The following is a 144,179-nucleotide window of genomic DNA, read 5'->3' as shown; positions in this document are numbered from 1 at the left end:
AATTTGAAAATGGAACGTTCTATATTTGACCCTGTAACTTTCCAAAACACCATAAAACCTGTTAATGGGGGGTACTGTTGTACTCGTGAGACATCGCTGATTACAAATATGTGCATTTTCTTGCAGTAAAACCTAACAGTATTATGACATTCACAGCTAAAATGTCACACGGAAATACAAATGTAAAAAAAAAAATCTTATTTTCTCCCATTTTTTAAAATTTAATTCATAATAAATTATGTTCCATATATGAATAGTTAATGATAAATTAAAGTGAATATAGATACTATACAAGATAGTAGCAGTTTTCCAGGAGCTTACTTAGTAGAGTGAATAAAATAAAATAAAATGACAATAAAATAGAATAGAAAATAAAAGTTGAAAGTTAAACGTTAATTGGATGATTTATAAATTATCTATAAGTATTAGATGTTGCAATATAGCTATATAGTAGGACATAATATATAAGACCCAAATATGTAGGGTAATGTGAAGAAACTAGGGTAAAAATGTAAAAATGTAACCTTTCTGTCCAATTATGAAGTGGATCTAAGATAAAAGATACAATCACCAAAATGTTTCCAAGATTGCTTACAAAGTATCCACTATCATCTATTTAGGATGAATTGTATATATAAAATAAATTAGAATAGAATGAGCAAACTCAGTACATCAAAAAACTGGTTTGTCTTAGGCAATATATATAATATCGCTAGAAACAACTGTAGGTATCAAAAGTGATTATTTATTATAAATTGTTAAAATCAAAAAATGAAGTCAGGGTTATATCCACAGTGTTAGTGCCAGTCTATTACGGGTAAAAATGCAAGACAACCTTTTCTTTCTGCTTGGATGGATGCAGATGCTGTATATGTTCTTTTCGCCCAGATTCTGATCGCCGGTGAGGACAGCGTGCGTTCCACAGTGCATTCCACCTCGAGCCTCACTTCGGGGGAACAGTACTGCTTGCGCGGCGGTGTTGGTAATGCGTCTGGGATCCGAGATAGGAAAGTCTTCTGCAGAGGTACCCTGGCTGGATGAAGAATCGTGTGGATATTCCTTCTAACTGTCTGACGCGTTTTGTAGAGAATAGCTCTACTTCTTCAGAGACGGTTGTTAGATTGATTAATTGAAAAATTGAAAAATCGGAACATTTAATTTATAAATCAGTCTCTTTGGTGATTATTCAAATGTAACATATGTATCCAGAAATGGAACTATTGCAGTTTGATATATATTTATATAATAAAATAAAATAAAATGAAATGACTTGAAAGAGCGAAATTGAATAAAAATAATCATATAAAACATTCTTAAATTGTTTTGTCTTTTTTCTTGTGCATAATGGAATTGATACGAACATAATTAATACAAGAAGAATAAGTGTAAAGGACAAGAAAAAATAGAAGATGTAAGAATAGAGGAAAAAGCCTACTGTAGTCGCATAATTATCATATATATGAAATAAATTGATTTTTACATAAATTAGATTAATTTTCAGGTAATCTGGTTGTTATAGATAGATGGATAAATACCTTTTATGATATTCCATATAGATAACTGCATAAACCACATTATGTGTGGGTAAACAGCAAAATATATATTACAAATCAGAGTGAGTATAATAATAAAAATTCAAACAAGAGAAAAGTTGTATGTCAACTAAATCTACGTTCAAAATCATACACCATTTTTGATAGATACAGTAATATTATGGACAAGAAAATTATCATACATCTACAATATATAAAGAGGGAATATTTAGACGAGATCTTATATCCTGGAACAAACACAAGTGTTAGTACAGAAAACATTTATCGTAACTTCATAATTAGAGTACATAGTTAAAAAGCATAGTTTTAGAAAACATAGTTTTAAAGTATCATAGGATACACAAACTCTTAGAAAACCAAATATTATGTATTAAAGTTATTAAAAATAACGATACATATTAGAATGTACATTAAGCATATACATTAAAAATATTTATATATATGATAGGAGAAAATTATATATATTTTGTATGTTTTAGAATTCTTCTTAGATCATATGCATATATATTAAGAACAAGAGATCCTTAAAATGTTTTAGTCTAAATTGAGAATGCTATAAATGACTAAACCCCATAATAATATGTATAAAACTTCTATGTGTTTAAAAATAGAACAATATAAGATAAATATAGTATAAATAAATATAAAGGAGAGAAAATATATGCTACATTTATAGGCAGGAGACAGAAAAAAGAAAAGTGTATACAGAGATAGAGTATTTTAAAATTAAAAATTAAAATTAAAATATAAAATATTTTAAAACTCACTTCTATTGGGTATATTGAGGGAGAGTATTTTGAAAAATTGTATTAAAAACCACTATATTTAGAAACACTAATAAACCTTAATAAACCTTAACCCCTTAAGGACCGGACTGTTTTTGCGATGTTGTACATTTGCGACCAGGCATCTTTTTACACTTTTGTGGTGTTTGTGTTTAGCTGTAATTTTCCGCTCTCTCATTTACTGTTCCCATACAAATTATATATTGTTTTTTTCAGGACAAAAGGGGCTTTCTTTACATACCATTATTTATATAATCTCATGTAATTTAATTTTTAAAAAATGAAAAAATATGATGAAAAATTTAAAAAAAACATGTTTTTTTACTTTTATGTAAAAAATATTTTACTCACCTACAAAAGCGAATGAAAAAAACTGTTAAATAGATTCAAAATTTTGTCCTGAGTTTAAAAATACCCAGTGTTTACATGCTTTTTGCTATTTTTTTGCATGTTATAGGGCTATAGGTACAAGTAGGATATTGCGGTTTCAAAACCTATATTTTTAAAATGTATCAATAGTGACATTGTAACACTATTATCTGTCATAAATCGCTAAATAACACCCCACATGTACATATTTTTTTAAAAGTAGACAACCCAGGGTATTCAATATGGGGTATGTCCAGACTTTTTTAGTAGCCACTTAGTCGCAAACACTGGCCAAAGTTAGCGTTCATATTTGTTTGTGTGTGAAAAAAGTAAAAAACTAAATTGAACACTAATTTTGGCCGGTGTTTGTGACTAAGTGGTTACTAAAAAAGACTGGACATACCCCATTTGCAATACCTTGGGTTGTCTTCTTTTGCAAATGGTATGCCATCATGGGGGTAATTCTTATTCCTGGGCTACCATACGCTCTCAAAGGCAACGTAACCAACCTGCCCATTTTCAATGTAAAAATATTTGACCCATATATTTGACCCTGTAACTTTCAAAAACGCTATAAAATCTGTACATGGGGGGTACTGTTATACTCAGGAGACTTTGCTGAACACAAATATTAGTGTTTCAAAACTGGAAAATGTATCACAACAATTATATCATCAGTAAAAGTGCTGTTTGTGTGTGAAAAATGCAAAAAAAGTCACTTTCACTGACAATATCATCGCTGTGATATGTTTTACTGTTTTGAATCACTAATATTTGTGTTCAGCAAAGTCTCCCGAGTAAAACAGTACCCCCCATGTACAGGTTTTAGGGTGTCGTAGAACGTTACAGGGTAAAATACAGTGATAGCAAATTAAATTCTCTGGAGTTTCGGCCTGGGTTGGCAGGCAGGTCCCTTAAATTGCAATCAATAAAATAACTTAATTATGTAAAAATATTACATAAATACGCACGTAGAATTTAAATATATATGCATATTTATATATTTGAAGTCTACGTGTATATTTATATAATTATTTATGTAATTTTGTATATGGACATATGAATAGTTCGTATTCTTTTTATTTATTTATATATACATAGATATATATATATATATATACAATTTCATTCTAAGTGTATTTTGATATAAATATTAATATTAAAATACAGTTAGAATAAAATTTCGTATAGATATATAATTTTTTTTAATTTTATTATTATTTTTAATTTTTTTTAATTTAATTTAAATTACTTATTATTTGTAGTTTATAATAATATATATATACAATATATATAGTTATTATATATATTATATATATACACGTGTGTAATTTAATTATAAGTGTATTTTTATATTAATATATGTACATATTAATATAAAAATACACTTAGTATGACATTATATATATGATATTTAGACGTATATTATATATATATATATATATATATATATATATATAATATACGTCTATATATCATATATATATACACATATATAATCATTATTTGTATTTATTAACTTTAAACTTTATTTTTTTTTATGATTTTACACTAAGCAGGGAGACTGCCTGTCAGCACAGACAGTCCCCCTGCAGGCAGACACATGGACACCTATTGTGACCATGTGTCGCCCTGTTGAGCGATCACATGGCCACAGAGGTCCTAATTCGCCATGGGGAGACTGTCTGGGCTGCAGGCAGTCTCCCCACAACGGGAGCACCGCCGATCGCCGCCGGGGGAACGACGGCGATCGGGTAAGTACATTGGACCGTTAGGACGGTTCAGGACCGTCCTCGGTTGGCAATGCAAAAATGCCGATGACGGTCCTGAACTGGCCTCGGTCCTTAAGGGGTTAAAGGACCGAAAGGGCATTTTAAAAAATTGCTTTAATTTTAACTAAAGATAAAAATAAATAAAAAATACATATATATAAAAATATATATATATATATATATATATATATAATATATATATATACTGGGAGGTGTATGCTAATTAACCCCTTAAGGACCAAACTTCTGGAATAAAAGGGAATCATGACGTGTCACACACGTCATGTGTCCTTAAGGGGTTAAAGAAATTAGTGCTTATAATGGAAATGGTGATACTAAAACTGGAGAAAAAGATCATAAAAAGGCATTAAGCTCAAAATCTACGTTGAGACCATGAGGAACAAGAGTGTTGAGAGTGAAAATCCATTTTGCCTCAGTTTGATCTAGATTAGTGTCTATACTTCCTCCTCTCCAATGTACATTAACATTTTCTATAGACAAAAATACCAGTCCTGCTGGATCAGCTCCATGTATTTCTTTAAAGTGTTTTGAGAGATTATGGGTTAGCAGACCTTTCTTGATGTTGCGAATATGTTCTGCTATTCTAACTTTTAGGGGTCTCTTGGTGCGTCCTACATACTGTTTATTACATGGACATGTGATGAGATATATAACACCTGAAGTGTTACAATTCATCTCAGTTCTTATCTTGTATTCTTTTTTTATCATTAAATGATACAAACTTTGTGTTCCTAATTTCTGTCATAGGATTATTCTTGAACCCAGCACATTTCTGACAAAACTCTCATATCTGTGTCTTCTCTTCTTGTGATCTCGGACCTAGTTGTGGGGGTTAGTAATAATTTAAGATTAGGAGCCTTTGTAAAAATGATTTGTGTTTTTTCTTCAATAAATTGAGTTAAACTTGGGTCACTTCTTAATATTCCCCAATGTTTCTTCAGAATTTTTTGTATGGCATGTGATTGGTTACTGTATTTGGTAATGAATGCTGGATTATTATTGGAAGACTTTATTGATCTGTTCTTCTTTTGTAGTGTATCTTCACGTGGTATCATCAATGTTTTTTCTAAGGCCTCCCCCAAGAGCATCTCAGGATATCCTTTTTAAATGAATCTCTCTTTCATTTCTTCCAGTTGTTCCTTGCATGTCTCTAGTTTTGAACAGTTTCGTTTAATCCTCCTAAATTGATTCTGGGGGATATTTCTTAGCCATACTGGTCTATGGTGGCTGTCAAACAGAATGAAACTGTTACAGTCCACATTCTTGTTAAAGGTCTTAGTGTGTATTTCGTTTTCTTCCACATATATATTCAGATCCAAAAATTCTATTTTTTCTTTGGATTGTGCAAAAGTGAACTTGAGGTGGTATGGGTTATTGTTCAAATACGTTTTAAATTCTTCCAGAGATCCTTGGTCACCTTTCCATATAAAGAAACAGTCGTCAATGTATCTCCGCCACAGGAACAGTATTGCGCCAAATGGGCAGTGGTCCCATATAAATTCATCTTCCCACTTGCCCATAAAAAGATTAGCGAAGCTTGGCGCAAAACGTGTTTCCATGGCGTTGCCCTCTATCTGTAAGTAAAAGAGACCTTCTGACCAGAAATAGTTGTGTGTTAAAATAAATGCTATGCATCGTATTAAAAAATCTATCTGGTCATTCTTCAGCTCAGAATATACTGCCAAGGAGTATTGGATGGCTTCACAGCCCTGTAAGTGTTCAATAACCGTGTATAGTGAGGTTACATCAGCTGTGACGAAAATCATATCATCTTCCCATTTAAAATCTGATAGTTGGTTAAGAATCTGTGTGGAATCCTTAAGATATGATCTGAGACATGTAACTAGACCTTGCAGGTAGTGGTCCACATATTCTGACAGATTGGATGTCAGAGACCCAATCCCAGAGATTATTTGTCTTCCAGGTGGTCTTTGTAGTTTCTTGTGCATTTTGGGTAGGTGATAGAACACTGGTATTCTTGGGAATCTCATACACATGTATTTGAATTCTCTCTCGTTGATAATTCCCCTCTCTTTACCATACTCCAATAATTCTTTCATTTCTTCCATATATTGTGAGGTAGGGTCTTCTACGATTCTCTGGTAAGTGGAGATATCACCTAGTAATCTGAGATTTTCTTCCAAGTAGTCTTTAGTGTCCAGGATGACTACCCCACCACCTTTATCTGCTGGCTTTATGGTTATTTCTTCCAACTTCATGAGTTCTTTCAATGATTTTCTTTCTCTCTTATTCAGATTATCCCTTGTTATTCTGTTAATTTAGTCCTGAAGTATTTTTCTACCATTTTTTTCAAATGTTCTTATAGAATCATTTTTCACATACTGTGGGTAAAATGTAGATCTTGGGTGCAATTCCGTTTGTGTATATTCTTGCTCTTCCTTCTGTGTGATAAAATCTTTCTCCATAAAAAATTTAAATTAAAGCCCTGTTTCTCCTGAACAAAATGATATATAATAAGTGTGGGTGTAAAAACTGAAAACATATAAAATGCTACATTTGACCCTGTAACTTCCCAAAACACCACAAAACCTGTACATATGGGGTATGGATTTACACATGCGACATCGCTGAACACAAATATGTCTATTTTATTGCAGTAAAAGCAAACGGTATTATGACACTCACAGTTAAAATGTCATGCAGAACTAAAAAAATAACAACATTTCTTAATTTCGCACATTGTTTATATTTTATTTAGATTAAATTATGTTTCATAGCTAAATATTTGATGTTAAAATTTTGTTTACGTTTTATATTGATCAAAACGTGTACATTTGGCTCAGTCATTAAGGGGTTAACCACAGAGAATAGTACGGCCCAACCTGTTTCAATCATTGGGCATTCTCACGATATATGTATTTTGTCTTCCCTTTTAGATCCACATCTCCAAGAAAGATATTTGCCCATAGGGTACATCTTCATTTGATTGCAAGGTGTTATATACCATCTATTTACTATTTTATACTGGGTCTCCATTATTTTAAGACAGTGTACTGATGAATATACTGTTTGTAAAGCAAAAAGCCAGTCCTTTGTATCTATCTCTTTTTTTTTTTAGTCTCTGGCCCATTTTTCTTTGACTTTGGGAATTTTTTTAACTTTAGACTCCATAATAACGCTAATACGTTTCGATAGTAATCTTCAGTCTTTCCCCTGTTCAAATATGTTTTTTAGTATTTTCAATGGGCTTGCTAACTTGCCCTTAAACATGACTGAGTTTAAGAAACTTTTAATTATGATATAATTTAATATCTCTAGGTCAGGAATGCTATATAGTTGTTGCAATTTTTTTTAAAAGTTCTAGGGCCTGATTCCATGTCATAGAGATCTTTATAATTCCTAGCTATATCCACTTTGTAACATCTGGATAAAGCTACAAATTAAAGATCACTTTGTAACATTTAGCCCAACGATTTTTGAAGAGGATGTATTCAGCATCTTAAGCCAGGGTATAGGTAATTTTAAAGGAACCATTCTAAATAAATACAGGAATTAGGTATCACATAAGACACCCAGAGATTTCTAGAGCTTTCCATGTTTCTAACTGATGCTTAGTCTGTTTTAAAAGGGATAAAAAAATAACTTCCATCAGATCTTTAGGCAAGGCCTTTATGCTGATTCCCAGGTAGTTATATTGCTTCCTGAGCCATTTGAACTAACTATCTTACAGATTTATTTCATGTTGATTCATATAAAAGGGATTGTAACGGACCGTTTCAGCAGACAAGGGGTTAAAACCGCTTAGACGATAATCCCCTTTTTGAGACAGGCACAGCTACTGTAGAATCACCAAAACTCTTGAATGGAATACAAGTGAATGCACCAAACTCCCGAACTGCATACAAGGGAATAAGGTAGCACTCCAAACTTCCGAACTGGAACCTCATGAATAGCTGCCAGCAGACGAACAGGAAAAGCATACAATCAGCTTATACTCCTGGCAATCAGTCTCCAACTGCATACAGTGAATCCCCCCAAGAACGAGACAAGGCTCCGTGTTGAGGGTCAAGCAGTGGTCTGAGGTGCTGGCACACCCAGCCTGGTTTTTATTACAGTTGTTACAAATACAGGTCCGCCCACAGGGAGGTATAAACAACCACTCACACATCAGTTACATCCCACATATTCCTACCCTTATCCTGAGAGGAAACATACATACAGTTAAAACATACTTTCTACCCAACTTTCATAACTCTAAAACCATACATCCAATCTCCATATAAATATATTCAGACTCAGCATACTTTAAACATAAACATTCTCAAAAATCATACCAATCCCTTCAGTGGGTAAAAAGTTAGACGGAAGTTCTTTTATGACCGACCGCAAGCACATTTTCTTGCCCAAAACAGTTCCATGGATTTGGGCTGTGCGGTCGGTCAGTTTCCTGCATAAAAACGGCTAAGTCCCGTTCAAAGTGTTGCCGGTACTTCGACTTTAGTCGAAGTGTCGAAGTGGAGGCGATGGTAAGGGTCGGCCCTGTTCGACGTTAAAATGACCGCCGCCACGTGGTCCTTTGTCCGATGCCGGTCACTTCGACGACTTCGACAACTTCAGTAACTTCGGCACTTCGGCAACTTCGACAACTTCGGCACTTCGGCTGCATCCAAAGTGCCATATAAAAAGTGCCAATCCTTCTCCCACAGTAATTAAAGGGCCAGAATGAGTGACATGCACTCTGTTAGGGCCGAACACTGTTTTTAAAGGGCCCAATCTCCCAGGGCCATTGTCCAAAGGCAGCAGGCGGGCAACCAGGCTTCTCCAATGCAATGTGGCGAGATTGCTCTCGTCACAGGGATTAGCTGTTGTTTTATTAACATTTAACTTTTAATTTGACATATAACTGAATTCCTGAATGACTTCCACCACAGTGGTAACAGAAAGGAAAGTATTAGACAGCAATAATAATGTATAATCCGCATACTGGTGATGTAGATTAATTTAGAAATAAACAAATATGTTTAAATGTCTATCTGTTCCTGTCCAAATCTGAGATGATTAAATTGCGTATACGCAGAAGTAAGTTCACACTGACACATGGAGTTCAGGTTAAAAGCACTTCAGAAAATTTAATGGCATCTGGTTAGAAAACGAGTATGCAGACCCTTTTAAAGGCAAAATGACATCATCATTGAATATCAGATAATAACAAATAAACATCATTAATTGGATTAAATGTTAAGTGACTATATCAGTGTCCACCCATCAATATTATTAATTGGCTCAGGGATTTGAGTGACTAGCTAGGTGTCCTCCCACCGGGAGGTGGTATTGTTCTGGACACGGGTGTGGACAGAAGGCTCAAGCGCCATCTTTCCCAGCATGAGGTTTACTCGGTGGAAAGGGGGGCTTGAGCGTCATTTTACACAGTCAGTGATGTCAGGTCTTGTGGTCAGGTGCAAGGTTCTCTTATGAATAGAACATTTCATTAGTACAGTGTTCTCATGGCCTTCAAATTATACTATGTTGCAAGTTAAAGGAAATTCAGCAGTTCCTGGGTTAGTCATGTCTTTATAGAAAATACAGTCTCTGTTCATTGTGTTAAATGTTGCTGGGAAATTCTGTCATGTAATGTAGTTTAAAATGGATTAAAATGGAGGATCTGCCAGGTAATGAGGACAAAATGGAGGGTTTGTCACAGTGTGAGGTTAAAATGGAGTTAGTACAATAATTCAGTACAAGTTCCATAAAGATTTTTTAATAATTCTACATCACTGGCAAATCCAAATCTCTTTTTCATTTATCTTAAATCCCTGTATGGTAAGGTTTGTTCTTATGTCCATTGCTAAAGGTTCTGCAGCAAAAACATAAAGAGGGAGGCATCCCTGTCGAGTACTTTTGGTGACTTCGAACCAGTCGGAGTCTATTCCTTGACCGACCACTCTACCCGAGGAAAACGAATACATTGCTGAGATGGCTGAGAATATTTTCCCTACAAAACCAAAGGCGTTTAACGTGTACCTAATACAATTCCAGTTTACCCTGTCAAAGGCCTTTTCTACAACAAGTGCTAATGTTATAAAAGGACTTTTGCACTTATGGATTCTTTTTTAGATGTTGATAACTTTCCTAACATGATTGGTAGAGGATCTACCAGGAATAAAACCCACCTGATCATTATCAATCAAGGTAGTTATCACTTTCTTAACTCTGTTTCCTAGTACAGTAACTCACATCAATTTTGTAATCTTTATTAAGTAATGTTATAATATTTATTCTTCAGTTATCTTCCACAACGCTTGGAAATCTTTCTTTATTTCCATTTAATTTACTTGTATCTCTGATTTGATAGATGGTCTTCAAAGCAAGTTTTATGATACTCCTGAAGGGAGGGTTGGAGTTCTTCCATATGTGTGATTTAAATAGGGTCTTCAATTTGCTCTTTTCTTCCTCTATTAAAAAGATTTTAAAGCTTCGCTTTAAAAAAAAAAAAATTCTAGTTCTGATCTTGTGGTATATGGAGGTTTTCTCCTCGAAATATTTCCTCAGACAGCTCATATCAATCTCACTATTGCCTTCAAACAGGCTCCATTTTTCTACATCTGCACTGATTAGCTTTCGAGGGGATGCCAATTCACATACCCCACTGCATTGCGCCGCTTAACACACCTTGTCCCGAGCACATAGGCGCTCTCACTTGCATCCTACGTCATAGCTCCACCCTCCTGGTATTTATATTTGGCGTTCATATGTATTAAAGTGTAAAGAAGCTTAGTTATTGTAACATAATATAATGTAGATCTAGAATAGGTAGTAAATTAATTTTATATCATGTTCTGATAATGGGTGAAATTCAGGTAACACTCTCAATCAGTGCCGCCATAGCTGCACGGCTTAACAAGAAAGTGTTACATAGAGAAGAAGAGGCGTAGAAGCACCTTGCATGGCCTGGAACCCAATGTTAACTACCTTTTAACTCTACAGAGAGGAGTCCGAGGATTTTAACAGCCGCTCCAGCATTATAGTGTTAGGAATACTGTTTGTATACCTAAAACTATAGTGTTTCTTTAAGGACCTCAGCGGTCCGATTTCTATGGGCCTAATTGAATGAGTATATTAAAGGAACACTGATTGCCACTCCACCACTAATCTATGTCACACAGAGAGCCAGAAGCTCCTGCTTAGGAGACTTGTGTTAGCTCTCGTGACCTAAGCCCTGCAGAGAGCTTCTGACTTTCTGGGTCAGTTAGTTGAGGCATGAGCCGACCCTAGGTAAGATGTTTAGTCATCATAGTCATTTAGCTGTGGAGGCTATGGTTCATGGTATATTCCTTTTACTAGAAGTTGCAGACATATCTGTAGCGTTACTTACCTTATCCGGGGGCCGGCCGCGGTCCTCTCTTCAAGCCGCTCGCGGTCCTGCGGCTGCACGAGCCGCGCGCGGCTCATCCGACTCTCCTAACAGGAAGACGGGCAGTGACCGCGAGATGCGGTCACGTGTCCCGCCTGCAGCTAAGAGCGCGCCGCGAGTCTCGGGCGCGCACTTAAAGAGACAGTGGGAGCCTAAATTGCAAAAAGGCTCCCATTGGCTCCTGTCATGCCAATCACCCCATACACTTACCTTTTGGGGGTGTGGAAGTGACAGGAGCCAATCACATTAGTTTGAAGGCTACTTATACTTACCCTTTTTCCTTAGTTCCTTGCCCTATCGTGGTTTCTGCTACAGTTCCCTTTAGTTCTTGTTGTGTTCAGTTGTGTTTCTTCGTATTTGACCTTGGCTTTGTATTCTGACTTCGTTTTCGCTTTATCCTTGTCTGTTCTGTTTGCCAGCTTGCTGATTCCTGTGTACCAGACCCTGGCTAGTTCTCGTTTACGCTGTCTCTTTGTGCCCTTGACCTTGGATCGTTCCTGACTCTGTACTTCTCCTATTATGTCGAGTCCGGCCACTCTAAGGTCCGGTAGACGTATTTCTCCTCTGTGCTGTCTTCTGTTTGGCTGGATCCTGCGTGTAGGGGTATATTCTCGTTACATTACGATAGGGCCATGGACCCCGCAGATTTAGCTCAACAGATGGCGTCCCATGAGGCTAGATTTGTAGAGCAGGATCACCGTATGGATCAGATAGCTCAGGCACTCCAGACGCTCTTAGCTAGAACTATTCCAGCAACCACACCTAACCCTCCTACACCCCTGCTTCCTGAAGTATCCACTTTGCCTACTACTTCGGCCCATTTAACACCTCCTCCTAGGTATGGAGGGGATTCTAAGACATGCAGAGGGTTCATTAACCAAATAGAGTTTCATTTTGAGATGTATCCACATTCGTTTCCCACAGAGAGGTCTAAAGTTGGGTTCTTTATGCACCAACTTACCGACAAAGCACTTGAATGGGCGAATCCTATTTGGGAAGCTAATGGACCTATGGTGCATGACTTTCACAGTTTTCTAACAGCATTTCGCAGAACTTTTGACACTATGAATAGGTCTAAAAATGCCGCAAGAGCATTAATGAGAGTGAAACAGGGTTCTAGGTCTGTGGCTGATTACGCTATTCAGTTTCGTACTCTTGCCTCACAGGTAGATTGGACCAACAATGGGTTAACTACTGCCTTCATGGAAGGCTTATCAGACTCTATATTGGATGAGGTAGCAGCTAAGGAGCTTCCTGTTGCTTTAGAGGACCTTATTGACTACCTCATTGATATAGATAATAGGATTCGTGACAGGCTCTATACCAAGAACAGAAATAGACGTTTTGTTACACCTATTCACCCCAGAGTTGATACACCGGAGAGTGTAAAAGTATCTGAAGTGTAACCTATGCAATTAGGGGTTGCCAAACTCTCTGATAATGAAAAATTACATAGGAGAAGAGAGGGACTCTGCCTATATTGTGGTAGGAGAGACCATATGGTAAAGGAATGTCCTTTGCTCCCGGAAAACTCTCGCACCTAAGACCTTATAGGGGACTGGCCTTGGGTGTGATTTCTAAGTCTCCTACATTGCCTCCTAACCGACTGCTTCTCCCTGTTTCTTTACATATGGGAGAGAGTTGTATCGTTGAAAATATATATGCTCTGGTTGACTCTGGGGCAGCTGAGAATTTTATAGACTCTAGTTTTGTAAAGAAAAACAACATTCCCATCAGGGAGAAGGAGATACCCTTGGCCGTTGAGGCCATAGATGGTAGACCATTGATATCTCCAGTTGTTACTCATGAGACTGCACCGTTACATATGTACACAGGGGTTTTACACTATGAAACCATTCGGTTCCAGGTCATCACCTCTCCCTCTTCACAGTTAGTGTTAGGGTATCCATGGTTACGTGCCCACAATCCCATTTTTGACTGGGAGACAGGGCAGATAAAATCATGGAGTGAAGCCTGCCATGAGTCATGTACTATTGAAGTCACGCCTGTGAATTCTATTAATGTTCCTACCATTCCTCCTTTGTCTACGGTTATACCCTCTCAGTATTTATCTTTAAAGACTGTCTTTGATAAAAGAGAGGCTGACAAATTACCGCCTCACAGACCCTACGATTGTGCTATTGACTTGTTGCCTGGCACTATACCTCCAAAGGGCAGGGTGTACCCTCTATCGGTTCAAGAAAACCGTGTCATGGAGGAATACATTAAAGAATCATTAGACAAGGGATTTATTAGGAGATCCTCTTCTCCGGCTGGAGCGGGGTTCTTCTTTGTATCAAAAAAAGAAGGTGATTTAAGACCTTGCATTGATTATAGAGGTCTTAATAAAATCACCATCAAAAATGCTTACCCTATACCATTAATAACAGAATAGTTTGACAGGCTCAAACATGCTACGGTATTCACCAAATTAGATCTTAGAGGAGCATACAATTTGATACGTATAAAAAAGGACCACGAATGGAAGACAGCCTTTAACACTAGGTCAGGTCATTATGAGTATACCGTCATGCCATTTGGGCTTTGCAATGCCCCAGCAGTATTCCAAGAATTTATTAATGATGTCTTAAGGGACTTTATTCACTCATTTGTTATTGTGTACTTGGATGACATTTTAATATATTCTACAGACTTACACACTCATCACAGACATGTTACGACAGTTCTGAAGACCCTTCTTGCTAATGGTCTTTATTGCAAACTAGAAAAATGTCTATTCGACCAATCCGAAGTCCAGTTTTTGGGGTATTTGATTTCCGCTAAGGGTTTTCGGATGGATCCCCAGAAGCTCGCTGCGGTCATAGAATGGCCTCAGCCGCAAGGTCTAAAGGCCATCCAGCGTTTTCTGGGTTTCTCTAATTATTATAGACGTTTTATCAAAGGTTTTTCGTCTATCGTAGCACCTATTACTCGTATGACTAAAAAGGATGGCAATACACGTGCCTGGTCTCCTGAGGCACTTCAGGCTTTTGACTTTCTTAAGACTACGTTCGCCTCTGCACCTATTTTACAGCATCCTGTCCCCTCATTGCCATATATACTTGAGGTTGATGCTTCCGATATAGGGGTAGGTGCTGTCTTATCCCAAAGAGAGTCTCCTGACAAGCCATTGCATCCTTGTGGCTTCTTTTCTAAACAAATGTCCAAAGCAGAAAAGAATTATGATGTGGGTAATCGCGAACTCCTTGCTATCATTTTAGCACTCAAAGAATGGAGACATTTGTTAGAGGGCACTTAGCGAAGCTAAAAGATTGTCTTCCAGGCAGGCTAGGTGGTCACTGTTCTTGTCTCATTTTAATTATATAATCACCTATAGGCCAGGTGATCGGAACACTAAAGCGGACGCTCTGTCCAGACAGTTCGAGACTATTGACAAACAGGAGATTGATGTTACTCCTGTCATTCCCCCAGACAGGATAATAGCAACTACTATATTGTCTATTTCCTCGTCCATCTTGCAGGCCATACAAGCGAAACAAAGCATGGCACCTAGCGAGAGGCCTAATGATAAATTGTTCGTTGACGTTCCCGAGAGACGGGATATTCTGTCACTGTATCATGATACTAAGACTGCTGGACATCCTGGTATTTCCAAAACGGTGTCAGCCGTTTCTCGGTATTTTTGGTGGGATACCTTACGTAAGGATGTCACTGACTATATAAGTGCTTGTACTACTTGTGCATGTATGAAATCCTCTCGTAGAGTTCCTTGTGGGCTGTTGCATCCGTTACCCGTTCCCGAGAGACCTTGGTCTAATCTATCAATGGATTTTATTGTTGAATTACCCCCTTCGAATGGTAACACAGTCATCCTAATGATAGTAGATCGGTTTTCCAAAATGGCTCACTTTGTGTCTCTTCGCAAGTTGCCCACTTCCAAGGAACTGGCTCTTATCTTCGCTAGAGAAGTGTTTCGATTACATGGTATTCCCTTATCTGTTGTATCCGATAGGGGTAGCCAATTTATTTCCAGGTTCTGGAAAGCCTTTTGTTCGGAGATGGGTATTTCTCTCTCATTTTCTTCCGCTTACCATCCCCAGTCTAATGGAGCTGCTGAACGTGCCAACCAGTTTCTGGAGCAGTACTTCCGTTGTTTTGTGTCTCAGCATCAGGACAATTGGTCTGACCTGCTTCCTTGGGCTGAATTTGCTCGGAATAACGCCACTCATGATTCTTCCGGCAAAAGCCCTTTTTACGTTGTCTATGGCCAGCATCCCGTTGTTCTTCCGGCTGCATTCTCCTCACAGGGCATGCCAGTTCTGGATGAACATTTGGCTGGTTTGCGTAATACTTGGGAGCAGGTTCAGCGTTCTTTGGTGGACTCTGCTGCCCGCCAGAAGGCTCAGGCTGACAAGCATCGCAGAGCGGCTCCTTCCTATGTTGTGGGGGACAGGGTTTTGCTTTCCACACGGAATATTCGCCTCCTGGTGCCTTCTATGAAATTGGCTCCCCGTTTCATTGGTCCTTATCGCATTATACATAAGGTTAATCCCGTTTCTTATGCCTTGGGTCTGCCTAAGAATCTGCGTATACCTAATGTCTTTCACACCTCGTTATTGAAGCCTTACGTACGCAACCGCTATACCCGGCATACTCCCCCTTCCCCTCCTGTCTCTGTGGAGGGTCATGAGGAGTTCGAAGTGTCTGCTGTTCTTGACTCTCGTTTCCTTAGGGGTCGGCTTCAGTACTTGGTACATTGGAAGGGTTATGGGCCTGAGGAGCGCAGTTGGATTTCTGCGGATGCTGTTCATGCTCCCCGCCTTGTACGTTCTTTCCATTCGCGTTTTCCTGCCAGGCCTGGTCCTGCCCGCCCGGAGGGCGTGTCCTCAGGGGGGGGTACTGTAGCGTTACTTACCTTATCCGGGGGCCGGCCGCGGTCCTCTATTCAAGCCGCGCGCGGTCCTGCGGCTGCACGAGCCGCGCGCGGCTCATCCGACTCTCCTAACAGGAAGACGGGCAGTGACCGCGAGATGCGGTCACGTGTCCCGCCTGCAGCTAAGAGCGTGCCGCGAGTCTCGGGCGCGCTCTTAAAGAGACAGTGGGAGCCTAAATTGCAAAAAGGCTCCCATTGGCTCCTGTCATGCCAATCACCCCATACACTTACCTTTTGGGGGTGTGGAAGTGACAGGAGCCAATCACATTAGTTTGAAGGCTACTTATACTTACCCTTTTCCCTTAGTTCCTTGCCCTATCGTGGTTTCTGCTACAGTTCTCTTTAGTGCTTGTTGTGTTCAGTTGTGTTTCTCCGTATTTGACCTTGGCTTTGTATTCTGACTTCGTTTTCGCTTTATCCTTGTCTGTTCTGTTTGCCGGCTTGCTGATTCCTGTGTACCAGACCCCGGCTAGTTCTCGTTTACGCTGTCTCTTTGTGCCCTTGACCTCGGATCGTTCCTGACTCTGTACTTCTCCTATTATGTCGAGTCCGGCCACTCTAAGGTCCGGTAGACGTATTTCTCCTCTGTGCTGTCTTCTGTTTGGCTGGATCCTGCGTGTAGGGGTATATTCTCGTTACAATATCTCAATCTCTAACCAAGTGCCCATAAAAATTATCATTTGTGGACATATGTAAATCCATAATTACATTCACATATGCACACTGGATAGATCAGTCCTCTTAATAGCATCTACACATTATGGCTTTAGTGTTGTTTTGCTATCCTATATCTAGTCAAATGTATTCACTTTTCCTTCTACAGTTGCAAGAAAAAGTATGTGAACCCTTTGGAATGAAATGGATTTCTGCACAAATTGGTCATAAAATGTGATCTGATCATCATCTAAGTCACAAGTCACAAGAAGCATTGCCTGATGTGAATGATGCCTTGCACAAAAGAGCTCTCAGAAGACCTACGATTAAGAATTGTTGACTTGCATAAAGCTGGAAAGGGTTATAAAAGTATCTCCAAAAGCCTTGCTGTTCATCAGTCCACGGTAAGACAAATTGTCTATAAATGGAGAAAGTTCAGCACTGCTGCTACTCTCCCTAGGAGTGGCCGTCCTGTAAAGATGACTGCAAGAGCACAGCGCAGACTGCTCAATGAGGTGAAGAAGACTCCTAGAGTGTCAGCTAAAGTCTTACAAAAGTCACTGGCAAATGCTAACATCCCTGTTAGCGAATCTACAATACGTAAAACACTAAACAAGAATGAATTTCATGGGAGGATACCACAGAGGAAGCCACTGCTTTCCAAACAAAACATTGCTGCACGTTTACAGTTTGCACAAGAGCACCTGGATGTCCCACAGCAGTACTGGCAAAATATTCTGTGGACAGATGAAACCAAAGTTGAGTTGTTTGGAAGAAACACACAACATTATGTGTGGTGAAAAAGAGGCACAGCACACCAACATCAAAACCTCATCCCAACTGTGAAGTATGGTGGTGGGGGCATCATGGTTTGGGGCTGCTTTGCTGCGTCAGGGCCTGGACGGATTGCTATCATCGAAGGAAAAATGAATTCCCAAGTTTATCAAGACATTTTGCAGGAGAACTTAAGGCCATCTGTCTACCAGCTGAAGCTCAACAGAAGATGGTTGTTGCAACAGGACAATGACCCAAAGCATAGAAGTAAATCAACAACAGAATGGCTTAAACAGAAGAAAATACGCCTTCTGAAGTGGCCCAGTCAGAGTCCTGACCTCAACCCGATTGAGATGCTATGGCATGACCTCAAGAAAGCGATTCACACCAGACATCCCAAGAATATTGCTGAACTGAAACAGTTATGTAAAGGGGAATGGTCAAGAATTACTCCTGACCGTTGTGCACGACTGATCTGCAACTACAGGAAACGTTTGGTTGAAGTTATTGCTGCCAAAGGAGGTTCAACCAGTTATTAAATCCAAGGGTTCACATACTTTTTCCACCTGCACTGTGAATGTTTACATGGTGTGTTCAATAAAAACATGGCAACATTTCATTCTTTGTGTGTTATTAGTTTAAGCAGACTGTGATTGTCTATTGTTGTGACTTAGATGATGATCAGATCACATTTTATGACCAATTTGTGCAGAAATCCATATCATTCCAAAGGGTTCACATACTTTTTCTTGCAATATGTATATACAATATGGGGTGTATTCAATATATAAAAAAAGTCTGATGTCTCTTCGAGAGCGGGCACTCAACAAAAGAGGAGCACCGCTTTCAATGAGACAGTGTCAGTGTGGATAGTACTAGTCTACCCAGGACATGAACCCAAATATAGAATTTTAAAAAATGTACTGGAAAAAGGTCTATCCAAAGATTGTAGGGAAGACAATACAGACAATAATACTTGCTTAGTGGTGTCTAAAAGTAGTGTGGTTAGGTAAAGGTATAGAAGAGAAATACAGAGCGGTCAAATTACAAGTTAACGACTACATAATGTTGTATAGTGGTAGAGACCTGTATTAAAATAATTAAGTAGTAGTACATAGGGGCTTAAGAATAAAAGTAGATGAAGACCAATTTCATCTTAAAATCTGTAGTGGTGCCAAGTATCTCTAGAGCAGTAAAGTTAGGGTTCCCACTCACTGTTAATAAACAGGTATCTAGAGGTGTTCCAAAAAGGAACCATAAATCATCACAAGGCACTACAGCAGTAGGCAAAAACAGGGGGATGAGGAGAGATAAATAAAAGTAAATGAATAAGTAAAGGTCAGATAATACTTTGTTTGCTGAAGTGACAGCAACCTTCTACCATCTATAACTGAGCTGAGAGAATCACACTACCACTAAACTAGAGGACTAAATAAGTGCCATATTAAGAGTGCTAAAAAAGTGTCCAGTGAAAAATATCCAATCAAAAAAATCTAAATTCCGATGCACGTTTCAGTGCATAGCTACACATTGTTCAGGAGAAAAAAAATACTTTTAGGCAGCAGACAACAGATCTTCAATTTTTGCAAGCTGTTGTTAGATATAACTCCAATGAAAAAATGCATAATTAAATGCATGCTAGTTTTCATTTGGGGTAAAACCTACTAAACAGTGATTTTTATTTATTTTGTATTTGGGCAGTGGAGTGTCCCTTTAAGGCATTTGTTGGCTACAAGATGATACTTTAACCCCTTAAGGACCGGCCTGTTTTTGCGATGTTTGTACGTTAAGGACCAGAGCAGTTTTAACACTTTTGTGGTGTTTGTGTTTAGCTGTAATTTTCCGCTCTCTCATTTACGGTTCCCATACAAGTTATATATTGTTTTTTTCACGACAAGAAGGGCTTTCTTTACATACCAGTATTTATATTATGTCATATATTGTATTTAAAAAAAATAATAAAATATGGTAAAAAAATAAAAAAAAACATGTTTTTGGACTTTTAGTTGAAAAATCTTTTACTTATCTACAAAAGCTAATGAAAAAAACTGCTAAATAGATTCAAAATTTTGTCCCGAGTTTAAAAACACCCAGTGTTTACATGCTTTATTGCTTTTTTTTGCAAGTTATAGGCCTATAAATACAAGTAGGAAATTGCTGTTTCAATATATATATATTTTAAATGTATCAATAGTGACATTGTTACACCGTTATCTGTCATAAATCCCCGAAACACACCTAACATGTACATATTTTTTTAAAGTAGACATCCCAGGGTATTCAAAATGGGGTATGTCCAGTCTTTTTTAGTAGCCACCTAGTCACAAACACTGGCCAAAGTTAGCATTTATATTTGTTTGTGTGTTAAAAATGCAAAAAACGCTAACTTTGGCCGGTGTTTGTGACTAAGTGGCTACTAAAAAAGGCTGAACATACCCCATTTGCAATACCTAGGGTTGTCTTCTTTTGCAAATGGTATGCCATCATGGGGCTAATTCTCATTCCTTGGCTACCATACGCTCTCAAAGGCAACCTAACCAATCTGCCAAATTTCAATAAAAAAAAAAAAGTAAAATCAAGCCTTATATTTGACCCTGTAACTTTCACAAACACTATAAAACCTCTACATGTGGGGTACTGTTATACTCAGGAGACGTCGCTGAACACAAATATTAGTGTATCAGAACAGTAAAATATATCACAGCAATAATATCCTCAGTGAAAGAGCTGTTTGTGTGTGAAAAATGCAAAAAACTTCACTTTCACTGACAATATCATCGCTGTGATATGTTTTACTGTTTTGAAACACTAATATTTGTGTTCAGCGAAGTCTCCCGAGTAAAACAGTACCCCCATGTACAGGATTTAGGGTGTCATAGAAAGTTACAGGGTTAAACACAGTGCTAGCAAATTAAATTATCTGGACTTTTGGCCTGGGTTGGCAGGCAGGTCCCTCAAATTGCAATCATTAAAATTACTTAATTAGGTAAAAATATTACATAAATATGCACGTAGAATTTTAATATATATACATATTTATGTATTTGACGTCTATGTGTATATTTATGAAATTATTTATGTAATTATGTATGTGGACATATGTATATTTTGTATTATTTTTATTTATTTATTTATACATAGATATATATATCATTACATTCTAAGTGTATTTTGATATAAATATATATATATCAATATCAAAATACTGTTAGAATAAAATTGAATATATATATATAAATTTTTTTTATTTATTAAAAATTATTTTTATTTTTTGTTATTTATTTTTATTAACATATTATTTGTATTTTATAATAATATATATATACCATATATATAGTTATTATATATATTGTATATATTCGTATATATAAATATAAAAATACACTTAGTGTGACATTATATATATTATATATATACCTATATTATATATAGGTATATATAGATATAATACATGTATATATATCATATATATATACACATATTATTATTATTTTTTACACTGATTTCTTTTTTTTTACACTTTATTTTATGATTTTTTACTTGCAGGGAGACTGCCTGTCAGCACAGACAGTCCCCTTGCAGGCAGATACACAGACCCCTAGTGCGGTCATGTGATCGAGTGATCACATGGCCGTGGGGTCCTGATCTGCCGAGGGGGGACTGCCCGGGCAGACAGGCAGTCCCCCTGGACCGGGAGGAGAGCTGATCGCCGCCGTGGGACCGACGGCGATCAGGTAAGTTGCCCAAAACCGTTATGACGGTTCAGGACCGTCAGCGGTCCAAACGCACGTTTTACCGCTGACGGTCCTGAACCGTCAGCGGTCCTTAAGGGGTTAAGGAAGTACACATTTTGATATTTTGTAGTGGTTTTGTTTGTTATCTTTAGTCCTATTTTTAAAGTTTTATATTTCTTATTTTTAAATGACTAATAAATGTTATGTTTTATGTAGGAGTTTTTACTCCCTTTGTTTATGAACCCTAGTCACACCTCCCTGCATGTGACTTGCACAGCCTTCCATAAACACTTCCTGTAAAGAGAGCCCTATTTGGGCTTTCTTTATTGCAAGTTCTGTTTAATTAAGATTTTCTTATCCCCTACCATGTTAATAGCTTGCTAAACCCTGCAAGAGCCTCCTGTATGTGATTAAAGTTCAATTTAGAGATTGAGATACAATTATTTAAGGTAAATTACATCTGTTTGAAAGTGAAACCAGTTTTTTTTTTCATGCAGGCTCTGTCAATCATAGCCAGGGGAGGTGTGGCTAGGGCTGCATAAACAGAAACAAAGTGATTTAACCCCTTAAGGACCGGACTGTTTTTGCGATGTTGTACATTTGCGACCAGGCATCTTTTTACACTTTTGTGGTGTTTGTGTTTAGCTGTAATTTTCCGCTCTCTCATTTACTGTTCCCATACAAATTATATATTGTTTTTTTCAGGACAAAAGGGGCTTTCTTTACATACCATTATTTATATAATCTCATGTAATTTAATTTTTAAAAAATGAAAAAATATGATGAAAAATTTAAAAAAATACATGTTTTTTGACTTTTATGTGAAAAATCTTTTACTCATCTACAAAAGCAAATGAAAAAAACTGCTAAATAGATTCAAAATTTTGTCCTGAGTTTAAAAATACCCAGTGTTTACATGCTTTTTGCTACTTTTTTGCATGTTATAGGGCTATAAGTACAAGTAGGATATTGCGGTTTCAAAACATACATTTTTAAAATGTATCAATAGTGACATTGTAACACTATTATCTGTCATAAATCGCTGAATAACACCCCACATGTACATATTTTTTTTAAAGTAGACAACCCAGGGTATTCAATATGGGGTATGTCCAGACTTTTTTAGTAGCCACTTAGTCGCAAACACTGGCCAAAGTTAGCGTTCATATTTGTTTGTGTGTGAAAAAAGTAAAAAACTAAATTGAACGCTAATTTTGGCCAGTGTTTGTGACTAAGTGGTTACTAAAAAAGACTGGACATACCCCATTTGCAATACCTTGGGTTGTCTTCTTTTGCAAATGGTATGCCATCATGGGGGTAATTCTCATTCCTGGGCTACCATACGCTCTCAAAGGCAACGTAACCAACCTGGCCATTTTCAATGTAAAAATATTTGACCCATATATTTGACCCTGTAACTTTCAAAAACGCTATAAAACCTGTACATGGGGGGTACTTTTATACTCAGGAGACTTTGCTGAACACAAATATTAGTGTTTCAAAACTGGAAAATGTATCACAACAATTATATCATCAGTAAAAGTGCTGTTTGTGTGTGAAAAATGCAAAAAAAGTCACTTTCACTGACAATATCATCGCTGTGATATGTTTTACTGTTTTGAATCACTAATATTTGTGTTCAGCAAAGTCTCCCGAGTAAAACAGTACCCCCCATGTACAGGTTTTAGGGTGTCGTAGAACGTTACAGGGTAAAATACAGTGACAGCAAATTAAATTCTCTGGACTTTCGGCTTGGGTTGGCAGGCAGGTGCCTTAAATTGCAATCAATAAAATATCTTAATTATGTAAAAATATTACATAAATACGCACGTAGAATTTAAATATATATGCATATTTATATATTTGAAGTCTACGTGTATATTTATATAATTATTTATGTAATTTTGTATATGGACATATGAATAGTTCGTATTCTTTTTATTTATTTATATATACATAGATATATATATACAATTTCATTCTAAGTGTATTTTGATATAAATATATATATATATTAATATCAAAATACAGTTAGAATAAAATTTCGTATAGATATATAATTTTTTTAAAATTTGTATTATTATTTTTACATGTTTAATTTAATTTAAATTACTTTTTATTTGTATTTTATAATGATATATATATATACAATATATATAGTTATTATATATATATACCTGTGTAATTTAATTATAAGTGTATTTTTATATTAATATATGTACATATTAATATAAAAATACACTTAGTATGACATTATATATATGATATATAGACATATATTATATAGGTATAATATATGTCTATATATCATATATCTATACACATATATAATAATCTTTTTTTTTTATTAACTATAACTTTAATTTTTTTTTTGATTTTACACTTGCCGGGAGACTGCCTGTCAGCACAGACAGTCCCCCTGCAGGCAGACACATGGACACCTATTGTGACCATGTGGTCGCCCTGTTGGGCGATCACATGGCCACAGGGGTCCTAATCCGCCATGGGGAGACTGTCTGGGCAGCAGGCAGTCTCCCCACACCGGGAGCACCTCCGATCGCCGCCGGGGGAACGACGGCGATCGGGTAAGTACCCTCTTAAATTTAGGACGGTTCAGGACCGTCGTCGGTCGGCAAGGGAAAAATGCCGATGACGGTCCTGAACCGTCCTGCGTCGTTAAGGGGTTAACTCCTAAATGACAGTGAATTGAGCAGTGAAATTGCAGGGGAATGATCTATACACTAATTTAGGTGACTATAGTGTTCCTTTAAAATACAAAATTAATTTAATTTTAAACATGTTTATTTTATTTTATTTTACACTACCTACCAGCAGGGGGACTGTCTGATATTTCAGACAGTCCCCCTGCTGGCAGATCCACAGCCAGCTATAGGGGGCCATGTGATCGCTCTTTGAGACCGATCACATGGCCCCCCGGGGCCTCATTTGCCGGGGGAGTGCTGCCTGGGCTGGCAGGCAGTCCTCCCGAAGAGGATCGCGCCGGAGGTAAGTACCTCCTGGCTCCTGGGGGCTTAAGCCGTTACGGCGTTCCATGCCGCCGCAACGGCTTTAAAGCCCATTTAAAGTGCGACGGCATGGAACGCCGTAACGGCGTTAAGGGGTTAATGATAAATTAAAGCCCTGTTTCTCCTGAACAAAAGGATATATAATAAGTGTGGGTGCACTTAATGTGACGGCGATGAATTATGGTTGAACAGACATATAGCGCAAATTCCAGTTTTTGTTTACGTTTTGTTTTGATCAGAACGTGCACTATTGACTCCGTCCTGAAGGGGTTAAGTAGCAATTCCTTACTCTGGTACATACTTGTACTTATTTGTGTCATTCATACTATAAGGGGAGGGTGTAGGAAGGAGGGGGAGGTCAAGATTAAAACAAGTGCTATTTGGGGGGGGGGAGGTACTAATGATTTACATACTTTCTAGTGGTTTCCACAGGGATTGAACATTAATAGAACTCTGTCCCAGCACCTGTTTTTGTTTGTTTTTTTGCATTGCTAAATCTGCTCCACATTATAATAATATACATTATTGATGAAGCATACAAATGACCATATCGCCCCCCTTAGATGACCTACATAAAGCACAAGATGGATACAGCAGCCTGTTCATTTTGACCGCACATGTAACTAATTAAGCCAAAGAAACACCTCCCAATGCACTTTGCAGACTAAAATGCTCAGAGCACGCTCTCCATGACTGAGGGAATAAAATAAATGGGAGTGGAATATGCAAAGCAGAGATTAGAAAGGCAGAGCAGTGACACAATCTGGTTACCACCCTTGTAACCAATCAGTGCACAGGAGTGCTTTCATATGCAAAATGAAAGTGAACGGAAGGTCATTAGAGCTTCATGCAGACAGCTTGCAACAGAGCAGAAGAAGAGAAGAACACCCAGAGCAGCTGATGTTACATCGAGAATCAGCATGACACAGGACAACTGCCACCAGGGCTGTGACTTATCCTCAACATCTCCACCAAGACAGTGACAACAATGCGACAGTGGCAAAGCAGGCAGCCAGCTGCGGTCACTAGATAGATACATCCCAGCTCTTGCCAGGAGTAACATTTCCAGTGTATCCACTCTGATGATGAGATCCTTGGTTCGTATAGTGTTTCTAATTCCAATCCTAAGTGTCACCCTTCTGCTCATATACTACAACAGTGTTTTAAAATGGAAAGGTATCCATAGGTATAACATCACAGAGGAGAGATTTGTTTTGGCAGAAGCCTGCGATGCCTTCACACAGGGGAAGGAGAGATCATTTGTGTTTGAAGACACCCTGGCCATTTCATTTGAAAGGGATAACTGTCGAGAATATATAAGGCAAAATCATTATATCACATCCCCCCTCTCTGAAGAAGAAGCTGATTTCCCACTGGCTTATATTATGGTTGTGCATAAAGACTTTCACATGTTTGAGAGAATGTTTAGGGCTGTCTATATGCCCCAGAACATCTATTGTATCCACGTTGATGAAAAGGCAAAGTCCAATTTCTTGCATTCTGTAGAGAGAATGGCAGAATGCTTTCCTAATGTTTTCTTGGCCTCCAGGACAGAGCCTGTGGTCTATGCTGGAATATCAAGGCTGTTAGCAGATATAAACTGCATTAAAGACCTGGTAAAATCAGAAGTACAATGGAAGTATGTTATCAATACATGTGGACAGGATTTCCCATTAAAGACAAACAAAGAAATCATACAGCATCTAAAGAGATTTAATGGAAAAAATGTTACCCCTGGGGTGCTTCCCCCCAATCATGCTATACCAAGGACGAAATATGTTCATCGGGAGGATTTAGTTCATTCATTAGTTTTGAGGACCACTTTGGTAAAGCCCCCTCCTCCTCATAACATAACTATCTACTTTGGTACAGCATATGTTGCACTGACAAGACAATTTGCTAAGTTTATTTTTGAAGATCAGAGAGCCATTGACCTGCTGACATGGTCCAAAGACACTTACAGCCCAGATGAACATTACTGGGTGACACTAAATAGAATAGCAGGTATGTACATTGTGACTTACATTTACATTTCATTACTTAGAAATAAACTGTTGTGACATAACATGTATACTACACATACAAAGTGAAAGAATTAGGAAATTCTCCAGTATGAACGCAGAATCAAAAGTTATTAACCCACTGCTGCTTCCTCCCGTGGGCACCCATGTGTTGCCCAGATCTTGATATGGATATATATGTATTTTGTATGCAGCAGGTTACGTTCTTCTGATAACAAGACACTACTTTTTTATTGATTCATACATTATAATATTGGTAAAATGCATCAAAATTCTGGGACAAAGTGGTATTTTTGGAGAAAACGGTTTCCTTCTATTTAGTGGTGATGGTGCAGATTTAGCATGTCGTTCCTGAATTGTATATGTTGCTGGGCCTATCACAGTACAATATCTAATCATGATACATTCTATGTTTTGAATTCTTATTTGAATGGTTTGGTCTGCTGGCTGTCCTGTGCCAACAATAGTGAGCTAGGGGCACAATTAGCATTGATGGGGGATCTGCAAAATGAGCTTTCCAAATATGTGACAATTGGGTCTGCTGCCCCAAACCCAACAGTGTTACTTTACAAGTTCCTTAATATATAAAACACTATTTAGTGAATAAACTTTTTAAGATGCAATACAAAAAGCCCATTGGCTAACCACCATTTGGGCACAACTGCAACTCATGTGCTCTGTAGTGGTTATGGTTTGATTTACATAATTTTTACATAGTTACATAGCTGAAAAGAGACTTGCGTCCATCAAGTTCAGCTTTCCTCACATATGTTTTTGCTGTTGATCCAAAAGAGGGCAAAAAACCCAGTCTGTAGCGCTTCCACTTTTGCATCAAACTAGGAAAAAATTCCTTCTTGACCCCAAAATAGCAGTCAGACATCTCCTTGGATCAAACAGCTAAGGTCCACTGGGCACCTTCTCTGAATCCTCTAAAGTCAGAAACTCTCTGTCAGTGCTAAACTCATTCAGATGAAGTGATTTTGATACTTAGAATCAGTAATGCCTGCCATCTAGGGATTGACTGATTATCGGTCGAGACGATATCGTCTGATATTAAGCATTTTTAGCAATATCGGTCTATAACGAAACCAATATTTCCGATAATGCTGGTGCCGTCTTCAGCTCCTCTCTTCAACTCTTGAGAGCACCCAGCTGTCAAAGCATTGCTGTGGGTTACCATTGTAAAGCTCCTCGTGGACACCAGGCTCGTAAGAGTTGGCGATAGGAGCTGCTGGAAAGAGAAGATAGCATGTGCTTGTTCCCATCAAAGCCCAATTCAGTATGAAACCCCTTGGCATCCTGCACAAAGCCACTGGAGTGAAATACCCCCTCCTGAAATACTAAAAGGCAGGGGGGGGGGGGGGGGAGGGGATAAAATAAAAATATTTGAAAAAAAAGGGCAATGTAATAATAAAAATGTATTTTATAAAATATTTTTTATTAAAAAAAGATTTTAGCCCTCAGGATTAGTCACATAATCATACCCCTCATATTTATACACACACTGCGTCCAGTTTAACCCACACCCACTGCATCCACTTCACTCACATAAATATTCTTGCAAAAATTAAAAATCTAACTGGCATGTATATTTTCTACATTTACCTCTCAATGAAAAAGATTTACAAATATACCCTATTAAATAAAAAAAAAAAACAGGTTCAGTTAATAGTAGATTTGAATTTGTTTATCTTTTTCAAAACTGTAAATGTACAGAATATCGGTACAAGTTACTAGCTATCGGCCTTACAGTCCACAGATTATCGGTATTGGTATCGGCCCTAAAAAGCAATATTGGTTGATCCCTACTGCCATCATAATCATGCTACAAGTGATGTCTTGGTGGTATATACCACCTTAACACTAATGTCTCTTTCGTACCATGTCACCTATCTACTCTTTGTCTCTGTCTCCCTCTTTATATCTCTGTCCTCTCCACCTTTACCTTTTTATGTCACCCTCCTCACCTCGTAATTTAATTTTTTTCTTAGTTCCACTTTTTTTGTGAGAAAGCATCAATTCTTCTCTTACCATCTCTGTCCCCCTGTTGTCTCTTTTATCAATGTTCATGTCTCTCTCAACCTAACACCCTCACTAATTGTCACATGCCAGTACTTTTAATATTATGTATATTTATCCCAATATTTAACAAATATGTATTTGTGAGGTGTCAAAAATGTAATTAAATGTAGAAATCCACACATTTCTATCCTGCATCTGGGCACCTCCATCGAAGCTCCCTGTCAATCATTGTTATAAACTCTGTGCTTTGCACCTGGCAGTCAGCATAGAGAAAACAAACAGAAAATAGAAAATAAATGTGACAATGTTTCCATTTCTTCTGTTCATTTGCAATGTTTGACCTGCTTGAATTTTATTATCTATTTTCCTAACGTTCCCATTTTGTATTTCTCAATTCTCTTCATTATATTGTGGGTTCTTCGCTAGTTCATTATGCAGAGACGTGTAAAAAAACAAGGCGTAACGTAACGCAACCCTTTGCAATTGAGTCTAGCATCAATGATAACCTTTCCAAATGTGAATTTAAATATAAACTAACTGAATGTTTCCCAGTAAGATAATACTATCCAATACTTCCAGTAAAACAGAAACCAACAACAACATGAATTAACATTGTAACTGAGTGATCGCGTATGTAAGAAAAAAAAAAAATACAGATTGCGTATAATCAAAATGTGATTCTGGAGATTACTAAGAGTATCTATATGGCATATTTGCAATTTATCAGGACTGTACTAGGTGAAGCACGACCTTTGCAGGAAAACAATATAGTTGTCAGAAGGTAGTTATCAGTGTATAAAAATTACTTATAGAGGTCTTGCGAGAAGACACTAGACCACAGGAGTCAATAACAATTATTTATATCACCAACATATTCTGCAGTGCTGTACAATAGGTAAACAAGACAAACATTTAATTGTAACAAAATATGTATGACACACAGGAACAGTAGGTGAAGAGGACCCTGCTGAAACAAGCTTACAATCTAAAGGGGCAGTCAAGAATGGGTTTAATCCAAATTAAACCAATAATTTTTTGGCAAAATAACTTTCTCATAAGTTTTCATCTAGGGTTTTAGTATTTTCTGCAGATCTGTGCAACTGATAAAGATAAGGGCAACCGAAACCATGAGGGATACATCATGCGTCATGATATCACAATTTCAGTTTCTTTACTATTAACCTTATGTTTACTTTAATGTCAGGGTTATTCACCAAAGTGTGAATTTCTGTAAATTCCAAATCAGTTTAAAATTAAATTTGTATTTCCAATAATTCACACTTTTGTGAATAACTGTGAGTGTTCGTAGAAAGATTGGTCTCACTAGTTTTGTTTATCAAGATATCACCAACCCATCAAGTATATAAATAGGTAAAGGGAGCATTTGAACTTTTTAAAGGGCATCCATTTGCTTACATAGTTGCATAGTTATATAAGACTGAAAAAAGACGTGTGTTCATCAAGTTCAGCTTTTCTCACATATGTTTTTACTGTTGATCCAAAAAAAGAGAAAAAAACTATTTTGAAACACTTTAAAAATTTGTGAAAAACTAGGAAAAAAATCATTTTCAACACCAGAATGACAGTCAGAATTCTCCTTGGATCAAGAACCCTTTCCTTTGCCTTAGACTAACTCTCATTTGTTCCCCTCTAATTTGATGACCTCATGTCCTATAAGTGGGTCTGTTTAGGAATGGATTAGCCCCAAATATATATTTGCACAATGCTATCATATCCCCTCTGAGGTGGCATTTTCCTGAGCTAAAATGTGTTAACCTGCCTCTAAAACTAAAATCTTCAATTACTCCTATTAATTTTGCAGCTCGCCTCTGCACTTTTTCTAGTGCCATAAAAGCTTTCTTACCATTGATTTTTAAAGATGAAAGATGAATTATATTTTCAGCTCAAGAAATAATGCCCGTTTAAATGCATGCCCATACCTTACTACCCATAGCAAATACTGATGGACATTGCATATTGTTGCTGAGTTTATTGTCTATAACAATTCCCAAATCCTTCTCATGTGTTTTTATTCCTAATTCACTACCAATTCACTTTACCAATTCACTTTATTGACAACTTTCTGAACTCTATGTTTAAGTCAATGTACTACCCAATAACAAGAATTTTCATAAATTCTTTTAGTTATTTTTTATTTATTTTTTTGAGAATGTATGTACCTGGAAAACTTTTTGGGTTTTTTATTGCTTTCTTGGTTATCACTTTGCCATTTTCTAATTTTCTAGTCTAGCCAACTTGGTGTTACAGGCATTATTGGCTTCATTTGGGAGACCGCAAACTATCTCTTAATAATAGAGGGACTATTCCACTGCTTGTTAGAAGGGACATCTTCCTCCAGTACAGCTACTCCTGAACTGATGCTCATAACATGCTCTTCACTCAAACAAGCAAATCTATTAAAGGAACTCTATAGTCACCAGAACAACTACAGCTTAATCTAGTTGTCCTGGTGTTTATAGCCAGTCCCTGTATGCTTTTGAATGTAAACACAGAGAAAAGGCAGTGTTTACATTACTGCCTAGGGACACCTTTAGTGGCAGTCATCCAGACGGCCACTAGAGGTGATCCTGAGTCAGTGCTGCACAGTGTGCAGTACTGACGTTCAGTGTTTCCACACTCTGCATGGAGATGCTGAACGCTCCTCATAGAGATGCACAAAATCAGGACTTGACAAATCTTTTGTCTCCCCCTAACTCCCTGCTACTACATGTAACTGTCAACCAACCTGCCTTGAATTCTTGTGCATTGAAATATTATGTGGATCTTGTTCTTGTGCATTGATATGAAAAGATCAAACTAAAGATATATATTTTCCATGTGAATTGCCATCAGTGAAAATCTTTGTGATTTCAAGCAAGCAACAATGAAGTAAGCCTGCATTGCATCAGAATAATCTTTATTGTATAATATGTAGAGAAAACGCAGCAACTGACATTAAGAATGTGTTTGTTTTTCTAGCGTTGCCATGAATTGCAACCACAATCTTCTTATGTTTTATGTAACACATTTTCAGTAAATAAATGAGTACAGTCAACGGCTGATTATCTCTTCTCACAAACTGGGTCAAAAATAACAAAAAAGAATCAGATTTATCAAACAAAACAGTTTTGTTTCTATTGAGTTTTATCTTCCCTTAGTTTTGTGCCACGAGCTTTTAGTAAATAATTCACAGCCTGTATTACAGTTTCATAACTAAACATATTAGGTGTCATATGACCCGCTCGCTTTCTAAGTCACTGTGTTTTCTGTTTTGAGTGTAAATGTGTGTTGCTACAGTTATTTGCAAGCATACTCACATGATGTTACATGGATATAGTGCTGATATTTATTTTACTCAGACTGGATAATCAGCATTGTTGTACTGTTCATTTCTCTAGCCCCAACATACCTGCTATAAGGTCCTTGATATCATTTTTAGGAAAACTCTGGGCACCATAATCACTGCAGCTTGCCTTTTTCCAAAGCAACAAATAATCAATATCTGCTCAAATAAATAGCTAGTATATATAAAATACATACTAACTTCCCACAATAGTCGGGACCCAGGGACTAATAAACGGCAGGTGTATTTACTACACAAAACACTTATACAGTCAGAATTATTTTATACATATATAACATTTATATGACAATTTTACTTAAAGGATTCAAAGTGAATTTCAAATTTATGGCCAGAGTAGCCGACCTGAGAGCATAGAATTTTTTCAGTTTGGCTAGTTCGAACTTAAATGTGACATTCACTATGAATTCTCATTCTAATAAATAAACTTTAAGACAAATCCCAACAAAGTATTATATTGGTAGATCTTATTACAAATTCGAATGTGCTCATATTTATATATATGCTTATTTTGTTATTGCATAGTACTATATTATATAACAACATGCAGGATCTTTAGCCCATATCATGCATTTTTGAACGAGGAATAATTCTAGGTATCTTCTTCATAGGCGTGCGCACGGGGTGTGCCGGGTGTGCCTGAGCACACCATAATCCCTGTGGCCCGCGCTATGTGCCTCCCTCCATGGGCCTGTGAGGGAGATCAAAGATCTCCCTTACCGACCCACTGGAAGTGAGAGATGCAGGAGAGGACCCGGGGAGCTCTTGCTAGCAGCTCCGCCGGGTTCCTCTCGTGAGGTTGGAGCGTTTCCGCGGTTACCACGCCAACGCTCAGATCACACGAGAATGAACTCTAGCCCCGCTGGCTGCGGGGCTAGAGTTCACTCACCACTGGACCACCAGGGATGGCAGCAGCACGCATACATACAGCACACATACAGCACCCTTACACACACACATACAGCACCCTTACATACACAGCACCCTCACACACACACACTAACAGCACCCTTACACACACAGCACCATAACACACACAGCACCCTTACACATACACACACACATACAACACCCTTATGCACACATACATCACCCTTACACACACAGCGCCCTTACGCACACAGTGCCTTTAGGCACACAGCACCCTCACACACACAGTGCCCTAACACATACAGCGCCCTTACACACACACACAGCGCCCTCACACACACACACAGCGCCTGCACACACACACAGCACCTTCACCCACAGCGCCCACACACACACAGCGCCCTCACACACACACATTGCCCTCACACACACACAGCGCCTTCACACACACAGCGACTTCACACACAGCGCCTGCATACACAGCGCCCACACACACACAGCACCTACACACAGCACCCTCACACACACACACAGCAGTATATGTGTGTGTTTGTGTGTGTGTGTATGCATATATATATATACACGGCGTGTGTGCTTGTGCTTTAGGGTGCACACCCTTATACAATAGGCTGCGCACGCCTACGATCTTCTTATTGTACCAGATCTGTGTGTTGTATCTATGTATTTTACTCAGCTCTGCTGTATGGGTATTTCTGTAGTCCACCTATCTCTGTATTTAATTGTTCTCTTTAAGTCATTCCCAGCTGTGTATTGTTTTGGTATCTCTTTATGGTACTGGGATCTTTGTATTGTATGGGTTTCTCTGTATTGTACCTGGCTCTATATATTGTATGGGTAAATGAGTGCTAAATAGGACAACCATTAGGGGTTGAGTTAAGCATAAAGATGCTACAGACAAAGTGCTGAGTGAAATTCTAGGGGAGGAGACTGGTGCTCCACCATCTTAAAACTTCATTAGCCTCCCTTGATTATAGACCTCACCAATCCAGAGTTTTCAAACGTAGAATATGGATGTTGGATTTATGTCACGTTTTGGTGCATGTTAGCATATATGTAGTCCAAATTACTGCATGCGTGTATACCACTTGCACAAAGCATGAATGGAGCATCTCATATACTGTATTTTCAGAGCTGGATTACCCATTAGACTGCATAGGCAGCTGCCTAGGGCCCGGGCTTAGACAGGGGCCTCAATGGCCCCTAGCTGAGCCTGGAGTGCTGGCTCTGTTCATGAGGGGGCCAGATCAAAGGATCTCCACTGCCGGCCTATATAGGGCTAACTCTCCATTCCATCAGAAAATAAATGTACAAGACCTAAATTATAAATAGCCCTGCATACTGGATGCAATTTTTTTTTAAACTTCTTGTCAACTGGTCCTTAACTACATTTTTTTTTTTTAAATTAGCATTTTGTAAAAAAAAAAAATAATAATCTTAAAATGTGGTCAGTAGTTGATGAATGCTTGTCACCTTTGTTTTGTAACTTCCTAACGTTCATAACATCCTAAGTATTACCCCTGAATGATTTATATTCTCAGGAAACAGTTATTTGTCATAAGTTATGACAGTTTGCAGATATCCTTCCCTTTTTGGTACCAAGCAGCGTCAAATTTTAAAAGATATATGTTAGTTAATGAAACATCAGTGATGTCCCATTACTTATGGTTTTACATTTACACCAACCAAACATGACCATAGTGTTTTAAAGAAAGAAAAAATAAACATACATGCTATCCAAGTGTGAGTTTTCATACTCAAATCATACAAATTATATGATGTACAATTTAATATATTTTAACCTGTTTTATCAAACAGCACTTTGTATTTGTACGATTCTGGGAGAGCAATAAACAGCTGAATTGAATAAGCTAAGTGTTAGAAATTTGTGTGGTGAGACAAGATAATGTATTATCCTCCATCACTATGCCATCCTACTTAAGTACAATAAAGGTAAAGATTATTTTTATTTTCTTTTAAGGAGGTGACTGGGGTCATAACAGAGCTTAAAGAAAATTATCAAAAATTAACATTTATATATTAAGAGGCCATGGGGCTGGTATTTGGTCCAAATGAGTGAAGGATGCACTGACCTAGCACAGGACAGCCACATATCTCCAAAAAATAATGTCCAGGTTTCTGTGTCCTCATCTGACCTGTGCATCAGTTGACTTTCAGATAAGAGGCAGATATACCCCCTCAAGTGACGCCCAGCTAATATCTAGAGCCACAGGCAAGCTTACACACAAAAGGACATGGACAGATGTAGAAGAAGAAGGTAACAGCTTCATTTCACCAGGGAACAGCAAACCGGGAATACTACACATTGACTAAAACAAAAGGAAACTGGATTCAGACAAGTTGGAAAAGTGTTTTCTTGCACTAAAACCCAATATTATAATGAATTTGGCAACATCGAAAAAACACACAAAGTCTGATAGAATATATTTGTTGAGGTGGATAAAAATAACAAAAAATATCCTTAAAAAATATTTAATGAATGTAGTGCTAATAGCTATAATGATATCATTAATAAAATATAGCACGGTGGGTGGGGGCCCTAAATTAGAATGATGGGGGGGGGACCTGTTGTCCTCACCCCTGGCCCCCACCCCTAAGCGGTGGGTGGGGGCCCTAAATTAGACTATGGGGGGGACCTATTGTCCTCCCCCTGAGCGGTGGGTGGGAGCCCTAAATACCAATAAGGGGGGGGATCTATTGTCCTCCCCCCTCACCCACACCCCTGAGCAGTAGGTTGGGGCCCTAAATACCAATAAGGGGGGGACCTATTGTCCTCCCTCCGGCCCCCCACCCCTGAGCAGCGGGTGGGGGCCCTAAATAAAATTGTAACTCCCCCAGGTGACTAGGGGTCCCCAAAGCCTTTACTTTCAATTAACCAATCAGAGTGCTGTGACAGGTAAATGTTTTTGGTTTTTTACAGGTACCTAGTTATTGGTTCCCCTCTGAATTTTTAGGGTGAGGGGGGTAGGTAGGGTTAATTATTTTTTTTGGGAGGGGGTGACTAGGGGTTTGGGTACCCCTAGTCACCTGGGTGGGGTTACATTTTTATTTAGGGCCCCCACTAGGTCCCCCCCCAATTGGTATTTAGGGTCCCCACCCAACGCTCAGGGATGGGGGCCAGGGGGAGGACAATAATCCCCCCTATTGGTATTTAGGGCCCCCGCCCACCGCTCAGGGGGGAGGACAATAGGTCCCCCCTCCCTTATTGGTATTTCGGGGCCCCACCCACCACTCAGGGGTGGGGGCCGGGACAATAGGTCCCCCCTCCCATTATTTTACTTTAGGGCCCCCGCCGCTCATGGGTGGGGGCCGGGGGGGACCTATTGTATTATTCTAATTTTGGGTCCCCACCCGCCATTTAGGGATGGAGGCCGGGGGAGGACAATAGGTCCCCCCCAATTATTTTAATTTAGGGCCCCCACCCGCCTCTCAGGGGTGGGGGCCGGGGGGGAGGACAATAGGCCCCCCCTTATTCTAATTTAGGGCCCCCACCCAGGTTAGAAGCCTTCACTTGCGTGGCATGGGTGGGGGCTCGGGAGGGGGGGACACAGGCTGCCCATTGTTTACTAGACATGCCCCTACTCACGGTATAGCGAGTTGGGGCATAATTTACTAATACTAAGTAATCTTTACTTAGTATTAGTAAATTTGGCTGAAAGACCAATTTAGGTCTTTCAGCCTTTTAGTAGATAGCTCCCTAATACCGTGGGAATTAGGGAGTTATCTACTTATTCATTTCTGTCATTCCATTGACTGGCTAAGTAACTTACATTTTATATGAATGTATATTACTTGATTGTTGTAAGTGTTGCAAATGCTTACAGCTGAATCCTGGCTATGTTTGTATACTTTTTATTTAAAATTGTATACAGTGTAACATTCTTCATTCTTCACTGGGTAGATATATTGGCATATTAGAAAGTATCCGAATGTCCGAATTGCTCTAAGTTCATCCGAATTGACATTCGGAACGAAACAAAATGCACATGTCTAGTGAGTAGTACTATCACAACGTTGCAGCTTTTATTCGAGACTTTTCTATGTTTGATGGAAGAACTCTGCACCTCTACTTTCCTTCTCGTCATGTTATAAACCGTTTGTGATCTAAGACAATCTTCATAAGTGCAAAGGATCCAAAGATTAAGGAAGAACAATGAGGAGGGCAATATGATTTGGAAAGGGAGTTAAAAAGAAGTGGAGTCTAAGGAGCAAGGGTGATAGTGGAATAGAGATCTGAGAAATGGTAGGACAAGCTAGCTAAAATAGGTAAGGATTAAGAAGGAACAAGGGAAATATGGAAAGAAAATTGTATTTCTATATAGGCTGGTAAAAAAAATTGGGAATACAAAATGGAGGTCTTAGAAGAAAAGTGTGATTGAGAAGGAAGGATCCAAAGGGTGAAGATTGAATTAAAAAGGAAGATAAGCAAATGTGGGTCTGGTAATAGAGGAAAAATAAAGAAAAGATATGATTCTCAGATTGAGAAGTGGGCTGTACAGGGAAGATGACTGATCAGTCCTGCTCTATTGGCCACTTCCCTATCTGCAATTTGTACACATATTTGCAATGTATGTGTTTTTTTTCCATCGGTTCCACGCCTAGTTTCCTTATTCTTGTTAGTCATTTATACGGTCTTTAAACATTGGTAATATTCTTACCTTTGATCAACTTTTGCAATTTAACTACAGCAAAAGATAAAGTAAAAATGTATCTGTTTCCATTTATGACAAGGTTGGAAAGTTTAATTAGGCAGAAGAAAATTATGAAAATTGTAGATTATGCTAGCTTTAGTGTACCTATAATCTTAATTTTATTACTGACAGGAGGCGAGTATTTGCTTAAGTCTCTCTTTACTAGAACTCCACAGCAGCACAGAAAAAACAACCAATCAGAAAAAAGTTAGGTACTATAAAACTCCCCTCCCCATGCATCATTTCCTCTTTCAAGCTGCGACAAAAACAGAATAAAAGGCAGAAAACATAATGGGGAAGAAACGAAGTCCTAGATACGATGAATACAACGATGTCCACCATCCGAGAAGAACTGCCAAACCAGATAGTGTTGATGGACTGTAAACTGAAACGAGAGAAAAAAAACAGAACCAAACAGGTTGATTATCCAATGAAAAGTACTCTGAATAAACATGTGTGCACCCAATGTAGAAACCAAAATTACCTTAATATGTAGATATCCCAACCCTACTTATGAAAAAAAAAATAGACATAAGAACAGGCGACAGGTAGCAGAGACAACAAGCAGAGTTGCATACGTACCTGATTAATCCAAACTATTAACATAAAACAAGGGAGGGATAAGAATGGGTGGGAAATACTCGCCTCCTGTCATTAATAAAATTAAGATTATAGGTACACTAAAGCTAGCATAATCTACAATTTTATAACATGACAGGAGGCTTCGTATTTGCTGTTTTAACGCTCAGTCAACAAATCCAACGCTGTTTGTTTCGCTGGTACCTATTCTCGGAGCTACCCGAGAAATCCTAAATGGACTTTCCAACTGCGATAGATGACAATACACTAATCGATGGAGATGCCAGTTGATGAAGTATCCCAAAAACTGAAAAAAAAACATTGTCTGTTGATAGACCCACTGTACGTGGGGTTGCGACCTGTTACCTACCAGCTGGTCCATGAGCTGGCAAGCCAACCTAATAGCCTTTTTCCTGCAGTTATAAAATGTCGAAGGTCATTTGCGAACTTAGTCTCCCCCCGTTATACCTCTCTGAGAATGTCTCGCGTGTGTTACAGCGGTCTGGATCCAGTAGATCCACTACAGGAGATAGAATAGAGGGATCCAGTCTAAATATGTATATCTTGCATGACCAGGCAGTCCTCTATAACGAAATCAGTAGCACGGACGCCAGATCTAATTGAACGCAGGAGGGACGCCCCTCCATGTAATCACCGATGTCTTGCACAAGTACAAGCCTGTGAGATGAACAAATGGCCGGTATGAGAGAGCCGCGCTCACTAATAATGTCATCGAATATCGTGATAGCGTCCGGCTGATAGCCTTAGCAGGCCGTACCCGTAAATATCCAAACAGTAGAGTCTATATCCGTGACCGGTTCTCTCTATGAGAATGTGTCCTCCAAACATGTCCTCTGTATCTAGCTCAGTATCTGGCTGAGGTTGAGGGAGGGATGCGCCCTCTAATAACAAATCAGTGTCCGGTTCCGTATCTGAGAGGGGATCGCTCTCTGTTCCTGAAGATAAAATATTCTCGGATCGAGGTGATGGAGGGCCACACCCTCCTGTGATCCAAACTAGAGTCCCTAGAGACTCAGGGTGACCAACTGCAGGGTACACCAATTACTAATGTCAGCATAAGGCTGAGGGCAATCTTCGTAAACAACAATGGAAAACTACCAACTGACCGTCCGGATCCCGTGCACGCGCGCAGGGTCCAGGATGACCGTTGGTAGTCTGAGGAAAGCTGGAGACGTTCTCCGCAATCCACGAGCGCCCGGGAGGTCGGAGGAGGTCAAGTTAGGCCTCTCGACATAGCAGGCCATTTTAATGGGCACAGATAGCAGGCCAATCAATGGGGCACAGACATAGCAGGCCAATCAATGGGGCACAGACATAGTAGGCCAATCCTGGGTTGTGTATTATTATTATATTATTATTATTATTATGTTATTTATATATAGCGCCACCCAATTCCGCAGCGCGTACCATGGGTATTGAATGAGTAATGGGGACCTCTGAGTTTGGGTAGAGGTCCCTAAAAAAATAGTAGATCCTCAGAGCATCCTGTGACATAGGATCCCTAGACACCAACCCTTTTAGACAGCGTAATGCCGTGGGAATAACCTGAACCGGGACTGGCAGTCCCTAAATGCCCAGCAGGCAAATAGTGGTATTCCAGCTGTATTGGGTATAAGCGGAAGTTGTTCCAGTGACTATCATGTCCATGAATGTAAGATACACTGAGCAATACTCTCCTTAAACTGTGAATTGGTATGCCCATGCTCACACAGATCTGTTGGAAATGTCTTATCATTATTATAGATTACCATCATCATACCACCTGAAGGGTATTGTAACCATGGACACTTCCAGGAGTAGGGCTAACGATAGCCAACTCAATGAATTCCCCCGAGAATCTGATAAAATTGTATAGTATCAGCGTAGACTGGTCTCCCTTACCAGTTTGAGTCAGAGCCAGGTCTGTTAGCGATATAGATATGCCATGGACAGAGAATTCATACCAGAGTAGTCTCATCTGAGACCTCCTACCTGGACCAGAAAAAACATATACTGAGAAGCACATGAATCCTAGAGCTAACTGGCACTGTATACACCCTGTACAGAGCCTGTACAACTTAGATCATATATACCTGTAACTCACAGTAATCTGTGATATACCCTGTCAGTAGAACTCACAGAAATCTGTGATATACACTGTCCGCAAAACTCACAGCAACCTGTGATATACACTGACAGCAAACTCACAGCAATCTGTGATATACACTGTCAGCAAAGACTCACAGCAATCTGCGATATACATTGTCAGCAAAACTCACAGCAATCTGTGATATACACTGTCAGTAAAACGCACAGCAATCTGTGATATACACTGTCAGTAAAGCGCACAGCAACCTGTGATATACACTGTCAGTAAAACACACAGCAACCTGTGACATACACTGTCAGTAAAGCGTACAGCAAACTGTGATATGCACTGTCAGTAAAACACACAGCAAACTGTGATATACACTGTCAGTAAAACACACAGCAATCTGTGATCCACACTGTCAGCCAACTCACAGCAATCTTAGATATATTACCAATAAAACACACAGCAATCTAGATATAATATTGACAGAAAAAGAATCCCCAAGAACTCCCCTAAAGAGGAAATGATGCATGGGGAGGGGAGTTTTATAGTACCTAACTTTTTTCTGATTGGTTGTTTTTTCTGTGCTGCTGTGGAGTTCTAGTAAAGAGAGACTTAAGCAAATATGAAGCCTCCTGTCATGTTATAAAATTATTAACTCTGTAAATGTTTAGACAGGCATGTTTTAGCTTAATCATTGAGCAGTTCAACAGGATCTTCAACTGACTCTGGGAAGATTTGATTCAAACAATGTAAACCACCATTTAAAATGCTGTAACTGTATATACATGGAGACATGTTCATGTTGTTCTGACATTTCAAACAAGACATTTGTATAGATATGCTTTATTCAGTTGAACCAGACACTGCACATAAAGTTCTATCCTCACTAAGTGTTCCCTTTCCTCTGCAATAAGCAAATACATATATATCACGTAAATCAGTGAGTAAAATTACTAATCAAATAATTAACTGAACAAAGTGCTTTTATTAACAACAAAGCGGTCTATTTACAAGATAATGGCCTTAAATTTAAGCTGAATACTGGATTGTTCAATGCATTATCTACGTTCAAGTACTTCAAGTAATATCTTAAAAGCATAGAATAGGTAGTCTAATTGACACAAATGGAGGTTACAGTAATTGACAGAAGTATTGATGTAATAAAGATATTAAACTAGCAAGACATGCAAACTAAGTAATATATTAAACAGAGTTGAAGAATAGCATCAGAGAATACTCATAAACTGGCATGAAGGGTTATGAAATTAGATTGGATTAACTACAGATAACTGCTTATCTAAGAGCATATACACAATAAAATATTTATACAATAAATATAAAAATGTTTGCTGCAAAATGGCTACATCAAAGATCATATCAACTCTTATATTATTATTATTATTATTATTGGCATTTATATAGCGCCCACAAATTCTGTAGCGCTTTACAATATTATAAGAGGGGGATTTAACTACCGTATTTATCGGCGTATAACACGCACTTTTTCTCCCTGAAAATAGGGGGGAAATCGTGGGTGCGTGTTATACGCCGATATCCCATAATTACTTACCTGTCTTGAAGCGTGGGCCGGTGTTCAGCGCGCACCGCGGTACTGGAACTTCAATTTCAGGTTCCGGTTTCCGGCGGGACTGAAAGGAAGTGTGCACACTTGCACTAGCGGACACTATGGGAGGGGGGGGGGGAATACTATGGGGGGGGGGGGAGAATACTGAGGGGGGGAGAATACTATGGGGATGAGAATACTATGGGAGGGGGGGAGAATACTATGGGAGGGGGGAGAATACTATGGGAGGGGGGAGAGAATACTATGGAAAGGGGGGGAGAATACTATGGAAAGGGGGGGCACTACGGGATGAGGGGGGGAACACTATGGGATGAGGGGGGGAACACTATGGGAGGGGGTGGAGAATACTATGGGAGGGGGGGCACTACGGGATGAGGGGGGGAACACTATGGGATGAGGGGGGGAACACTATGGGAGGGGGGGATTACTATGGGAGGGGGGGAAATTTCTTGGAATTTCCTTCTTAAAATGAGGTGCGTGTTATACGCCGATAAATACGGTATAAATAGGACAATTACAAGAAAACTTACAGGAACGATAGGTTGAAGAGGACCCTGCTCAAATGAGCTTACAGTTTATAGGAGGTGGGGTACTATTACTAGAGCATGGACAAGCTCCTTGGTAGCGTCTTGCGTAAGAAAGGGACGGATGCGGGCTATGTTTTTAAGATGGAATCTACCGGATTTGGCAACATACTGGATGTAAGGGTCAAAGGTGAGGCCAGAATCAAGTATGACTCCAAGATAGCGCGCTTACAAGGATGTACTTATGTGGATACCACTAACTTGAAGGGAAAGTGAAAGAGGAGAATCAGTATTAGGAGGAGGAAAGACAATGAGCTCAGTTTTAGAGAGATTGAGTTTCAGAAAGCGGGAGGACATCCAGTGAGAGATGGAAGAAAGGCAAGCAGTGACACGTTGCAGAACAGCAGGGGAGAGGTCTGGGGAGGAGAGATATATCTGGGTGTCATCAGCATACAGGTGGTAGGGGAATCCAAAAGAGGTAATAAGTTTGCCAAGAGAGGCAGTATAAAGAGAAAATAGAAGGGGACCAAGGACAGAGCTTTGGGGGACTCCAACCGAGATAGGACAAGGGGAGGAGGTATCATTAGAAAAGAAGACACTGAATGAGCATTTGGAGAGATCAGAGGAAAACCATAAGAGGACAGAGTCACAGAGACCGAGTGATTGAAGAGTTTGAAGAGGGAGAGCATGATCAACGATGTCAAAGGCAGCAGAGAGGTCAAGAAGAATTAGTATGGAGTAGTGGTCTTTGGATTTAGCTGCGATTAGGTTGTTAGTAACTTTGATAAGAGCAGTCTCCGTAGAGTGGAGAGGGCGGAAGCCAGATTGAAGAGGGTCAAGGAGAGAGTTGGAATTGAGGAAATGAGGCATACGGGTAAAGACAAGTATTTCCAGATGCTTTGAGGAAAAAGGGAGCAGGGATATGGGACGAAAGTTAGAGGGGGAGGACGGGTCAAGAAATTTTTTTTTCAGGATAGGTACTACAGTGGCATGTTTAAGGTCAGAAGGGACAACACCAGAAGAGAGAGAGCAGTTGAAGATGTGTGTTAAGGAAGGCACAAGGCAGGGGGAGAGAGATCTGATAAGGTGAGATGGGACAGGATCAAGTGGGCAAGTGGTGGGGGGAGAGGAAAGGAGAAGTGCAGCCACCTCTTGTTCAGTAGCCGGGGAGAAAGTCTGAAGGGTAGGAAAGGCATGGTAAGAGAATGACAAGGTGGGGAGAATTCTTTCCCTAGCTGTTCAACTATTATCAAAAGAGTACAAATACACAAAGCACCACTAAATGTCTTCAAAGGAATTCGCGGGTGGCAGTTCAGACAGCTATCTAGGGACAATTGTCTCCTGAACAAGATCAAGTTATGACCATGTCAGAGTCATTGCTGGAGTTTTTTTTTAAAAACTGACCCACTGGATACTATGCGGCAGCAATCACAATCTCTCAAGAGAGAGGAGTTTCCGCTATAACTTAAAACAAAAAGTCTGTCGAAAAAAGTCACAGAAAAGGCGTCTCGACAAAAGCGGACAACAGGGAACAACTTATGAATGGCAGGACAGGATCCAAAAATTTTGACTTTCCCACCAAATGTTGGGGGGTTGGGTGGTCTCAATTCTTTTTATTTGTATTTTATTGGTTTTCAAGGTTCGGCAATGTTATAACAATAGGGAGGCCTTCTATTGTGTGATCCTGTCCAATTTATACCTCCTAATGTTGGGAGGTATAAAATGAATAGTATACAAAGGCTAATATACCAGCGCTAATATATATTTCTAATATTTAATACCACAATTCCTGCACATTTACAAAACCAGATGAATTGAATCAATGAATCTCTATGAGGAAAGTTCAGTGTCTGCATGCAGAGGGAGGAGATACTGAATCACAGGATGATGTGCACAGTGCTGCCCTGTGCTCTGCTGACAGCAGATCTGAGTGGATGGAGGCATATTATGCCTCCATCAACTCCGAAGTCCCTCTGGTTCACTCTGAGTGACTGCAACTGGAGGTGTTCCTAGCTTTCAATGTAAACACTGTATTTTCTCAGAAAATACAGTGTTTACATGAGAAAGGCTGCAGGGAGCTATAGTTCTCACCTGAACAACCTCATTAAGCTGAAGTTGTTCAGGTGACTATAGTGTCCCTTTAATATTCCAATAAGGTTCTAATAACTGCACATTCTTACAGTGGGAATTTCTATAACTGTTTTGTTTATTGTGAATTTATTTTCACAATCTGAGCTATTTCTTCTTACTCCTAATTGATATTTTCATAGTCATTAAGCATTCCATCCTAGATGGTAGTTAAAGGACCACTATAGGCACCCAGACCACTTCAGCTTAATGAAGTGGTCTGGGTGCCAGGCCCAGCTAAGTTTAACCCTTTTTGCTGTAAACATATGGGTTAATCCAGGCTCCAGTGGCTGTCTCATTGACAGCCACTAGAGGCGCTTCCACGCTTCTCACTGTAATTTTCACAGTGAGAAGACGCCAGCATCCATAGGAAAGCATTGAGAATGCTTTCCTATGGACTGGCTGAATGCGTGCGCGGCTCTTGCCGCGCATGCGCATTCAGCCAGGAACGTCAGAAAAGGGAGGAGAGTCCCAGCGCCGAGCGCCTTCAGCACCACGGGAGTGGGACCCTGAGGGTGGGGCACCCTCAGGGCACTATAGTGCCAGGAAAACGAGTATGTTTTCCTGGCACTATAGTGATCCTTTTACAATAATATTATTCTTACTATCTGTATATTGCATATGTATAGCTATAGATATTCGCTTTATATTTTAAATATTCGTTAGTCTATTCTTGAGGGTATAAGGTTAAAATTTTCCTTTTTTTTTTAAATTACTTTTTTTTTTAAATACAACACGGAATACAACACGGAAGTAACATGACCAATTGTAGAAATACAAACGAGGCTTGAAACGCACGGTGTCTCTGATACTATGGAGATTGCCCGCGAAACTGCAAGCCTGAAAGGAATTATTGGAGGGGTATATAAAGCAGGAAGTAGTCCAAAGAAGGATATACAGAGATTTTGTTACCCAGCTGAGGAAGCCATTGGCGAAACACGTCCTGTGAACTGTGAGCATAAGACTCTGGACTTATATTGCCATATAAGTGCATTTTAATATATATGTGATAAATAAAGTAACTTTTTTTTTAAATACACTTACGGCATTTTTCCTGCTATTTTAAAGAAGGAATGTGGTCCTTAACCACATATGCGATTTAATTTGAGCCTTTTGGAAGGCTCTGGGTTTGTGAGTATTATACTTACTTTTCACATAATCACCCATGAAAACAACTATATTGCACCATGTGTGTCTTTTCTCATAACATTATACAGGACAAGAACGTCCAGAAAACCAAATATAAAAAAGGGAAAGGGTCGCCTCAACGTACCCAAAAGCATATTATTATTATTATTATTTTATTATTTATATAGCGCCATCAGACTCCGTAGCGCTGTACATATTAATTGAGTTAAAATTCTAGCTCTACAAATTGTGAGAGGTATAAAATAAAGTCTGATCTAAATTGGTGCTTAATGTTAATCCATATTCTATGCCAAAGCTGGGGGGGGGGGGGGGGGGGGAGTTCGATCACTCTTTATCTCCCAACATATACAAACGATAAATTATTCCATAAATTTCTTTTGCATGCTCATTTACTGAATATATAACATTTACATTCCACTAATGCTAACTTTACAGTTTTCTTCCATCCCCACACATTTTATTTAGAATAGATTTCATTTTCACTTCATATTCAATACTGCATTTTCCTAATTCTCTGTAGGCACAATATTATAATGAGATGAAATTATAAAGAAATGTTTTTAACTTTCACTTTTCCCAACACTACATGTTAATGGTTGTGCTGTTTTGACTCTCTTATCTTACACAGCCCCCAAATGTTTGAGTATTTAGAGTTTTATGGGCTGTTTATTAAGAGATTATTTGCAGTACATTTATAAGTTTATCTCCCAAAATAAGGCTTGGTGTTACGCATAAAAACCTCAAAGTTACATGCCATGGAGGTTTCACATATCCTCTCTGAATGGTCCTGTATTATGTGGGTTGGCCGGGAGGCTGTCAGCTTGGTGTGCTGCAGACCAGACAGCCACACTCCTTCATTGGATGGGCACAACCAATATGGACATCGCCAATGCCCCCTGAAGGCCTACCCACCTGTCTCAATTACATACCTCAGAATGTTCGAAAGTATGGTCTCCATGTGTGTGTATTTAAAAATCCTTACAAATACATATTCATAATTTCTTATAGAATATTCCTTTCCCTACTATTACCTCTGAAATTCCCTCTTTAAATATTAATATCTGTGAAGATACAATTGAGGCAGTAATTCAATTGTTTAAATCAAATAAACGTTGAGACCGCATTTTTACGGTTTTAAGGATGTTTCATAAACCTTTTAGTTTATTCTGCTTCCACATTTATGCTTATTGTTTAAAAATGTCCTTCAGACCCTTGACTGTCAGATATGCTCCATGTCAATATTTACCTCATTCCCAAAACCTCAATATTTTTGTGCAAAACTATAACTATAACTGCAGGGTTTAGTCCACCTATCAAAGATGAATGAGAGTTGTGCTTCAGGTGCCAAATGATACATGAAAAACAAATAACAGAAGAGGAATCCAGTGGTGGAGTATACTTAAAATTGGATATTAAAAGTGAATGAATAGACTTACATGCTGTGGGCACTTCAATCCAGCTCTGGATATTAGCTTGAGTGGTACTATCCCCACTTTGGAATGTTGTTATTATACCTGTCCCTTGTGGCACTGTACGATCACAGAAATTATATCTGTTCTGTGTTATGATGCACACCCACTTATCCCTAGCTTTCTGGTGCCTCGTTATGACCTCATATATGACATGAAACCCTTTATTTGGTCTCCTTTTATAATGTCAGTCTATCTGGTGCTTTTTGATGATATATACACTTATGACATCTTGGCCCTATGTAACCAATCACATCCCAGTATAGGATATATATACTTCCTGGTTGCCCTTGTTTCCGTGCCCTTTCATGTTTTTTGTTACCTGAGAGTGTGTTTATACTGTGTTTTGGATTTACTGTTTTTTGACTTCGGCTTGTTTGACCATACTTGCTCTTGGTTATCCTGACCTTCACCTGACTATCGATTCTGTGTATCCCTGTTATCCTGACCTCAACCCGTCTCTTGTTTCTTCTCTGTCTGCTTGCAGGTATTTCATTTATCTTTCTTAGGCTCTAGTCCGGCCACTCTAAGGACCAGTACGAGTTCTTTTACAGTTTCCTTTAGGTTTGCATGTTACGGTATCTCCATTCCTGACAGATATAGTGATGCTTCAAAGTGTACAGGTTTTGTTCCACAATGGTGTATATAATGTGATAAACAGAAAAATAAAAAGCACTAAAATAGTGTAGTATGTCACAATTAGTCGGTACCAATAATAGAGTCAAAATGTGTATTCGCATACACAGTCATGGGAAAACGAAAGTACATCCTCTTTAAATTATATGGTTTTACATATCTGGACATAATAGCAATAATTTTTTCCGTAGCTGGTCTTAAAATTAGGTAAATACAACTTAAGATGAACAACACATTACATATTACACCGTGTCATGATTTATTTAACAAAAATAAAGCCAAAATAGCGAAGCCATGTGCACACCTTATGAATTAATAGCTTGTAGAACGAAACTGGACTGCCCTTGTTCTTGTATTCTCTGTTTTTGTTGCAATACATCTGCTTAGACTGTCCACAATTAAAAGGGTAATCCAAATGTTGACCCTGCGCTGATTGTGCTTAGAGGGGTATCAACTACACGAGGCCCAAAGAAAGCCAAAAGGACCATCTGGAGTTCAGCAGTATCTTTAATGCAGCGTGAGCTTGCCATCTTTTAGGTTCTGGCCTGCACCTGTGGGCAAGATCTGTCTGATAAGCAAATGGAATAGGTTCTCGCTCTAATGGAACAAGTTAACAAAAACATTTATGAGACCTGTGTGGGGACTAACCGAATGGCAAGCAGTTGTGGTATCTCTGAGCTATTGCCTGTTCACAAAGTTCTCATGTTCACTGTTTTTGTTATAATGTAGATTTAAACTATTTTAATTCTCATTTAGCATTCTGATATATTTGCAGAATAAAGAAACGTTGAAATTCTAATATGGCTTACCCTGCAATATTTCACACAATGTAAAAATTGCAAGTTATGTGATAAAGGGTGACAAAAAATAGATAATTAACAATAGTCAAATACTCTACTTGTGGGTATATGTAAGATACTTTGGATACAGCTTTCAAAAAGTGCTACCAGAGCGTACGAATATAATGCAGACTACAAGGAATTCTTGTAATGCTTAATCAGTGTCCTCCCTCATCTCTAGCTCAGCACACATGTTGCCATCCAATGTACAGTATACATACAGTCATGAAGTGAGTGAATACATAACACTGTATGTATTTTGTCACAAAGGAGTAAAAATAAATTGGGGAACCTGATTAAAAGGTTAACCATACGTTTTAGATGATTTTCATTGTTTAATTCATTTGTGTTATTTTTGGAGAAGTGATGGTTCCCACTTTAAACAACAAAAAAAAAAAACTGTAGAAAAGGCTTTGAATTGAACTGGGAACACTTGAAATTCTCGACATGGTCTTTACAGGGACCCCTAAAGCTCTTTACATTGTTAAAAAACCTGCCTTGCAAAGACTTCTCATGGAGCTGCATTGGGAAGTCTGTGATTGGACAGCCACAGAAAGTCCGGACTGGGGAATAAAGTGAGGGCTTGAAAAAGAGTTTTGCAGACAAGAGTTTTGCAGTTTGTGCAAGCTATTTTTAGAGCTGTCCCCAATGATAATAAACTAATTAAATGGATGCATGTTTTCATTGGTGGTATATCTACCATACAGTGTGTTTATTTGGACAGTGAAATGTCCCTTTAAATGTTCTTTTGTGGCTATAATACTATGAGATTTTTTTTTTTATAAATTAAAGGAACAATTAAGCATAGAAACCTGTATTCCTAATGCTTGAGAGCAGGGGTGCCCAAAGGGTAGATCCCCAGTTGTTGTAGGACCACAACACCCATGTTGCTTTGCATGCCTTTAGAATGCTTTAGAATGACAATGCATCATGTACAAAATCTGTGGATCTAAATCTTGGGAACCCCTGATTTAGAGTATCTTTCCTTAGTTATATAGTGTTGCCCAGGGGCGGACTGAGAACCCTCAGGGCCCCCGGGCAAAATAAATCAAGGGCCCCCTTACAGGCCCCACCCATACTCTGCAGCAAGCGCCACCCATGTCCCGCCTCCATGCACCGCCTCCAGCCACACCCTACACAATCTTTAGACACAAGGAACAAAAGTGCAATAATCCCTTCAAGGCCCCAGTAGAGACTACAATTGAGGGCTAATGGGCCATGGAGGGGGGTCTTTCTAGCAGAGGCTATCTCAGTGTCCTTTAGAGCGTGTGTTAGAAAGAATCCCCTCCAGGCCCTATTAGAGACTACAATGGAGTCTAACAGGCTTGGAAGGGGGTCTTTCTAACAGAGGCCATCTCAGTGTCCCTGCTGGAAACAGTCGCCTCCAGGCCCCAGTAGAGACTACAATTGAGGGCTAATGGGCCATGGAGGGGGGAGCATTCTAGCAGAGGCTATCTCAGTGTCCTTTAGAGAGTGTGTTAGAAAGAATTTCCTCCAGGTCCCATTAGAGACTACAATGGAGTCTAATGGGGCCTGGAGGGGGGTCTCTCCAACACTCTGGTTCCTATTCACAATATAGCAACACAACATAGCTGATACCTAGGCCAAGTTGGCTCCTCTTACCTTAATTACTGTTGCTGGCTGGCAGTCTGTGGGCTTGCTGGAAGGCTGTGGGCTTACTGGCTGCAGCTGGCAGGCTGTGGGCTTGCTGGCAGGCTGTGGGCTTGCTGGCTACTGCCGGCAGGCTGTGGGCTTGCTGGCTGCGGCTGGCAGGCTGTGGGCTTGCTGGCAGGCTGTGGGCTTACTGGCTGCGGCTGGCAGGCTGTGGGCTTGCTGGCAGGCTATGGGCTTACTGGCTGCGGCTGGCAGGCTGTGGGCTTGCTCGCTGCGGCTGGCAGGCTGTGGGGTTGCTGGCTTTAAGCCTAACTGGTGGCCTGTAGACTGGCTGGCTGTCTACTGGCCAGCCTGTGGGCTGGCTGGCCTGTGGGTTGGCTTGCTTGCTGGCTACTGGGGCACTCGTAGATTATTTAAAGAAATAATCCATGCACAATAACCACTACTACTCTGTGTAGTCGTTATGGTGCCAGGAGGGCCGGGCCCCCCTCCCAGAGTAAGTAGTCAAACCGTTTAAGAACAGTTTGACAACTTACCTGGGGTCTGCTGGGATATGAGGCTGTAGTAGGGTATAGGAGCAGTGGTGCAATGTGTAAGGGGTGCAGTCTGTGTGAAAGGTTCAGTGTGTGTGAGGGGGTGTAGTGTGTGAATGTGTAGGGTGTGTGGGGCAATGTGTGTACGAGGGGGCTGTGTATGTGTGTGGCAATGTTAGTATGGGGGGCTGTGTGTGTATGGGTGGGCAGTGTATGTGTGTGTGTGTGAGGCAATGTGTGTAAATGTGTATGGTGTGTGTGGGGGCAGTGTGTGTGTATGGGGGGCAGTGTGTGAATGTGTATGGTGTGGGGGCAGTGTGTTTATGGGGCTAAAGTTCACTCTCACCACTGCGACCACCAGGAATACCTGGTGGTCACAGTGTTGAGAGTGAACTCTAGCCCGTAGCTCCAGGGCTAGAGTTTACTCTCGCAAGAGCCGTAACGTTGCCGTGGTAACCGCGGCAACGATCTGTGCTCGCGCAAGAAGGACCCAGAGGAGCTGCAGGCTGAGCTCCCGGGTCCTCTCTTCCACCCTCCCCTGCCGGCTACCCGCACGGTGCCTGCGGACAGGGGAGGGGGCAATTGCCCTCCTCTTACTCCCCCCTCCCCCTCTTCTTACCCCCTTCTTACTCCCACCTCTTCTTACTCCTCCCTCTTCTTACCCCCCTCCCCCCTCTTTTTACTCCCCCCTCCCCTCTTCTTACCCCCTTTACTCCCCCCTCTCTTCTTAATCTCCCCTCTTCTTACTCTCCCCTCCCCCTCTTCTTACTCCCCCCTTCCTCTTTTACTCCCCCTCCCCCTCTTCTTACTCCCCCCTCCCTTCTTACCCCCTCTCTCTCTTCTTACCCCCTCCCTCTTCTTACCTCCCTCTCTTCTTACCCCCTCCCTCTCTCTTCTTACCCCCCTCCCTCTCTCTTCTTACCCCCCTCCCTCTCTCTTTTTACCCCCCTCCCTCTCTCTTTTTACCCCCCCTCCCTCTCTCTTTTTACCCCCCCTCCCTCTCTCTTTTAACCCCCTCTCTCTTTTAACCTCCCCTCTCTCTTTTAACCTCCCCTCCCTCTCTCTTTTAACCCCTCCTCTCTCTTTTAACCCCCCCTCCCTCTTTTAACCCCCCCTCCCTCTTTTAACCCCCCTCCCTCTTTTAACCCCCTCCCTCTTTTAACCCCCTCCCTCTTTTAAACCCCCCTCCCTCTTTTAAACCCCCCTCCCTCTCTTTTAACCCATCTCTTTTAACAACCCCCCCTCTCTTTTAACCCCCCCTCCCTCTCTCTTTTAACCCCCCTCCCTCTCTCTTTTTACCCCCCCTCCCTCTCTCTTTTTACCCCCCCTCCCTCTCTCTTTTAACCCCCCCTCTCTCTTTTAACCCCCCTCCCTCTCTCTTTTAACCCCCCCTCCCTCTCTCTTTTACCCCCCTCCCTCTCTCTTTTACCCCCCTCCCTCTCTCTTTTACCCCCCTCCCTCTCTCTTTTAACCCCCCTCCCTCTCTCTTTTTACCCCCCCTCCCTCTCTTTTTACCCCCCCTCCCTCTCTCTTTTTACCCCCCCTCCCTCTCTCTTTTAACCCCCCCTCCCTCTCTCTTTTAACCCCCCCTCCCTCTCTCTTTTAACCCCCCCCTCCCTCTCTCTTTTAACCCCCCCTCCCTCTCTCTTTTAACCCCCACTCCCTCTCTCTTTTAACCCCCACTCCCTCTCTCTTTTAACCCCCACTCCCTCTCTCTTTTAACCCCCCCTCCCTCTCTCTTTTAATCCCCCCTCCCTCTTTTAACCCCCCCTCTCTCTTTTAATCCCCCCTCCCTCTCTCTTTTTACCCCCTCCCCGTAGCGTGGCCGAGAGGCTCTGCGTCCGCGGTGCCGACCGGATTGATAGGAAGGTGCACACACACTGAGTGTGCACCTTCCTGTCAGTCCGGCCGGGTACAGGAAACAGAAACTCCTGTTCCGCGCGGAACAGGAGTTTCTGTTTCCTGTACCCGGCCGGACTGACAGGAAGGTGCACACTCAGTGTGTGTGCACCTTCCTATCACTCCGGCCGGCACCGCGGACGCAGAGCAGCTCGGCCACGCTACGGGGAGGGGAGGTGAGAAGCTGCAGCCGCCTGAGCGCTCTTAAGAGAGCGCTCAGGCGGCTGCAGCATTTAAAGGGGCGGCCGGGCCCCCTGATGGCGGGCCCCCCTCCTGGCCGGGCCCTCGGACCATGTCCGAAGTGCCCGACCGGTCAGTCCGCCCCTGGTGTTGCCATCTCCCCCCCCCATGTTTTTGATTAAAAAAGTAATAAAATGAAGGAATGTAATTACCTCTCCGCCTCCTGCAACATCTTCCAGGAGGCTTTGCCTCCTCTGTGATGGTCCAATCCAATGCTCTTCAAAGAGAAGTATTGGAGAACTGATGCATCTCTGTGGTGTGTGCCGTGCACCCATCCAAACTTACCCATAGTTAAGCACTGAATCAATGCTTCCCCGTGGGGGCTTCCACATCACATGTGCCACAAAGGCACCTTCAGTGGCTGTGAGTGGGACAGACATTAGAGGTGGATTTAACCCTGCAGTGTAAACATTGCAGTGTCATTGCAGGTTGAAAAGGACAGGATCACTGCACCTGGCCTACTTTATTGAGATGAAATGGCCTGGGTGATTATAGTGTCCCTTTAAATCATGCTGGTTTGTAAGTAGGTGCCTATTTACAATTCTAAAGTTAGAACCACCATACTAGTAAAATCTCTCAGCCAAGTTCTATTCTGTTGTACAATATACTTCATCTTTTCATGTGTATAATGTATTTAGACATTGGCCTTCCTGCTGAGTATAATATGTGTTTGACCTCTGCTCTCACCGGTTATTCCAAGCTTTTGTTATTGCTGCAAAGCAAGTAACAAAAGGGCTATTTATACACAGAATTATAACTTCACTGCAACCTACATTTCTTTTGGCTGTATTTATGGATGGCTGTGAAGCTTTATAGGGCAATTGTGTCTTGTTAGAGTAGCATGTGAAAGCCATGTGATCCTTCAGATTCAAAGTAACACTTGCACACAGTGTTTTACATCTGTAAATATCGTGGTTCTAGCACATTGCTTGAATGGTTTCTCTAATATAAATGTATTCCTTGAGTCTCGGTCTGTAGGAAGGGTGAGAATATATATATTTTTTTTTTTTTTTTTTTTTTTAGCAAACACACAATTTCTCTTTAACTAATAATTATTATTCTTTTTACAATATTTGTCAGTGGCATGTGGTGATGTTTTCAGATGGCATTGTCAGACTCCATCCCCACCTCTTTCAATAGAGCTAAATTCACGTAGGAAGCCCCCACCTCCTGATCTATTAGACTCATATTTAAAATAATACAATTTTAAAAAATGAAACACATAATTATATATTATTCAGTATGCAAGAAAGTGCATAGGTCAATGACTTACACTTAGCCAACTCTGATAGTATAAAGTATGCTTACATATTAGATTATTACAGCTGTCAGCACAGAAAAATCCAATGATGGAACTATACCTAGGAACCCTGGCAAAAACTAAGCTATATTTTTCTGTTCCTGCATAGCAAGGTGGTTAGGAAGTTTCAAAATTAGGAGGTGTGCTCGAACTCCCACTACTCCTGCATGCCTTCCAACTGTCCTGCTTTTGGGTCGAAACGTTGTTTATTGGATCGTGGGTTAACATAGAAACATAGAAACATAGAATGTGACGGCAGATAAGAACCATTCGGCCCATCTAGTCTGCCCAGTTTTCTAAATACTTTCATTAGTCCCTGGGCTTATCTTATAGTTAGGATAGTCTTATGCCTATCCCACGCATGCTTAAACTCCTTTACTGTGTTAACCTCTACCACTTCAGCAGGAAGGCTATTCCATGCATCCACTAACCTCTCAGTAAAGTAATACTTCCTGATATTATTTTTAAACCTTTGTCCCTCTAATTTAAGACTATGTCCTCTTGTTGTGGTAGTTTTTCTTCTTTTAAATATAGTCTCCTCCTTTACTGTGTTGATTCCCTTTATGTATTTAAATGTTTCTATCATATCCCCCCTGTCTCGTCTTTCCTCCAAGCTATACATGTTAAGATCCTTTAACCTTTCCTGGTAAGTTTTATCCTGCAATCCATGAACCAGTTTAGTAGCCCTTCTTTGAACTCTCTCTAAGGTATCAATATCCTTTTGAAGATAGGGTCTCCAGTACTGTGTACAGTACTCCAAGTGAGGTCTCACCAGTGTTCTGTACAATGGCATGAGCACTTCCCTCTTTCTACTGCTAATACCTCTCCCTATACAACCAAGCATTCTGCTAGCATTTCCTGCTGCTCTATTACATTGTCTGCCTACCTTTAAGTCATCAGAAATAATCACCCCTAAATCCCTTTCCTCAGATGTTGAGGTTAGGACTCTATCAAATATTCTGTACTCTGCCCTTGGGTTTTTACGTCCAAGATGCATTATCTTGCACTTATCCACATTAAATGTCAGTTGCCACAACTCTGACCATTTTTTAATAAATTGCCTTTATTTGGATACTCTGGAGTGCCTGGATTACTTTCTACATTTCAATAAAATATTTTTTATGTGATATTTGCTAAACCTGGTAAAAAAAAAAAATGCATTATTTAAGGTGTCACATACAATGAATGTATTATTTTACATGAGCTAACACATATGAAAGTAATTTTCCTCTTACTCATTTACTTTACCCACACATATTATATACAAATTTTTTCGCCATTAAATGGTCTTTCTGTAAATACCATTATTTTCATCATATCATTTACATTTCTTTAAAAGAAAGTATAAAATATGATGAACAAATTTTAAAAAACATACTTTTTCGAACTTTAACCCCCAAAATCTGCTACGCATCTACAACCGCCAAAAAACACCCATGCGAAATAGTTTCTAAATTTTGTCCTGAGTTTAGAAATACCCAATGTTAACATATTCTTAGCTTTTTTTTTTTTGGTGGAAAGTTATAGGGCAATAAGTACAAGTAGCACTTTGCTATTTCCAAACCCTTTTTTTTTTTTTAAATTAACACGTTACATTGTAACACTAATATTTGTCAGGAATCCCTGAATAACCCTTCAAATGTATATATATTTTTAAAAGAAGACAACCTAAGACAACCTAACTTGGGGTATTTTGACTCTTTTCATGCAACCATTTTACCACAATCTATGCCAAATTTAAAGAATAATAGTAATTTGTGATTTTTTTGACACACATAGCAATTGAAGAATACATGTATGGAGAATTTTCAGGGATACTGCCAAAGAAAGTCCCAATATGTGTTCAGCAACATCTCCTGAGTACAGTGTTATCCCCCATGTATAGGTGGGTCGGGTTCTCTGGAGGGTGCACATTCCAGTTTTCCAACTTGGAATTTTCACAGCTGGTCATTATGCACCCATGTCCCATTTGGGATATTTTTGAAGCTAGGCAATGTAATTTACCCCATCAAACCAAATATTTTTTTTTAAAGTAGACACCCTAGGGTATTTCAAATGGTGGTATTTTAACACTTTCCGTGCACTAATTCTACCACCAGTCTTTGCCAACCTTTTGGGTAGTCATTTTTTGTGTGTTATTTTTCACACACATTGTACTTTAGGCATGGATTCTCAGTTCCTGTTATGTGTTACTGACAAAGAACAATCCAATATGTGTTCAGTAACATCTCCCGAGTACAACAGTGCCCCCAATGTACAGGTTTAATGGGTTTTTGCAGGAGTCAAAAATAGGGCTTTCCCCATTTCCATAAATATATCTCTTTTATATATATATATATTACGGTGAAAGCTTGGCACTCTCCTTACAAAATAAATAGAGATCTCTTGTCTGGGTGCTGAATCTCTGGCGTCAAATATATAAGGAAATTAGAAAAACGAGATGCACTCACAGGTCTTCATATAAGTGAAAAAATTATGCTTTATTAATCCATTAAGTGTATGCAAAAATCGACCGACGTTTAGACCCTGCCGGGTCTTTTTCAAGATTATATGAAGACCTGTGAGTGCATCTTGTTTTTCTAATTTCCTTTTATATATATATATATATATATATATATATATTTATATATATATAAAAGGAAATTAGAAAAACAAGATATATATATATAAGGAAATTAGAAAAACAATATATATATATATATATATATATATATATATATATATATATATATGGAAATTAGAAAAACAAGATGCACTCACAGGTCTTCATATAATCTTGACTATATATTTGTTAATTTACTAACTTTATTTTTATACTTATTTTTTTCCTTTTTTTTTTTTCCTTTTTCACCAGCAGGGGGACTGCCTGACTCTCTCACTCCCTGCCACTGGTACCCCTTTACTCACCCTGTCACAGTCACCAGCTAAAGACATATATCATACACACTTTATTATTTGGTAAATTATTTTTTAAAAGCTTTTTTGCTCAAACTAAATATTTATTTTTGTTTCCTGTAACCCCCTGTACTTATGTTACACGACTGCCAGGCTATGCAACCATACCCCACAATTGTGTATAAACAAATGGCATTTGTTTTTTGCATTTTTAACACACAAACAAATATAAATGCTAACTTTGGCCAATGTTTGTGACTAAGTGGCTCCTAAAAAAGACTGGACCCCATATTGAATACCCTGGGTTGTCTACATTTGCAACTGGTATGCCATCATGGGGGTAATTCTCATTCCTGTGCTGCGATACAGTCTCAAAGGCAACATAACCAGCCTGGCAAATTTATGTGTATAAACTGAAAAATGGAATGTGCTATATTTGACCCTGTAACTTTCCAAAACATCATAAAATCTGTGCATGGGGGGTACTGTTGTACTTGTGAGACTTTGCTGAATAAAAATATGTGCATGTTATTGCAGTAAAAGCTAACAGTATGATGACATTCACAGTTAAAATGCCACGCAGAACTAAAAATGTTTTTAAAAAATCTTAATTTCTCACACTTTTTTATTTTATTTTATTTATAATAAATGTTTCATATATGAACAGTTCATGTGAAATAAAAGCACCCTTTCTCCTGAATAAAATGATATATAATAAGTGTGGGTGCACTTAATATGAAAAAGTTGAATTACAGTTGAACAGACATATAGCACAAATTCCAGTTTTAGTTTACATTTTGTTTTGATCACATTGTGTACAACTGGCTCAGTCTTTAAGGAGTTAACAGAAATAATGCCCAAATTAAAATGACCCTTATATGTTAACCTGACAAATACTGATACCTATGGCCCATAAATCAGCATGCATATATGCATTTAGCCAAACCCCTTTTAAAGTCTTGTTTACTCTGTGACATCTTAGGGGAACCTCCTAATTACCTCTATAATCTTGCACACACTAAACATTGTACCATTTATCTCTGTTGGATATTTTTCTTTTCCCTGTTAGCTCTTTTAAACTCACAATGGAACATTTTATTTTCAATGGATAACATTCAGACTGGTGCAGAAACTCCCCGCATAACAAATTAAGCTTCTGCCAAAAAAAGGTGGGATGGGAAAGATAAACTAGGTTACTCTTTAATCGAGGAAATTGATTTTGAAAAAAAATCCCAGGTAGAAAGCCTGGAATCAAGCCTCGAAACAGATTACCCACATATGGGATCCATACGAACATAAAAAAATAATAATAATAATGAAAATAATTATTTAATATAGAAAACCAATACACAAATAAGGGGTAAATAGGGATAAATATAACTAAGTTTGATACCATTCGTTGGGGTTATCCGAATGGTATCAAACTTAGTTATATTTATCCCTATGCAAGGAAGCTGGCAGGCAATATATGAGAGTTTCCCTTTTTATTCCCTTCACATAATCACTGAGTGTTTCACTTATTATTTGTGTACTGGTTTTCTATATTAAAGAATTATTTTCATTATTATTATTTTTTTATGTTCGTAGTACTCTGAATGGATAGGAGGGAGGGGCTTTGCCACCTTTTGGTGTCTATCACCAACAAGCTTGATGCATTCTGACAGCAGATATATTGTATGCACAGGGCCGCCATCAGAAATTGTGGGGCCCCTAACATAGCTCAAGGTCTGGGCCCCCGGGTGCCCGCCTCCAAGCCCCGCCTCCAAATCCCGCCCACAGGAATACACACACACACAGACACACACACACAGGAAGATACACACATACTTAAACAGACATACACACATATAGACACATACACAGATACAGATACACACACACACACATACATACTGACATACAGACACACACACTGACGTACATACATACTCACACACACACATACATACAGACATACATACATACTGACATACATACATAATGGCATACATACACATACATACACACACACACACACACAAAGATACATACAGACATACTGACATACACACACACACAGATATACATGCATACTGACATACATACTGATAGATATATACATACACACATACATACTGACATACATACATACAGACATACACACATACAGACATACTGACATACACACACAGACATACATGCATACTGACATACACACATACATACTGACACACATACAGACATATATACATACTGACATACACAGACATACACACAGACATACATACTGACATACACACAGACATACATACTGACATACACACAGACATACATACTGACATATATACATACTGACATACAGACATACATGCATACTGACATACTCACAGACATATATACATACTGACATATACACATACATGCATACTGACATACATACACACATACATACTGACACACACACAGACATATATACATATTGACAAACATACTGACATACACACATACATACAGACATACACACATACATACACAGACATACATACACACAGACATACACACAGACATACATGCATACTGACATACATACATACACACATACATACTGACACACACAGACATATATACATACTGACATACACACAGACATACATACTGACATACACACAGACATATATACATACTGACATACATGCATACACACATACATACTGACACACACAGACATATATACATACTGACATACACACAGACATACATACTGACATACACACAGACATATATACATACTGACATACATGCAGACACATACATATACACACACACACTTCATTTATCAGCCACCCTCATCTTACCTTTAGCAGGGTTGCAGGAGGGTGGCTGGGGATGATGGGAGTGGATGCCTCTGGTGTCCTCCGCTCTACCTCTTCTCTGCTCTCCCCCCGCGCGGAGTAAGCTGGGAGGAAGTGACCGGCCGTCACTTCCTCCCAGTAGCACTTGCGGTGTAGCCGCAATTTCTTTTTTTAAAGGGGCCCGGTCACGCTATTACGCGGCGACAGCGCTAACCGGGCCCCTGAAGATATAGGGCCCATCAGGTGGCCCTAAATGCTCGGGCCACCTGATGGGCCCCGGGGCAGATGCACCTGCAGCAGTTTCGCCGCTCCATGTGGGGCCCGGATGGCCGGGCCCACCAGGGCCGCCGGGCCCGTGACAACCATCATGGTTGTCACCCCCTGATGGCGGCCCTGTGTATGCATATAATCCACATTAACATGATGGTAATGATGGTTCCAGAGATTAATTACACCTCCAACAGTAAAATTAATTATTTCATATTGAAATGCTGAATATGCAGACTCCAAGCACATCACTGAAGCTGTCATGGTGTTTTGAGTAACTCTTTAAACTTGAAGCAATTACTTAATGTTTCATCACCCATAGCGTAGCACTGCAAAGTTTATTGGTGGGAAATAGCGTAAGATTGACGTACCAGTAAAGCAATAATGATTTACAAATGTCTAACACAGGACATAATAGGGTGACCCGATCTTGTAGTCATTATAGTGTTCAAAGGTGTCAAACCAGGCAGCTAGATATCAAAAAGCATAATTGGTAATCTTGATCTATTAACATATCGAAGGAATCAGGCCAGGAAATCGAGCTGAAGCAATGAACCAAAATGATAATCCATATTCATTATCTAATAACCATTCAAGGCGTCAGGACTGGCAGACTTCATAAACATAGAAACAAGCAAAGGTCACTAACAGGGTTCAACAGTATGGTCACTAGTTTTCGCTATAATAGCAAATACATTTTATGAACTGTTTAGACTGAAAGCAATGCTTATACAGTGGCAACATAAATCCCACGCTTGATAACATTTTTATGCCACCTATGTCAGCTTTAGGTGTCGCAGCTTTAAGACCATGGCCTCCATTGTTTGCTCTAGAGAGACCTAGTGACTCAATTTTACTGATGGGGAGCATTATGGTTCTCCTCCATATTAATACCTGTTATTGTATGGAGGCCACAATATAATGGCAGATCTAGAATGACCATGGTCCAGGCAGTGGCGGATCCAGAGACTGATCTCGGGAGGGGCACTTTTCTATTATTTAATTAAATAATACATGCACAATAACCACTACAGCTCTGTGTAGTGGTTATGGTGCCAGGATTGCTGGGACCCCCTCCCAGAGTAAGCAGTCAAAACGTTTGACAACTTAGAACAGTTTGACAACTTACCTGGGATCTGTGGCTGTAGTAGGGCATAGGAGCAGTGGTGTAATGTGAGGGGTGCAGTGTGTGTGTGTGTGTGGGGGGGGGGGGGTGTAGTGTGTGAATGTGTAGGGTGTGTGGGGAAATGTGTGTATGGGGGGCTGTGTATGTGTGTGTGTGGGGCAGTATGTGTATGGGTGGGCAGTGTATATGTGTGTGTGGTGCAATGTGTGAATGTGTATGGGGGGACACTGTATGTGTGTATGGGGCAGTGTGTGTATGGGTGACTGTATGTGTGTGTGGGAGCAGTGTGTGTATGGCAATGTGTTTGTGTGTGGGGCAGTGTGTGTATGGGTGTATATGTGTGTGTGGGGAGGTGTGTTTGTATGTGTGGGGGCAGTGTGTATATGGGGGGCAGTGTATGTTTGTGTGGGGGCAGTGTGTGTATGGGGGCGGCAGTGTATTTGTGTATGGGGGGCAGTGTATGTGTATGGGAACCAGTGTATGTGTGTGTGTGGGGGGCAGTGTGTGCATGGGGGGGCAGTGTGTGTGTGTGTGTGGGGGGGGGGGAAATGTGTGTGTGTATGGGGGACAGTGTATGTGTGTGGGGGCAGTGTGTGTATGGGGGGCATTGTGTGTATGTGGGGACAGTGTATGTGTGTATGGGGAGACAGTGTATGTGTGTGTGTATGGGGTGGCAGTGTGTGTATGTGGGGCAGTGTATGTGTGTGTGGGGGCAGTGTGTGTATGGGGGACAGTGTATGTATGTGTGTGGGGGCAGTGTGTGCATGGGGGCAGTGTATGTGTGTGTGGGGAAGTGTGTGTATGGGGGAGCAGTGTATGTGTGTGGGGGCAGTGTATGTGTGTGTGGGGGCAGTGTGTGTATGGGGGGTGGTATGTATGGGGGGCAGTGTATGTGCGTGTGTGGAGGCAGTGTATGTGGGGGCAATGTGTGTGTATGGGGGCAGTGTGTGTATGTGGGGACAGTGTATGTGTGTATGGGGCGACAGTGGCAGTGTGTGTATGTGGGGCAGTGTATGTGTGTGTGGGGGCAGTGTGTGTATGGGGGACAGTGTATGTATGTGTGTGGGGGCAGTGTGTGTATGGGGGAGCAGTGTATGTGTGTGGGGACAGTGTATGTGTGTGTGGGGGCAGTGTGTGTATGGGGGGTGGTGTGTATGGGGGGCAGTGTATGTGTGTGTGTGGAGGCAGTGTATGTGGGGGCAATGTGTGTGTATGGGGGGGGCAATGTGAATGTGTGGTGAGGAGGGTAGGGGGGCTTTTTGATAAAAAAAAATAAATAAAGAAAGAATTTATAAAATGAAATACATTTATGTCCCCCTTCCCTTCTTACCTTTACTGGGAAGAGGGGGGACATTTCTCGATCCCTGGTGGTTCCAGTGGTTAGAGTGAACTCTAGCCCTTAGCTCCAGGGCTAGAGTTCACTCTCACGAGATTTGGAGCGTTGTCGTGGTAACCGCGGCAACGCTCCATGCTCGCGAGAGTAGGGCCCGGAGGTGCTGCAGGCTGAGCTCCCGGGTCCTGTCTCCCTCCCTGCCGGCTGCCAGCACAGTGCCTGCGGACCGAGGAGGGAGATCTCTGACAATGCCAGCCCTGCATTAGCCAGCAGGGGAGAATCTCGGGGGGGGGGGGGGGGGCATCTGCCCCGTTGCCCCCCCCTGGATCCGCCAGTGGGTTCAGGGACTATTGACCCAGAATCCCATTTATTGTCTGCCTTGACTGTACCTAACTATCTTGATCTATCACAACCTATTAAGATAGTTAGAAGATATGGAAATTCTTACCTGTACTTCCAATGCAAGATATATATTATTAAATGCATTGCTCTGTAGCACAAAATGCATTGCTCTGTATGCTGAGTATTTGAAATTAATAGATATATGCAAATTAATTAAATGTTTGTTAAAACAAATGTTTGGTTGGTGTCGACTTGGACTTGTGTATCCTCCAATTCTCAGCGACATTCAAATTACAGTATATCAACATTGCCTGATGCTAATTGTATTAACCTTTGTTCATGAGATGATTTAGGAAATTACATCCTAATAAAGTTCAGACATGGCAAAACCAGGGAAAACATTGCATATATTTGGAGAAATGGAAACTGCTTAATTTCTTCTTTATCTGTGCTGACTGTCAGGTGCAAAAGATGGAACTTAACAATGATCGACAGGGAGCTAAGATGGAGGCACCCAGTTGCAGGTTAAAGACATGTGGAATTCTACATTTGATTTGATTTTTCAAACTTCTCAAATATGTATTTGTTTATTATAGGGGATAAGTAAACATAATGTTAAAAATTCCGGGAAGAGACAGTTCCCCTTTAAATACACATCCTTCTGTTATTTGCTCATCTTGTTCTCCTGGTCAAAATATTCAATTAGAAACAACATTTTTTTTTTTTGCTTCCTTTCAAATGGTTTGTATAGTTTGTGTTCAGCAATGCACAAAGTTTTGATCTGAGTTTTTTTGGCAGCTTCAAAGAAAGACTCAGAATTTATTTTTGGAACCATTATACTGTAGGAATTTTTGGAGCCATTATACTGTATGTGTGCACAGTGAGATTTGACAATGAGATTACTTTGTTTTCCAACTGTAACGGGGAAACTGTGACTGAAACAGAATACCTGTGACATTGCAGATGAATATTACAAAATGAGTGGACATTTTTGTGAAGATGTGCTTAATGAACTCAAAAATAACAAATATGTTAAATATGTAGGTCTATCAGTGGTAAATTTAGGTATTTGCATTAAGATTATAAGCGCATATCTTATAAGATATAACTAATAGTCGGTATGGGGTCATGCAGGATTTAGTATGTGGAAAATCGCAAGGTTTCCACTGTGCATCAGGCCCACCTGCTATCCAAGTTATATGGACTGTGTGGAATTTCAGGTTAGCCTTTAACCCCTTCTGGAATAAAAGGGAATCATGACATGTCACACATGTCATGTGTCCTTAAGGGGTTAAAGGCGAGTGTCAGCCCACAGTGTATCGCTTATGTATGTCTGGTTGTTAATTTTCCTTTGCTCTATCCTATTTCCTGTGTGTTTTCCTGCAATTAAAAAAGAGTGTATTCCAAAAAACTACCGTATATACTCGAGTATAAGCCGAGTTTTTCAGCCCATTTTTTGGGCTGAAAAACCCCAACTCGGCTTATACTCGAGTCAAGGTCTATATTATGGCAATTTGCATTGCCATAATACAGACCGGGGGAGAGGGGGGCTGGCAGAGCTGTACTTACCTGTTCTGCAGCTCCTGTCAGCTCTCTCCTCCTCCGCGCCGTCCGTTCAGCACCTCGGTCAGCTCCCAGTGTAAGTCTCGCGAGAGCCGCGGCTCTCGCGAGACTTACACTGGGAGCTGACAGAGGGAGCTGCACGGACGGCGCAGAGGAGGAGAGAGCTGACAGGAGCTGCAGAACAGGTAAGTACAGCTCTGCCAGCCCCCCTCTCCCCCCCACTGAACTGCCACTGGACCACCAGGGAAGGAGAGCCCCCCTCCCTGCCATGTATCAAGCAGGGAGGGGGGACGAAAAAAAAATAAAATAAGAAATAATAATAAAAAAAAAAAATAATAATAATAAAAAAAAAAAAAAAAAAAAAAGGGGGTATAAGGACCACTGTGGGAGGGGGGGGGGGTATAAGGACCACTATGGGAGGGAGGGGGTGGGATAAGGACCACTATGGGAGGGAGGGGGGGTATAAGGACCGCTATGGGAGGGAGGGGGGGGATAAGGACCACTATTGGAGGGAGGGGGTGGGATAAGGACCACTATGGGAGGGAGGGGGGTATAAGGACCGCTATGGGAGGGAGGGGGGGGGATAAGGACCACTATGGGAGGGAGGGGGGGGATAAGGACCACTATGGGAGGGAGGGGGGGATAAGGACCACTATGGGAGGGAAGGGGGGGATAAGGACCACTATGGGAGGGAGGGGGGGGATAAGGACCACTATACCACTATGGAAGGGAGGGGGGGATAAGGACCACTATCGGAGGGAGGGGGGTGGGATAAGGAACACTATGGGAGGGAGGGGGGGAGAAAAGGAACACTATGGGAGGAAGGGAGGGGGGGATAAGGACCACTATGGGAGGAAGGGAGGGGGGGGATAAGGACCACTATGGGAGGGAGGGGGATAAGGACCACTATGGGAGGGAGGGGGGGGATAAGGACCACTAGGGGAGGGAGGGGGGGATAAGGACCACTAGGGAAGGGGAGGGGGAAGTAAGGACCACTAGGGGAGGGGAGGGGGAAGTAAGGACCACTAGGGGAGGGGTGAGTCAGGACCACTGGGGGAGGGGGGTGAAGGAACACGGGGGTGGGGAGGTAAGGACCACTGAGGGAGGAGGAGGGGAGGTCAGGACATATGGGGGGGGGCAAATATCCTTGCACCGGCCCTGCACACACTGCATTCATACACACTCTGCACTCATACACACACACTGCACTCACACACACTGCATTCATACACACACACACTGCATTCATACACACACACACTGCATTCACACACACGCTGCACTCATACACACACACGCTGCACTCATACACACACTGCACTCATACACACACGCTGCACTCATACACACACACGCTGCACTCATACGCACACACTGCATTCATTATACACACACTGTAAATAAATATTCAATTAATATATTTTTTTTAGGATCTAATTTTATTTAGAAATTTACCAGTAGCTGCTGCATTTCCCACCCTAGTCTTATACTCAAGTCAATAAGTTTTCCCAGTTTTTTGGGGAAAAATTAGGGGCCTCGGCTTATATTCGGGTCGGCTTATACTCGAGTATATACGGTAAGTCAATATACAGGGTTACAGCTGTGAACATTGTGCCTTAACGTGCGAGAAGAAGAATACAGCGGGAGAGCAGCTCTTCTGTTTATCGCCTCCTGGAAGCCCCTGGTTACTTATGATTTTTCTTGTGACAAAAACTATGTCATTAACTATAGCGTGTGCTCTACTACATTCTACTCCATTCTATAGCCCAGACTTCATATTAGGTTTGTGCCGTGTATAACTCCCCCTAGCACTCAAGATAATTATGATGCGATAGTATAAAAGAGGGGGAAAGGGAAAATAGGAAAGGTGCCCTCGGGATTGTTGAGGGACCTGTGGGATAGGGCCCAATGTGAAGATCCCCGGTTAGGACCTCTTGTGAACCCCAGGTATCTTGGTCCAAGCACGTGCGGCCAGGTTATATTAATAAAAAAAAAAAAAAAAAATTTAGTAATTGAGGAAATCAAAAAAAAAAGTAAGTAAAGATAACTACCTGCTCTAGGTGGGAGCTATCCCTGCCTGAATGTGTCACATGTGAGGTGTAGCGTGAAGCCTCTGCAGGGCTCTGCCCAGTGCACCAGCAGGCACCCATGGGGTGCCAACATATAAACTAACATCTGGCTCCGGGTAAAGCCCCCCCCATGAGCTTCTCGGTGTAGCAGGCACTCGAGGTACCCCCCCAGTCCATGAGACCCTTTCCTAGAGTCCACCAACTGGGCGGCTTCTGCACCTCCACTGTCCCGGTAAAGTCTCAGTAGGTCAGATAGGGTGCCTCCGTGGGCCCCCTCCATCGCCGGCCACTTCTCCTAAGCTTAGTCCATGGTGCCCCTTGGCCACCGGTCCACCGCGGCCCCCCACAGACCAGCCCGGCCGAGCTCTCAGCAATGGGAAGCTACATTCTCCAGGTCTCCGTATCTCATAGAGATGGAGGTCACTTCTGTCTGATTCGAGACAGCCCGGTAACCATGATGCCACTGCCTGTCGGCAATCCTCTCGATGCTCCCGAGTGGTACATGGGCGGACTCCTCAGTGAGTGTGTTGGGAGTCATTTAGTCCGTTCCGTGATAAGGCAAGTAGGGGGCTTCAAAATGTATGTCGTGTCTCCCATGTAGTGGCTGGGTATATACGGGCAAAGCTGCATCCAGGCTGATAACTGTAAGCTTGTATGTGGAAATTTGCGTCTTTAAAACAAGAAACAATTAAAACAGTTGAACCAGTTGAACAGGTGACCGGGATGCCCCCCAGATCCAGTGTGGTCTCTCCGGTCGCCTTTTGCACGTTGGGAGAGACAGGCGTTTTCATATCGTGCTCGTTCACTGAGCACGTGCAGAGTGCTTCCAGGCGCAGCAATAGGCCACAGGTTCATGCCATCATGTAGGCCCGAGTTTTCAGATTCCTCACTTTTGTAGGGTCTGCAGCCGCCGGTTGGTCTCTTTGTGATGCTGGCAGGTTATTCTACTCAGATATATTATTTTTAAGGGTTAATAGTCCGTTTGTAGGCGGAAAATAAGTGTTTATTCGGGCTCAGGACCGGAGCTGCATGAGATGGCTTCCTTTCAGCTCGATGGTCCGGCCCCGCCCCCTGACTTGCTCTTAATTTTAAATCAAAAATTAAATTTTTTAATTGTAAAATGCATATTTTATTTCAATATGGCAAATACTTTCAACGAATGCTTAGTTACAGCTTGATAATATATCAGTTCAGTCATGGGAAAAAGAAAGGGCACCCTCTTTGAATTCTATGGTTTTACGTATCAGGGCACAATAACAATCGTCTGTTCTTAGCAGGTCTTAAAAATAGGTGCAACATGAGATGAACACCAACCAGTGACATACCTACCACGGTCGCAGGGATCACCAGGCCCATCTCTCAAGAGGGTTTGGGCGCAGCTGTAACCACTGCGACCGTAGGCCGCCGGCATACCTTCAGGGCCAGTGCACAACCGCACCAGCCGGGGCTCATGGTTGGTGGGATATCGGCAGGAGGGGAGCGCTGTGCTGCTTCCTTTTCTGCCGCTGTATGTAGTGTGGCCATGCGGTTTGACAGGAAGAGCTCACTAAGAGAGCACTTCCTGTCAGACAGGTACCACGTTAGTGAGCAGGTGATTTAGATCAAAGCAAACTTTGATTATTTGTCTATCTACTCCTTCCAAATTGATTGATTAATGCGTGCACGCTTTCCCTAGAAGTAATTCACACCGGAGACAAAGTTTCTGATCAGTGAAAAACCTGAGGAATGCCTTTATTCCCTGGAGTGGGAGCTCCTTTTAAAGCAGAAATACGTCATGTACAGAGTCACAGTTAAACATACAGTATACTTTCAACAACTGGTTAACAGTCTAAGGGGTCTTGTCTAAACCCACCCTACAGGATGTGATGTTATCATTACAGAGTTCTCCCACCCATATTCCAGCTCCATCTTGGATACACGATGGGAGGGGAAGTGAGTAGTTTCTTTCAGTTACTTTAACAGTGATTCTCCATTTTGTTACACGTGGCATATAGCTGTTAACTGGCACAAAGGAAGTGGGGGAGGAGTTAGTAAAGGAAGCTGTTAACACAGGAATTTGTTACACGAGGCTTGCTCGATAAGAAGGGGGGGGGTAGGTAGGAGGATTTTACAGAGGAAATAGTTACTGAGCACACATGTGTAAGTCATTATGACCCTCTTACAAGGATATTAGGGAATGTGTGACAAATAAGACACAAATGTATTATAGTAAAAAATACATTTTAGTATTTTATCCATAACACAGGTACAGGAGGGGGGAGAGATACATGAGGGGCTGAGGGGAGGAGGGAATAGAACACATGGAGGGGCTTTGGGGGGAGGAAATGAGACACATGGAGAGTATTTGGGGGTAGGAAATGAGACACATGTGGGAAGGAAATGAGACACGTGGAGGTGCTTTGAGGGGATAAATGATTCACATGAGGGGGCTTTGGGCTGGATGAAATAAAACACATGCAGCTTTGGGGGGAATGAAACACATGGAGGGGCTGGGGGGAATGAGACACATGGAGGGCCTGGGGGAAGGGAATGAGACACATGGTGCTTTAGGGGAGAATAAAACACATGGAGGGGTTGGGGGGAATGAGACACATGGAGGGCCTGGGGGAAGGGAATGAGACACATGGGGCATCTGGGGAGGGGGAGATGAGACACATGGGGGACCTGGGGGGGAATGAGACACAATGATCAGGTGTGCTTGGGATCATTGTCCTGGTGCATGACCCAATTTCGGCCGAACTTTAGCTGTCAGACAGATTGCCTCACATTTGACTCTAGAACAGTGATGGCGAACCTTTTTGAGCCTGAATGCCCAAACCGTAATACATGGCAACTTTTTTTTTTCCTCAAAGTGCCAACATGGCAGTTAAACCTGAATACACACAGACAGACTGCTGAGTACATGAACACAGTCCGCTTAATACATGCACACAGTCCACTGAATACATGCACACAGTCCGCTGTACACACACACACAAACATACACACAAACTGCTGAATACGTACACACAGTCCACTTAATGCACACGCAGAGACTGCTGAATACACACAAACATCTATAGACTGCTGAATACACACACTGCTGAATCCACACACACACAGACTGCTGAGTAAACACAGACCGCTGAGTACACACAGACTGCTGAATACATACACACAGTCTGCTGAATACATGCACACAGTCCGCTGTACACACACACACAGACTGCTCAATACATAAAGAATGCTGAACACACACACACACACACATATACTGCATTGAGGGGTGTGTGTGTCTGAGGGGTGCTGTGTGTGTGTCTGAGGGGCACTGTGTGTGTGTGAGGGGTGCTGTGCATGTGTGTGTGTGTGGGGGGAGGTGCTGTGTGTGTGGGGGGGAGGTGCTGTGTGTGTGGGGGGGAGATGCTGTGTGTGTGGGGCAGTGCTGAAATGTGTTTGTTTGTTTGTTTTTTTATAATCCTGACATTATATCCTATACATTATTAAAATCTTTATCCCCTCCTCCCTTCTTCTTAACTTTGGTGAAGGAGGGGGGGGGACATAGCCAGCCCTGGTAGGTTCTGGCTGCAGCTCTTCTGTCCTCCCGTGTGCAGAATGCTGTGTGGAGCGTTGCCATGGTAACGCGCAGCAACGCTCCACACAGCTTGCTTGCGGGAGGAGTGATCTGCTTTCCAGATCCCTCCCCCTGCCTTCTGGTCCTCCCGATACAAAAGCAGAGTAGGTGCCTGCCGTTTTGGGCAGGCAGTTGCCTACTCTGCATTGCTGCCGACCGGCGCCAGCGCTCTCCCCCCCCCTCCCCCACAGAGAGGTTCGCCATCCATAGATTCGCCATCACTGTTCTAGAATGTATACAGATGAGTTCATGGTTGACTGCTAAAAGAATCATGTCTATGGCTATCCTAAATGTGATTAGGCAAAGAAAATTGTATTTTTTCTGTGTGTAAGAATCAATATTGGGTAAAATTGCAATGATTTTTTTATGTCTTTAATTTCAGAATCTATGGGTTGTTTTTTCTTTTCATATTTTGTGGATTGATTCTACGGCTGGTTTATGGATCTTTCTTTGTGAATCTACATGCATTCACCTTTATGATATAGCTGATGTAATGAAAATTGTTAATGTGGTATAAACATACAAATTATGTGCCTTGTTTGCATTTCAAATTATGTCTCTGTAGGATTAATCGCTTGAGACTAAACACAAACACAGTTTGCTGCAGGAATGGTGGGATACAATGCTTAAGATGAAGATGCGCTAGAGCCTACAGAAATATTTGAAAACTGGAAAAATCAAATACTTCTACCCTGATAGAATACTGTATTTTTCTTTGTTTCCCCAAAACCCTGTATACATAGGAAAATACACATTATCAGTGTCAGATTGTTGCATTTTTAAGGGTCTCCAGACTCTATTTCTGATATGATTTTATTTCTGATATGATTTTTCTGATCTGATATGATATTCCACCAATAGCCCAATGAAAAAAATCACACCCTGTTCAACACCATAACCCTATAGAAACATGAATGCGGGAACTGTTGTGGCTCATCTATAAGGGAACTGATATTGGGGTTTTCAGCTGACACATGTGCTTGCCAATGTGCTTGCCAAACTACCATAGGTTTCCATGGCAAGTCCGTATTATCGCTCTCTTATTTTCTTGAATTTTTGTTTGTAGGGATTTTTTACCTGCAATGTTAAATAATGTCTAGAACTACCTATATAGACTGATAATAACATTTTCTATTTCAATTTAATAATAGCAGAAATAGTAATGCTCATTAGATTAAGCAGCTCGAAAAAACAAATTTTCAGCATATTTTGTAACTGTTGAAGTGCCAGAGGTGAGACGCCTCACAAATTGATTTGTAATGTGCTGGTCACATCTCTATCATTCAAATGGTTAAAAAAATATAATAAACAAACATTTTAATTCTTACTCGCATTTTTACATGATTCCAGTAGTTTTAGAGATGACGTTTACAGAGAAGGATAGCGTCAAAATTCAGGGATGGAATGTTAAAACCTCACCAGATATCACTGTGTGGAAAGTAAAAACACTTCTCTTCAGCTATTAAAAAATGTATGACTGTCTGTCTCTTAGATGGACTCCTGACTTGGATTTTATCTCTTATTTAGAGTGAGTTTCTAATTCTAGCTGAATCTGGAGTTGGAGAGGTGGTTGTTCTCTCAACCACAAGACCCATGTGGAATGGATCGTTTGAAAATATTAATGTTGTCCATCCATTCTGTGTAGCTTATCTAATTCTGGCACTGTATCATTGTTAGCTCTTTACCAAAGTCAGAGGGAAATAACACCTCCATTATATAATTTCTGACAATGCAACTTTAATGCTTCATATGTTGAGTGAGAGAGGGGGGAGCCAGAGGGAGCTATAGTGCCAGGAATGCAGCTTTGCATTCCTGGCACTATAGTATCCCTTGAAGGGGTTAACGATTTGACAAATTACATCATAACTGAGTTTTGGCAAATCATGCACAAACATTGCAAATTAAAAGATGAAACATAGGAGGATATAAAAGGAGGCGGTGAGGGGGGGTGGCGGAGCTAGCAGCCATACTGAGAAGACGCACATGTCTCGAGCTCCGAGAGACACTTACATAATTATTGCAAAAACAGAGGAAAAAAACTACTTTTCACAGCTACCTGGGCTGCTAGCTGCTCCTGGATGGTCATGGGACGGCGAAACAAAAAAACGAAGCTGGACAGACCTCCATCTACCGCGGACATTGGAGAACTCCTGCGGAGGCCTCAAAACTACCAGAGGCCCGATATGGCGCCACAGCTGGAAGGCCTATACCACTCATTCAGTGAGGCCACAGAGTCTGAAGACGACTACGGCGCAGGGGCAATGAGCAGAGCGACTCTCCCACCCAAGAACCCTAGCCTAACAGAGGAAAAACTCAAAGACATGCTGGGTGAACTACGCCGCAATATAGCAACCGACATAGGAGTGTTCCGGGACGAGATAAGTGGAGTGGTAGCCCGCCTGCAAAACGCAGAGCTTAATACCGCCGCACAAGAATCCCTACTGAATACAGTGGAGCAACAAATCTCTGTCCTGCAAAAGACACAAAGACAGCATCAAGATAATTTGGTGGCGCTGGAGGACAGGAGGCGCTGGAAGAACCTTAAAATCCGAGGCCTACCTGAAGCGGTAGAGACCGCAGAGCTGCACCACTTATTTCGCAGATTGCTCGCCACGCTCTCTACGGCCAAACAGGCCAAAGGGATGCCACTGGACAGTTGCTTTCGCATCTCCAGACCACAAATCGGCACACCAGAAAAAGGGAATGATCTAATTGTAAGATTTCAACACGGCCGAGATCGCCAGACGTTCATGGCGGCCGTGCGCAATAAGTCACCCTTCCACTTTGAGGGCCACTCTTTAACCTTTTACCCAGACCTGTCAAAGGCCACCATGGGCTGGAGACGGTCTCTGCGACCCCTGACTACAGAACTCTTGGCACATAACATACCCTACCGCTGGAGCGCACCCAAAGCTCTAATTATACCCAGAGACACTGGTCATCTGAAACTACACGAAGCTACCGAAATACCTGAAATCCGGCAGCAGCTCGCATTGGGAAGGCAGACACCAGCCACAGCGGAACCTAACAAGCCGAAGACGACTACAACCTGGAATCCTGCCACAGCGCAACCCTTCGTACCGGCAGCCCAGAGGGGAGAAAAAGCGTCTACATCGGTGCCATGAACTCTCTGACATCGTCCACATTATGGACTTAAGTCTTTCTCAGTTATGTTATACTTTTGCGTTTTTTTTATGTTTGAATGTTGTCCACTACTTTAAGCATACTTGCATACCCTCTCCATTGATGTGTGCGTGCAACACACCAGTTTTTACTTGTTCTCCCCCCCCCCCCCCCCGGCCCCCTGTACAATCCCTAGAGAAACCGGCCAGTATAACTGACCCAGGTGTATATGCAGGGGGACATAAGCCTCTCTAACACGCTCCTGGCTCACTAACCTAGATCCACCTAGCGACCAGAGCGGCAACTGTTGCACCCTGACCCATAGGTACTCAGAGCATACTCACCCCGCATCGCTTAAGCAGGTGCTGCACGTTAGATACCCCACTGTTTTCAACATATAATAATAATAATAATAACCTTCACAATATACTAAAAAAATGTGCTGCCTTACTGATGCCAACAACTGCATACCTTTGTTTGACAGAAAATACTTGTTCTAGCTGTTGTGGCTAAGCGAGATTGTATGTACCATCAATGCACAAACAAAGTAAAGAATTAAAAAAAAAAAAGATGAAACATAACATTAGTTTCATTTCTCTACTTTTCTGTGGTTTCTGTGTGCTGACTTGCCAAGTGCACAGTATGAAACTGTCAGTTTCTATGATAATGAATAACATTTGACTAAAATGTAAGTACACATTTGCAGGATAAAAAGGTGTGGAATCATAATTTTTTTTTTTTGTCACACCACACAAAATTTTTTTTACATATATTGGATAAGTAAATAAATTAATAGAAATCTTCTCCAATTAGAAACCTGTGTTTTGATTAAACATTTGGTTTGGTTAAAATAACCTTGTCTGAAGTTGTCCATCTTCCGAACTCTAAAACATATTAAAACACTAACAGGGTTATTTGCTAAAGTGAGAATTTAAAGTGATTCTTTTATTTTTTTATTTAAGAGCAGAGTAGCCAAATGGAAAGCAAAGCTGACTTAGAGAATGTTTTCAGTTTGTCTATTTTGACCTTAAATTTGAAATTAACTTTAAATTCAGGTTGTATTCTCACTTTAGTTACTAGCCCAGTAAAACGTACCTCCATTCCATCACTGAGTCCAAGTCCTCCCCGATCGCCCTTGACTGACATCTCTCTCCCTCAGTCGGAGGGGGAGGAAGGACTGAGGGGAGGACGAGGGCATCACAGACGTAAGAGCTATGCCGCCATTGGATGTCTGGCAACAGCATGCTAGCATTAGCTAGTCTGTAACTTTGTTCCATACAGGTCAATGACGTTGCTGGAGGTGAAGCTACACCTCTGGCAGCTAAGGAATTAATCTCTATATGTGCAGCATTTCATAACACAACTCTGCACATACAGACTCGCGATGCACTGACCCGTTCAAATGATTGAAGTGGTTATAGTGCTTGGAGTAAGCCTGTAATTTCGCAGAGAACTCAAAGCCCGATTTATTTTAACTGTGAATTTGTCAATGTACCAAGGTTCTGGATATGAAACCGAAAACCTTAATTAAGGAAATTGCTACTCTGTCATATTTTTATTCTATCACAATTTTTCCAAATATCTTTAAAATTGTAAGGCTAAGAATAGTCCAAGATATCATCACTAACTTTGTTTCAACCCTAAATAATGTCACATACTTCATGTAATCACAAAACATAGCCCAACACATTCTTTGTTACATTCATGTTGATGAGTAAATACTGTTTTTTGTGTGTGCTTAAATGTGTAAGCAGTGGCATGGGCAGGGCTGGCCAACTGGCTCACTAGGTAATTTCATTGTGGTGCCCTCCTGTCTGGGACTGGTGCACTGGGCAAGTGGCTCCTTAGTCACCCCCTAGCACAGCCATTTTTCTTTATGGGCTCCCAGCCTCGATCCAGCCTCCGCCGATTATTTGCTTGTGTAGTGGAATTTTCTGTAACCCCAGCGCCCAAGCAGAAGTCAATGCTTCCAACAGGCATGGGATTGCCGGGACGTTACCTGGTATCCTAGCTGCCTCCAGCCTGTGAAAACTGCAAACCCTTCAAAGGGAGCAAGGAACAGCTTGTGCTCACATTGCATGGTTCTCCTTCTCCCCCCATTAGAAGCAAATTCCACTTCCTACAAGCTGGCCTCCTTTTCCTCCAGTCACAGTACGTTTGTATAGCCCACCTGGAGGATCATGTAAATTGGTGTGAGTATGTAAACTGGTGTGAGTGTTTGAATCAATGAATCTCTTTGAGGAAAGTTCAGTGTCTGCATGCAGAGGGTGGAGACACTGAATGTTTGGATGCATTTTAGGCAGCCATGACCCTGGAAGGATCTCTAACAGCCATCTGAGGAGTGGCCAGTGAAGTTATCACTAGGCTGTAATGTAAACACTGCATTTTCTCAGAAAAGACAGTGTTTACAGCAAAAAGCCTGAAGGTAATGATTCTATTCACCAGAACAAATTCAATAAGCTTGTTGTTCTGGTGACTAGAGTGGCCCTTTAAAGTTTAGTGAATAAACCTCCGAGATAATGTAGTTGTATTCATGAGGAGTCGGCAAAATGGATCTTTGCCTGCTACGGCGTCAGGCTACCACGGGCAGAAATCCTTGTATCGGCCCTAGACATAAGGGTTCCTGTGGAGTACCCTGTCCTGCATACCAGTACAATAGGCTTGACATGAGGTAGGCAGGCCTAAAGGAGCATGCCAGTCATGCCAATTGCATCACTACAGTGTCCAAGTGCGTGTCAGCATCAACACACACCAGACTGCCTGACATCATACCAACCAACCCCACTGAGGGCAGACCATGCAAAAAGCTCTAGTCTGCATGGCCCTAGTGCTTTAGGCACAGTAGCACTTCTAAAGATGCGCTAATGCTGTGCTATGTTTGCTAAGGTCATTTTTCTGGTGTCCCTGTGGAATGTATGCCTTAATATGTGAATGAATGTTTTTTCTGTGTGTAGTTGGTTATGTAGGTATGATTATATATTAATGCATATGTGAATATAGCTGCTCATAATATAATCATACATGTGTGACTTAAAGGAACCCTGTTAGAGCTACGTGGACACCCCCTCCCCCAAGCCTAAAAATAAAGATTGCTCATTTTTCCTGGTAAAATATTTTATAAATAAAATTCATCAGATCATACAGTCTACATTTTGCCAGCACCCTTACATGAACATAATTAGGAAGTTCCTAAATTCTGAACTGTTGGTGTGTCTTAAGAACTGGTGTGGGAATCATATATTAAAAACAGATATCATCTCAGTCTAAAACGTACCTTTTAAGCCATGTATATTATGTCGTGAATTTTAGTGAGTGCAGTATCTGTTTAAAGAAATTGCAAAAACCTAAGTTCATGGGAAGTGTTGAAATGTGAAGAGTTGTGGTCTGGTCATGTGTGCAGTTAACAACAGTTAATTCATTCTAGGAAAGTTAAAGTACTAAACACTTAAAGGGTTGCTAATGTTTCACTTATTTAAACCAAGATTACAGAGAAATGTTGACTAGTACACTCGCATACATATTCTTTTTTTATTTTTTTATTTTTTTTTAGAACTACCTTGGTATTTGTTAAAGGATCACTATACTGTCAGGAAAACAAACTTGTTTTCCTGACACTAAATAATCCTTAGGACCCCCCCACCCTCAGGGCGCCAGGTGACCTCTCCTCCCCCTCCGATGTCAGCTCCCGAGTGGAGCCGAATGTGCATGCACGGCCAGAGCCATGCGCACATTAAAAACGCCCATAGGAAAGCATTTCTATGCATTGAGCGTCGGGGAAGCACTGTCTAGCGGCTGTCAGGAAGACAGCCACTAGAGGCGGGATTAACCCTGCAATGTAAACATAGCAGTTTCTCTAAAAGTGCTTTGTTTATAGCTGCAGGGTTAAAACCTGGGGGACCTGGCACCAAGACCACTAGATTGAGCTGAAGTGGTCTGGGTGACTATAGTGGTCCTTTAAATGAAACAGCTGTAATGGTTGCGTCAGGGTCTTCTGCGAAATATGGCAAAACAGAGGGTAGCTTCATAGGGGTCCAAGTATTCCATAGTAACCAAGAGGACTTTCAAACTTAAAAAATAATTACTTGCACGCACACACGCCCACACTGCAAGACAGACAAAGATACAGATATGCAAACCGCAAACAGAGTAGACACTAACCATGGTCACAAACGTAAGAAAATCAAGTAAATTGTTAGACCATAACTTCTGCTTTTTTTTCAAAGAATGTGTGTGAACATTGTGATCTAATTTCTACCAATAGTTTCACATTTAAAAACTGTGACAGGAAATGTAGATATTTTCCTTTCTTGCAGTTCAGTTTGTCAACTCCAAAAAAAAAGAGAAATATATGTGAATAGTGTAGGTCTGTTTATAACAATATATCCAGTAAAATTATGCAAGGTAGCACTTAGCTTAAAGCTATTAACTTAGCTCTAGTAATGACAGCTTTGGAGGTTTAACCCTTGCATGGAGGCACCTGTGAACTCCTAGCTTGTTCCCAATGCAGATCATATGTGGAGAGAACAAAGACTCATATGATGCAATATCGGCACTTCACTAATGTATACGTACAAATAATGAGCCTTATACTGTGCTCAGAGTGTAGCAGGCGTGAGATGGTTTTATTCCTCACCACCGGGATGTTTTAAAAGCTTGGCACAGATGGCACCAGATATGTGGTAAAAGACTGGCAGAAATTGCAGAAACATAGAAAATATACATACTTCATTTGTGAATTACAAAAGGATAGTACATTGCAAAAAAATAAGTACAACAGTTTTGCCCAATTAAGCCTTTTTCAAGTGACACTATAGTCACCAAAACAACTTCAGCTTAATGAAGCAGTTTTGGTGTATAGAACATGCCCCTGCTGTCTCACTGCTCAGTTCTCTGCCATTTAGGAGTTAAATCACGTTGTTTATGCAGCCCTAGTCACACCTCCCTGCATGTGACTTACATGGTCTTCCTAAACACGTCCTGTAAAGAGTCATCTAATGTTTACACTACCTTTATTGCAAATTCTGTTTAATTTCCAATTTCTTATCTCCTGCTCTGTTAATAGCTTGTTAGAACATAAAGGACCCACCTGTGTGTGATTAAAGTTCAGTTTACAGAGCAGGGGATAAAAACCTTTAAAATAAGTTACATCTGATTTGAAATGAAACAATTTTGTTTTCTTGCAGGCTGTGTCAGTCACATTCAGATAATGTGTGGCTAGGGCTGCATAAACAGAAACAAAACAGGAATGATTTAACTCCTAAATGGCAGAGAATTGAGCAGTGAAACTGTAGGAGCATGATCTATACACAAAACGGCTCCATTAAGCTAAAGATGTTTAGGTGACTATAGTGTCCCTTTAAATGTCCATGCAGGTAAAGAGCGTTTTAAATTCTTTGTTTCGTTATCAATGTTTAAAAAAAACTGAGGCCTTTTCTTTCCATTAATCATTACTGAGAAAAATCATAAAACAAATAAACATATTTGTACAAAGTTACAATATAATAGTCAAAAATTATACAAAAATATTTGTGTATCATTATTTTATTATAGTTTAAAAGGCCATAGCTATGGTAACTACTATGTGGAGAGTTAATAACAATACAGATTGTATATCAATATAATGCAGCATACAAGAATAGTGAAAATTATAAAGTTTATGAATTGGTTTCAAATTAAATGTAAATAGTATAATGTGAGGTATGTTGTGCATTACTTAAAACGTGTGTGCATGTTGCATTGTGTATATATTATTATTATTGGCAATTATATATATATACACACACACACACGTTTTAAGTAGACACATATAATGGTTTTAAAAATGGGAGTCGTAGGTGTTGGCATGGCAACCCGCACAAATTATGTGTTAGTTATGAAATAAAGTTAAAAGGACTTGGTCAAACGGTGATCGTATGTGATTGGTAGGTATGAAATCAGTACGGGACTGCGAGGTCTATAGAGAAGTGCCAGTGACAACTGTGATAACCCTCCGGTAATTTTAATTTTTAGACCTCACAAAATATATGTGCTTAATAGAGAGGATAAGTAAGCATTATAATAATAAAAAGTAATGGATCACCTTTAATGTAAAATGTGTGTACCAAATGTGATTTTATGCCACCAAGTACTTTTAAAGAGTTACTATAATCCTTTTGAGATGGGGGACCTTTCCTGCGTAATATGCCCTACTGGGCACTATAGGGAAGGCCCACCATCTCAATTTGCAATAATACCTGAAAAAAACTTACCTTGAATCCAGCACCAGACGAAGCACCCCCTCCTGACGTCACTAGGGCTGCATTCATGGTCCAATCACAGTCTTCTCTATGAGAATTCTGTGATTGGATCATTTTGCTGGCTCAGAGGGCATGCGCGCACTCTGGTCTGGTAAGGGGAGGGAGTGGAGATGAGGAAACGTTTATAAAAATAAAAGACCAATGCACATGGAGGGAGGCATGAGGGAGCACAATGTAGGTGGGAGGGGAGTGCTAGCCTCCCCATGCAGGCACTCTGACAACAGACATATGCACAGAATTGACATTGGGAAACCGGGAACAGAGTTTCAAGCTGCCTAAATCATGTGTGTTTGGGGTGCAACAAGTCCCCAGCACACAATTAACAAGATCTCTGTATATGCAGTGTTTCAAGCAGAAACACTGCACATATTGGTTCCTACCACCATGCCCACTTCAAATAACTGAAGTGGTCCTGTTGGTTAGAGTAACCGTTTAAGCCGAGAACGAGAAGTCTAAACATAGGAGAAATCACTGGTTTTAATATCAACAAAGACTTAAAAATCTTTTACTGTGAAAGGTTATTAAATCCTAAAATTAGCTAAACTTGTAATGCTTATTGTAATGCTATTTATTGACCATCAGCAGAAACAGCTGTAGTGATTAGCATTAACAAACCCCATATCCACTTTCTCTATTATTGATGACCATCGATTCTTTTTTCAAATACAGATGTTCCTGGGTCCATGCCAAATGGAATGTGGGAAGGAGACCTTAGAGCAATCAAGTGGAGTGATATGAAAGATCATGGAGGTTGCCATGGTAAAGTATATGGACTTTTCTAGTGGTTTTGTTTTATTTAGTAATTCAAGATACCTTTTAAATTATGGTTTTAATGTTTAGATTTATTGTGTGTATATAATTCAATTTTAGACTAGTTTTGCAAATGGTTTGTCCCTCTTTAATTAGGACTTTCACAGGAAACACTGAGCCTGTGCAGGATTTAGAGCCGGATTACCAATTTGGCAGTCGCCTACGGCCCAGACTCAGACCAATATCTGCTCTCAGCCAATCTTTGCTTTAGCCATTCCTTTGATTGGCAGGGACCCTCATTCAGTGTTCAACTAAAAATGTAACAAAGAATGGTGGGACTGTATCAGGGGATATATGCCACCTATTTATACCACCTGTTCATTGAGATGACATTGTGTATTGAGTGACACTTCTTAAAACAACAACATGTAATTGAGAATGCAAAAAATATATTTCATTATTTAGAATAAATGCTATAAATTGCATTAATTTTGTGTTGGTGTCTAGAGTGTCCCTTCCCGTGGTGTCTCATTCTTCCTTTACATAATAATAAAAGATCTACTTTATATTTAATACATTATTGCCCTTTTATAATGATGATTTGATATTAAGTAGTACGGTATTACCATTTGTCTGCATCATGGAATAAATGGCATTTATTCACCATCAGCTCTTTCTATAATTTTGCCTTAGGAAAGGGTTTGTCTTAAAGCTTTTGAAACTAGCAAAGTAAATAAATCACATTACATTTTTCTCTGTCTTATTTTGCATGATTTAAATAAAGTACTTTAAATATCCATGATTGAAAAATGCATTGCTGGCTGTGAACAATGAGAATTAAGAAAAACATGCAAGTAGGAGAATCTTTACATTCTCTCGCAAGTGACCTTATAGTAGCTTTTGGGGTCTTTGCATAGACCCCAGATTGTGACAGCTCTACTTGCAGTGTACTTGTTATGTACACGGCATGAAGGGTCAGTGTTTGTGGATGCTGGGGTGTAAATGTGAAGTGTATTTATAAATGCAAGCGAGTATTTGTGTGAAGTGTCTGTGTGTGAATGCAGGGGTGTATAGGTGTGTAGTGACTGTGTGTAAATGCAAGGGTGTATTTGTCTGGAGTGTCTGTGTGTGAATCCAGGGGGTGTTTGTCTGGACTGTATGTGTGTGAATGCAATGGTGTGTTTTTTCTGAAGTGTCTGTGTATGAATGCAGGTGTGTTTTTGTGTTGAGTGGAGTGTTAATGTGAAGGCAGAGGTGTATTTGTGTGGAATTTATTTGAATGCACCAGAGTGTATACACCCCATCTCCCTTCCCATGTCACTATTCTCCTTCCAGAGCTCCTTGCTGTCCACCTTCATGTCCTTTCATCTACCCTTCCCACCCCCCCTTTTCTCTAGATCTATTCCATTTCACTTCCTTGCCCCCTTCATTCATTGTCTCTCCCAATATATGCCTTTCTCTTCCCTATTCTTCTGTTACAATTCCTGTATTATGGCATTGCCTCCTGTTTGCTTCCTGAAGCAGATAAAGTCATCCCTGGCTTTCTGTGATGCAAGTGAGCCAAAGAGAGCTGCACATGGGCTGGTTCTAAACACTGGCAGTGACATCACCCATCACTGAAGCACAAGCCAACAGGAGCTGGATTTAGAACCAGCCCCCCTACTATTCTGTTCCCGGACTCAGTTTGTCCGAATATTAATTATGGTAAAATGTATAATATTGACACATTTTGACAGTCATTTTACTAGATACATTTACCTCAATCATCAGGTTCAAACACTATAAATGTTGAGTTAATGTTCCTGTTTTATCTAACTTAAACACTGGAAATATGTATGTCTTGCTGTGTTAGTATGTGATAAATATTGGTCTAAAGGTTAACTAGAATTATTAAAATACTTTGTGATATAGAAACAGGAACAGGTTTGTGATCTGTGCTTCCTCAGCAATATCTCCATAGCAGTGTGACATCAAGGGAATTGTCAGATGCTCCTAGTGTGAGCAATCCTTCAGATGTGTGTTTATAGTTAGTTGCTGTCTGGGGACTTGTGTTTGACTTCATGCAGGATAAACTATAAAAAAACAAAAAAAACATTTAAATCCACTTGGACCATGAAATGAAAACAAATATCACCAGGCATGTAGTTTCCCCCTTGTAGTGCTAATTACATAACCCCCTATTTCCACTGGACTAAGATGGACACTTTAATTTTAGCGATATGAGTGGGGTCAGGGCTGCCATCAGAAATGTTGGTGCCCCTGACAAAGTTCAAGGTCTGGGCCCCCAGAATCCACTTACAGTGAGGGAAAAAAGTATTTGATCCCCTGCTGATTTTGAACGTTGTCCACTGACAAAGAAATGATCAGTCTATAATTTTAATAGTAAGTGTATTTTAACAGTGAGAGATAGAAAAACGCATGTCAAAAAATGTATAAATTGATTTGCATGTCAATGAGTGAAATAAGAATTTGATCCCCTATCAATCAGCAAGATTTCTGACTTCTAGGTGGCTTTTATACAGGTAACGAGCTGAGATTAGGAGCACTCTCTTAAAGGGAGTGCTCCTAATCTCTGCTCGTTAGCTGTATAAAAGACACATGTCCACAGAAGAAATCAATCAATCAGATTCCAAACTCTCCACCATGGCCAAGACCAAAGAGCTGTCCAAGAATGTCAGGGACAAGATTGTAGACCTACACAATGCTGGAATGAGCTACAAGTCCATCGCTAAGCAGCATGGTGAGAAGGTGACAACAGTTGGTGCGATTATTCACAAATGGAAGAAACACAAAATAACTGTCAGTCTCCCTCATCTGGTACTCCATGCAAGATCTCAACTTGTGGAGTTTCAATGATCATAAGAACGGTGAGTAATCAGCCCAGAACTACATGGGAGGATCTTGTTAATGAACTCAAGGCAGCTGGGACCATAGTCACTAAGAAAACATTTGGTAACACACTACGCTGTGAAGGACTGAAATCCTGCAGCACCCGCAAGGTCCCCCTGCTCAAGAAAGCACATGTACAGGCCCATCTGAAGTTTGCCAATGAACATCTGAATGATTTAGAGGAGAACTGGGTGAAAGTGTTGTGGTCAGATGAGTTCAATATCAAACTCTTTGGCATTAACTCAACTCGCCGTGTTTGTAGGAGGAGGAATTCTGCATACGACCCCAAGAACACCATCCCCACTGTCAAACATGGAGGTGGAAACATTGTGCTTTGGGGGGGGGGGAGGTTCTGCTAAGGGGAAAGGACAACTGCACCACATGAAAGAGACGATGGGCGGGGCCACGTACTGTCAAATCTTGGGTGAAAACCTCCTAACCTCAGTCAGAGTATTGAGAATGGGTCGTGGATGGGTATTTCAGCATGACAACGACCCAAAACACACAGCCAAGGCAACAAAGGAGTGGCTCAAGAAGAAGCACATTAAGGTTGTGGAGTGGCCTAGCCAGTCTCCAGACCCTAAACCCATAGAAAATTGGTGGGAGCAGAAGGTTTGAGTTACCAAATGTCAGCCTCGAAACCTTAATGACTTGGAAAGGATCTGCAAAGAGGAGTGGGACAAAAACCCTCCTGAGATGTGTGCAAACCTGGTGGCAAACTACAAGAAACGTCTGGCCTCTGTGATTGCCAACAAGGGTTTTGCCGCCAAGTACTAAGTCTAGAGGGTCAAATACTTATTTCACTTATTAACATGCAAATCAATTTATAACTTTTTTGACATGCGTTTTTCTGGATTCTTTCTTTGTTATTCTGTCTCTCACCGTTAAAATACACCTACCATTAAAGTGATAGACTGATCATTTCTTTGTCAGTGGGCAAACATTCAAAATCAGCAGGGGATCAAATACTTTTTTCCCTCACTGTACAAGGATGCAGTGTGTGTGTAGAGTGGATGCAGAGTGTGTGTGGAAGGGGTGTGTTTGTGTAGTAGATGCAGTGTGTATAAAGGGGCCAAAATGTAATTCTCCATCTGTTGTACAAGTCCCAGAATGATGCACACACTGATACACATACACGCACACACATACAGATACAGTTACACACCCTGACGGATAGTTACACACACAGATATACACATTGAAGGTCAGGTCATACACTCAGGTGCACACTGACATACAGATACACACAGACAGATACACTGTGAAACACTAGTGCGCAGACACGCACACACACACACAGAAACACAGGTACACACACTGACACAGTTACATACATAGAAACAAACAGATATACATACACACACACAGATACACATACACACTCAGATGCACATTGACACACAAATACATAGACACAGATACAAGTACACACAGGACCACATACACACAGATACACACACTCAAGTGCACACTGACACACAGATACAAACAGACACACAAACTGACAGATACACACATACACTCAGGTACACATAGATACATACACAGACACACTAGCACACTCATTTTTTTGCCACCCTCCTGTTTCTTACCTTTTGGCTGCAGATGAGTGGACTCTGCTGGCTGGGGCTGTTGTGGGTCTGGCTCTCTCCTCTTTCTCCACCAGAATGACCTCATGATAGCAGAAGTGGATTTATTAATACCTGGGTGACCAGCAGACACATTGTTGTGAAACACCTTCATGATATTAACCCTTTCCCCCAATGGAACAGTTTGTCCTGAGGTTTACCGCAGGGCGCCTGAGACTGAGCCTCCATGATGGAGCCAAGCAGTGGAGAGGACAATGAAAGGACAGTGGACCCAATGATACATTCCGGGGGAATGATATGGGCCGTTTCTTGCTCTAGTATAGCCTCAGTATCAAACTGCCTGGACAAGGCATCGGCCTTGACATTTTTAGAACCAGGTCTGTAGGTGATAAGAAAATTAAAGCGAGAAAGAAATAGAAACCACCTAGCTTGTCTAGAAGATAATCGCTTAGCATCTCCTATGTAAGCCAGGTTTTTGTGATCAGTAATGATCAAAAGGGGGTCCTTGGAACCCTCTAGAAGATGTCACCACTCCTTGAGAGCTAGAATAATGGCCAACAATTCTCTATTGCCAATATCGTAATTGCGCTCAGCAGGAGACAGCTTTCTAGAAAAGTAACCACAAGGATGTAACAGAGTTCCCTGGCTCTCCCTCTGGGAGAGAACTGCCCCTACCCCTGTCTCTGAAGCATCAACCTCCAGTATGAAAGGCTTACTGGTGTCAGGATGTATCAATATGTCGGCAGAGGCAAAACGCTGTTTGAGAGTTTCAAAGGCTTTCATTGCCTCCTTAGACCATATCGTACTTCTAGCCCCCTTGCGTGTCATATTGGTGATGGGGGCTATTACTGAAGAAAATTCCTTTATAAATCTTCTGTAATAATTGGCGAAACCAATGAACCGTTGAATGGCTTTCAACCCAGTGGGTAAAGGCCACTGTAGAACAGACTCTAGTTTTTTAGGATCCATCTAAAACCCAGAGGCAGAAATATTATATCCTAAAAACTGTACTTCAGACTGGTCAAAGATAAATTTTTCCAATTTAGAATAAAGTTGTTTTTTTAATAAGGTTTGCAGAACTTGTTTAACGTGATCGTGGTGAGACTGGGGTCAGGAGAATAAATAAGGATATCATCCAGATAGACCAAGACAACCGAGTAAATGTAATCCCTGACTACATCGTTAATGAAATCTTGGAAAACCGCTGGAGCATTGCACAACCCGAATGGCATCACTAGATATATTTATAGTGTCCACTTCTGGTATTAAATGCAGTCTTCCACTCGTGGTTTTCCTTGATTCTCACTAAATTGTAAGCGCTTCTAAGGTCAAGCTTAGTAAACACTTTAGCGCTCTGGAGTCTGTCAAATAATTCAGCAATAAGAGGAATGGGGTAGGCGTTCTTAATGGTGATTTTGTTCAATGCCCTGTAATCGATACATGTATTTAAGGTGCAATGGGTTTGTACCATCATGGTGTGCTGACTCCGAGAGGCCCAGTGAGCTCAGCCAACTCATGGGCCGATATAAATGGCTCATCGCTCGGGCATATATAGGTGCAATATAAGCATCCGCTGTAGGCTGGCTAGTGACCCGTTGGATGAGGGTGACCAAGTTAGGTTTCACTAGAAGCTCCAGTGGGGGTGGGGGAAAGAGAAGGGCCATGCTCAAGGGTGATAAGGCTATAATGCGATAGAGCTATAATACTATAATTGGGGTCCATAACCCGTCTGCTCCGATACACTTAGACTGATGCTGTCAAGATTTTGCGCCCCAGTTACAGCGAGTTTAGGGGACATAGTGCTAATCAAATACGGATTGAACTTTAAAACATTTAACTAAACAATATTTGCGACCCATGGAGTATGGCGTAAGTATATTGGCTTTGCCATCAAGTTTTCAGTGCATTGGATTTGTACCGTCATTGTGTGCTAACTCAGAGGGGTCCAGTGACCTCAGCCTAACTCATGGGCAGATATATATTGCTAATCGCTCGGGCATATATAGGGGCGATGTAAGCCTCCGCTGTATGCCGGTTAGTGACCCGTTTTAAAAGGGAGACCAAGGAAGGTTACAATAGAAGCTCTGGTGAGGGGGGAGAAGGGCTCGGGCCTTGCTATGGTGTAAAAGGCTATAGTGCTATATTGCTTTAATAGAGGTCCATAACCATCTGCTCCGATACACTTAGAGTGATGCTGTCAAGATTTTGCGCCCCAGTAACAGCGAGCTCAGTGGACATATATGCTAATCAACTCAATTATGTATTGAACCTTGAAACTTATAACTAAACAATACTTGCGGCCCATGAAGTGGCATGTCTATGAGAGTCTCTTGTGGGCTGTTCGCCATTCTGGTGTGGAAGTATATATATATATATACACACACACACAAACGTAGAGAACATTTAAAAGATAACAAAATTCAGATTTCCAGCACCTTGTTAAATATGCTAAAGTCTATCTGCTTTAGATATGCCATGGTAACAATATCTCATGATGCCAGAATGGTTACAAAACTATAGTTTTTTTTAAATATTTTTTTTTTAAATAATTTACAACATGCAATTTAAATGGAATTTAAACTAACCTTTGTCACACTCACACCACTCGCTGTAATCACTGCAATTAATTCACTTTTCTCAGAACCTAGATGTGGCACAGGCTACTACATACACACACACACACTGCTGAACACACACAAATGCCAACTGCTGAATGCCAACAGGCTTCTTTATACACACAGGCTGCTTTGTACACATACACACAGACTGCTTAATACATATAGACTGCTGAATACACACACAGAGACTGCTGAATACACCCAGACTACTGAATACACACAGACTGCAGTGAGGGGTGCAGTGTATGTGTTTGTGTGTAGGGGTGCTGTGTGTGTGTATGTGTGTGTGGGGGGGTGGAGGGGAAGGGGAAATGGTGCAGTGTGTGATGGGTGCTGTGTGTGTGTGAAATTGCCACAGGAAGCATTGAATGAATGAGGACGTTCAGAGTCATTTAAGGGACTAGACAGCCACTAGAGGCAGTCTTAGTACTGCAGTGTTTTACACTGCAGTACTAAAGGGGACAGGAACATTCCGCCAAGACGATTTCAATGAGCTGAAGTGGTCTGGGTGCCTATAGTGTTACAGTCTCTAACAGATATATCTTAATAAACAAGAACCTGTGAAAACTATACCGGAAAATATCACTATAGATTACCACCATATAGTACTGAACGTCCCACTGAGAAATGGGAAGGACTGTGCCTGTTCATGATTAATGCATTCTGTCCATTAATTTAAGAGTAGTAATGAAATCATTTAGGTTGACTTCTTTTCTGGAGCCTCTCAGAGTGCCAGAACCTATCTGCCTGAGCTAAGTTAACATGCTCTGCTAGTAAGCTAGCCCTGCATTGCTAACAGAAACTACAAGCAGGAGCTCCTGGCTCTCAGACAGGAAGGGCAGATAAGAAGTCAAAAGTTCTAAAGCAGGTTGACTACTTACATTGGGAGAGCCAGGGCACTCCTGGCACCATAACCACTATAGTGCATTTTAGTGTTTATGGTGCTTGGCGTGTATCTTTAATGGAAAAGGAATACAATTTTTATTGAAAACAAATCATTTGCAGTAAACAAGGAAGTATATATGTTGTTAATTTTTTAAAATCATTAACTGTCTCCTGGCTAGAGTGTCTCATAGCAAAAGTAGTTATTCACCATATATGACAATAGTTGTTAGAATATGAGTGCACTTCTATGGTCTCAGATAAAAAAAAAAAAGTTTGTTCTTAGCTGAACTAAAGGCGTTCCAAGAAGAGCTAAAATTATCATTACTGGGAAATTAGTAATTTATAGCATATCCTCCCTTTCCCAGGGTGGAGAATACAAATGAAGGACTAGCATTATCTTAATAGGTTACCATTATATATAAACAGAGGTCACATTGCTTTCCTAACCCTTTATAGAGAACAGAAAAAAAACATCCTCAACATTTGTAATAGGCATACAAACGTGACTATACAGAGCAAATTGAATAATATAAGTTATTGTGGCGCACACAGTTCCTTTCTGCGTAGACCTCAATAAGTCGTTATTACAGTGGCTATCAAACATGGCAGCCATTGCTTGTATGATACATATGGCAACAAGTTCAGGTAGGGCCACCAAGTGAATGAACAGTCAGAACAGTGGTTTCTTGCACCTCGCAAAACTATTCAGGAACTAGCTGATTCTCATTACGTTGCAAACATTACACTGAAATGTAAATGTTGCTCCATGTGATATTTTAACACCATGAAATACAAAATCAGTTATTCAAAAGGTGAGATTTAATGTCCAGTGTATTTTGATTATGTATTTCATATAAGTATGCTAAAATAGTTGCATGTTTAATCCTCACATTATTTGGTAATACTCACTACACTATGGCCTCTTCAAACTGCAGCAAGGTCTGCTGCTTTACGGTGGGGGAAGAGCTTGGGACGGGAGGCGGGACATGGATGTGTGGGTGGAGCTATGGTTGCGGGGCGGAGCCTGCACACGCGAGGCAGAGCTGGAGCCTGTGTGCAAGGGAAGCTGCTGGGAATTCGGAAGGGAGACTGTCAGTGCTTCCTCCCATCCCTAGCAGCCTCAATGCAGTCGCTCCAGCCCCAGAAGTTATCCACAGCAGTAACTTCACTTTCATTTGGGGGGGCACAGCCTGATCTAGGGGGGGCCATGGCTCCCTCTGGCCCCCCCCAGTGACGCCACTGGTTTCAGTGTTGCCACGGAGAGATCCTTGAAGATCTTCGCAGTGGGATAGTCGTCGTGCGGCTGGCTCCGGTTACTGCAAGACCATGTTCCTTTATGTGAAAGTAGTGTGCTCTAAGGAGCACATCCCTTAGCGCTGAATCTGGGAGATATTTTGACTTTGGAATTCGATGTACCCGGTCTATTAGTAGCATGTCAGCTGGAATATCTGGTGCACAGGCCCGAAGTAGGCCTCTTGTGTAGGCTTATATGTCCATGTGAAGCAAGGATTCTGGCACACCTCACAGTCATAACTTGTTCCTCCGTATCTTCCGCACCTGCCATCCTGGTTTCCAGGAGCTCTACTTTTTGTTCCGGGCTTTGGACATGATTGGTCATGTCGTTGTGTGCAGTGGCGTATTCCCCCATTTTGTGTTCCACGTGGGAAGCGCAGGTGCCTATCTCCTGCATCTCCTTCCTCTGGGCATCCGTTGTGTGTTGCCAGGAGTTAATTCATTTATTGGAGAGGACATCCAAACCTTATGCCAGAAATTGTTTGGTAATATGTTCGGCTTGTGGGTGCTCTGTTGTGGGAGTCGGGAGACTCGTATCGGAGTCCCTGTCGCAATCTTTGGAATCGGGTTGAGAGGCCTGTAGATGTCATTTTCTTTGCCTTGTGGTGAGACATCTTAGGTGGTCTAGGCGTTCCGTGCAAATTTCTGCCTATATTGTGTGTACCGGAGAAATTCCTTATGCGACCATCTTGCTCGGCTGCCATCCACACAGTCCACAGTACACCAGTTTTTTTTTTTTTTTAATTCTTTATTTTTGAGTGCATAAGTAGACAAAACAGCTCACTCTGCCACAATAGCATTCGCAAGCATCAACATAGCACATTGATATTACAATGATGGCGTTTGAGCAATGCACATTTTTGTATATAAATGTAGAAACAGAACATGAGTTAACATCGGTTGCCTTTTACAGTTAAAGTGACTATCTTAATCGACTATCTTAATCTGCGCTAAATCAGCAGCTTGGCTAAATCATAAGAACCGTGATATAGAGTGATTAGAAATAAAAACAAAAATAGAAACATAAAGGGGAACAAACATCAACGCTTATCCGTGTTAAGCTAGTTACATTAGTGATGCTAAAACAGTTGCAGTGTGCTAATGCGCTTTGCCGTGTGGTCTTAGCCAGCCTGTGTGTGAGGTTTACACAGTGTGTCGCTCTTGTGGGGGTTATTGGAAAGCTGCGCATTTTAATTGCTATGTTGAGATTTACTAGTCACAATTTTTTATAGCCATAACCCGCCAATCGTTTAGCATTCTTAACCAGCATTATCACAATAACATTAGGACATATTTATGCTTTAAATCTTATAGGTAGAATAGTTAGTGCTGTGTAAAGCTTTAGCTCTGCGACTACTGTTGATTGCTTGGAGTATTAAGTAAAACAAGTGGCGTAGTTAACGCTTATATTAGATACCTACAGGAGCTGGGATGTTAGCCAGGGTCCCCTATCTGGGTTGAAGTTTTAAGTGAGGTTGAAGAGATTAAAGTCATGTAGTAGCTTTCTACCAGGTGTATGTTATATTAGTCAAGTATGTGATAGCAGGTTCAAGGATTGTTAGGCAGTGGTGGTTATGGTCAGACCAGTGACTTAGAGAGTGAGTTACACATGTGATATGGGTAGCATTAACACTGGCTAGTCTAGGTACACAGTAAATATTCGTATAACCGTAGCTTATCCCTGTCATGTTCCCCTTAGAGTAAGTGCGGTATATTACGTATATTAAATATGTTATTAAGAGTTGCGTCAGTAGGTAGTTAAAAGTGTCGTGACACATAAGTCGAGTTAGTACCCCCAGCAAGGTACAAGTAGGAAAAATATGGATACTCTTATCCGTTCAGTCGTATGTGCTGCACCTACAAGTAGAGTGCACACAGACTATATAGGCAATGCCTTATTCAAGAGGTATGCCTTGGGGTGCTAGAAAAGGGGAGTACTAAACAGAAAAAACAAAACCAGCATAAACATTGTGTTGCGTTTAAGCCGCTTGATCTGGAGCCTACAGCATTACAGCCCTTAAACTTTTGGAAGGTTGAAGGTTCCGCATAAACGAGCGGGCCCAACTAGCAGACAGTCAACCAATGTCCCCTCGAGACTTGAGTCCATGTGAGCCGTGTTGGCCAAGTTCCTTCGGCTCTCAGTTGAGAGTGGAGGTGTTGGGGCCTTCCGTTCCTGAGGTCCGTTCAGTCGATATTTCCATTGGGTAGGGTCGGAAGACGGGTCTGTATGGTAGGATCACTTGGGGGGGGGGGGCAAATGTTCATGTCGAGGGACAGGGGTTGTCTGCGCCCCGGAGGGCTCCAGGTCTTCATAGAGAGCATGTGTAGCGATCTGGTACGGGTAGTTTATGGTGTTCCTGCGGCTAGAGAGCCCGTCCCATGTTGCCGTTTAGGTGGTGACAGAGGCATAAGTGATCAGTGTGGTGCTCCGCGGTACAAGCGGGGCACTTCTCGCTGTGTCCCAGTCGTGGGCCGGGGAGGTGAGAGTTTTGGACCCCGATTAAGGGAAGCGAGTCCTGTGGTATGCCTAAGGTGTGCAGAAGATCTGCAGCGTCCTGCATGTCCCGGAGTAGATGCGCTTTCCCTCCATGTTGCGCAAGTAGCATATCGGAGGGCCCCCAGCGGTATTGTATGTTGTGTTGCCGGAGAGTGGAGGTGAGTGGTCGGAGTGATCTGCGCCATGCTAGGGTCCCACTGGATAGGTCGGCGTAGAAGTTTAATTCTGTGTTTTCAAACCACATGGGAGATTTACCCCGTAGGGCAGTGAGGACCACCTCTTTGTCCGATCGATTTCTAAAGGTAAGTATAGTGTCCCTTGTGGCCGCAGCTGGGGCCTTAGTGGGTGTCGGGATCCGGAAGATGCCTGTAGGTGTGATAGACTTGGTTTGGCCTGGTGGCAGCAGAGAAGTTAGCATACGCTTGATCATTTGCGGCAGCTCTGCCTCTGGTAGCCCCTCCGGGATCCCCCTAACCTTTAAGTTGAGTCTCCGTCTTGTGTCCTCCTGGACCGCAAACCGCCTTTCAAACAGCATATTTTGCTGGCGCAGGTCTTGTATTTCCCGCTGCAGTGAGGCTGTATTCCGCTGTTGTTCTTGGCAGGAATCCTCCAGCTTTGTTATGCGGTCAGTTAGGCCTTTCAGCTCTCCCCTGAGTGCTGTGACATCTGAGAGGATGCTCTTCTGTAGTTCTGCTAGCAGGTTCTTTAGTACTCCGGTAGTTACCAGATCGGCGTCGTGGTCTATTCTCGGTTTATTGAGCTTTGCCCTCGGTTTTGGGTCTGGGGCTGGGAGATAGTCTTCTTCGTCTCCCCCTGTGCCATCATCCGAGAAATCAGAGCAGCCTCCATGGAGCACCGCCATATTGGCTCCGCTCTGGCCTCGTGCTTGCTGCCACATTTCGCCTATCGTGAGCCCTGGGGCTGCTTTGTCCGATATCAGCTTTTTATGCTTGCGTCCCATAGGGCTTGGGGAAGTTCTCCTCACGGTACAGCGGTTAGTGGGGTTAGTATCGGCTGTATATTTGCTGATTTTCTCAGTTTCTATCACGGAGCTCCAGGATTATGTGACCGCTTACTTCGCTGCTAGGCTCTGCCCCCACACAATACACCAGTTTTAATAAAATTTGGAACCGAATACATTCAGCAGGGTGCACATTCACCATTTTTAATGCAACAATAATTTTAAATACTATTTGCCCACATGCAGTAGTGGTCTAGACTTTGTGAGGTCTTAGGTGAAACTCAAACATGAGGTTCCCACTAACACCCATAGTGGAAAAATAAATAGGGGTTACATTTTGTGTGTGTATAAGGAACTGTATTTATATTGATGGGTGGGTTTGTTTGCATGTATATGTCTGTGTCCGGGATTGTATGTTTATGAGGTAGCTGTTTGCAGCGTGTTGTGTATATGGGTAACTGCCTATGGTACTTGTGCATTGTGTTTATGGCAGAGCTATGTTTCATGATTGTGTGTGTATACAACAACTGTATTCATGGGATGACTATGACAAGGTTAGTAACTGTGGAATGGTGAGTGTGACAGGGCGGGGTTGAATGAAACTGGGTTAGGGGTGAGTGTGACATGGTTGGAGGAGGGAGTGTGAAAGGGCGAGGGACAGTAAGTTGATAGAATTAGGGGGATTAATATGACAGAGTGAGTGTGGCATGGTTGGAGGTGAGTGTCACAAGTTTGGGGAAATGTGGCATGGTTGGAGGAGATGAGATTAATGGGGTTAATATGACAGGGCGAGTGCAGCAGTGGGAGGGAGAGTGAGTGTAACAAGGTTGGGAGGTGAGTATAATAAATGTGGCATGGTTGGGGGGTGAGTGTCACAGGCTTGGGGTGAGTGTGGCACAGATTGAGGAGGGAGTGTGACAGGACAAGGGGAGGTAAGTGTAATAGGTTTGGGGGTTATGTGACAGGTTGAGTGTATCATGGTTGTGGGGGATGAGTGTAGAAGGATTGGAGGGATTAATGTGATGAATGTGAAAGGGTGAATTAGGATGAGTGTGACAGTGTGAGAAAATGTGAGTGTGACAGGTTAGGGGGGTTAATGTGACAGTACAATGTGGCAGAAAAAGGAGAGATGAGTGTGGTATGGTTGGATAGGGTAAGTGTGACAGGATTAAGAAGGGTTAATGTGATTGTGGGAAGGTGAAGAGGGGTGACAGTGTTTGTGCACATTTGACCAGCCTGAATGGTGTTAGTTAGCTGGGAGTGCTGAGGGTGGTTTAGTACAGCGCCCTTAGCGTATTAATGCCAATCAGTTAAATCTCTCTGTAGTGGTTATGTTTCAAAGAGTCATTGTGCACTGTCTCCACAGTTAATGTTTTCTAGGAGTTTGAAAAAAAACTAAATTTGCTCTCCTGGCTGACATGAAAGTGAACTTGCTAAGTGCAACATTAGCTATCAATCTCTGAATGGCAATGAGAGAACGTAGTTGAACATTGGGCAGCTAATGTGGAAGTTCACATTAACCAAGCTGCAACACAGTGAAAACAAAGAGTCCTGTTTATTGTAAAATAACTCAAAACTTTTTTTTTATTATTATTATTTATTTTCGTAGTGTAGTGATTCATACACGTTTCAGCAATAACAGAAAACATGAGTGACAAGCACAATAAGAAAAGCATGCTTAGTCAGAGTATGCCGAAAGAGTAATGATCAGGAAGGATTAGTGGTAAAATAGATATTTGTCTGACAATATGTGGAGACAACAAGATTTGGTATAACATCATGTGTGGTTCATGTATAAAACAAGCTAATAAAAATGAAAATGAAAAGCCACCAGGTTGAATGCCAGATTAAAAGCCATCCGATATACAACAGGGTAGTTACATCTAAAATATATGAGACCATAATACATAATAGGTAGTAAAACTACTAAGGTAACAGTTACCGTAATGTTTTTGACCATATAGAGAGGCTTGAAACGAGCCAGAGACGATACTTCAACCAATGCCACGCTTATAGAGGTGTTGTGGACCTGATCTGCTGGCACTTCTGAATTGCCGAGTGAGTCCTTCGCTGAGTCCCAGCCACAAGTGGAGATTCCCTGATCCACGAGGGTAGGCAGATTGGTACCCTATCCTCTCTGCTTCCTGTGCCCAGGCCTGCTCACAAGCTAGTGCCTGCGTACCATGAAGCCCTCCAAGCCCTGTAATAGGGCTAAAGTCCAGCAGAGCCTTCGATGGCTCTTGGCCCAGAGAGGAACAGGAAGTCAGTGTGGCAGTGGAGTCTTCTCCGTTCATGGCTGAGGTGAGTATAGATCCCTGTTGGCGTGACTTAATAGGGGTCCAGAAGGCTGCACACAGCGTCAAAGGCTGCCTGGAACTTAGTTTCCCAGTGTAGCAGATGGACAGCGTGGTGGCCATCTTAGATTTGCCACAAGGCTCTGTTTCGTAAGGTGAGTAGAAGCTGGTATGCCTCTAGAATGTAGTAGCATCCCCTGGTGGGTACCGGGATATCCCCCACTGGTGCAGGGTGGGGGGAATGGAGCTAAAGAAAGGTTGCTATAACCAGCACTCCTCGGTGGGAGGGATCGGCCGCCTTCCTCAGTCGCTGGGCGTGCTAGGCTGCTGGATCCATGCAAGATGAGTGCCCTACAGACCAGAACTTTGACCTAATGCTAAATGAGAGTCCCCGGCAGCATGAACCTGAGCAGATATGGGCAGCTGTGATTGGCTGAGAGTGCCAGCTGACTTTTAGCCTATCAAAGCTCCAACTGACGGCATGAAGTGTGTAATCTCTTCCTTAGCCACATCTCCAGAAGGGGCCGGACTGTGGGTGGCCAGGGACCCTGATTTAGTGCTAGAGTGCTCTAAAATGATTTAACACTAAATAAAGGGACAATGCCAGGGCACTCCAGGCACTATAACCAATTCAAAGAGATAAAATCGTTATAGTGCCTACAGTGTTCCTTTAATAGTTCTATTGTTAATCAAAATTATTAAACCTGTGTCATAAATCCATACCTAACAAATTTAAAACATAAAAGCAATATTCAAGGTTATAAAGGTTTTACTGTCTGGAGAACTGCTTTGAGAGACTTTATTGAGACTTAATCTGGATAACTACTCTCTTTCAAACTTTTCACCCTATTAGTAATCCATCGGCTTTTTATTCTGGTTATTTGCAGTGTTGTGCTTTACCACCATTGGATGCAAAATGCCATACTGTGGCAATCAGCATCTCCTCATAGAGATGGATTGAATCAATGCATCTCTATTAGAACGTTCAGTGCCTCCCTGCAGCTAATTGAGACACTGGACTAAGAAGCACCTCTAGTGGCTGTCTGAGTGACTGTCACTAGAGGTGTTACTAGGCAGCAGTGTAAACACTGCCTTTTTTTTCTGAAAAGGCAGTATTTACATTGAAAAGCCTGCAGGGACAGGCTATTGAAACCAGAACTGCAACATTAACCCCTTAACACCGCAGCCAAATGTACAAGTTGTGAACGAAACAAAACATAAACAAAACCTGGCATTTGCGCTATATGTCTGTCCAACCGTAATTCACCTCTTTCATATTAAATGCACCCCCCCTTATTATATATCATTTTATTCAGGGGAAACAGGGCTTTCATTTAATATCAAATATTTAGCTATGAAACATAATTTAATATGAAAAAAATGGGACAAAATAAGATTTTTTTTGATTTTTTTCGTTCTACATGACATTTTAACTGTCAATGTCATAATACTGTTTGCTTTTACTGCAATAAAATACACATATTTGTATTCAGCAAAGTCTCACGTGTAAAACAGTACCCCCTATGCACAGGTTTTATGGTGTTTTGGGAAGTTACAGGGTCAAATATAGCATGTTACATTTGAAATTGAAATTCGCCAGATTGGTTACGTTGCCTTTGAGACTGTATAGTAGACCAGGAAATAAATTTACACCCATAATGGCATGCCATTTGCAATAGTAGACGACCCAAGGTATTGCAAATAAGCGATGTCCAGTCTTTTTTAGTAGCCATTTGGTCACAAACACTGGCCAAAGTTAGCGTTCGTATTTGTTTGTGTGTGAAAAATTCAAAAAACGCCAATTTTGGCCAGTGTTTGTGACTAAGTGGCTACTAAAAAAGACTGGACATACCCCATTTGCAATACCTTTGGTTGTCTACTATTGCAAATGGTATGCCATCATAGGGGTAATTTTCATTCTTGGGCTACCATAGGGTCATAAAGGCAACGTAAGCAATCTGGCGAATTTTAATGTGAAAAAAATTAAACACAAGCCTTATATTTGACGCTGTAATTTTTGAAAACACCATAAAACCTGTACATGAGGGGTACTGTTGTACTCAGGAGACTTCGCTGAACACAAATATTTGTGTTTCAAAACAGTAAAAAGCATTGCAGCAATAATATCGTCCCTGTAAGTGCTGTTTGTGCGTGAAAAATGCAAAAAACGTCACTTTTACTGGCGATATAATGGTTGTAATACATTTTACTGTTTTGAAACACTAATATTTGTGTTCAGCGAAGTCTCCCGAGTAAAACAGTACCCCCCATGTACAGGTTTTATGGTGTCTTGGAAAGTTATAGGGTTAAATATAGTGCTAGCAAATTAAATTCCCTATACTTTCGGCATGGGTGGTCAGGCAGGTCCCGCTAATTGTAATTAATTAGGATACCTAATTATGTAAAATTATTACATAAATATATGTGTAGAATTAATATATGTATATATATACATATGTGTATATATACGTATATATATATATATATTTTTATTTTTATATTTTTATTTATATATAGGTATATATATAGTGATATATACGTATATATTTATGTATATAGATATATATATTATTTCGTTCTACGTGTATTTTGATATAAATATATATATATTAATATCACAATACAGTTAGAACGAAATAAAACACATCTATATATTTTTTAATATTTTATTTTTAATTATTTATTTTATTTTATTTTTTTACGTATTTACATATTTATTTTTTTTATATTATTTATAAATATATATATAACAATAATTATATATATATTTAATCAGTATCAGTCTACGTGTAATTTGATATTAATATATATATATAATTATATATATATTAATATTAAAATACACCTAGACGGTGTATGTGTGTGTATGTATATGTGTATATATATACTTAGATCATATATATATAATATATATATATATGATCTAAGTATAAATTTTTTTTTTTACACTTTTAACATTATTTTTATTTTATTTTCAGCCAGCAGGGGGACCAACTGTCATTACAGTTGGTCCCCCTGCTGGCAATGCCTGAGCCAGCTATCCCGGCCATGTGATTGTGAGGTCCTCGCAAGGACCTCACTCTCACATGACCGGGAGGCACCGGAGGAGGAAGATGTGCCGCGGGGGGGCTCCCTGGGAGTCCCACCAACCGCGATCGCCGGCGTGGGACCGCCGGCGACCGGGTAAGTTACTAAAAACCGGAGGGCGTACTATTACATCCGGCGGCGTTTAGAGCCGCTTTTAAAAGGACGTAATAGTACGCCCTCCGGACTTAAGGGGTTAAGCTGTAGTAGTTCTGGTGACTATAGTGTCCCTTTAAAAATAGTATTTTAGTTGTTGAAAATAAAGCTTTGTTATTTAAAAAAAAAAAAGAAAAAAAAATGGCTCCTAACTCCATAACATTTTTTAGCTGGCTGCTATATTCCAAACAAATTTGTTAAGCCAAGTGCTAAATAATCAAAATATTTACATACATACATTTCTATACATAAACTGAATTGTGTATAGCCCAGATAAGAAACAAAGTAGAAGGGGGTGGGGGGTAGGGAAGCTGCCACAGTCTTGGCTTCAGCTTTGCCTTCCCCCACGCACTAGACCACCAGCAACAATATCACCATCGGGGGTCTTTTGGTCACATTTATTGGTGCATTTGTACTATAATGAATATGAGTAAACCACCACTGTTTAATGTGAGCATTTGTTTCTTCAGTGCTAAACTAGGGCTATGTATATTAGACAATATCTGAGAGAAACATAAGTGGTATATAGATACAGAAAGAACACATTCTAATTTTCATTTTTCCTCCCTACTTGTCTTTAGGACATTACATTCGTGATATCTGCATCTATGGAAAAGGAGACTTGCCATGGCTGGTTAATTCCAAAAGTATTTTTGCCAACAAGTTTGAAATAAAAGCTTATCCGCCTACACTGGAATGTTTGGAAATTAGGCTCCGTGAACGAGCTCTAAATCAGAGTGAAATCACTGTGCAGCATGACTGGTACTTATAAGCATCGCTCTCTTGTAGAAGAAAAAATAATTCAGAGGAAGCAAGCTCTTAAACAGCAAGTGGAAGAAGATCATTCCTGAAGACTGTCCTTAAAAGGCAACAAACGAGCAAGCAGATCTTGGATATCAACAACTAAGTTTACTTATCAGGCAACAGAACCTCTCTTTAGTCACGTTGCATATTTAAACACCATTACTCTTTTTGATAAAAACGTACTTGCGTATCGAGGGAGTAGTGATATAAGTTATCTGGTACAGCATACCTCTTAAATTTTCCACATTGCACACAGCTTAAAAAACACTTGATGTCATTGTTGCTCATTAAACTTGGTACTTGTTTTAACCTTTTAAATGCCAGAAGTCTAGGTCCAATCCCTCTGGGACTTAAAAGATAAAACAACATAGAATACTTTAAAAAGATTAAAGTGTTCTAGTGAGAAAATACCAGAGGTGAACCCTCAGAATGATCAGCAAATGTATTTTGAATTTACACAGTGTAAAGAGGAACTACGCAAATCTTTAAGGAACATTCCACGTACCATAAACACTGCAGCACAGTCCCGGGCGCATTCCAATGTAAGTAGTCAATCCATTTTAGAACAGTTTGACTTCTTACCTGGGGTCCTCCAGCAAAACTTCCACCTCCATTAAAGCCTACAGGAGAGCCAGAAGCTCTCTTTATGAGTTAAAGGAACACTGTAGTGACAGGAATACAAACAAGGATTCCTGACATTATAGTGTTTAACTAACTATTTAGGTCCCTAGCCCCCTCTTAGATCACTAGAAAATGTGTTTTTATTCACCTTTTTTCCCAGCCAGCCAATCTTGCCGCGGCTGGTCCTGCCTCCATGGCTGAGATCATCGGTCTCATCAATCTCTGCCATGCAGAGTGTGGAGACGCTGAACTTATAACTGGACTTAGAAGCACCTCTGAGTGACTGCCACTAGAGGTGTTCCTAGGCATGTAAATATTGCTTTTTATCTGAAAAACAATTCCATTGAAAAGCCTGCAGGTACAGGCTACAGACACCAGAAGCACTACATGAAGCTGTAGTTGTTCTGGTGACTAGAGTGTTCCTCTAAGCCTGGCGGTGCACATGATATATGGTCCAGGAAGTTGGGACAAAGTATTTAGGTCAAATGCATAGTGCATGAACAAATATCTATTGCCTGTGTTAGCAGAATTTGTAGTAAATGTTTAGTGTAACAGAAAAATTTAGCATGTTCCTTTTTGTAACATTATCATTCCAAAATAATATATATATATATACATGTGCTGCTACACTGGAAAATACTTTGCATGTGCTGTTAACTATAGGCATAATTGTTCAGAAAATGGAGGGGGAACATTTTTAAAACATTTAAAGTCCGCACAACCACTGCAGCTCATTGCATTTGGTTGCTGTACCCTCCCCAGGTTGTGTCAAACTGTTTTCAAGCAGTTTGGGAAAATACAAAAGTAAAAAAAAAAAAAAGTAAAAACTATGAATTGCCTCAGTTAATGTGAAAGTGAAGTTCCACATTAGCTTGTCCAACTTTGAATTTTGTGATGGATTAGCCCAGCAACTGTCTCTAAATCAGTGTGACTACTAAAATGTAACCATGAATTCTGCTGTATCAAAATCTAGTCAAGCATAAATTATATGTATAGAATAAGCAGGAATCTGCTCTGTAAGTGTCATATTGTGATTTATATGTTAACTACATGTGCTGCTACACTGCTATGCAGGGTGCTTGAATGTAAGAGAACGTAAACATAAAATGGACCCTCAATTGTTGATTGGACTACAATAGCCATAAATAGCTGCCCATCACATACAGTAGTATGAGATGATTTCAGGTGTATGGAAGCTGTAGTCCAATGCATGGAGGGATACATTTTACTACCTCTGTTGTAAGATATACTGCACTAACATATTAAAGCGACTCTGTCACTGTCTGGGGTCTCCGCTAGTTGTCTGGTGGCCTCAAGGTGCACTGAAACTCCAACACAGTCAATGTAATAATTTCAAAAAGTAATTTCATGAAATGCTCATTGTAGAGAGGAGGGGGTGGCAGAGGCGCTTTAAGTATGCAAAATAGTTTTGATAACGGAAATGAAGATGGTAAATATGACCTTCTGTAGAGCTGAATGCATTTGGTAAACTAGAAAGCCTGGTAGCCTGAGTCCTTTCTTTACTTATGTTATCTTCAAATACAATATAAGAATGGGGGAACAACCAATTAAGTCTCATTTTAAAAAGGAAGCCAGCAAGAAAACCAAACTTCAACTGTGCTGTTAGCCGATTGGCTGCCAAGTATTGCTGCTTCACAACTAACTTTAAAACAGGCTATCAGCCAACCAACCAACACAAAGAGTGATTTTATTAAACGGAAACTCTGGCTGGAAGTGGGGCCAATTTTTGTAATTTATTTTTAAAAAAAGTAAATATTACATACATACAAAGTGGGGGAAACCCTACATTAAAATATAATAAAAACATTTTAAAATACATATTTTTAAAAAATTCCTGTATTCATTGCACATCTCCAGTGACTCGGCCAATCAGCATGCTCCTATTGTTTTACATGAACTCAAGCCCAATATGAAACATGCAGTTTAGCACTTAATCATTCATCACAGAGAATTACATAAAATGGCTGCCTAATGAGATCGCAGCTTCAACATTATGTGAAATGTGATCATGTCTCAGAGTTCCTTCTCAATAAGCTGTGAAAACACATGTCACAGGAGATGGGGATTTGTGTAGTGTGCATGTTTTACAGTATTTGGAATGGCAGAAGTGTACACGGGCATATACTTGTAATGATATTTGATAATTTATTGTGTTAAAAAAATAGATGGATGCAAAAACTAAATATAAATTAAATTTTTCAAAAAATAGGTATGGTGATGAATGAATCTCAAAAAAGTGGTTATGGTGAAGATTGCCTAGCACCTCTTATTAGTTGGAGGGTAAGCTGCCATATGAGTATATACAGCTCTTCAAGTATGGGTATGGTTATGGGTATGGGTGTAAGAATCAGTTCCAAGTGTGGTGGATAGCCAAATTGCTATACTTTGTTTTGTATGTTTTTGTATGTATTATTTATTTGATATTCCCCATCTCGAACTGATTGAGCAGATTAATTTGATTGCAAATATTAGATTTTTCCACAAGTAATGCAGAGTAACTATTCCTAGTAAAAAATTACTGTATTAGAATTAGAATATATGACTTTGCAACAAACTTGACTTTAGTGGATAAACCTTGTCAAAGCAGTCAAGGTATAACCTAGCACAGGTATAGGCAACCTTCGGCACTCCAGATGTTTTGGACTACACCTCCCACACATGATGCTTTGCCAGCATTATGGGTGTAAAAGCATTATGGGGGATGTAGTCCACAACATCTGGAGTGCCGAAGGTTGCCTACCCCTGACCTAGCATATAACACAGTGACTCCAAGATGCAGTACATGTATCACTTGGCATTATGCAAGATGCCTGAGCTTGCATGCATGCACCCAACTAACCGAGGGTATACAGAGAGGTCATTTTATTTTATACGCACCCCAGCCGTACTGTTTATTCTAGAAAATGCATTTTCTGGGGTGAAGGAAAGAGAATCTTTCAACTAACAGAATGGCTTTTCATTAACTACAATAAACGTGTATTCCTGTGAGTTGCTCTTCGGAAGAACATGGCAATCTTGTACCATTTAAACATGGAAATCAGTAGATTTCATAGATTCTGAATGTATAATTCCAATAATATTAAGATTAACTGTTCTATGCAATGTTATAGGTAGTATGCATCCCATGATGTGAGCATGGTTATGTTAATAATGACTATGCAGAGGTGTGAAAATGTAAAAATAATGCTACTTGTCCAGGAGTAAAGTAGTAGGCTAATCTACTTGTCTTTTGTTATCATCTACTTAGCCAGCATTCAAAATAATTTAAGATTGGGGCCCCTGCCTAGAACCATGGACATTGACCCTGTTATCCACTTAAGTCACAATTTTTGCAAATGAATTCCAAACTGAAAACTTCGCTATAGCGATAACATTTTGCCTTGGTTTTTCCATTAATATTTAATTTGTGAAAAATCTGAATTTTGTGAATAATCCGGAGTGCCTCACTCTCTCACTCCATAGTGTGTGTGGTGTGTGTAATGTGTGTGGTGTGTTTACTGGTATGTATTAGCTTTGTGTAATGTTTATGCACGGTGTGTCCTGGCTTTGTGCAACGTGTGTGTGTATACTTTATGTTTTGCTCTCCCCTGGTTAGCTTTTGGCAAGGAAAGGAGCTATGACCCCTGGTGGTCTATAGTCCATAGTGGTTGAGTGGGAGAGTCATTGGTCTGTAATTACTCCCTTTTGGTACCAGCACTCATTGAAACAGATTGATGGTTGAGAATACAGGTAGACGTGCCCACCAAAGTTTCAGGCCACAGGCTTCCTGCACTGGCTCTGTTCACCCCTCCCTCCCCCACCCCTCCCCCCCCCCCCCCCCCCCAGCAGCTAAAGGCAAAGAAAAACTGAGTGCCCAGCATGATCTGAGTGTTGGGTGACAGGAATTCCTCATCCATGCAATGGTTAACTGGTCTATACTCAAGAACATATATTTGTAAAATGAGAATCAGAATTTAAGAACTATCTGTAAAGCAGTGTGTTATAGTAATTACAAAGGCATGGTTCTAAAATATACCATCTATATCTTAGTGCTGCTATACAGATCTGCTAATAGTCCTGCTTCTCAATATAATTATCGCCTGGTCAGTATTTTCTTTTTTTATATAATTGAAATGTATTTATTTTTTTACACATATACTGTGCTAAATTTAGAGGCATTAAAGCATGTCATATAGCGAGGATATAAAATAAATATCCCCAATAGTTTATCTTATTTATGTAACCAAGCTGTAGTAGATTTATTTGTTTTTATTTCATAAGTATAGAGGTGGCCATCTTGGAATGTTATCTCAAACCATCAGTAATAGTTGATTATAAACTGGGTAGTTCTCAACTTTTCAACATACAGGAAGAGGAAACATACTCTTCATACACTTTGATGATGTTGAATGCCTGATAAGCCAAAGGTTAAGGCAAATGTTAGCAAGAAATGTATATATTTGGATTCTTATTAAACAAATTGTCACTTCCAAAATTTTAGTTCAACCAGACATCTAACTAAAAGTTGGCCATTGGTTGTGCTGTTTTTTTTGTTTTGTTTTTTTAATTCTTAAAATTGTATTTTAATGCACATTCTTTCCCAGGCAAAGTATAAAATTAGAAACCCCTGCAATGCCATGAAGCCCTTTAATACATGAGGAAACAGCATGCATAGATAGCTGAGTGCACCCAAAGCATCATGGGATGATTCATTTAAAAATGATTAGTATTAGGTATGGGCAATTTTCAAACGTTAAAAATACGCAGTTTCAGAGGACACTGCTAGTTTAAAAGTAAACATATTTACAAGTTTTACAAATTGTTATAATTAAAATAAATGCTAAGGCTCGCTGCACTTGGAAATAACAAAGCTTAAAAATTACAACATCCTATCTATTATTAAACAATAACAATTTATAACACTGTTTAATTAGGGCTTCTGCAGGCTGAATGACCCACTATGACTGAGGTATGGTGTATTACATTGTGCAATTATAAGGAAGTACGTAATGGAAAATATAATAACTGCTTGTTGTATATATATATATATATATATATATACACATATATAAGCTTATAACAGCTTAGTCTCACCATAAAATATTTGGCAAATAGCTATATGATGACATAGCTGAAAAGAGACTTGCGTCCATCAAGTTCAGCTTTCCTCACAAATGTTTTTGCTGTTGATCCAAAAGAAGCCAAAAAAACCAGTCTGTAGCGCTTCCAATTTTGCAACAAACAAGGAAAACATTCCTTCTTGACCCCAAAATAGCAGTCAGATTTCTCCTTGGATCAAGCAGCTATAACCCCACTAATTAGAAATTATATCCCTGAATGTTACGTTTTTCCAAGTACTTATCCAATTGCAGTTTAAACATCTGTATGGACTCTAATAAAACCACTTCTTCAGGCAGATAATTCCATATCCTTATTGCTCTTACTGTAAAAAAAAAAACACCTTTTCTTTGCCTTAGATGAAATCTCCTTTCTTCCAGCCTAAATGTGTGACCTTGGGATCTATGTATAGCCCTGTTTATGAATAGATTTCAAGATAATGGTTTGTACTGGCCCCCGCTATGGCTGTAAGCCATAATCATTGCACTTATGACAAATTACGGCCTGAACTATCTTGCTTTGCATGTAATGCGTCTATCTCATATATTAGTTTCCCCTTTTACGTGGCATTACTGAAATAGATTAACTTTTGCACGATATTAAAATTTTTCTAGTATCACCTGTGTATAATGCATCACTTTAAAATTTGCCAAATCATTACAAAGCTAACCAAATGAATTGTATTTAAGGGTGTGTACCTCCTATTGTCCTTATATCGAGGCAAATAAATTCCCATTAGTAACCTGAAAAATAGTACAATATAATTAATCTCAGTATTTGTAAGTCATTCATACCACATCCTATGTGATGAATGGGATTGCTGTAAAGGGCTGAGCCTCATCTCTCATAAACATCTGCTGGGCAGAGACTTACAGGATAAGTTTAACCTCTATTGAATGGAATGAGAGCCTCCTGATTGGCCTAGTCACCAAATGGTCCGGCAGCGGGAAAACCAGGAAATACAAAAACTTTTATTTGCATATTTTGTAATGCATTGCCTGTATAAAAATTGAAGTCACTTCCAGCCTCATGTGTCCCCAGTTCCATGATCTTTAGCCAACTATCATGGATGTTTAAGCTCAAAAGGAGGCATAGAAAATGGTTAGAGATGTGCTTATACTTTGTTAGGAGTAAATTTTTATAGAAACATTTAGAAGACAAGAAAATAATATTGTTAATGTAGGGTTTTTATTATTTAAAAATGGTAATGTCATAAATAATGTGAGTAATTGCAGATAGGATGTTTTAATAGTGGAAAATGAAGACAAATATAATATATACAGATGTATATTGTATCGTAAAAATGTTTATATAATATTGTTTTAAATTATCCACTTGTGTGGTTTTAAGGATTTTTAAAATTAATTTTATGTGTGAGATGTCTTTTATTTTCTGTAGGTGCATTGTGTCTAATTATGAAAATGAGCAGTCTATTTTTTTACTGATTAAAATCTTACAAATGGTTTTTTATAGTGTGTAAATTATTTATGGTTTGTGGACAGAGACAAATAAATTGAGTAGTAAAAGTAATCGAATTGGGGTGTGAAGAAGTGTGGTAAAACTAATGTGACAAACACTACATATTGTCAGTGGCTGCTGGTGAAATTTTAAGATAGTGGGACACTGCATTCCACCCTCAGAATTTGGCTAATATTATTTATGTTACTACCATACTAGACTTAAAGCGGCACTGTCATGGCCAAATCCAGTTTTTTTTCTTTTAACCCCCCTTCCCGACTCCACTACATCTAATTGTCACCCCAAATGCCCCTGAGCACCCCCCATATTACCTATTTTTTCATCTTTATTTTGTGCCCGGACGTAAGTCCTGTGCGCCTCCATCTTTGTGTGGGTAGATGAAGTCCCCATGGGACACGTCATCTGCCCACACTAGATAGTGCAGTGAAATCCCCACGCATCCCCAGTTAGGCACTTTGGCATTCGAATGGGAATTTCATTTATTAATTCGTCAGAAAGACGAAGGACTGAATAGAAATGTCAGACAAACAAACACAGAATATTGGTGTTCGTTTGTTCATTCATTTAGTTTATTACAAGGAGGAAGCTACCGTTTCGCAGCTCCATCCTTGCACATTGTAAAAATAGAAGCATCAGGGAGCAGTGCTCCCTGCCACTTCCAAACACAAACATAATTATTCAGGCACACAGTCACAGAGATATGCAGGCACACAATCAAGCAAACACGGTCATACATGCATAGACATGCAAGCACACAGTCATACAATTTACACATACAGGTAAACTGTCATACAAACACATACAGGCACACAAAGACATGCAGACACTATCATACAGAGATATACAGACACAGTCATACAGAGACATAAAGACGTAGGCATACAGTGACATACAGACCAAGGCATACAGACAAAATCATAAAGAGACATACAGGCATGCAGATATACAGAACAAGGCATACAGAGACATATGGACACAGTCATACTGATACATACAGAACAAGGCATACAGAGACATGAGGGCAAAGTCATACAGAGACGTACAGACACAGACATACATATACAGTCATACACAGACATATAGTCATACAGAGACATACAGATACAGGCATACAGAGCATGGACAGATCCAAAACCTAAACTTGGGAGGGGCACTGTTAATGGGTTGTGGTAGGGTGATAGGGGCTATAATTGAGAAGTTAGGGGTTGTAGTGGGGAGCTAGGGGCTGAAGTGAGGAGCTAGGGGCTGTAGTGAAAGGGATATGTAGTAGGGAAGTTGAGGGCTGTAGAGAGGGCACAGGAGCTGTGGTGGGAGCACAAGGGCTGTTGCGGAGGACAATGGGGCTGTTGTGGGGGGCAAAGGGGCAGTAAGAGTGGTAATGGGTCAGTAGCGGGCGCATAAGTCAGTAGAGAGGGCACAGGGGCAGTAGAGGAGGCAGTGGGGCAGTAGAGGGGGCAATGGGTCAGTAGAAGGGGGCACAAGGGCTATACAGGTGGCACAGTGGCAGTAGAGGGGGCACAGTGATAGTAGAGGGGGGCACAGGGGCTATAGAGGGGGGACAGGAGCTGATTTAAAAAAAAACTTTTGGATTCAAAAACAAACTAAAAAGTATTCCCCCCCTCCCTGAGGCTTACATTGCGCTGGTGAGGGACCTTATCCCTGGTGGTGGGACTGTATGGACAGGATCTGGTGCCTGGAGCTGGAGCCTGCAGGAATGGGAAAGAGCTGGAGCCTCTGTTGGGAAGTCTCGGACTCTATATCCTCCACACACAGTGAAGCCCCTATCATCCATATACAAACACACTACAGCTATAGCATCTTCCTGGCCCATGCTACAGCCACTATACACATACACACATGCTACAGCCCCTATGGCACAGACACACATTCACCACAAATAGCTCTCTCCACACATATACTGCACTACATGTATGTAACAGCCCCATCCACAAACACAAATCCACCAGCAGCCTCCCTCTACACACACAACCCCTCAAGCAGCATCTCCAGACATGCAATACTGCATACAGCCTCCCAGTTTGCCAAAATTGGTATTAAAATGGTTTCTAATAAAAGATAAATACAATGCACACACATTTTATCTTGCACCTTGCAAACACTAGAGCTTATCCTGCCCCTTCCCACTAGAAAATAACTCTTAGTCATCCTCTACTAATGTAATGCCAATAGTTTTTACACATAAAAACTGGAGAGGCAGTCATTTTGCGGTGTGGCGTGATAACGTAGGACGTATGGTGATGTGAGTTGCTGAGACGAGGCCTTGAGGTCTACTGGAGGGTTGGAGAATGAAGGGAAGCCAGGCGCATAGTGAGACCAAGCCAACAGATGGAGGCAAGAAGGCCCTCAGGTATTGAGACCTGACGGGTTAGGAGTGAAGCTGTGGAAGCAGTCCTTGGCGGGCTCCTTTCAGGAGATAGATGCATCAAGGGAGATATCACAGTGGGCTAATTCTCCCACCCATGTAGCTGGCAATACCCTTGACCTAATCTTCACTTATGCATGTACAGTATCTAATATCTGCAACACTCCATTTCCTCTCTCTGATCACCACCTCTTATCATTTGCTCTTGTGTACCCCCTCACCCAACAACCTCAGCCTAACCCCCCTCAACTCAGGAGGGACCTTTATTCTCTTGATCTCCAGCAGTTGTCAGCTGATATTGATTCACGACTGCTGTCCATCCCTTCCCTCTCCTGTCCTTCACTGGCCATCTCCACATATAACTCTACCCTTACATCTGCCTTGAACGCTGCAGAACCGCTCCAAAGAAACACCTGAAGGAGGACCCACCCCCAACCAAGTAGAAGGATTTCCAGCTGCTCTTAATGGTAGATAGGTAGGCAAGGACAGTAGTAATTCATCATAATAAGGTATATGGAGAGATAGATCCCTTAGAGTGGGTCTTATAATTAAATTCCTCCCCGTGTATAACTTCCTTAGTGCCTCACCCTACAAAATATCTTATAAGCAGTTAAGAAACCTATATAGTGAATATAAAGAGAAAGAAAAAAAATATCTTTACCCTTAAATCACATACTTGCAAAATCCCCCTGAGAGCTCCTCTGGATGTGGATACATTGTTACACCTGTCGAGAGCCATGTACTAGGAGATATCTAGAGAATATGTAACATAGTTGCTTACTCGTATTTATCTGCTAACCTGATAGTAGGGTCAATAAATTGCTCATATCTGTCTGCTAGCCTGGTAGTATGGTCAATAGAACCTATAATAAACCTTAGTCTGTAGTATAAATCACAAAGAAAGTGTAAAACTAGACATACAAAAACTGACTACCCATAATGGTTTAGAAATAGCCTGAGCTTGGCGTTCATAACTTGCTCATTTCTATCTGCTAGCCTGGTAGTAAATATCGCAATTAAAGTATTAAGCTAAACATCCAAGATCTGACTACCCATAATAATTAAAAATAGCCTAAGCCTAGCGTCCTACTCGACGCGCGTTTCGGCGCTACGTGGCGCCTTTGTCAAGAGCTATGTGGCGCCTTTGTCAAGAGCGAAGTCTGCCTTGTACCCACAGGTAAGGGCCTCCTAAAAGCTCTGACCTGTGGGTACGTTTTCTATTAATTATCATTCTGGGTTATGCCCATTGTCTGTTGCCCATTTAGTCCTCCCCTTTTTGACTCTAGGGCTAGTTGTTTGTAACCCTACAGCCAATCTTTTTCTGTATGCTTTTTCTAATGATACCTCCTCCCCTTGTCCTGTCTTGGTTGGAGTCCCCCAAGGCTCTGTCCTTAGTCCCTTTCTATTTTCTCTTTATACTGCCTCTCTTGGCAAACTTATTACCTCTTTTGGATTCCACTACCACCTGTACGCTGATGACACCCAGTTATATCTCTCCTCCCCGGACCTCTCCCCTGCCGTCCTGCAACGTGTCACTGCTTGCCTTTCTTCCATCTCTGACTGGATGTCCTCCCGCTTTCTGAAACTCAATCTCTCTAAAACTGAGCTCCTTGTCTTTCCTCCTCCTAATACTGATCCTCCTCTTTCGCTCTCCCTTCAAGTTTGTGGTACCCACATCAGTCCATCCTTGCGAGGCCAGAATCAAGTATGACGCCAAGACAGCGCGCGTGCAACTTGCAAGCGCGCTGTCTTGGCGTCATACTTGATTCTGGCCTCACCTTTGAGCCTCACATCCAGCATGTTGCCAAATCCTGTAGATTCCATCTTAAAAACATAGCCCGCATCTGCCCCTTTCTTGCGCCAGATACTGCCAAGGAGCTTGTCCATGCTCTAGTAATTTCCCGCATGGATTATTGTAACCCTCTCCTGATTGGTCTTCCCAAAAGCCGTACTGCACCACTACAGTCCATAATGAACGCTGCTGCCAGACTGATTTTCCTCTCTAGTCGTTTCTCTCACACTTCACCCCTCTGCCAGTCCTTACATTGGCTTCCTGTATGCTGTAGGAGTCAATTCAAGGTACTAATTCACACCTTTAAAGCACTGAACAACTCTAGACCTTCTTATATCGCCTCACAGATCCATAGGTATGTCCCTTCTCTGTCTCTCCGCTCTGCCCGTGACCACCTCCTGTCCGTTGTCCGCACCCGTACAGCCAACTCACGCTTGCAGGACTTCTCGCGGGCGGCTCCCTTCCTATGGAATAGCCTGCCTACCACCATCAGACTCTCCCCTAGTCTTGCATCTTTTAAAAAGTGCCTTAAAACCCATCTCTTTAGGAAAGCTTATGGCCTCCAAGACTAACCTCTACCTCACATACACGTCTCTTGCTCTCTCCTACAGTAAAAGGCAGCCCACCTTATTTGACTGCAAATTCCTGTCCTAATGTGTTTTACATCCCACCTTCTATAGAATGTAAGCTCGATTGAGCAGGATCCTCTTCAACCTATTGTTCCCGTAAGTTTATTTGTAATTGTCCTATTTATAGTTAAATCCCCTCTCATAATATTGTAAAGCGCTACGGAATCTGTTGGCGCTATATAAATGGGAATAATAATAATAATATCCTGCACACTTTTTTCAACATACAAGATAAGTGATTCAGTATTCATTTAATATATGTATGGTACCTTTATAAAAATGCTTCATATAATCTCGACAAATTTTAACAAACATGCAAGAGATATGACAGATGAATCTCTCTGAAGATTTAAAGGAAAACCACTGTTTATTATGCTGCAATAAATCTTAGAAACTCAGATTAGAATTACTGTGCTGCTCTAGTCAGGCATGTGCTTTCTAGGGTGTGGAATAACAGACCAACTCTGCTATGTCATTGAGGAATTCTCCTAAAGATAGATGGCTTAATACTTGTTACTGCCTCTCCGTATAATCTTTAATGCTCTTTAAAAATAATTTTTGATGCTGAATTTGTTCTATAACATAAGAGGCTTACTGCCTGCTTGCTGCTGCCTTTTCTCTGCATCGTTAAACTTTACAAAACACTACAGTTCTGCAAGAGATTTTGCTGCTAAATTTGTTCCCTAATGTAAGAGGCTTACTGCTTTCTTACTAGTGCCTTTTTGAACAATGTTAAACTCTGACACCCTACAGTACTGTAAAAGATTTCGCTGCTGAATTTACTTCATAAGACCAGAAGTTTATTGCTTGATTGCTACTGCCATTTTTTATAACGTCAAATTTTACAAAACTCTACAGTACTCCAAGAGAAAGTTTGTTTCCACTGTTTAAGTTAAGCGGGTGCCTTACAGGATTTAATATATAAACAGTGGAGAGTTAAGAGGTAGGGAGAGAGACATATTTATAAGGGAAGAAAGAATTTTGAAAAAGCAAGTAAAAAGAAAGAGGAAAGTAGAATTAGGAGTAAAAGAGAAAAAGTAAAGATAAAAAATGAGAGGGTAAGGAATGAGAGAAGGGAGAAAGAAAGGGGGAAAAGAAAGGGAAATAAGTCTTAAAAAAATAAAAAAAAACCTCATAAGGCTGACAAACCTGAAAATTTTAGAAACATTAAAATCTTCTTTTCACCAAAAGCAAATATATCTCTTCCTAAAGATCATAGAAGATCACGCTCCCCAGATAAACATAAAACATTCAATGTAAGCTCTGTCTACCAAAAGTAAAACAGATTCTCAAGAATTGCAGCCTAATTGCAGCTGTTGATTTGTATGAGAAAATTCTAAAATGATTTCAAGACACTTGTATCTGAGTTAAAATCTGCAGTGATCGAATTGAAGCAGAACATAATGGTCCAGGATAGAATTCGGAAACCAGCTAATATAACATCAACTGAACCAAGAGACGTAACTATACAATATTCAAATCGTGCTGTTAAAGATTCCTTGGTTAGGAAAGTACTGTATATAAGCCTAAGGATGCCAAATATAACAATATCACCCTTTTTCCAGACCTGTCTCTTGCCACAAGGAGTAATCACAAAATATACAGATATCTGACAATTACCTTAAGAAATAAGGACATCCACGATAAACGGGGGTTTCCCTACAATACTTTTAATTTTTTTAATGGAGATAAAACTATCACAATAAATAAACCTTCAAAAGACCTTTCTAAACTGGGTATTCCTCTCTTAAGCACAGTCATTAAAAAAGAAAAAGAAGGGGAAAGGAGGAGAAAGAGAAGGGGATAGGGAAAAAAGAAAAGAAGGATTTGGGAATATAGAATTAGCTTTTTAAATAGAAGTCTATCGAAGTAACAACAAAAAGATTGGGTGAAAGTGGGGAAAGGAGAGAGGTGAGGAGAAAGATTTTAAGTTAAGATAGCGCCCCTCCTGGTTCCTTCTAGCCATTTAGCATGCTCTATTTGGAAACACAGTCAATCACCTCCACATTCCTTTACATGTTACCAGCTGCTGCAGTTACTACTATTAATTCTCTCCTCCATCACATACAAATTCCTCTGCTACCTCTTGTCTCATCTCCCCCATTCTAACCTTTAAAATGTAAGCTCACGGCCATGGCACTCTACCTGTTGCATCGGTCTGTTCTTATTGTCTTTTTTCAAACATCACTGTAAAATATGTTGGTGCTTTATAAAAGTAATAATAATAATAAGATAGTACTAAATCATGGGAGAGAGAAACTATGAACTAGTTCTATTCTAAAATGTATACAAGTGTCAGGTCCACTGCTCACCTGCCTCGTGTTTCCATGCCACGTCTCCTGTGCCGCATCTCCTTCTCCCTCCACGGAGATGGCGCGCCAGAGCGCGACCCTCCATGCAGCGCGACGGACCTGAGCATCAGCCACCATCACAAACCACTTCCTGAGCGTGGCTGCACAGAAGGTGGAGCCTCGGGGGAAATCCAATGGCGCATGTGCCGAAGCAAGGCCTCTTAAAGGGACAGAGGATAGAAACCGGAGAATGGGGTGTACATGAAGGTGGAGCTACAGTAAGTGGACAAGCCTTCTCTCCTTATTTAAACTCCACTAACCCTTGACTCTTTGCTCAGTTATGCTGTGCAAAAAATGTAAAGAGGAACACATTATTCATGATACATATAGGATAGTATGGAAATATAGATTAAAAGGTGATAAGGCAGTTAGAGATTTATGCTATTTCCGTTTAACACGTTTAAGTTTGAACTCAATCAACACAATATATTAAGTGGATTCAGAGCTAAAGTAACGTTAAAAAAAGAGAGGGTGAGAGGGAGCCAAGCCACGGACCCGAGCAGCCGCATGTCACTAAGGCTCCGAGCCGACGAACGCCCGTATTGCCGCAAAATTGGGTTTCTACCACCCCAAACTACCGGAAAAGTACCCCAAGACTTGACTCACCGGCCATGGGGAAGAAAACCAAAAAGCTACGAGCCGAAAAACCGCATATGGGCATGAATATCGGCGACCTGTGGCGCCAGGCCCGGAGTGGAGGGGAGCCCAAGATGGCCGACGGCTCAGATGCAGAAACAGACATCTCCGATGAGTTTTCCCTGAGAATGACAGAGAGGGGCACAGTGGAGCGGCAGTCCACCAAACCCTCCACCTCTCCACCAGACTCTGCACCAGTAACGACTGCAATTATGAGGGAGCTCCTCGCGGAACTTAGGCAGAACCTCCAGGCCGACATGGCCCAACTGCAACAAGAGGTACGAGGCCTAACAAACCGCATGGGGACCATAGAGAATGAGGCCCGAGAAAATATCCAGCAAACAGCCCAACTTCAACGGGTTGTGCAGGAACTACAGGCTCATCAAGCTAGAACTGATCAGAAGCTAGTGGCAGCGGAAGATCAGAGGCGCAGTCTCAACCTTAAAATAAGAGGTATATCGGAGGAGACCTCGGAGACTGAGACGCCACACCTGCTGCGGCGACTCCTCGCAGCGCTGCTGCCACCCAAGCAGGCAAAACAGGTGGGAATAGAGGGGATGTTCCGCCTGCCAAAATCGGCAAAAGCACCGAGCCCGGCACCAAGGGACTTACTCGTGAGGTTCCAGAGCAGCAAGGATAGATCAGCGGTCATGGGAGCGATCCGGAACCATTCTCCTTACGCCTTTGAGGGAATGCAGCTCTCGTTTTATAGGGACTTCTCGGCATATACCATGACATGGAGAAGGTCACTACAAGCTTTCACATCCCTGCTCAGAGCCAAAGGCATATCATACAGATGGAAATCACAACATATGGAGATCCAACATGGCACCGTAGCATACCCTGTTCGGGACTCACGGGAAGCGAACGACCTGCTGCCTCGATTGGGACTACCTAAGGATGCTCTGAAACCAGTCCAACCACACGCCACGATACCAGCAACCCACACATGGAACCCGGACACAGTGCGCCCTTTTGTACCCAGGGGGACAAAGCCAGATGCCTACGTGAAGGTCACTACCTGAATGGCCGTGGACTATCTGCAGAAACCGGTTGATCCACCGGGCGACCACAACCACAGAGGACTATTAAAGTCACTAATTTGTTTTTTTTGTTTTCCTTGCTTCGTTTCCTTTGTGGTAATGTGTTAATTTATGTTCCTCTCTCGGTTATGCTTTACCCCTATTCCCTCACCCACAGGCTAACGCCATAGGCCCAAGGCGCACCCCCAGAGCGCATCCACCCAAAAGGGTATCCCACCACATGAGACAACCACCGGCCCTCACAAAACCCCATGGGACCGTAGCTAAATGTGTCACATGAGTACACATCTAAAATAAAACCCGTGCCGTCCATCGACAGGTCATAAAGTTAGAATCAGTCACATGTATTAGGAGACCTACCAATGATAAGGCTTAACATTGATCCTTTCCCTCCGCACAGAAACAAAAGGAGCTTATAATAACTATTAACACCATGCTGCACAGTTTGCTGTGCTAGTAGACAACAAGATCATATTTTCAGCCAATTAGGCAATGTTTAAATGTCTCAAGTAAATACTTCATACGCTGGAACCATAGCATGTTTCGCACAACAAGCTAGATGACCCACACAATAGACAAGCGAAACTAGTCTGTACCCAGTAGGGCTACAGACCTTCACATGTTACTAGCCTGTTTTATCTGTTAGAATAACTTGTTTTTACTGTAAAATATGAAAACGTGCTGACACTCTTATGCCATATATGTTCAACTAATGTGTTATATTTTCTCTTACAAAACTTCAAACTGTGCTGTATACCCATATATCACGTTATGACTGCCTGTGCCTGCTGTTGTGGCTGAACAGGCCTATTGTGATACCATGCACAACAAAAATAAAGAATTAAAAAAAAAAAAAAAAAAGAGAGGGTGGGAGGGAATGGGGAAGAAGTAAGATGGAAGTGAGAAGAAAATGGGTGAGAAAATATTTAACTTATTTTTGTTTCTAATAAGTTGTTTCTTTATCAACCTCAGTATATATATTTTTTTAACAATTTCTTGATAAAGAGTGTTGAACACAATCTTCAAACTTAAAGATACATGTTATGAACTAGATAAAGTTAGAAAATCAGAGAAATCCAAACCAACAGTTATCGCCTTCATAAAGTGCCAATACAAGTACATCTCCCCCCAAAGCCCATACACATACATCTCCCATGGATTAATATGAAATAGTATTGTATCTTTCTATCCTTCCCCACTTTTCTGTTCTATATAATAATTTTCCTGATGTAGCATGCTAGACTAAATTTACGTTCCACGGACCTAGTTGCACTCAGCTCTGCAAGTATATGGCTTGTGTATAGTTTACCTCATATGCTAAGGCATTACTGCAATTAGGTTAGTTGGTTGCAAGCTACTAATTTAGATATATTAAAAGAAAAAGGGGTGTAGGTTAGCGCTAATAATATATTGGTATATGGTTATTTTATATGGTTATTTTATATTGTGTTTTATATGAATAAATGATTTTTTGGTTAGATATATGCACCATTATCATTTTTTACAAACTACTATAATTTTTATCATTTCAACTATTTTTCCTGGCATTTTTATACTATATATCCTGAAGTGGGGATTATACCACTAACGCTACCCTAAAAGTGCAGTGTGACCTGCACTTCTTTTGTGAGTATATTTTATCTTATTTTATTCACTACCTCAATAATACCAGCAGAGAGCACTATCTGCTGTTTTTATCTTCTTCTTCTGAAAGTTGGACAAAACCCCTGGAGGACAAGCACCAACACATCCTGTAAGCGGGGATTATTCCGCTATATGCCTACAAACCCAGAGCTGGCTATAGCTCATCTAAATGTGAGTGAAATACATATGATTTAATACTACTATATTTACTGTAATACACTCCGCACGATTGGTCCTCTCTTCTTGTGTCTTCCATATCACAAGACGGTGTGAACCACTACAACAAGAGAAGTCACCCCCACAGCGGAATAAGAGACTAAAACCATTTGATCTCCTGATACTCATTGGAACTTATCTACTATTATTATTATTTTTTACTATTATTATTGTACAATTTTTATTGATTATTTTTTTAATTTTGGCGCAACCTTTCTTTATTTTTTACTTTTAATTTAGATATATGCCTATTCAACACACCAACAGGCCGGTATACTTTATGCTTTATCTAGACATTTAGTAAGTAAAACAAGTTTAATCTGAGCATAAGCCTAGTTATTAATAACATGAGTAACACAGGTCTGGGTTGTAGGTTAAGCTAAAACAGTAGTTAACAGATCAGAAGTACTTATGCCACTGTTGCTAATGATCCCTGAGACCCTCCACGTTTTGCTAGCCAGCAGAGTGTATTAAGAAAAAAATTAAAATTAAATTGCTAAACAAGGCTATGTTAAGCGGAGTTACTGCAAGTTAAGCATGAAGAGGTGCCCTCAGTCCCCACATAGAGATCACTCAGTCCTCTCCTCCATTAGGATTCCGTCCCTGCACGCCGGCATGAGACTGCACACATCCAGACTGCCACTCTGGCTGTGTCCCGTCTTTATGCGTCGTCTCGCTTCAGGGTCTCCATCTCACGGTGGGTGCATAGGAGGTCATCCTGTTCCTTGTGTTTTTCACCCTGATTACTTTATTGATTATTTAATGGAATTCATAAACACATACATGTGCTACATGAAGAATAATAAAATGTATTTCGATGTTTTCCTCCCTCAGATTGTTTATGCTTTTCTACTCAGAACAGGTAATGTGTTAGATGTTAATGGACAACAAAACTCAAAGTCCAGAGGGAGAAATTTCCTTTGCTCTATTTTCCAACACAAATAACAATGTCTCAAAGGGTAAGTGATGATCACATGTAAGTGAGCTATTGGATACAAACTTGTTACAATTGCATGAGATTGCAACAGTGCAATCATGGTGTATACCAGTGGTTTCTGAACTTTTTAGGTTCAAGGAGCCCTTAATATTTCAAAATTTTTCCAAGGCGCACCAAGTCTAAACAAAATTCAAGTTGTGTATTTGTATAGTAACCAAGAAGTGGATGGCGCTTAAAAAATAAATAGTGCTTGGTAAAATAAGCTACAATCATCTAAAGCGACAAAATAATCCAAAAACCATAAACAAGTGTTGAGCTCAAAATGTATAATTATATAAAAATGTATGTTAAGTATATTTTGAGCGCAACACTTGTTTATGGTTTTTGGTATATCTGTATAGCACTGCAGTATACACTTGGGGTTTGATTGAAGGCGTGCTTATGTAAAAGATTAGTGTTTCAATACAGGGGTGTGTTTGTATGTAATGTTTGTGTTTGATTGCAGGTATGCTTGGATGTAATGTTCACTTTTAAATATGGATATATGTTTATGTGTAGTATTGGTGTTTGAGTGAAGGGGTGTGTTTGTATATAATTTAGGAGTTTGATGTCAGGAGTGTGTTTGTATGTAATATTTGTGTTAGATTGTAGGAGTGTGTTTGTATGTTCTGTTGGTGTTTGATTGCAAGGATGTATTCACATACAATGCCACATACACACATGCATTATGACACCGACACATAAACACACATAGATTCACACACCGACACATACACACACCTCGACACATGTGCTTCAATGTAATGTACACTTTTAAATTAGGGATGTATGTTTGTGTGTAGTATTGGTGTTTGAGTGAAGGGGTGTGTTTGTATATCATTTTGTAGTTTGATGGCAGGAGTGTGTTTGTATGTAATATTTGAATATCATTTTGTAGTTTGATGGCAGGAGCTTGTTTGTATGTTGTGCTGGTGTTTGTTTGTTTGGATGTTTTCACATACAATCATTCATAATAACACTGACACATAAACACACATAGATGAACACACCAACACCTACGCACACCCTGACACAGACAAACACTGACACATGCACACATCATGACACATACAGGGAGTGCAGAATTATTAGGCAAATGAGTATTTTGACCACATCATCCTCTTTATGTATGTTGTCTTACTCCAAGCTGTATAGGCTCGAAAGCCTACTACCAATTAAGCATATTAGGTGATGTGCATCTCTGTAATGAGAAGGGGTGTGGTCTAATGACATCAACACCCTATATCAGGTGTGCATAATTATTAGGCAACTTCCTTTCCTTTGGCAAAATGGGTCAAAAGAAGGACTTGACAGGCTCAGAAAAGTCAAAAATAGTGAGATATCTTGCAGAGGGATGCAGCACTCTAAAAATTGCAAAGCTTCTGAAGCGTGATCATCGAACAATCAAGCGTTTCATTCAAAATAGTCAACAGGGTCGCAAGAAGCGTGTGGAGAAACCAAGGCGCAAAATAACTGCCCATGAACTGAGAAAAGTCAAGCGTGCAGCTGCCAAGATGCCACTTGCCACCAGTTTGGACATATTTCAGAGCTGCAACATCACTGGAGTGCCCAAAAGCACAAGGTGTGCAATACTCAGAGACATGGCCAAGGTAAGAAAGGCTGAAAGACGACCACCACTGAACAAGACACACAAGCTGAAACGTCAAGACTGGGCCAAGAAATATCTCAAGACTGATTTTTCTAAGGTTTTATGGACTGATGAAATGAGAGTGAGTCTTGATGGGCCAGATGGATGGATTGGTAAAGGGCAGAGAGCTCCAGTCCGACTCAGACGCCAGCAAGGTGGAGGTGGAGTACTGGTTTGGGCTGGTATCATCAAAGATGAGCTTGTGGGGCCTTTTCGTGTTGAGGATGGAGTCAAGCTCAACTCCCAGTCCTACTGCCAGTTTCTGGAAGACACCTTCTTCAAGCAGTGGTACAGGAAGAAGTCTGCATCCTTCAAGAAAAACATGATTTTCATGCAGGACAATGCTCCATCACACGCGTCCAAGTACTCCACAGCGTGGCTGGCAAGAAAGGGTATAAAAGAAGAAAATCTGGGGGCGTGGCCAGCTGAGCAGCTAACAAGACGTGCTGGTGTGGAGCTCCGGCTGAAACACACTGAAAAAGACATCAATCTGCCACGAAAACACAAAAAAAGACCTGAAAAGCAGATCAATATTGCCCCAGACACCCTTGACATCGAGATGGGGAGAAAACATAAAAAATTATCCAGCCTGGAGGGCTCCTACATGCCTGACATCAGAAGGTCCTTTGACAGGCCGCAAAAGCAGACACAGCCAAAGATGGCGCAGGATAGGAGCCACAGCTCCAGTGAATCAGAGGCATCGACCCATGCAGAGAACCCCCCTCCGACCGCTCGGAATGCCAATGCGGTATACCGGACAGAGGAGTCTGACACAGATGATTCGCCTTCCACAAAAGGTGACATCAAAAAGTTACTGCTCGACTTACGGAGGGTATGGAAGTCAGACCTGGACGAGGTGCGGACTGAAATAACCGGGATCACAATGCGTCTAGGCGCTGTGGAGAACCGGGAAGGGGATAGAGACACACAACTTGCAGAGACCCAAACCCAGGTGACCTCCCTGTCCCAGCAACTCCAACGACTCACCCGCTCCGTGACCGCAATGGAAACGAGGCACCGCAAGAGAAATATCCGCATCCGCGGGACTCCTGAAACTCTAGGCCCAGAAGCCTTACTGGAGTTCACAAACAAACTGGCAATCGCTATGGGAGCTAAGAAAAATGGCGAAATGTGGCCCATCACAGCGGCATTCAGGATTCGAAAGGCCCTGGCCGCGCCCGCTGATGCACCCAGGGACATCATCGCCATAACTCGGGACATTTCAATTAAAGCGGCAATCATGGCCCACTCACGGAAAACGCCTACTACCACAGTGGATAACATCCACATCAAAGTATTTGATGACTTACCCTTTAATACCTTGTTGGAAAGAAGGAGGTTTCTGCCAATCACCCGGCAGTTAAGAGACCTGGGCATCAGATATCGCTGGGGAGCATCGGGCACGCTAGTGGTCCCACACGGCGACCGAATCCTCTCATTGTCGGCAGAGGAGGACCCCACTAATTTCTTGCAGACGCTCCGACTCCAACAACCCGTACCCCCTGCAAAAGGGAAAGGCAAGACCCCATGCACTACCGGCAAAGACACGGAGCGGGAGGACAGCTCTGTGAAGGCAGCGGCACAGAGAATGCCGATTCTACAGCACCCTCCATAGGACTGCCCGAGCGTAGGAGGGCTGACCACACACGATGGACACACGGGTGACAATTGGGACTAGCAAACCCCCACACCCTTTACAGACCCCTTAACTGACAACTCTTTAACTGTTTGAATGCTTATAATGTGTTCATTTTTTTTTATTTATTTATTTATTTTATTTTTTTTTCTTGGTTTTGTGTTTCACCTTAATTTTTTTTTTATATATTGTTACTTTATGCTTTGCCCTTATAATCTCGTTGGTGACAGCAACACCGTAGAGAGGGATAGAGACATCATGCACAGAAACCCTATTATGACACCATGGCCAGCTAGGAGCGATTAAATAAGAATGACCTAGGTGTATAGCTGACCTAAGCTAGGTTGCATTTTCATCTCCCTGTAATGATTGAGTATACGTTACCACAGAACCAGTGGAGATTCCCTCCACGATAGAAATTAAGATTTTTAAAAAAAAAAAAAAAAAAAAGTAAAATACACACAGACGATAATTAAAGATAGGGAAAAACCGCGAAAAGCAACTTGTACCTAACTGTCTGCTTAGCCGGATACAGGGCTTATTTTTAGCCAAGACGACTCGCAATACCCTCCCTGATGCTAGAAACTCCCCTCATAAATTGCATTATCTCAACAGGTTGGCTATGCCAGTAAACCTAAAGGTGGACACCCCTACTACAGACTCCTAAACTTGTCATTATCCTTAGAAGTGTGGGGCTGATGTTATTATATATTGGCATTATCACTTTGTTTTCTTTATTGATCTTTTCTCATTCAACAATGTTTTTACTTCAAGTTAAGTTTACCCAATATAAACGTGGGCAGTATCACTTCATACCATCTCTCTGTTAACCAAGAATGGCCAGTAACTGCTATTGCGGTTTTACGGACGCGTATGTACCAATATACCTGCAATGTCTCAACAGGTCGGCTACGCCAGTAAACCCAAAGGTGTATGCCCCCGCTACAGACTCCTAAACATGTCATTATCCGTAGAGTTGTGGGGCTGATGTTATTATATGCTGGCATTATCATTTTGTCTTCTCCATTTATCTTTTCTCTCTTAATAATGTTTTTTACTCAAAGCTAAGCTTACTTAATATAAAAATGTGCAGTATCATTTAATACCATATTTCTGTTAACCAAGAATGGCCGGTGATAGCTGTTGTGGCGTTACTGGCGTGTATGTACTAATCTACCTGCACTCAAAAATAAAGAATTAAAAAAAAAAAAAAAAAAAAAAAAAAGAAGAAAATCTAATGACATGGCCTCCTTGTTCACCTGATCTGAACCCCATTGAGAACCTGTGGTCCATCATCAAATGTGAGATTTACAAGGAGGGAAAACAGTACACCTCTCTGAACAGTGTCTGGGAGGCTGTGGTTGCTGCTGCACGCAATGTTGATGGTGAACAGATCAAAACACTGACAGAATCCATGGATGGCAGGCTTTTGAGTGTCCTTGCAAAGAAAGGTGGCTATATTGGTCACTGATTTGTTTTTGTTATGTTTTTGAATGTCAGAAATGTATATTTGTGAGATGTTATATTGGTTTCACTGGTAAAAATAAATAATTGAAATGGGTATATATTTGTTTTTTGTTAAGTTGCTGTCAGGGTACCTGTGGTCTCTACCTCCAAAAGAGGTAGAGACTTAGCTGTTCCACCATCCAGACGGTCTGATGACTCCCTTCCCCGCGGTCTATCCGGTCATGCAAGGCCGGCCGCGAGGGAGTGACTGCCTTTTACACCATCTAGGCAGGAAGTCATCATCAGGACACTCCCCCGGATCGACCTGTCAGTCAATTGCTGCAGGACCAATCAGGACGTCTCGGAGGTGTGGTTACTGCTCTGAACGGGGTATTTAACAGAGCTTCCTTCATTAGCTCATTGCCCTGTCGTGGTTCTAGCTTGTTCTAGTCACTCAGTGCTTGTGTATTCTATTATCCCTTTTGGTTTTGACCCGGCTTGTTTACCTTACTCTGCTTATCTCTGTTACCCTTGATTCGGCTTGTCTCTCGCTTACCTGTCTTCTGTTACCCTCGACCTCGGCTTGTCTTTGACCATTCTATACGGTACTACTTACGTTAGTCCGGCCATTCTAAGGTCCGGTATACGTATCTGGCTACTGTTTGTACTCTGCGTGTTGGATCCCTGTCCCGATCCTGACATTACGACAGGGCCAATGGATCCTGCAAGTACAAACAGTCAGCTGGCTTCTCCTGATCCTAGGTTTGAAGCCATGGATCACAGAATGGATCAGATGGCGCTTGCGCTACAGGCTCTATTATCTCATGCCAATAACCCACCAGAGGAGATACGTAATACCCCTGTTTCTCCTGTCAGTTTAGGTCTAGAGGTAGCCACAGTGGGTGCTTCTTCTCGCATTACCCCCCCAGTACGCTATGGTGGGGCTCCTGAGAAGTGTCGTGGTTTTTTAAACCAAATTAGTATCCACTTTGAATTGCAACCCCGCTCTTATCCTACAGATAGGGCAAAGGTAGGATTTATTATCACCCTACTTATTGAGAAAGCTCTGAGATGGGCCAACCCACTATGGGAGAACGATAACCCATTAGTGTATAACTATAACGCATTTGTAGCTGCTTTTAGAAGAACATTTGATCCTCCAGGTAGAAAGGTTAATGCAGCCAGATTACTGTTGCGCCTGAGACAGGAGAACCGAACACTGGTGGATTATGCACTAGAGTTCAGGTCTCTGGCGTCAGAAGTCAAGTGGAATGAGCAGGCGTATATGGATGTATTTTTGAATGGCCTATCTGAAGTAATCCTTGATGAGGTTGCTACCAGAGAACTCCCTGAGAATTTAGAAGATTTAATTTCGTTCATCTCTCGTATAGATGAACGTTTAAGAGAGAGACAGAACACTCGAGAGAGGAACCGGAGACCTTCTTTTAGGTTAGCCCCCGCTTTTCCAAGTCCTGACTCCACGGTATCTTTGCTTCCTGAACCTATGCAGATAGGTTATACCCGCCTCTCTGAGGAGGAAAGACAGTACAGGAGAAGAGAGGGTTTGTGTATGTATTGTGGAGCCAAGGGTCATTTACTCTCGAACTGTCCTAACCGTCCGGGAAACGCTCGCACCTAAGTCTCTCTAGAGGACAAGCCTTGGGTGTTTCTATTTTGTCCTCTACTCCTAATTATAAAGATCACAGGCTTCTGCTACCAGTTTCCTTAACTTGGGAGAAGGAAGTAGTAAGGGCTATGGCATTGATAGATTCCGGTGCTGCTGAGAATTTTATCGACCAAGCCTTTGCTATTAAGAACAATTTTCCATCCCAGCTAAGGGAGACACCCTTGGCCGTTGAGGCCATAGATGGTAGACCACTACTAGACCCTGTTATCTTTCGTGAAACCATACCCATTAGTTTAAATGTTGGTATCCTACACGTGGAGAATTTATCTCTTTTGCTCATTTCATCCCCTTCCGTTCCCATAGTTCTGGGGTACCCATGGTTGAAGAAACATAACCCTATTATCGATTGGGAGTTAGGGGAGATACTCTCGTGGGGCCAGGGTTGCCAGGATAGGTGTTTATGCAAGGTTTCTCCATTAGCTAATGTTAACATACCTGAGAGACTCCTATTCAGTCCACAGAAAGACAGATACCAGACCTTTACCTAGACTTAAAGGCAGTATTTGACAAGAAGAATGCCGATTCTTTGCCGCCACACAGGCCATTTGATTGTAAAATTAAGCTTCTACCTGGGACTATGCCTCCGAGGGGCCATGTATATCCTTTGTCTGTTCAGGAAAACTTGGTTCTAGAGGAATATATTCGGGAGAATTTAGAAAAGGGATTCATTAGGAGGTCTTCTTCCCCGGCCGGGGCTGGGTTCTTTTTCGTTAAGAAAAAGGATGGCACGCTGAGACCTTGTATCGATTACCGAGGCTTGAATAAAATAACTGTCAGAAATGCCTATCCTATTCCACTTATTACCGAGTTATTTGATCGTCTTAAGGACTCCAAAATCTTCACCAAGTTAGATCTCAGAGGGGCATATAATTTGGTGAGAGTCCAGCAGGGACACGAGTGGATGACGGCGTTCAATACTCGGTACGGTCACTATGAATACACAGTTATGCCGTTTGGACTTTGCAATGCTCCTGCAGTATTTCAGGATCTGATTAATGAGGTACTTAGGGAGTTTCAACATGATTGTGTCATTGTCTCCCTAGACGACATACTGATACACTCTAGGGAGATTGAAACTCACCATAGACAGGTCAGAGCGGTATTACAGAAACTTCTGCAACATGGTCTATACTGTAAATTGGAAAAATGCAGCTTTGATCAGTCTCAGATAGATTTTCTTGGTTACGTGATTTCTGGGGAAGGTTTTAAGATGGACCCTGACAAACTCCAGTCTATTTTAGATTGGCCATTACCTAAGGGACTCAAGGCTATTCAGAGGTTTATTGGTTTCTTCAATTATTATAGGCGCTTCATTAAGGGTTACTCGTCTATTATTGCGCCCATTACCAATATGACCAAACAGGGGGCAGAAACTAAGACGTGGTCTCCTGAAGCTCTCGCTGCTTTCAAGAGGCTCAAAGAACTTTTTGCTTCTGCTCCAATATTAGTCCATCCTGATACGACTTTGCCGTTTCTACACGAGGTCGATGCCTCTGAGACAGGAGTAGGTGCGGTTCTGTCACAAAGATTAGCAGTAGATAAACCATTACACCCGTGTGGTTTTTTTTCCAGGAAACTTTCTGGGGCTGAGAGCAGATATGACATCGGAGACAGGGAACTGTTAGCAGTCATTAAAGCCTTAAAGGAGTGGAGACATTTGTTGGAGGGGACCCTACACCCTATTACGATTTTGACAGACCACAAAAACTTGTCATATATTGGGGAGGCTAAGCGCTTATCCTCTAGACAAGCTCGTTGGTCATTATTCCTGACTCACTTCAATTATGTACTGACTTACAGACCTGGTTCTAAAAACTCTAAAGCCGATGCATTATCTCGCCAATATGAACCTTCTACTGTACCTGAACCAGTTCTTTCTTCTATAGTTCCGAAGTGCAATATCATTGCTAATACGAATCTCAGGATTCATTCTCCATTACTGGCCGAGATCATTAAGTTGCAACATCTCGCACCTAAACAGACCCCTGCGGGTCGTCATTTCGTTCCTCCTGCTTTTCAACTGGAACTTTTACAGTGTTTACATAATAGCAAGATGGCGGGACATCCTGGTATTCGCAAAACTTACGCCTTGATCTCTAAGGACTTCTGGTGGTCTACTTTACGGAGGGATGTTGAGGAGTTCATCGCTGCATGTGAAGTTTGTACTAAAACCAAACAACCCCATACGCTTCCATGTGGACTCCTGCAACCCTTGGAGGTTCCAGAGAAACCATGGTCCTGTTTGGCCATGGACTTTATTGTCGATCTACCTATCTCTAAAAGACAGACTGTTATCCTCACCGTGGTTGACAGGTTTACTAGGATGGCACACTTCATTCCCCTGCCTAAACTTCCGTCTTCTCCCGAATTGGCAGAGATATTCGCCAAGGAGATTTTTCGCCTACATGGGATACCCTCTCAAATTGTATCGGACAGAGGCTCCCAATTTGTTTCCCGCTTTTGGAGGTCCTTCTGCTCTCAACTTGGTATTAAATTAAACTTTTCTTCTGCCTATCATCCTCAGTCTAACGGAGCTGCTGAACGTACCAACCAGAAAATTGAACAATATTTACGATGCTTTGTTTCTGAACACCAGGATGATTGGGTCGGTTTGATTCCTTGGGCGGAGTTTGCACACAACAATCTCGTTTGCGATTCTACTCATTCAAGCCCCTTCTTCATGAATTATGGTTTTCATCCGTCTATTCTTCCTTCGGATTCTCCTTCCCAGGGGGTGCCATCGGTTGATGTTCATGTTGCCAATTTGAGGAAGTTGTGGGATCAAACTCGACAAATCCTTGTGCACAACTCTATGTTGGTCAAGAAACACGCTGATAAACGTAGAAGGGCGGCTCCGGTCTTTGTTCCAGGTGATAGGGTATGGCTGAGCATGAGGAACATCCGTTTAAAAGTGCCCTCCATGAAGTTCGCTCCTCGTTATATTGGACCCTACAGGGTGCTGCCCCGTATCAATCCGGTTGCGTATCGTTTAGCTCTTCCTAATACCTTACGCATTCCGAACTCGTTTCACGTTTCATTGCTGAAACCACTCATATGTAACAGATTTTCCTCCACAATAGCCCCTCCTCGCTCCGTTCAGGTGGAGGGTCAGGAGGAGTATGAGGTCAACTCTATTATTGATTCTCGAATCTCCCGGGGGAGAGTACAATATCTGGTTGATTGGAAGGGATATGGTCCTGAGGAGAGGAGTTGGGTACCTCAGGAGGATGTTCATGCTCCCCGTCTCCGCAGGGCGTATCACTCTCGCTTCCCATCTCGTCCCGGTTCATTCCGCCCGGTGGGCGTATCTGAGAGGGGGGGTACTGTCAGGGTACCTGTGGTCTCTACCTCCAAAAGAGGTAGAGACTTAGCTGTTCCACCATCCAGACGGTCTGATGACTCCCTTCCCCGCGGTCTATCCGGTCATGCAAGGTCGGCCGCGAGGGAGTGACTGCCTTTTACACCATCTAGGCAGGAAGTCATCATCAGGACACTCCCCCGGATCGACCTGTCAGTCAATTGCTGCAGGACCAATCAGGACGTCTCGGAGGTGTGGTTACTGCTCTGAACAGGGTATTTAACAGAGCTTCCTTCATTAGCTCATTGCCCTGTCGTGGTTCTAGCTTGTTCTAGTCACTCAGTGCTTGTGTATTCTATTATCCCTTTTGGTTTTGACCCGGCTTGTTTACCTTACTCTGCTTATCTCTGTTACCCTTGATTCGGCTTGTCTCTCGCTTACCTGTCTTCTGTTACCCTCGACCTCGGCTTGTCTTTGACCATTCTATACGGTACTACTTACGTTAGTCCGGCCATTCTAAGGTCCGGTATACGTATCTGGCTACTGTTTGTACTCTGCGTGTTGGATCCCTGTCCCGATCCTGACAGTTGCTTAATAATTATGCACAGTAATAGTCACCTGCACACACAGATATCCCCCTAAAATAGCTATAACGAAAAACAAACTAAAAACTACTTCCAAAAATATTCAGCTTTGATATTAATGAGTTTTTTGGGTTCATTGAGAACATGGTTGTTGTTCAATAATAAAATTAATCCTCAAAAATACAACTTGCCTAATAATTCTGCACTCCCTGTAGATACATACACCAACATATATACACACAAACAGATGCACACACACCTTGACACAGATATGATGTGGAATTATTAAAAATCTTTATTGTACTTGTATTGAATTATTGTACTAACTCCATTTTAACTTTATACTGTGACTTCAGTCCACCATTTTGTCCTCCTAACCTGACTTCTTCAGTCCTCCATTTTGTCCTCATGACTTAACTTGTTAATTTTAAAACTACCTTACGTGACTGAACTTCTCAACCCAATTAGTATAGTAGACAAAGACTGTGTTTCCTGCAAGGACAAGCACCAGGAGGTGCTGGCTACTCCTTAAACCTTGCTGGCTACTCCTTAGAATTTGTAAGATAGTGTAGTTTGAAGGCCACGAGAACACAGTAGTAATGAAATGTTCTATTCATAAGAGACCTTGCACCTGGACATGAAGCCTGATATCATTGACCGTGTAAAATGACGCTCAAGACCCCCTTATCCCCACCCGTGTCTAGAATAATCCCACCTCTGGTGGGTGGGCACGGGACTAACCTCTTAATTTTTCGAACCAATAGGTAAGACACTAACCCCGACACTTAACAATTAATCCAATTGATGATGTTTATTTGCTGATATTCTAATAATCAATGATGACGCAAAATGCCTCTTAAAAGGGCCTGCGCACCCGCTTTTACTTCACTTGCCAATAAACTTTCTCGAAGTTATTTTAACCTGAACCTTGTGTGTCAGACTTAATTACTTCAGCGTATATACGCAATTTAATTTTATTGATTTGGACAGGAACAGATAGACATTTGAACATTTTGGTTTACTTTCAAAAAAGTACCATAACAATCTTGGCGCCCAACGTGGGGCATCGGGCTATGTCCGGCCGGTGAGCCGTCCTAAGGAAGACAAGGGTGGACGGAGGAATCCGGGGGGAAGGAAAGGAGATTGATCACCTCCAGGTACACGGTAGAGACTTCTGCAGAGCCACCGGTATGTTCCGGCCCCTTTGATTGACCCGTCCACGTGTCTGTGACTGCTTCCCGGGAGGACATCAAAGACAGGTAATATCTTGCCCGGTGCCTCGTTACTCACTTGTTTACCTGCATTTTAGTCTATCTGTTGCCTGGGTGTGTTTGAATTGTTTGCCTGTTTCCCCATTTTGAGATAAAGGGGGGCGGACCTGAGGGGACTTGCCTGGGTCTTCAGTATATCTGTCTATCTGTTTGTATTTTACCCCTTTTGGGATAAAGGGGGGGGACCTGAGGGGATTTGCCTGGGTCTTCTGTTGCCTGTTTTACCCCTTTTAGGAACCACGGTGCTGTGGTTGTAGGGAAAAAGGGGGATTGACCTGTGGATGTGTTCCTGGGGGTCATCTTTTCCTGTTTAACTCTTTTAGGAGCCTCGTGGCTGGGGCTGTAAGGAAAAAGAGGGGTGTTGGAACTGTGGATTTTGTGTAGACTCATAATTTCCTGTGATCCTTCTTTGTGTCACTTTGATAGCCTAGCTAGCTTCACTGTGCGCTTTGGAAACCTCCGGCTCTAGTTGAGTTGGGGGCTTCCTGACCCGGAACCTCCGGCTCTAGTTGAGTTGGGGGCTTCCTGACCCGAAACCTCCGGCTCTAGTTGAGTTGGGGGCTTCCTGACCCGGAACCTCCGGCTCTAGTTGAGTTGGGGGTTTCCTGACCCGGAACCTCCGGCTCTAGTTGAGTTGGGGGCTCCCTGACCGAAACCTCCGGCTCTAGTTGAGTTGGGGGCTTCCTGACCCGAAACCTCCGGCTCTAGTTGAGTTGGGGGCTCCCTGATTATTTTAATTGTGGTAAGGGACTTAGTCTTGTGGCAGGGGACTTCGTTTCCTGGAGGGATTCAAGTAGGCATTGCTTGTTTTCCGTATCACGTGGTAGTGGGACTTATAAAGAGTATAGGGACACTACGAGTTTGAGGGAGGTGACTTTGGAGTAAGCACATGTAGAAGGAAAGGGATTATTGTTGATTTCATTCGAACTGTAATGCATGCACTGTATTTCAACTGTATTGTTGTCTTGTTTGTTTAATAGGAGTCTCATGAACTCCTGTGTCTGTCTCTAAGGATTTTCCTTGCCTTTCATCTTTTCTGTACTTCCTATATTATTATACTATCCACTCCCATTCCTCTTAAAAGAGAAGTGATTGGTCACACACTTCTCACCTCGCTCCAATCCGTGTCTACCACCCCGGGTAGGCGGATTCAGTGACTAGTCTACGTTTTGGGAAGACGCACCTGAGAAAGTCCCACGGTTCTCAGGTGGCAGTCGAGCATTGTAGACGTTCTTGTTCAGTTTTCCCTCTCTCTCTCTATATCTAGGACGCTGGTATAGGGGTAGAGGGATTATGGGGCAGGATTTAGGTAAGCCCAGTAAGGGCTGGTTAGCATGTGATTTAGTAGAAAACAGAGAGGGTGAGGAGATGGTTAAAGGTGTTGTAAAGATTGCAAAAGTATGTAAAATTACTGTACCAACGGGTGGAAGATTGCAACCAGAAAGTTGGCGCAAGTTACTGGCAGAAATGAAAGGCAAGCTTACAGATAATGGTTTATTAAAGACTGCTGAAGCATGGTACAGAGTAGCGAAGGCTATTCAGCTAGAAGGTTGGGTTGAGGAAGAAATAAATCACAAAGGTGTGAAATTGTTTGTGTATCATAATAATTGTGTTACTGGGGTTTACCCTCAGCCAGCGCCCCAAAATGGCGCCCAGGGGATATCTATCCCCAAGGTTCAGTCAGCCATAAGTGATAGTCAGCTGACTATGTCCCCCACTCCCAATCCTCCCAATACCCTTCCCATCACCTCCCCTGTCTGCCCGGTCCTGAATTCTGATGGATCTTTCTTTTCCCCTTCCCCGTCTCTAACATTCCCATCATCCTCATCCATCCCTACGCTACCTACTGTACCTTCCCCTAACATTTCATCTGCCATTCCTTCCCTACGCTCCCTCTCCGTTCATGACCCCCTCCTCATCCGCCCAGCTAACCACCTCTTCCACCCTCGCCCCGGCTCCTCCCTCTACACCCACCCTTACCAATCCCTCTCCGTCCCCTCCCATCTCCACCCCAGTCCAATACCCCACCTCCTTCCCCTCCCCAGCCTGGCCCTACCCCTTCCCGTATCCCATGGCCCTGCCCTATCCCGGATATCCACTACCCCTTCCCCAAGCCACTCCCCAGGTTCCGGTCATGCCCAGTCCGGCACAGTCTGCTCCGGATGTGCCCACATCCAACATGGCCGCCACTTCTTCCCTTAACCCTAATACAGTACCTTTTCCGGCCACCAATATGGCGGCCCCCAGTACAGCCCTGATGCCGGTAATTCCCGGTGACTACCTATCCCCAGGTTATGACTCGCTAGCCACCCCCGCATCTGGGACCCCCGCTCATCCTCCGGTCCTGTCACCTTACTCGGGCCCTGCACGAAAGAGAGCTCAGATCATAGAATTAGATGAGGGAGAAGAGGATAGGTTATCCCAGGACTCGTCGGAGGCTGCAGGAGCCGCTGCAGGAGCCTCAACTCATCGTTCTATCGATGATCCCTTTGGACACAAGGGTCGGGGAGAACGGACCCCTCCTAAATATGTTGCCTTTAACCCCACTCAAGCTAGCGCATTAATGAAATCGCTCCCTGACCCAGAAAAACAGCCTATGCCTTTTTACCGAGGGATAGTTCAAATTCAAAAGACCTATTCCGCCGCATGGCGTGATTTGCTGAGCATTTGTGCTATTAAAGCAGGGGATGCATACTGGCCGAGCATGGCCCGTCACCTCAGTACAGATCTGCTTTCCAGTGATGTTGATTACCCCTCCGGGGTAACCTTTTGCACCCAATTAAGAGAATGGGCTAAAGACTAGCTTGCAGATCAGGCTGCTGGCCTTACTGATGTTATTCAAGATAAAGGAGAATCAGTGGAAAGGTTCCATGCAAGACTGTATCAAATGTTTACAGATTTAGGATTTGATCTTACTGACAAAATTCATTCACAAATGCTGTCAGGTGCGTTTGTCCAAGGTGTTAAAGACTCTATACGTAAGGGAATCATTGCTGCACGCCCTGAATATAAGGTTGTTCCCCTGGATACCCTGCTTTTAGTTGCTAGAGGTTTGGAATCTGTTCAGACCCCAAGAAGACCCAATCCAGCTCCCCTCATGGTGGCCCGCGCTACCCCCATCACCTCTGGCACCAAGGGAGTCAAGTTAGAGGATGTAATTTGTTTTAATTGTGGGGCTCAGGGACACTACAGAAGTGACTGTCCGGAACCTAAAAGGGAACCAGGGGCACCCAAAAAGTTCTCCAAGCCTGCCCCAGGCCCCAAGACCGAGAAAAAGGTTCCAATTGTTGAAGAACCAGATGATTAGGAAGCTGGCAAGCCTGTGTCTGTAACCCCTGTAATGGCAGTGTCTACAGGGGATAAGGGGGGGCCACTTGCCACAGTGACTTTGCCCATTGAAGGCCACCCTACCACATTTCTAGTTGACACAGGTGCAGCCCGTAGTGTTCTGCGAGAACAAGACCTGCCAGACCCATCCTTCCTGTCCAATATTGATGTCTCTTGTGTTGGAGTGGATGGCCAGCCAAGACATAGCCCTTTAACAACTCCACTACGAGTTGGCTCTAGCTTGCTTGCTCGCTTTGTGGTATCCTCCACATGCCCAATTAACCTGTTAGGCGCTGATGTTCTCTCACGCCTACAAGCATCCATCACCTTCACCCCAGATGGGCAGGTAGAAATGTCTACGCCTCTATCTGAATCAGACACCTCAGCCTTGTGCTCCTTGCCTCTGATGCTGCATCTAGAAAAGCCCCGTGTGGAAGCAGCAGAATTAAGGTCCAATTTCCCAGAGGTATTGAAAACACAGGTGCCCGCCAAGTTGTGGTCCTCAGGCCCAGAGGACATAGGTCACCTAAATGTTCCCCCTGTGGTGGTAAAGCTCATTCCAGGAGCTAAGTTACCAAGAAAGCCACAATATCCATTAAAACCAGCACAGGCTGTTGCCATTTCTATCCACATCAAGGCACTCCTGGAGAAGGGTGCCCTGGTAAAATGTAAATCTGAATGCAATACCCCGCTATTTCCTGTGAAAAAGAAAACTCCAAAAGGTGAGCCAGAGAAATACAGGATGGTTCAGGACCTCCGTGCTGTCAATGAAGCTACCGTCCTGGACACCCCTCTTGTACCGAATCCCCATACTCTGCTCTCTGGAGTTCCACCATCTGCTAAGTTCTTCACAGTCATTGACCTGGCCAATGCCTTTTTCAGTGTCCCACTGGACCCTTCCTGTCAATACCTGTTTGCTTTCACTCATGAGATGCAACAGTATACCTGGACTGTCATGCCCCAAGGGGCACAAAATTCTCCAAGTCAATTTGCAAAGGCCATGGGTACCATCCTTGATCCATGGCAAGCCGAGCACCCAGAAGTTGTTCTGCTCCAGTATGTGGATGATTTGTTACTCTGTGGAGATGATATACCCACTACTGAAAATTGCTCAATTAGTCTCCTTTGCTATTTGGCAGAACAAGGATGCAAAGCTTCGCTCATCAAGCTACAATTCTGCCAACCTTCAGTAATTTTCCTTGGACATTGCCTATCTCAAGGTACCAGACATCTTACTCGGGACCGGGTGAGAGCTGTGCTGGACATTCCGCCTCCAAGGACTTCAAAGTCTCTTCATGCCTTCCTAGGCCTCATTTCCTACTGCAGAGCATGGATCCCAGAAGCCTCTCTGCTTATGCAACCTCTCTATGATGCTCTTAAGTCTGACCCATTCTGTCTGACCAATGAAGCTCTGGACAATTTTAATGCTCTCAAACGTGCCATTGCTTCTGCTCCTGCCTTGGGCCTACCTGACTACTCCAAGCCTTTCAAATTATTTGTCTCTGAAAGACAAGGCCATGCAACAGGAGTTCTCACCCAAACTAATGACTTAAGAGGCCGCGAGAGGCCTATTGGATATTTCTCATGTCAACTGGACATTGTGGCCAGAGGGACTCCTTCCTGTCTCAGGGCTGTTTTTGCTGCGAGAGAACTCATAGAAAGAACCTCAGACCTGGTCCTTGGCCACCCTCTGGTTGTTTTGGCCCCTCATGACATTTCTGCTATTATCAACCAAGTCCAGCTCAAGCACGTGTCTCCAGCCAGACACCTGCGCCTACAGTGTCATCTTCTTTTGCCTGACAACATTTCCATCCAAAGATGTCAAGTGCTTAATCCATCCACTCTTCTTCCACTCCCTGAGGGGGGTATCTATTATGGATTTATCACGGATGAAACCTACATCTACCTGCTCTGTGGATGTATCAAGAAAGTCATGCATCCACATTTGTCATTTTATGAAGATGAGACACCTCTTTGTGAAGGCCCGGATTACGCCTTCTGCACCATGTGGTACAAGCCGAACATTACTCCTGAACCTTGCTATGAAGATGAGCTTTACCACTGGACCGATGTAAAGCTCACTGCACAAGACTTCTATTGTGACTCTGAAGGCAATAGCATGGTCTTGGTCCAGCTACCTCAACAACTTAACTACCTTTACCGTCATTGGGATACCGCTATCCCACATATTCCTGTTACCAAGTTGAAGACAAGGTCATGGAATGATCTTGGGCCCATGGCAAAACTATGGGCCACCATGAATGAAGAACAGCTACAGGAAAATGGTATTGCCAAATACCCAACAACTGACCTTCTAGAAGCATGGCCACGCCATTTCCTGGAAAAGGAATTTCAAGATCTGGTCATAAAGAATGATTATGACCCAGAAACACCTCATGACTGTTTCGAACAGATGAAAATGGAAACAGTGCACTTACCAACTGTGCATGAGAATCCATTACCAGATCCGGATTTTACCCTGTTTGTGGACGGTTCAAGATATGCTGATGAAGAAGGAAGATACCATACAGGATATGCCGTAACCACAACAGATGAAGTTATCAAATCATCATCCTTACCGCCAGCGATGTCTGCGCAAGAAGCTGAATTACAGGCTCTGACTTCAGCATGCAAAATTTCCGAAGGAAAACGTGCCAACATCTATACAGATTCAAGATATGCTCTGGGTGTGGCACATGACTTCGGCCTAATTTGGAAGACAAGAGGATTCCTTACCACCGCCGGTACACCAGTCAAACACAGCACTGCAATCAAGGAGCTAATGGATGCCCTCCTACTCCCCAAAGAAGTGGCCGTTTTGAAAGTCAAGGCCCATGGGAAATTGGATACAGATGAAGCAAAGGGCAACCATTTGGCTGATCAGGCTGCTAAGCTAGCGGCCAGGGATCTGCAGGAAGTGGACGAAGAAGTGTCCGGACAAGAAGAAGAAGAAGTTCCTATTTTTGCTCTGCAAACTCTTCCTACTGATTTACGAATTTTGCGAGAACAGCAAGCTGCAGTCACTCCTGAGGAAATCCAGAAATGGAAAAAGAAAGGAGCTGTCCAAAAGGACGGAATATATTACAACAACTTCAAATTTTGTCTTCCCAGAAATTTGTATCCAGCAGTGGTCCAATGGGCACATGGGCCTGCACACCTGTCAAAAGAACTGATGGCCGCCCTCATACAGAAGTATTATGAAGCACCTGGAATCACAACATTGATCAGCAGCTTCTGTAAAGCCTGTGTCATTTGTGCAAAATGCAATCCAGGAAGACCAGTCAAGGTGCCTGCAAAACACCTGGCAAAGCCCATGTACCCCTTCCAGCGAATTCAAATTGACCACATCCAAATGCCCAAGAGTGGGCCCCATGAATATGCACTAGTCATAGTGGACATGTTCTCAGGATGGCCAGAGGCATACCCAGTGGCCAATATCACTGCAAAAACAACCGCAAGACGCCTACTTACCGAGATAGTATGTAGGTTCGGACTTCCAGAAGTCATTGAAAGTGACCAAGGCCCAGCCTTTACAGCAACAGTGACTAAAGAAATTTGGACTGCTCTAGGGGTGACTCTAGCCTTCCACACCCCTTACCACCCACAAAGTAGTGGTAAAGTGGAGCGCATGAATGGCACTCTAAAAACCAGAATGTTAAAAATGTCACAAGAAACAAAGATGCCCTGGCCAGAAAGCCTGCCAATAGCTTTATTTAGCGTTAGGCACACACCTAGAGGGAAGCATTCACTGTCCCCATATGAAGTTCTATTTGGGACAGCACCCAGACTAGGTTGTTATTATCCGCAACAGTTGCAGCTCCAATCAGATGTTTTAGTAGATTATGTAACTGAACTTGCAAGTGCTTTAAACAAAATACATGCCCAAGTTTTCTCTTCAATTCCAGATCCCGAATTGGATACAGGTTCCCATAACCTGCTTCCCGGAGATTGGGTCCTGGTCAAGAAGTTTGTGCGGAAAAATACACTGGAACCAAGATTTGACGGTCCATTCCAAGTCCTCCTGATTACCGCAACCTCCGTCAAACTGGCCGGTAGGCCAAATTGGATCCACGCTTCCCACTGCAAGAAATCTCCTGCCCCAGAGGAAGCGAATACTGCACGAACATGTATCTCTGGTACACCTTCTCCCTAATTAGCCTTATAAAGGCCCAGCAAGTAGCCATTACCAAAGATATTGGTGGGTACACCTTCTGGTATAATTCATCGTGCACCCAGGTGGCTACTTATACCTTTGATTACTGTGATATTGTAGAATGCCCATTCCCCACACCACAAATCCAGAGCATCTATAGAGATATCCCTCATTCGAAAGACCCATATGTTTGTGTAGTTGACAAGCAATGGGGGCACAATTGTGACCATTGGGGGGCGGCGGGATGGAATGCCGGGCCTGCCTGGGGTTACAAACCAAAAAGTGCCGTAGCTAAAGTAGATGATCATGGTAGATCTCTTCTCCAGAGAATGACTTTGAGAAAGCCTGGGGGGAGTACACCAATGAAATTAATCCTCAACATTGAGCATCCAAGCCCAACAGATGCAGACCAATATGTGATGGGAATGTATTGGAAAAAGGGTTCCTACCAAAAATTAGGGCATTTCTACCTCAAAGATATGTGCAACTCTTCTGAGTGGCAAGGGGCCACCCATATGGTCCCTAACCCATTAAAACCTCATATCCAGACCTTTCAAGACATGATGGCCATCGCTAACCCCACCTTTGAAGATACCATGGCCGCTGAAACCGGTTTTAATGATGTAAATCTATGGTTGGAATGGATGAAATATAATGCTAATAAGCATAATAGAACTGCATGCTATGTGTGTGGCGGTGCCCGGCCTCACCTGGGTACCGTGCCTTTAATCCTACCAGTAGATATAGAAGAATGTGTTTTAAGCCTTTTTGCCTATCACTACAATTTTAACAGGTCCATATGTATTGCATGGACAAAGGAGTATCCTCTCCTAACCCAGGATGTCAAACCCCCAGATGGTATTACTGTGTATAAAGGTAACTACACTTGTTATGCTAATTACGATGGAATAGGTAAATTCTTGGGTAACTTCTCTAAGGGGTATTGTGCTACCTACAGAAATGTCTCTATGGACTTGTTGCAGTTTCACACCAGGTCATTAGGGGATATTTACTGGTTGTGTGGGGATTTACAGCTAAGATCTAGAATGGACAAACAGTGGTGGGGGGAGTGTACTCTGGCTAAAGCTATTATGCCTATACATATCATCTCTGACACACACCTCGTCACCCATGGGTCCAAACACATTAAGGTTAAGCGTGACGCCCCAGTGAAAGGAAGTTTTGATCCTCATGTGTATATTGATGCCATTGGAGTGCCTAGGGGGGTGCCCAATGAGTTTAAAGCAAGGGATGAAGTTGCTGCAGGATTTGAATCAATTTTTACCATAGTTACCGCAAACAAGAATTTAAATTGGATAAATTACATTTATTATAACCAACAGCGTTTTGTTAATTACACCAGAGACGCCCTCCAGGGGTTGGCCGAACAGTTGCAGGCCACATCCCAAATGGCTTTCCAGAATAGAATGGCCCTAGATATGATCTTAGCCGAAAAAGGAGGGGTTTGTAAAATTTTGCCCGACACCATGACATGTTGTACCTACATCCCAGAAAACACAGGCCCTAATGGTAAAGTTACATTAGCCATAGAAAAATTAAATGACCTGTCTGAAGAGTTAAAAATGAATTCTGGGATAAAAGATCCCTGGGAAAGATGGTTTGGTTGGATGACAGGATGGCAAAAGGCTTTAATGCAGATTGGTATGGCTATACTAATTTTCCTTTTTATTTTTGCTCTTCTCTTTTGTTGTATCCTCCCGTGTCTGAGAAAATCCCTCATGAAGACTGTTGACCAAGCGGCACCCACTTTCACCCATCTCGAAGTTGATGACCAAGATTTCCAAGACGTCAACTCACCCTGTCTGCCGCTGCAAACAATCCCTTTTGTTGATAAAGTGCAGGAATTCTAGGAAGGGACTAGCTTAGGGACAGCATCTGTCAGTGAATGGTAAAGGCCCCGTGTGGAGAAGTGGTGGGTTAGCTGCCATGGGACACCCATGGGTGTGAAGTGTTCGAGAGCCATACTGACGGATGAGTTAGCCTATTAGGGTCAGCTCTAGGGACAGACTTGCACTTTGCATTAACACCTAGCTAGCGGCCACGGGGTTTCTGTGCCTTTGGGTTAACACGTCTTCTGATACTAACATAATAAAGTTTTATCTCTTAGAATCTAACATTTCATAGGGGGGACTGATGTGGAATTATTAAAAATCTTTATTGTACTTGTATTGAATTATTGTACTAACTCCATTTTAACTTTATACTGTGACTTCAGTCCACCATTTTGTCCTCCTAACCTGACTTCTTCAGTCCTCCATTTTGTCCTCATGACTTAACTTGTTCATTTTAAAACTACCTTACGTGACTGAACTTCTCAACCCAATTAGTATAGTAGACAAAGACTGTGTTTCCTGCAAGGACAAGCACCAGGAGGTGCTGGCTACTCCTTAAACCTTGCTGGCTACTCCTTAGAATTTGTAAGATAGTGTAGTTTGAAGGCCACGAGAACACAGTAGTAATGAAATGTTCTATTCATAAGAGACCTTGCACCTGGACATGAAGCCTGATATCATTGACCGTGTAAAATGACGCTCAAGACCCCCTTATCCCCACCCGTGTCTAGAATAATCCCACCTCTGGTGGGTGGGCACGGGACTAACCTCTTAATTTTTCGAACCAATAGGTAAGACACTAACCCCGACACTTAACAATTAATCCAATTGATGATGTTTATTTGCTGATATTCTAATAATCAATGATGACGCAAAATGCCTCTTAAAAGGGCCTGCGCGCCCGCTTTTACTTCACTTGCCAATAAACTTTCTCGAAGTTATTTTAACCTGAACCTTGTGTGTCAGACTTAATTACTTCAGCGTATATACGCAATTTAATTTTATTGATTTGGACAGGAACAGATAGACATTTGAACATTTTGGTTTACTTTCAAAAAAGTACCATAACAGATACACACACACAATCTGACATACACTGCTGCTGGATGGTGGGAGTAAGAGGTCTGGAGCAGCTCTTCGTGCTCCTACACCTTTCCCATCCCCTACCGTCATTCTGTCACTGCAGCTGCCTCCTCTCCCTCCCGTGCTGGGAGGAAGTGACAGGTCTTAAGGGGCCACGGCACCAGACTGTGCCCCTGTTCAGCAGCAATGTTTCCCAGTGCTATCATAGCACTGGGAAAACATGTTGCTCCGTCCCTGTGTGTTAATCGCAGTGCCACACAGTTTGGGAACTGATATTGAAAAATCCCAAATTTTATAACATGACAGGAGGCTTTGTATTTGCTTTAGTCTCTCTTTACTAGAACTCCACAGCAGCACAGAAAACAACCAATCAGAAAAAAGTTAAGTACTATAAAACTCCCCTCCTCATGCATCATTTCCTCTTTCTTTGCTGCTCTGCAGACAGTACAGGTCAGAGTACCACTGCCTCCTGCTTATAGTTGGTGGCTTTGGGATTTAATATGACTTATTTAGGGTTTATATTTGGTATCATATTATATTGGTTATTTATATTTTATGCATTCTGTATTTAGTTAAATATTCATTCTATTTTGCTATCATATTTTATTTATTATTTATATTTTAGGTATACTGTATTTAGTTTTATATTCATTATATTTAGTATATATTATATTTCTTATTTATTTTTATGCATACTGTAGATGTACTTTTGTTATGTTTTCTATATAATTTTCTTTTTATATATTTTATGTTTTTATGGGGTTCAGCCTTTCCTTTATTAGGCTTCCAGTTTGGGGCTTACTTTCCTTCTGATTCTCTCCTTCCCCTGTACCCCCGGGATTTTTTCCCTTCACGTGGTGGTTCTTGGGGATCCCTTTTGTTGCTTCCCCCCCCCCCCCCCCCCCTCCCGCTTCCGCCATAGATTGCGCTGGCTACAGTGTGCGCTCGGGGTGTCAGGAGACTAGCCGTCTGGCTGCCTCCTCTGACTCCCCGAGCTCCTTCATGTGTGTACCGGCAGCCGGCCCGTTCGAGCACGTGGCCGCCTTCCGCGATCGGCTCCTTCTAGAGCCGCGGGCGTCCGACCGGGTAGGGGAGGGTGCTCCTGCTCGCGGCCCCTCCTCCACCCACGGTGGTCGGATCTCGGCTGGCGCTACCATGCAGCGGCTGATTTCTTCAGGTGCTTCCTCTCTGAGAGGACAGTTCATTCAGATCACTGTTTCCTATGACAGTGTATCTATATCTAGTACTAGGTATATGTCCCAGCTTGCTGTGAACTGATTTTCTCCTCAGTTTGCTGTTTTTTTCTATACATGGTAGATGGCACAGCTTGCTGTGGATCCTTAAGGCAGTTTTCTTCACAGATCACTGTATTTCATATATATATATATATACAATAAATACACAAGATCCAGCGCACTCTCCTATCTACTAAACAGCAACTTCAATGTTGACAGATTAGTTTGTAAAAGTTTTTTTTAAAAACACCTAATCTAGGCAAAAAAGTGGGGATTTAGTTACATTATATGATCATACATTGCATAAGCCTGCCACAACGTCAATGTACCCCATCTTTGGCAGGTCCTACTCTCACAGTCTAATGTCTGCTCTTATGAGATTAACCACTTACTTGGGAAAAAATTCCATCTGAGGCTCTCTGCAGTACAAGACTAAATAGGGACCTGAGATGAGGCACCTGTAACAGGGAGGGGTGCAGAACCAAGGAGTTGGCTAGACTCCCAAATATATATAGGAAACATGGGGGGATGGTTGCACTCACCTAAACATGCTTAAATGGGGTGCTGCTGGGGGCCATATTATACAATAAATACACAAGATCCAGCGCACTCTCCTATCTACTAAACAGCAACTTCAATGTTGACAGATTAGTTTGTAAAAGTTTTTTTTAAAAACACCTAATCTAGGCAAAAAAGTGGGGATTTAGTTACATTATATGATCATACATTGCATAAGCCTGCCACAACGTCAATGTACCCCATCTTTGGCAGGTCCTACTCTCACAGTCTAATGTCTGCTCTTATGAGATTAACCACTTACTTGGGAAAAAATTCCATCTGAGGCTCTCTGCAGTACAAGACTAAATAGGGACCTGAGATGAGGCACCTGTAACAGGGAGGGGTGCAGAACCAAGGAGTTGGCTAGACTCCCAAATATATATAGGAAACATGGGGGGATGGTTGCACTCACCTAAACATGCTTAAATGGGGTGCTGCTGGGGGCCATATTATACAATAAATACACAAGATCCAGCGCACTCTCCTATCTACTAAACAGCAACTTCAATGTTGACAGATTAGTTTGTAAAAGTTTTTTTTAAAAACACCTAATCTAGGCAAAAAAGTGGGGATTTAGTTACATTATATGATCATACATTGCATAAGCCTGCCACAACGTCAATGTACCCCATCTTTGGCAGGTCCTACTCTCACAGTCTAATGTCTGCTCTTATGAGATTAACCACTTACTTGGGAAAAAATTCCATCTGAGGCTCTCTGCAGTACAAGACTAAATAGGGACCTGAGATGAGGCACCTGTAACAGGGAGGGGTGCAGAACCAAGGAGTTGGCTAGACTCCCAAATATATATAGGAAACATGGGGGGATGGTTGCACTCACCTAAACATGCTTAAATGGGGTGCTGCTGGGGGCCATATTATACAATAAATACACAAGATCCAGCGCACTCTCCTATCTACTAAACAGCAACTTCAATGTTGACAGATTAGTTTGTAAAAGTTTTTTTTAAAAACACCTAATCTAGGCAAAAAAGTGGGGATTTAGTTACATTATATGATCATACATTGCATAAGCCTGCCACAACGTCAATGTACCCCATCTTTGGCAGGTCCTACTCTCACAGTCTAATGTCTGCTCTTATGAGATTAACCACTTACTTGGGAAAAAATTCCATCTGAGGCTCTCTGCAGTACAAGACTAAATAGGGACCTGAGATGAGGCACCTGTAACAGGGAGGGGTGCAGAACCAAGGAGTTGGCTAGACTCCCAAATATATATAGGAAACATGGGGGGATGGTTGCACTCACCTAAACATGCTTAAATGGGGTGCTGCTGGGGGCCATATTATACAATAAATACACAAGATCCAGCGCACTCTCCTATCTACTAAACAGCAACTTCAATGTTGACAGATTAGTTTGTAAAAGTTTTTTTTAAAAACACCTAATCTAGGCAAAAAAGTGGGGATTTAGTTACATTATATGATCATACATTGCATAAGCCTGCCACAACGTCAATGTACCCCATCTTTGGCAGGTCCTACTCTCACAGTCTAATGTCTGCTCTTATGAGATTAACCACTTACTTGGGAAAAAATTCCATCTGAGGCTCTCTGCAGTACAAGACTAAATAGGGACCTGAGATGAGGCACCTGTAACAGGGAGGGGTGCAGAACCAAGGAGTTGGCTAGACTCCCAAATATATATAGGAAACATGGGGGGATGGTTGC

General features: G+C 41.5%; 1 protein-coding gene across 1 annotated transcript; it reads left to right on the top strand.

Moving 5' to 3' along the window:
• The first annotated feature begins 25,804 nt into the window (after window positions 1-25,804).
• Window positions 25,805-103,339, top strand: LOC134608698 (N-acetyllactosaminide beta-1,6-N-acetylglucosaminyl-transferase-like). Its single transcript, XM_063451737.1, has 3 exons — window positions 25,805-26,958; window positions 80,672-80,761; window positions 99,600-103,339. The coding sequence occupies exons 1-3, from the start codon at window positions 26,037-26,039 to the stop codon at window positions 99,788-99,790; spliced, it is 1,203 nt and encodes a 400-aa protein (XP_063307807.1). The 5' UTR covers window positions 25,805-26,036; the 3' UTR covers window positions 99,791-103,339.
• Window positions 103,340-144,179: the final 40,840 nt, after the last annotated feature.

The sequence above is a fragment of the Pelobates fuscus genome, chromosome 4 (genome assembly GCF_036172605.1).
Source record: "Pelobates fuscus isolate aPelFus1 chromosome 4, aPelFus1.pri, whole genome shotgun sequence".
In the NCBI taxonomy this organism is placed as follows: Eukaryota; Metazoa; Chordata; class Amphibia; order Anura; family Pelobatidae; genus Pelobates; species Pelobates fuscus.
This window is presented reverse-complemented; position numbering and strand designations above follow the sequence as displayed.

Excerpts from the sequence above, each read along its gene's own strand:
- LOC134608698 (XM_063451737.1), top strand. The coding sequence starts at position 26,037 with ATGATGAGATCCTTGGTTCGTATAGTGTTTCTAATTCCAATCCTAAGT. Across the intron at positions 26,959-80,671 it reads GACACTAAATAGAATAGCAG|ATGTTCCTGGGTCCATGCCA; the intron begins GTATGTACATTG and ends TTTCAAATACAG. Across the intron at positions 80,762-99,599 it reads AGATCATGGAGGTTGCCATG|GACATTACATTCGTGATATC; the intron begins GTAAAGTATATG and ends ACTTGTCTTTAG.